This window comes from Oreochromis aureus, linkage group 7 (genome assembly GCF_013358895.1).
Source record: "Oreochromis aureus strain Israel breed Guangdong linkage group 7, ZZ_aureus, whole genome shotgun sequence".
NCBI classification, from domain to species: Eukaryota; Metazoa; Chordata; class Actinopteri; order Cichliformes; family Cichlidae; genus Oreochromis; species Oreochromis aureus.
This window is the reverse complement of record NC_052948.1, coordinates 30857272-31000333: the sequence shown is the minus strand read 5'-3', so window position 1 is coordinate 31000333 and position 143062 is coordinate 30857272. Positions and strand designations below refer to the sequence as shown.

The 143062-nt window shown below is 40.2% G+C and overlaps 7 protein-coding genes across 9 annotated transcripts; 1 reads left to right on the top strand and 6 right to left on the bottom strand.

Moving 5' to 3' along the window:
- Positions 1 to 5213: 5213 nt before the first annotated feature.
- LOC116334114 (leukemia inhibitory factor receptor-like) lies at positions 5214 to 18809 on the bottom strand. The gene is made up of 17 exons (XM_039614407.1): positions 18513 to 18809; positions 15082 to 15233; positions 14840 to 14990; positions 14485 to 14748; positions 14245 to 14371; positions 11055 to 11191; positions 10828 to 10973; positions 10575 to 10728; positions 10428 to 10489; positions 9922 to 10144; positions 8698 to 8877; positions 8516 to 8617; positions 8278 to 8436; positions 7183 to 7311; positions 6988 to 7081; positions 6840 to 6897; positions 5214 to 6473 (listed from the first exon to the last, which is right to left on the bottom strand). The coding sequence occupies exons 1-17, from the start codon at positions 18574 to 18576 to the stop codon at positions 6003 to 6005; spliced, it is 2673 nt and encodes an 890-aa protein (XP_039470341.1). The 5' UTR covers positions 18577 to 18809; the 3' UTR covers positions 5214 to 6002.
- A 5592-nt stretch (positions 18810 to 24401) lies between these two features.
- On the bottom strand, positions 24402 to 34244 carry LOC120441236 (leukemia inhibitory factor receptor-like). Its single transcript, XM_039615572.1, has 17 exons — positions 33897 to 34244; positions 32528 to 32673; positions 32286 to 32436; positions 31935 to 32198; positions 31501 to 31627; positions 30629 to 30774; positions 30404 to 30549; positions 30152 to 30305; positions 30007 to 30068; positions 29487 to 29709; positions 28893 to 29072; positions 28711 to 28812; positions 28473 to 28631; positions 27173 to 27301; positions 26978 to 27071; positions 26816 to 26882; positions 24402 to 26485 (listed from the first exon to the last, which is right to left on the bottom strand). Exons 1-17 carry the CDS (start codon positions 33958 to 33960, stop codon positions 26018 to 26020), a joined length of 2682 nt encoding a protein of 893 aa, XP_039471506.1. The 5' UTR covers positions 33961 to 34244; the 3' UTR covers positions 24402 to 26017.
- A 7073-nt stretch (positions 34245 to 41317) lies between these two features.
- LOC116313126 (leukemia inhibitory factor receptor-like) lies at positions 41318 to 51840 on the bottom strand. 2 transcript variants are annotated; one of them, XM_039615449.1, is made up of 17 exons: positions 51190 to 51840; positions 49771 to 49916; positions 49529 to 49679; positions 49177 to 49440; positions 48951 to 49077; positions 47798 to 47934; positions 47571 to 47716; positions 47319 to 47481; positions 47168 to 47229; positions 45678 to 45900; positions 45085 to 45264; positions 44903 to 45004; positions 44665 to 44823; positions 43783 to 43911; positions 43588 to 43681; positions 43427 to 43493; positions 41318 to 43353 (listed from the first exon to the last, which is right to left on the bottom strand). In XM_039615449.1, the coding sequence occupies exons 1-17, from the start codon at positions 51296 to 51298 to the stop codon at positions 42868 to 42870; spliced, it is 2745 nt and encodes a 914-aa protein (XP_039471383.1). In that variant the 5' UTR covers positions 51299 to 51840; the 3' UTR covers positions 41318 to 42867. The 2 variants fall into 2 exon arrangements, with proteins under 2 accessions (XP_039471383.1, XP_039471384.1); XM_039615450.1 differs by lacking the exons at positions 49771 to 49916; positions 51190 to 51840 and having other exon boundaries at positions 49177 to 49317; positions 49397 to 49440; positions 49529 to 49609.
- A 7774-nt stretch (positions 51841 to 59614) lies between these two features.
- LOC116334107 (leukemia inhibitory factor receptor-like) lies at positions 59615 to 67087 on the bottom strand. The gene is made up of 12 exons (XM_039615451.1): positions 66865 to 67087; positions 64307 to 64452; positions 64065 to 64215; positions 63714 to 63977; positions 63488 to 63614; positions 62306 to 62442; positions 62076 to 62221; positions 61824 to 61986; positions 61189 to 61302; positions 60997 to 61087; positions 60852 to 60918; positions 59615 to 60122 (listed from the first exon to the last, which is right to left on the bottom strand). The coding sequence occupies exons 1-12, from the start codon at positions 66986 to 66988 to the stop codon at positions 59913 to 59915; spliced, it is 1740 nt and encodes a 579-aa protein (XP_039471385.1). The 5' UTR covers positions 66989 to 67087; the 3' UTR covers positions 59615 to 59912.
- Positions 67088 to 70021: 2934 nt separating this feature from the next.
- crata (carnitine O-acetyltransferase a) lies at positions 70022 to 80890 on the bottom strand. Of its 2 annotated transcripts, none has more exons than XM_031757452.2 (14): positions 80716 to 80890; positions 79530 to 79820; positions 77836 to 77954; positions 77016 to 77069; positions 76714 to 76879; positions 75339 to 75513; positions 75078 to 75256; positions 74430 to 74530; positions 74086 to 74205; positions 73343 to 73465; positions 71984 to 72119; positions 71762 to 71824; positions 71443 to 71580; positions 70022 to 71289 (listed from the first exon to the last, which is right to left on the bottom strand). In XM_031757452.2, the coding sequence occupies exons 1-14, from the start codon at positions 80740 to 80742 to the stop codon at positions 71074 to 71076; spliced, it is 1908 nt and encodes a 635-aa protein (XP_031613312.1). In that variant the 5' UTR covers positions 80743 to 80890; the 3' UTR covers positions 70022 to 71073. The 2 variants fall into 2 exon arrangements, with proteins under 2 accessions (XP_031613312.1, XP_039470845.1); XM_039614911.1 differs by lacking the exon at positions 80716 to 80890 and adding an exon at positions 80654 to 80696.
- Positions 80891 to 81024: 134 nt separating this feature from the next.
- ptpa (protein phosphatase 2 phosphatase activator) lies at positions 81025 to 113460 on the top strand. The gene is made up of 10 exons (XM_031757469.2): positions 81025 to 81230; positions 84565 to 84674; positions 86141 to 86227; positions 86559 to 86684; positions 86771 to 86888; positions 87210 to 87309; positions 87860 to 87984; positions 99091 to 99191; positions 107400 to 107507; positions 112647 to 113460. Exons 1-10 carry the CDS (start codon positions 81158 to 81160, stop codon positions 112719 to 112721), a joined length of 1023 nt encoding a protein of 340 aa, XP_031613329.2. The 5' UTR covers positions 81025 to 81157; the 3' UTR covers positions 112722 to 113460.
- A 16116-nt stretch (positions 113461 to 129576) lies between these two features.
- Positions 129577 to 132111, bottom strand: ier5l (immediate early response 5-like). Its single transcript, XM_031757476.2, has one exon. The coding sequence runs from the start codon at positions 131948 to 131950 to the stop codon at positions 131069 to 131071; it is 882 nt and encodes a 293-aa protein (XP_031613336.1). The 5' UTR covers positions 131951 to 132111; the 3' UTR covers positions 129577 to 131068.
- Between the last annotated feature and the right edge of the window lie 10951 nt (positions 132112 to 143062).

Here is a 143062-nt window from a genome sequence, read left to right as displayed (position 1 = left end):
TTCTCTTCTGGAGCCAACCTCATGTGGACGTTACAGGAACTGCAGGTGTTTCTCCAGTGTTTCATTTCTCATCTTGGTCAGAAATCGCATGTATTTCCTCGCTGACTTGTTTTTGTTAGGTTTTTTTTCCTGTGTCATTCCAGGAGGGCTGAGGACATGTAGGAGCACAAAAAGAAGGTTAAACTGTTTTTCTCTTTATCCATCAAATCCTTTTGTTATGCACAGTAAGTACAGCCAAGCAATTTGGGATTTCAGTGATTTTTTTTTTCTTTTCAACAAACAAGTCATCTGAAATGTGAAAGAGTGCCTGACTACACCGCTGAAGTTAAGGCGATTCCTGCCTGCGGCAGTTACTGAAGCATGTAGCTCTTTTAAACAAAAGACTCTGTACATGCAGAAAGAGTAGAAGTACGTCAGAAATACAGCTAAGTGCAAAAATGTATGGAAATGTGTAAATGTATACATTGCACTCCTAATGTGCGACAGCTCTGGCTGAAACAAACTAAAATAAAAATAAAATACATTTAGAGTGTATAGGATACATATATTCTGAAATCTCTTGGTAAGCAAAGTACAATACAAAGAAGCTGAAGTTTGTTCTCTTGGTCTCATGTAATAGTCTTTATGTACTTCCACATTGTCTTGTACCCATAGATTGGTATATGCTTTTTTTTCCGTCTGAATGTAATAAAATTCCTTCCCTTCATAAACAGTCAACAGCCAGATGTTAGAAATGTACATGTCCTGCAGAACTAGTCAAAATGTGCAAAAATATCTCAAAATGTGGAACAAGGAATAAAATAGAACAAAAATGTGGAGCTTTCTCACATGAAGAGGGACACTTAGCCCCCCAAGTGACAGCTCACCCTCATCACTAATGCTGCACTGGCTCCCTCTAGTGTTCATTACTCATTATGACAACATCAGTGCAGGTGGTCACATGTTCTTCGTGGTGCTTTACTGTCAGTTGGAGCTGTTTCTTTACAACTTTTCAAGTTTCATTGGTTTACAGCATTGAATCAAAGGTAATTTCAGGGTTTTTATGAAAACAAATCAACAGAAGAGACCTCTCAGCAGCTACATAAAAGAATTCACAAATTTACAAGGTATTTAAATGTGTCTCCACCTTGCTGAGGTCTGGAAGAAGACCCAGATTGTCACCCTTAGATGAGAGGAAGTTGGTTAGGTTTTATCTTTAGGAACAACCCAGGAACTGCCAGCGATCAAGCCTTGCATGAAATGTAAACTCACGAATCACCAGCATCACTGTACACAGAGAAGCCAGTTTTACATCTTCATTGCCTGAGAGGTAGAAAGAAACCTGTGCTTCAAAATCAACATTTTCAAGTTCATCTGAAATTTGCAGCTGCCCACATGGATGAGCCAAATGCCTTCTGGAGAGGTTTTCTCGTCAGACATATTCGAGATTGAGCTATTTGGCCACAATGACAAAAAACATGTTTAGAGAGGTAAAGATGAGGCTTTCAACCCTAAAGGCACATATGTGGTGGTGGTAGCATCATCCAGTGTTTGCTGCCAGTGGTCCTGAACATTGATAAAGTGGATGAAATAACGTATGAGGAGCCTTCACCTCAAAAGTGAAGTTAAAGGTTAGACAGGATTGTATTTTCCAACAGGACAATGACCCTAAACACAATCAAAACTGTTTTTCTAATGGATACGGCAGACTGACATTAAGCTTCTGGAATGGCCTTCCCAGAGCCCGGACTTCAACGCTATTGAAAATTTGTGGACTACTCTAAACAGCTGGGTCCATGCCAATAAACCAATCAGTTTACACCCTCTCTCTCAACTCCTCCAATCCTGCCAAGAACGGTGGTGAAATACCGAGCCAGAATTATGCCAGAAGACTGTTGATGGCTACAAGAAGTGCCTCATTGAGGTCTGAGTTGCTAAGAGACATAAAACCAAATATTAGGGGGGGTAGGCATTTATTTGAGCCTCAACAATGCAGGGATGTTGCTGTGACTTATAAAATTCCTGCTTTTTTCTGCTCTTTTCTTTTTTCCTTTTTTTTGTTCTTTAAGGCAGGTCAAAAACGTTTGCAATTGTAGGCTAGATCACTAGAAATTATTAGCTAATTTTAGCTTTCGGAGTCATTGGTCTGGTGGCATATCTCTAATTGCCCTGCCAAAGAGCAGATGTACATTGTTATTTTTGTTTGTTAGAGATTTCCATTCCTCTGTAGGGTTAAACTGGGCTACAGTGCTTGGCCTGTCACAGCAGAACAAAATCATAGCGGTGATAGGAATTATGGCAGGTCCTTCCAGAATCCAGAGGGTGGTGGTTGGAAGGTAAGATTAAGAATTGGATGGAGCACTGAGCAGCCTGGGTTGCACAAAGGAGTCTGCAAAACGGAGTGAGAGATGAGCAGTGCGATTTAAAGTATGTTGAGTGGAGGCTGATTTGCTTGAAGAAGGCGGGGAGAAAGATGATTAGAGGAGAGCAATGATGTCAGCATGGAGTTTTACAGTGTAGGGAAGTGGAAGTGATGCAAAGAATAGACCAGCAGCCAAACAATATAAAAGCACTTGCATACTTTGCACTCCTGCCATGTAATTTGTGAAAGCTCAGTGTCATCACTAATGAAGTGCTGACTAGTGTTCACTATGCAAACATCTACACAGCAGGTCACCGTCTTCCTTTTGCTTTACTATTTCTCACAACCCAGCACTCTTTGAAGGTAACCAAACACAATCAAAGCATCACATAAAACACTTTTCCTTGTTTTATTGGTTGACAGCATTGAATCAAAGGTAATTTTGTGGTTCTTAAAAACGCAGATCAACAGAAAAGACCTCTTAGCAGCTACATGAAAGTTTCTGTAGTGATGACAGAGTGACTCAGACACACCAGTAATAAAATAAAAGTGCAACCAGCTTGCGTAGACTTTGGAGTTAGCTCTGCAGAGATTTATTTAGATCAATCATAATTGATTTTTTCTCTGCAGAGAGTAAATCGAGCTTTAGAAATACATTTTCTTTATTCACAGTGTTGGCTTTAAACTGTCCAAAACCCCAGAACAGTTAACAGCAAACAAACCTTTAGTGTTCTAGAAATCAGGCATTACCCCCCGAGTGACTGGCGAGAGGTTGCTGGAGGTCACAAATCCAGACTGACGACAGATGTCGCCTGTAGTTTGCATGAAAGACGCAGACATGTCTGATAACTTCAGGCTACGTCCACACTAGCCCCGATAGATTTGAAAACGGCGTTTTCGTCTGAAAACGCTCCGCGTCCACACTATCGTTTTCAGTCGTTTTCACAGAGTTGTGCGTCCACATTGAAGCGGCCGAAAACGCTTACGTTCCAGTACTGCGCATACGTGAAACGCAAGAAGATTCGGCCTGCCTCATCTGTCTGCCGCTTATTTACTTCCCGGCTCTTTGTTGCGGCAAAATGTTGAGGAAAAGCACCGAGTTTTTTTAAATGGACTAACAATGAGGTGGAGTTGTTGCTGGGAGTAACACAAAAGTACAAAGTTGCAAAAGTGAGTGAGAATTAAAGAATTTGAAGAAAAGCTCTCTGGAGCATGTACAGACTGATATTAATCTTTAATAGGGCTGTCAAAATTGAGAGCAAACAAAACATCTGCTGTATAATGCCCTCTGCTATCTTTGTTTAATTGGTCACATGACTGCATCACATGCCTAACATGCGTCATTGTTTTCGCTGTCCACACTGCGACGCGAAAGCACCGTCTTCAAATGTATGTGTTTTTCCTTCGGGGAAAACGCCGTCTCAGTGTGGACGGGAGGCCAAAACGGAGAGAAAACAATTAGTGTGGACATAGCCTCAGTCAGAGATAGAGAAAGATGGTGATGTTCATGGTAAGTGTAAGTGTTAGGTCTGCGCATGCAGGCCCCGCTGGTTCAGAGACTTATCACCCGTGAACAAAGCAAGACAAACAGAGTTCAACTGGTTTTTAACTTGCGCACAAGGGAAGCCTGGTTGGAATCAGGCTCTTGGAGCTGAAAGCTCCTCCACCTGTTCCCAGCCAACTCCAAAGAACCAGTATTCCCTGCAGCCTTTATTCAGTGAACACGCACCACCCATTGTAAAACCCATATGGTCATAAAAGGTTAAAACACTGTGTGCGTGTGCATACATGTGCGAGCACGTGTGTATGTGTGTCTGTGTGTGTGACTTCCTGGTTACAACCGTTTTAACAACATCCCTGGTCATAAAAAGTGTCATCTCCCCCCACCCCTGTATACGGTTTAACCCCTTTAACGGTCCACCATATACAAGCATAGGTGAGCTCTTAAATGGCAGGGAGCAAACATCCTTTACCAGATAAGGAAACCAGAACCTTTAGATGGAATGTGCCTGCAGTTAAACACTATAGCTATAACCTCCCCCACCATCTTACATGGTAAATGGCCTGCATTTGTATAGCACTTTACTCAGTCCCTAAGGACCCCAAAGCGCTTTACACTACATTCAGTCATTCACCCATTGGCAATGGCAAGCTACGTTGTAGCCACAGCCACCCTGGGGCGCACTGACAGAGGCGAGGCTGCCGGACACTGGCGCCACCGGGCCCTCTGACCACCACCAGTAGGCAAACATGGGGCTAGTATCTTGCCCAAGGATATTTGGCATGCAGCCAGGAGGCAGCCTGGGATCGAACCACCGACCTTCTGATTAGTGGCTGACCTGCTCTGCCACCTGAGCTACAGCCACCCCACACCCTACATGTGGGGGAGGAGAACAGAAGAATATCTAAACATGCAGTTTAAGGCAAGGTTTACAAGTTTAAGCACAACAATGACAACTTTGATCAAAATCACCCTAACAGTAAGGTTACATCAAGGGTAGCAGAGAATTAAATTTAAGGCGACAATGCTGATTAGTTTTAACTTTAATAGTATAAAACTGTAAGGAGTGTGAAATCTGTCACAATCAGCTGTTTATGATGAATTCAGTCTGATAGAAACACAACGAGCAGCAGCACAGCTCAGCTAATCCCACTCTGTACATAAAATCTACTGGAGTTTATGATGTAGATTATTTTGGCTCTTTTTTGAGTCTTTGAGTCGATACACCTGCTGAATCTCACGTTACCCCTGAATGTGATCACTTCTCTTTTAGGTGTGAAGGAAAGTTACCATTTAAAAAAAATTCCTTTGCTTGAGTTTACTACATTCATTAGAATAAGTTGAAATAAAGATTGCATTTCCTTGTATGTTTTTATTGTTATACAGTATTAAAATGACACAAGGTTCAGTAAACTTGACGACAACAAAACAAAAAAACAAACAAAACAAAAAAACTCTAACTGGTAGAAATGTTCTCCGAAGCTACGTTTTACTTCTGATTTTGCACCTAAACAAGTTGAAGAATTGTTGTTAATATGGACCTTTTACCGCTTGGCAACATATATGTGCTGCTTTGGCCTTTAAAGAGGTACACATGCTTACCTTGAAGTCCACTAATTAACCCTAGGGAGGACTTTCCTGTAGGAGTTTTACTGTTCTGCTGTTTCTGAGAACATTCGTTTCTTCTGTACTGACAAAGTGGTGACGCATCCACATGTGCCTGGCATGCAGTATCTTTCTATGGATCCCAGAGCTGTGTTAGTTGGAACAGTGTTTCAGCTGTATCTTTTTCATTCTTAAAATATGTGGTAATGGTGGCTCACAATTACCTGAAAGCCTGAAGCCAAACAGATTACTCACTATTAGAAAGCTTGTTTATGACTATAATTATCACTTCTATAGAGATTCATACATGCGTGATATATAGTGATCATACCCAGCATCCACCAGGTTAGAGCTGGGCAGTGAGTCTGAGACTTTATTGAAAGGAAACATCTTTTACATTTAAAATGATGCCTGTTTAGCGTGTGACTAAAGCAAAACCCAACCCTAACCCTGGTTGGCTCAATGATGAACTGGTGGATGATGGATGAACTATACAGCAGTTAGCAATGCCTGAAGTACTCACATAAGTTTTAAATGTGTTCACACATGCAGCAGCTACTTGGACGTCTTCTGTGGCAACAAAATGTAAGTGGACGAATATGAAAGAGGACTGTCTGGCACGTCCTCAGGCTGAGTTGCGGTAAAGGTCTCTTCAGGACTCTGAGGCTGGTATCTGCTATCAATTATAAGCATCCCCTCCTGGATCTCAGGATGTGATTGTGACTGCTGGTCTTCACCCTGCACTATCAGGTTATATGAAGGGTTAGGAAATACATCATTTCCTGGAAAAAATGGAACGCCTGGCCGAAATGTGAGGCCTGTAGTGGGTAAAGTAAGGCATGGCTCGAGTTTTTTCATAGGCTTATTATAGTAACCTTTGGGAGTCTGAGAGAAGGTAAAAGAATGCATGTAGTCCTGGCCAACAACAGGCTGTGGTGCACTAAAATAATCGTGCAGCTCAGGAACATCCAAGACCTCGCTGTAGTGACTCTGATCAAAGTGAAGATGACAAATGGTATGTTCATCCTGAAAAACAGAGTAAATGACCTCACATTCACAAGAAAGACATCGATCCATATCGATTATGATAATGAAACAAATAAATAATTAATTAGTACAATAGAAGGATGTATAGATGTAGTATTAGTCAGCCAAACACTCCTTGAATGGCTCCAGAAGTGAGTCAGTAAAAGAGTTTTAATTTGCTTGTTTATCACAAAAAACTTTAGAAATAAATTTGGTGGTATTAAAAAAAAAAAAAAAAAAAAAAAAAAGAACTTTTACTGATGCAAACATTTTAACTTGAGTTAAAGTCATGTTTGGCACCAGAAACTAATTGGTTAGGTATTGTTAAGTGCCCCATCAAAGTTATCCTTTAATGTGACAACTTACTGTTAGCCACTCAGTCAGCACTGGCTTCGGGATTGGAGGACAGACTTTGTGCTTGATGCTGTTGGGTTAAAAAATGAATATAAATAAATGGGGAAAAAAATGAGAAAAAAGAGAGAGATTACACTGAAAATAAATGTGCATTGCTTACCATGCCCAGTGTCTGTAGCAGATGATTATGCTGACAGACACAATAAGAAAAACTGCTCCCAGGGATATCAAGGTCAGCATTATCAAGTTATAAGCTAGTGAAAACAATGAATCACATCGAGTAAATCAAAGAAAATGACAAATGTTGACAGTCTTACTAAAGAAAATAGTCCATATGGGAAAATAATTAACCTACCCGGGGGATTCAAGATGACAATGATGGATGTATTACCACAAAGTCCAACTGCTGTTGATGCTGTCACTGTCAAGGTGTACGTACTGATGTTCAGGTTCTTTGCAGTGAGGCTGGTGGCTTCAGGATCATCTAAATCAACACAGCGTGACCGCCATTATTACAACATAAATACATGTTTATGATCATTGGGCAACGCTGGAGACTAACTTTATTTATCTCAGTCACAAGCTAATCTTTATGTGTGAAGAAACAAAACTAGGACTTTGATATCAGTAGAGAAAATTAATAGTGTGATTAAGTGTGTCAATCAATTCCAATCAATTTGTAAACGACGCATCGGCAACATGTTCAGGTTACTATAAAGGGTGCAAAAAATGGTGTCTAAGAATTTGGATATTTTGGGGGTGATTTGTGTGAAGAATGTTGTGGTCTGCAATCATTTCAAACATAATTTTTTAGTGAATTTTTGCAATCATGTGTAGCCTAAATCTACAAGCTGAGACCAACAAAAAGGAGGCTTGTTTTGTTTTCTTTTTAGACTACCACAAGGGGGCATTATATCCATTTGTTAATTCTTGTGTTATTAAATGGTAAATGGCCTGTATTTGTATAGCGCTTTACTAGTCCCAAAGGACCCCAAAGCGCTTTACACATCCAGTCATTCACCCATTCACACACACACACATTCACATACTGGTGATGGCAAGCTACATTGTAGCCACAGCTGCCCTGGGGCGCACTGACAGAGGTGAGGCTGCCGGACACTGGCGCCACCGGGCTCTCCGACCATCACCAGTAGGCAACGGGTGAAGTGTCTTGCCCAAGGACACAACGACCGAGACTGTCCAAGCCAGGGCTTGAACCGGCAACCTTCCAATTACAAGGCGAACTCCCAATCTTGAGCCACGATCGCCCCAAATTAGCCATTTCCTGATCCAAATACTGGAAGAGGAAGGTCATCATATGCCAGGAGGTAAACACTAACAATGGATTAAACTTCAGCTAACAGAGCATCTATGAAAAAGTGCTGATCCTATGCTTAATGTCCACACTGAAATCTTAGCCGGCCTGAGTGAGTATGCCTTCATACTGTACCTGTGCTCACGTTAAAAACATCCCCGCTCTTGTCCTGGTAGTAGAGAATATATCCATGGATGGAAGCTGTCTGCTTTTCCAGAGGTATGGGCTCCCAGGATACCTCAACAGCCGAGTCTTCCTGTTTGTTTTTCAGTTTAAACAGCTCGCCTTCTATTTCTGGAAAGATGTGACATGCATAAAATACACTGCTGATTGAACCATCACATTTTGTAAGAAATCACTGAATCAGTCTTACTGGTCTCTCTGACGTAGCCCTCTCTTCTCTGTAGTAGCACCGGAGCTCTCTCTGTGCAGGCGTATATGGACAGCAGGTATCTCCGACCATCCTCAAAGTTCTCTGGAATAACAAAAGGAGCTGTGCTGAAACAGATGCAAATATGATCTGCAACAGTTTTGTAGGCAAAGATGAGGACGTACTTGAAAAAACTGTGGTAAGAGTTCTGTTGGGAGGCACTTTCATCCACTCAAAGGTGCAATTACCGAAGACTGGACACCAGTCCACTATGTAGCCACAGCTGGCGTTAGGACTAACAGGCCAGGACAGGAAGAAGCTACCATTGCTGCCACTGATCCAGGAGGTCTTCACCTCGGATTTATCTGAAAAATGAGACTCGTTAAAAAACAGTTTTACCCATGACTCTACATGAAAAATGAGCATAGCAACTTTGAGATCATCCATTGTTTTTATGACCTGACTGAAGCAGAGTGTCGCACTCTAAGGACTCTTAGACTCTCAAACAAGGAGAAGCCCCCTTATGGGCATTAGAAAGAATGAAGTGCAGGTTTAGGGCATTTGGCTTCCCTTTTAAGATGAGGCCACAATTTCTATACTCTTCATGAATCACTATTTGTATACTTATAATATATCACATCATTTGAGCAGGAAAATTAATTTTTAAAATTCTGCATTTGTAAGTAAGTAAGTAAGTAAAATTTTATTTATATAGCACATTTCTAGATAAAAGATCACAAAGTGCTTCACAAGGTATAAAACAGAAGCAGTCCAAAGTTAACAAAATGCAATTCTAAAAAGATGTGTTTTTAGCTGTTTTTTTTAAAAGTAATCAATGAGTCTGCAGATCTTAAGTTCTGAGGAAGAGAGTTCCACAGTCTGGCGGCCATAGTGGCAAAAGCTCTATCACCCTTGGTTTTCAGCCTAGTATGCTGAATAACAAGTAGGCCCTGATCACAAGACCTCAGGGACCTACTAGGGACATAGGGCTGTAACAGTTCAATGATATATGCTGGTGCTTGTCCTTGAAGAGCTTTAAATGTCAGAACCAGTATCTTAAAATGGACTCTGAATTCAATGGGGAGCCAGTGCAGCTGTATAAGCAACGGTGTCACATGAGAGTACTTAGATGTTCTTGTCAGAAGCCTTGCTGCAGCATTTTGGACAATCTGCAGACGCTCCAGGGAGTTTTTGTTTAGACATGTAAACAGTGAATTACAGTAGTCCAATCGTGATGAAATGAATGCATGAATAACAATCTCCAGTTCAGTATGAGATACTATGGGGCTCAGTTTAGAAAACCCTTTGCTTACAGGCATCTGCACAGATTAGATAAAATCAAACCTCTTCCCCAAATGGAAATCAAAATGAGCTTATCTGTAATGTGTGGTGCTCTGTTAGCTTCATACCTAGATTGAGGCGGGGGATGATGATGGTCGATGGGGATGAGCTGCCGTTTATGTTTCTAGCCGTGATGGTGACCATGTACTCCTCACTGGGGTCCAGCGTGAGTGTAAGCCTGTGATTGCTTCTGGACACGTTGGTTTGGTTTGGTTGATTTTTCTCTTTGGTCTTTGCCCAGGACACTTTGTAGTCAAAGATTTCTCCATGGCTCTGATTGGTCAGTGGCACCTGTGGAGAAGTAACATCAAGACCTGAAATGGTAACAGTGTCCTCTGAAACATCACTTTCTAACTGTATAAGTTGTTGCACTGATATTTTTTCAAATAGATTTATTAAAAGATATTTTTTCCACATAAGTTTATTAATATTTAGTATTGCTTTTCAGACTAGCTGTAAGTAAAAGTGTATTTGTAATTCCACTGGTGACCACTTGAGACTGGCTACCAAAGTGAGTCAGTTTCCAGACTTAGTGACTTAAAAAAACACTTTGTAAAAGGCAACTTGGACTCACCTTCCAGGAGATTACAGTCTGGTCTTCCTTCACCTTCATCCACACGTCAAGAGCATCTGGAACTGTGGTGCAACCAGACAAACAACATCTGTTATATTCTCGAATTTTTTAAGTCTTTTCTCCTAAAAAAACCCCCCAAATACTTACCATCACCCTTTGTGCGGATTTTGACACTTTTGCTCCAGTCACCCCATTTCCAGAAATGCTGTGCTGTTCCACATCGAACCCTCACGTCATAGTCCCAGTGTGGTATCAGGTCCTTGATAACTGCAGCTGTTAGGCCAACTCCAAAGTTTTTAGTCTGGAAAACCCGCAAGGATAAGAATTATGTTAGCTGACTTCAGTGAAGACTTTTACTTTGAAAAGCCAATATGTAAACTTTCTTTTTTAAACTACTCACTTTGGTATTAGAGTCTCCATCGCTGACATCTACTTGGCATGTGAGGTTGAGATTACTGTACTTCTGCACAGTCCAGCTCCATTTCAGACTGATGTTTCTGGGGTTCACAGTTGAAGCTGCCACTTTTTCTGGAGCAACCATGTGCACTAAAACAAAAGATCACAACAATCAGCTGATCTTAAGGATTAAAAATAGTCATTTTTCCCTCATTTTTTCCAAACCTTTACCTCTTTTGGTCAGGTCCGCCTTGTCATGGAGCTCAAGCTTTCCCAGAGGATTAGTAACTGTTAAGGTCCAGTTCCTCTCAGCAGCATCCACCTCCACTTTTTGGAAGCATTTGCCCAAATGTCCACTGATGCATGGGCTAAAATGTAAAAATATACATTGCTTAAATATTAACAATAACACAGAAGCACAAACATACAAAACAATATAAAATCAGGAATGGGGGAAAACAGTTTTTCACAAGTCTACTTAGCTGAAAGCAGTGCTGTTGTAGACCATTCCTATCAAGGTTAGCCGAAGTGCCAAAAATTGCATTTTTGGTCCTAGAAGTAATTCAGGCCCCAAAAAAGTGCAAGTTAACACATCAAGTTAAAGCTACTGTCAGCTATTCCCTTTTCACAAGGGGTTACCAGAGCATGTACCCCTGTGTTTTGATTTGGAAGGCTTTTATACTGGATGCCTTTCAAACTGCATCTGAAAAGGTACTGCACTGCAGTGGTTTGTATCATATCTATCTAATAGACTCCAATTTGTACATGTAAATGGAGAGTCCTCTTCACCCACTAAGGTCAATTACGGTGTTCCACAGGGTTCAGTGCTAGGACCAGTTCTATTTACATTATACATGCTTCCCCTAGGCAGCATCATTAGAAGACATAGCATAAATTTTCACTGCTATGCAGATGACACGCAGCTCTATCTATCCATGAAGCCAGGTAACACACACCAATTAGTTAAACTGCAGCAATGCCTTAAAGACATAAAGACCTGGATGGCCGCTAACTTTCTGCTTCTTAATTCAGATAAAACTGAGGTTATTGTACTCGGCCCTGAAAATCTTAGAAATATGGTATCTAACCAGATTCTTACTCTGGATGGCATTACCTTGGCCTCCAGTAATGCTGTGAGGAACCTTGGAGTCATTTTTGACCAGGATATATCCTTCAACGCACATATTAAACAAATATGTAAGACTGCTTTCTTCCATTTGCGCAACATCTCTAAAATTAGAAATATCCTGTCTCAGAGTGATGCTGAAAAACTAGTTCATGCATTTATTACTTCCAGGTTGGACTACTGTAATTCTTTATTATCAGGATGTCCTAAAAACTCGCTGAAAAGTCTTCAGCTAATCCAAAATGCTGCAGCAAGAGTGCTGACAGGGACTAGAAAGAGAGAGCATATTTCTCCTGTTTTGGCTTCCCTCATTGGCTTCCTGTTAAATCCAGAATTGAATTCAAAATCCTGCTCCTCACATACAAGGTCTTAAATAATCAGGCCCCATCTTATCTTAATGACCTTGTAGTACCATATCACCCTATTAGAGCACTTCGCTCTTGCACTGCAGGCCTACTTGTTGTTCCTAGAGTATTTAAAAGTAGAATGGGAGGCAGAGCCTTCAGTTTTCAGGCCCCTCTTCTGTGGAACCAGCTTCCAGTTTGGATTCGGGAGACAGACACTATCTCTACTTTCAAGATTAGGCTTAAAACTTTCCTTTTGCTAAAGCATATAGTTAGGGCTGGACCAGGTGACCCTGAATCCTCCCTTAGTTATGCTGCAATAGGCGTGAGGCTGCCGGGGATTCCCATGATGCATTGAGTTTTTCCTTTCCAGTCACCTTTCTCACTCACTATGTGTTAATAGACCTCTCTGCATCGAATCATATCTGTTATTAATCTCTGTCTCTCTTCCACAGCATGTCTTTCATCCTGTTTTCCTTCTTTCGCTCCAACCGGTCGCAGCAGATGGCCCCGCCCCTCGCTGAGCCTGGTTCTGCCGGAGGTTTCTTCCTGTTAAAAGGGAGTTTTTCCTTCCCACTGTCGCCAAAGTGCTTGCTCATAGGGGGTCATATGATTGTTGGGTTTTTCTCTGTATTTATTATTGTGCTATCTACTGTACAATATAAAGCGCCTTGAGGCGACTTCTGTTGTGATTTGGCGCTATATAAATAAAATTGAATTGAATTGAATTGAAAAAAGGGAATTTGTATCTCTTGCTGAAATCAAACCAGTGGCCTTTACACTATTTTAAAAACCTGGCCTAAAGTTTTCAGAAATGACCTGTGGAACTGAATCTTTGGCTCATCTTCATTTGTTGATGTATAAATGCATTATTGCTGTTTCAATTTATTATTATTTTTTAAATTACAACTCACATTAAAAATGATTTTATCCAGAGAAGAAAATAAAAGCCTTTTGGGTGCATTTGACCATCATGTTGACAAAGGCTTATGTCAAACCATCTCCAAAATACGTCAAATTATCTGTTTTATTATTGATTCACCTTTAATCTAAACACCAACTGCATACTGTAAGTTTGGGGACTCTGATACAACAACATAAAACATTTTAATAGATGAAGTGTGTATTACAGTCATGTAATGACCTTTGTTGCTTAACTGCGTAACAGGCTTGTTAGATAATTTGAAACAAATTATAGAAATTAAACAAAGTCAAAAATGAAAAATGAAAAACCACTAAAGGCAGGTAGGTATCATTCAGATCTACAGATGAGATTAACACAAAAGAGGCTGGCACCTCGAGATTTATAATTTTTACAGTTTCTACTCTTCTGTATGTATGTTACTAACAAGCTTCAAAAAATGTTTCAGGATCAAGATTATAACAGTGTGCAGTTCTTAAATTATTAATTTTTATTTTAAAGAATCCTGATAGGTGTCTGATTTTCTTTGTGAATATTAATCACAGTGAGAATAAGGAAGAAATGCTTTAAAACACACACACACACACACACACACACACACACACACACACACACACACACACACACACACACACACACACACACACACACACACACACACACACACACACACACACACACACTGTGAAGTCATCAACTATGCTGCCATTCCAGTTTTAGAAAGACCATCCTCCCACACTCAGACGTCTGGACTCTGTAGTGAACTTTCCAAGTATGAACTATGGGTACTTGATGTCAAGGAATGCCAGGGATGTGCCCCCCCGCCCCGTTTATATTTCAGTGCTTTCAAGGTTTAAATTTAGCAGTGAGCCATGATCTTCCGACCTCTGCTACAATTGAACAGGGGTTCCTAATAAAGTGCCGAGTGAATCAGTGAATCCTTTGAAGTTGTCAGATTACGTTTTATTTACTTGTTTATAAGTAAACAAGTAAATTGCTTCCATAGTGAACCCTGTGGTTGTATTATACCTTCCATGAAGCTGGTATTTTCTTCTCACTATGTCAAGTTCCTCCATTTTCCTTCCTACATTCCAAAAACAATCGACAGATTCCAGATCCCGGGTTTCACACTGAAGATCACTGTCGCCAGGGGGGTCTAAATTTATTTCAAATACCAAGAAAAAACCATAAGAACCAGCAATCTGTATTTAGAAGATAAATTTGAAAGAAAAAAAAAAACATCGTCTCAACCTGCTGCTTCATACTTACAGCCAGCGTGAAAACTGGCTCCACTGTTCTCTCCTTTGGTTGTTTCACATATTACATCACTCCAGTTTTCTGATTGTTTTTCCAGGTGAACAGTCAGGGCATGCACATGTTCACTGATCTTTTTTTCGATGCCTTTATACCCATTTACATACATTCTCCTGAAACTTTTTCCTTCTGGCACAATGCAGCAGAATGTGGCTCTGCTGCCTACTTCAAGTATTTTGTCCTTTGGGAAAACTGATATTTCTGCTGGGCTTTGCATCCCTGCCAAACAACAACAATGAAGCATAATAAGCAAGACTGTAAAATGTGTAAGAATTATGAAAATATAAAATGATTTGAATTCAATATTAACCAGGTAGTGTCTTCTGCAACCATGGGCTTGATTGGTTGTTGTATTGGGACCTGAGCCGGACTGAATGGCGAGCACACTGCGATGGTAAATGGGAAGTCCATTTCCAGGAATGAGTAGATCCTATCTGTGCAGGTGTCACAACAACTTCACCCTACAACATTATCATAAACAAATTAGAGCAACAGTTCTTTGTTTGGAGGCTACAGAAGTGAAGATTATAGTTACCCATAATAATCTCTTACACTGTGTACAGGTTTGTCTGCAGTGAGAACCTGCAGCTCGTACACGAGCCCACCTCGTATCACAGAGCAAGAAGGGTCATCTTCCCACTTTAACAGGAGTGTCTGATCGTTGTGGGCAAGAGTTACATTCTGAGGTCCACAACGCAACACACCTAAAGGAGAAATTCCATGGTTAAAGTGGAACACTGAACAATTTTTGAGCTTAAAAATGTAATTGTTGGGCTATTTGAACAGCAGTCAGTGAGGACACAGGATAGTGGTGCCAATAGCGTTACACTATTCTCAGTACTGATGTTTTGTTAAAGCCTCTGGTTTCTAGTGATGTCACCTTTAGTGCTGTTGCCTTTATCAGTGGCAATCCACTTCTTCGATCTGATACTATTAGTCATTTCCAGATCAAAACACTCCTTAAACTCATAAAATAAAACAAACACTGAGCCACCACTGAGAGTTAAAAACCATTGTGGCTTTTCTCCTGGGTGCTACAATAAAGTTTAACACCCTTAAAAAATTACTGTACTGTATACAGTCCTTGTATTCCCTGAAACAATATTTGCTCTTCTGTGAACCTGTATAGAACTGGATCTAGTATTTGAATCTGCAGCTACTTTTTTTTTTTTTTTTACACTTTTTCTCTCAGATCAATCTTCTGATTTAACTTGACAAGACTGCTCAAAGACATTTTATATCTATTAAAGGACTGTACCACAGATCTTTATGGCAGGGTAATTAAACTACTACTTAAAAAGCAGTCACTTGACCCAGCTAATTATTATAGGCCATTTTCTTCTACAGAAATTCTTGAAAAAGGTTGTTAAACAGCTAATAGTTTATCTGCAAAGGAATGGTTCATATGAAGAGTTTCAGGCAGGATTTAGAATTCATCACAGTGCAGAAGCTGCTAGGCTACTGCTGACTGTAACATTTTATTACAGGGATTAGAACATGCTGTAGGTATTACAGGTACTGCACTGCAGTGGTTTGAATCTTATCTATTTAACAGACTCCAGTTTGTTCACGTAAATGGAGAGTCCTCTTTACACACTAAGGTTAATTATGGAGTTCCACAGGGTTCAGTGCTAGGACAAATTCTGTTTACATTATACATGCTTCCCTTAGGCAATATCATCAGAAGGCATAGCATACATTTTCACTGCAACTCTATCTATCCATGAAGCCAGATAACACACATCAATTAGTTAAACTGCATGAATGTCTTAAATACATAAAGACCTGGAAGGCCGCTAACTTTCTGCTTCTAAATTCAGATAAAGCTGAGGTTATTGTTCTCAGCCCTAAAAATCTTAGAAATATGGGATCTAACCAGATGCTTGATCTGGATGGCATTACTTTGGCCTCCAGTAACATTGTGAGGAACGTTGGAGTTGTTTTTAACCAGGATATGTTTTGCAATGTGCATAATATAACACAAATATAACTAATATGTGGGACTGCTTTATTCAATTAAGGTGATATCCCTAAAAATAGAAATATCCTGTCTCAGAGTGACGCTGAAAAGCTAGTTCATGCATTAATTACTTCCAGGCTGGACTACTGTAATTCATTATTATCAGGATGTCCTAAAACTCCCTGAAAAGCCTTCAATTAATCCAAAATGCTGCAGCAAGAGTGCTGACAGGGACTAGAAAGAGAGAGCAGATTTCTCCTGTTTTGGCTTCCCTTCATTGGCTTCCTGTTAAATCCAGAAGTGAATTCAAAATCCTGCTCCTCACATAAAAGGTCTTAAATAATCAGGCCCCATCTTATCTTAATGAGCTTATAGTACCATATCACCCCATTAAAGCACTTCAGGCTTACTTGTGGTTTCTAGAGTATGGGATGGGAGGGAGAGCCTTCAGTTTTCAGGACCCTCTTCTGTGGAACCAGCTTCCAATTTGGATTCAGGAGGAAAACACGATCTCTACTTTTAAGATTAGGCTTAAAACTTTCTTTTTTGCTAAAGCATATATTTATGGCTGGATCAAGTGACCCTGAATCCTCCCTTAGTTATGCTGCAATAGACGTAGGCTGCTGGGGATTCCCATGATGCATTGAGTGTTTCATCTATAGTCACTATGTGTTTATACACCACTGTGCATTAAATGCAGTACTTATTAATCTGTAGCTCTCTTCCATAGAATATGTTTGTCCTGTCTTTCTGCCCTAACCTCCAAAGGTTCGGGTCATTTGCCTTGTTCTGTCAGAGGTTTCATCCTGTTAAAAGGGAGTTTTTTCTTTCCAGCGTCACCAAGTGCTTGTTCATGGGGGAATTGGATTGGATTGGACTGAACTGAATTGAACTGAATATGTGTCTTTGTGGATTATCAATACACACTGATAACCTTCTTGTCCAAATGTGATCACGTCTGGTTTCAGCATGAACATGGTGATGGCCAAAATGCCAGAGTACAAAACTTGCTCTTATAGATTACATGGTGGCTCCATCAAACTTGTATCTGTGTCAGCTTGTTATGTGCTCAATGAAGTAGATTGACCTTAAGTAAATATAAACATCTCTTAACTCTTAATAGGCGAAGCAATCTGACATAGCAATGTAGAGTTTAAGTTTTCTGGTTCTGTGTCAAACATCCATTCCTGTGCATCTTTTTGTTTTTGTTTTTAAATTCTTTGTGGGAGGAACTCAGAGGGCACAGGAAGTGTAAAAGTGGGCAATGACAGCTCTGCCCTATTACTGCACTTAAGACGTTATGCAAGAGAAGATGGGGAATTAGCATCTGATTGCCTGCATTAAGTGTGAGGATAAAAAGCAAGATAAAAAGAAAAGCCACAATGCAATTATGTGATGTTGTATAATCAATACAGCTAACTGATTCTCATGATAGCAGCACAGTGTTAAGATGATGTGTAACTGGACACAGAGCAAGTCATATTATTTCTAAAACATTTTCATTAATAATTCTCCAAAATCCAGCTACAGCACAAACAAGGTCAAGAAGTTCACACAAACTAGTGAAAGTAATGCCTAAAAGACACCTCGGCTTTGTTCTTCAGCGCAGTGATGCTTGTTTAGTGCAAACTGTGCATGATATCGATAACACTATTACTCAAAGCCAACCAATTTTCTTTGGCATTCCTGTGACCAGTGATGAGGAAAATAATATAATTTACACACACCTACAAAAATAGTTAAAGACAACACTTATAACACCTGCTTATAATCAAATAATCTCAAATCACTCAATGAACGAGATGATGTAGACAGACTTCAAAGTCCCTGAAAATGAGTTGCACCTCCACTGTTGCATGCTGATGTAAATTAAGCTTGCTGATGTGACCAGTAAAAAAAGACTCCACATAAAAATGATCTTGTATGCACAGGCAGCTGAAATCAATATTTCTTGACTTTATTAAACATATCAGATACCTTTCATACCTGTAGATTATCACAGGTCAGATGACGACATACTCACCGTTTTCTTGTCCATCTTGTGTACTTTTTCCGAAGAGTGACAGCAGCAACAACCATGCAATCATTATCGTAATAATCCTGATAATCCTCTTGTGTAGAACTGTTTATTTCTTGACAGAAAAAACTGTCATGAATCAAGCTGAATTGTTGTGATAGCTGTGGCAATAAACATCAGCTCGCAGGTGGTATAAAAACAGATTTCTGAGGCTTCTTTTATAGAAGCAAAAGCATTTACACAAGGAAGTTCGGGTTCTGTTTGAAGACTCCAAGGGCAAATCAAACAGCAGACAAATGTCACTGTCTGTGTCAGGTTACTTCCTGTAGCCTGCCTTCCTTCATAAACACAGTTTGGAAGTGCATTTGATTTCATAATGATTGTGAAATCCATGCGGACTCCACCACAGGAAATGGAGCAGTTATGTTCTCGTAACTGTGACTCACAGCAGCAAGATCAGACATGCTCTGAGGCTGTTTACATACCTGGAAGTCAATTACTATAAAAACATCAGCCAGAGAGAGAATCAACCAACAGATCAAACAAACAAACAAACAAATAAACAAATCTATCTATCTATCTATCTATCTATCTATCTATCTATCTATCTATCTATCTATCTATCTATCTATCTATCTATCTATCTATCTATCTATCTATCTATCTATCTATCTATCTATCTATCTATCTATACAGCCATACATCCATATACACCATATTCAATTCTTTATTATTAACTTTGTATTTAATGTAGAAAGTCCACTTCTAGTTCACTTCAAAGTCACTGACAACTAAAAATAAATCAAAAATACAGAAACAAAAGATGCTGTTTTAAAGCATTTATTCTAACACTTGTTTATGCCCTGTACTGCTCACAGTGCATAAACACTCACTCAGTTTCATTTTTTATAGTGCCAAATCACAACAACAGCTGCCTCAGCCTCAACTATCATATGACCCCCTTTGAGCAAGCACTTTGGTGACAGCGGGAAAGAAAAACTATCTTTTAACAGAAAAACCTCCAGCAGAACAAAGCTCAGTGAGGGGCAGGACAGGAAAAAGACGTGCTGTGGAAGAGAGCCAGAGATTAATAATAACTAATGATTAAATACAGAGAGGTGTACAAACACAGTGAGTAATAAAGGTGACTGAAGAGGAAACACTCAGTGCATCATGGGAATCCCACAGCAGCATAGATCTATTGCAGCGTAATTACAGTTTTTCTCAGTCGCTTTGGTGCATTTCTCAGAACACCATCAACATTTGCACAGCAGTTAGTGCATTTCCCAAAACAATTAGTGCAAACTGCAAAACCTAGTGGATAGCCTGCAAAAGCACGTCACATGCACAGAATTGATTATCCATACCGCAAAAGCAAGTATCCATGTCAATGAAACTGCCAGTGCCATCAAAATGAAAAGTCTTGACACCATCTGTATGAACAAGATAGTCAAATGGCATTGTCATGTTTCCACTATGACAGTTTATAATTTCAGTGTTTCCCATTGCAAAAACAATTGGTGACACCTGAAAATGCTGACGACAGCACTATGGCCTACCTGTACAGCCATCTGAAATGTGCAGTGAAGTCACTGTAGATGTTATGGGAGTCTTGGGAGTAACTGAGACACTGAATACGTACGTTTCACATTTCCATTGTGTAGAAGTGTTTGTAATCCTACAGAATTGTGCAAAAGAAAAATATGCTACAGTCACTTGTTCACTGTAGAATACATGTAAACATAAAATCACCCATTTGGTAGAGCTGTGCACTAATGTGAACAATAAACAGCACATGTAACAGTACAGTAAATCATTCTGGCACATCCAGACGTTCCTGTCTGTCTGGCCACATATTTGCATCAACATCACAACAGATGTTATCCCTCGCAATGCAGCGAGGAAAGTATCTCCTGGAGTGGCGAATCCATCCTCTGCAGGACCCTGCTGTGATGTCGTCACATGCTGCATCCATGGCTGCTAGCAGGGCCATTTGCTCATGTGGATGCCGGTCATAAACTTTCCACCTCCAGGCAGAGAAAAACTCCTCTATTGGATTAAGGAATGGGGGAATATGGAGGAGATATTCAACCAGAATTCTGTCATGTGCTGCAAACCACTCTCTGACCTGATGGGAGTGGTGAAACGGACATTATCCCAGACAACAACATACTTGCTGAGTTGGCCTCCACCTCTCTCATTCTCAGGGACTAGGTCCCTGTAAAGAGTGTCTAAAAATGTCAGGAGATGTTGGGTATTGTATGGACCAAGAAGGGGGATATGGGTGAGGACGCCGTTGTCTGAGATGGCTGCACACATGGTAATATTCCCTCCGCGCTGACCAGGGACATCAGTGGTTGCCCTCTGTCCAATGCGATTCCTTCCACGCCTTCTGCCTTTGGCCAGATTGAAACCTGCCTCATCAACATATATGAATGTGTGCAGTGTTTCCCTGGCTTCCAGCTCCAGTACACGCTTTAGAGAGAGACAGAAATGCAATGTCACAATATGCCTGTGTACAGTAATAAACAGTAATGCATGCATTTGGTAAAACACATTGTAGAGTATGTGCTGTGGAATTGCAAGTGTACTGCATGAAACTACGAGTACTGTAAAACAGTTTGCAGTGCAGAACATAGAAGACCAGCTTTACCTGCACATACTGGTGACGGATCTCCTTCACCCTGTCACTGTTTCGTTCAAATGGCACTTTATACAATTGCTTCATGTGGATTTCATTCTTCTTGAGTACTCTGTCAATTGTTGAAATTGAAACAGATTCAATATTGCCAAATACCGTGTAGTTCTCTATGACAGCGCTTTGTATTTCTCTCAGCTTTATTGCATTGTTCGCAATGACCATTGCACAAATGGCTTCTTCTTGCTGTGGGGTAAAGGGGCCCTCTTCGCCTCCGCGAGGTTGTCTGACAATCCTATGTGGTGCAGAGTGGACTTTTGTGAATTTGCAAATACAGTACAGTAACATGTGATGTGTCTGAGATGGCACAGTACAGTACAGTGAATTACTGTTTGCATACCTGTTTTCCCCTACGGAATGTTTGAATGATTGAACTGACAGTAGTTCTTCCAATATTGGGTTGCACCCTTCGACCAGCCTCCTCCATGGTGAGGCCGTGATTGACAACATGGTCCACAATTGTAGCCCTTATTTCATTAGGAATCCGCCTATATCTGCCTCTTCTCCTCTTCCCTTCCCCTTCCTCCCTGCATCCTCACCCCTCTTCCACGGTGCTGACCTTCCATTTTGTGTCACAGAAGTGTAGAAATGGTACACACTAGCTCCTGCGCAGTTTATATATGCTTGCCAATTGGGGATTCACAGGATTCATCCATAATTGACAGTGAACAAGTTGTTTGTCATTGGTTACAACTGAACTTTCACACGCCTCCTCATGAGTGACAGCTGTAATTCACCTGAGATCAATTGTTCAATTTCGGAGCCATTTCCAGGAAACATGATACAGAAAGGTATAGGATTTGCTTGACAGATGGCCAATATTTGGCATGTGATAACTAGTTCAACAATTTTTTGTGTGATGACTCAAGCAATGGATGTATGACTATTAGTTTTATTGGGAACGACTATTCAGCATCCATAGGTATGATTACTTTTGACTGACATGACATAAGCAAATGGAAATGTCAGGAAGCAGCAGGGAAATGTATGGAAGCAACTGATTCATGTCCAAGATCATTTGCAGTTTGTTCAGAGAGGGGAGAAATTGCTACTATGATGTGCACAAATGACTGAGTGTTGTGGAGGTTGAACTAATAGTTATGAGAATTTCAATTCTGATCTGAGAAACGCACCAAAGCGACTGAGAAAAACTGTAATGGAGGGTTCAGGGTCACCTGATCCAGCCCTAAGCCATGTAAGCTTTATAAAAAAAGGGAAGTGTCAAGCCTAATCTTTAAAGTAGAGACGGTCTCTGTTTTCCGTCTCTATCCAGTTCAGGGAATTCAGGTGTTCCAATCACCTCCATAGGTACAGGTGTATGAAATCAAGAATGTAGACTGCTTCTACAAACATTTGTCAAAGAATGGGTCGCTCTCAAGAGTTCAGTGAATTCCAGGGTGATACCATGATCGGATGCCACCTGTGCAACAAGTTCCGTTGTTAAAATTTCCTCACTGCTAAATTTTCCACTGTCTGCTCTTCGTGGGATTATAACAAAGTGGAAGCGATTGGGAACGACACAGACACAAACGATCCTTGCAAATGATATTTTTAGCTTGGCATGACTTGCAATGATGGAATTCTGTGGAAAATCACCCAAGTCATGTGATTTATTTCACATTATCTCAATAAATTTTTCCTTTGTCAGTCATTTAAACCAGCGCATGGTTGAGGACTTTGTTGCTTACACAGACCACAAAGAGAAAGTTCAGCCTTTCCTGTTCACGCTCACACACGCTTTCTAGAAATTCCCAATCAGAGAAAAATGCTGTTGGTCAGGATGTGAGATTACAGTTATGGTTGTGGTGGTGAACCACACACTTTGAAGATATGTCAGCTGTTGGGAAATGTTTTGCTTTTCTTATTTCCTGACAAATATCCTGTAGAGTTCTCACTGATCACAAGAACCTTCTCAGATTTTAGCATTTAAGACCCTTTAAGTTGGTTTTTGGAGTTACTCTTCTGTAGGATTTAGCTGAAATTGTTTTTTTAACTTTATGAAAACTCAAGTCTCAGGTTGACTTCAGTTGATATGCAGATTGTGGTCATTTCTTTACATTCTGATCACTTCAGTTACACTGGGGAGGTTTTAAACCTTTTAAAAAAGATTATTTACCTAAAGTGCCCATAAAGGGGTCATTAGCTGCTCATTCATAACCCAAGATTATCTAAATGTTGTTACGCAAAAAAAAATTACAGTTGACCAGAGTTCAAAACCAATGTGACAGACTTTCATGTTATTGAGGTATACTAGGGGCATAAACAGTGAATACTCAACAAAAAGGTTTTAAGGAAAAAGAACAAAAAGTCTGTGGGCTTAAAATCACCAAAATTCCAGTCAGAAACTGCACATTCACTGACGTGAGTAGAAAATTTGTACCAACAGACAAATTATATTATATTTACTTTGAATGGTCATGTATCCCACTTGTGGTACTGAAGGTTATACAATATCTTTTTACATGACAAGACCAAGGTCTATTAAGTTCTCATTAGTGATCATGATAGACTACAGCTAGTAGTTTTGAAAGGGATTTGTTTAAAATTGTGAAGATCTCTTAAAGTCCAGACTCATTTTTGGAGCCAGCCTCGAGTGAGCACTGTATTAGCTCTTGGCACTTCAGTGGTGGTTTTCTGCTTGTTTAGGTTGTACATCTTTTACCACCCCTGTGGGCTCCATGGAGACACTAATATGTGTAATATAAGGCGACCGTGGCTCCGGGGATTGGGAAGCTCATCTGTAACCAGAAGGTTGCCGGTTCGATCCCCCTGCTCTCTCTGTCTGGTTGTTTTGTCCTTGGGCAAGACACTTTATCTTACCGCCTACTGGTGTTGGCCAGAGGGGCCGATGGTGCGATATGGCAGCCTCGCTTCTGTCAGTCTGCCCCAGGGCAGCTGTGGCTACAACTGTAGCTTGCCTCCACCAGTGTGTGAATGTGAGAGTGAATGAATAGTGGAATTGTAAAGCACTTTGGGTGCCTAGAAAAGCGCTATATAAATGCAATCCATTATTATTATTAATTTCAGGAAGAAATAAAGTTTTTCTTTTTATGATGCACATCAAGTATAGCCAATCAACTTTCGACTTTATGTTGTTTTTCTTTTTTAGCCTTCTTATTTAAAATTTGCCCTCTGAGATCAGCTAACGAGTCATCGAAATGTGAAAGGGTGCCTCGACTACTCAGTTCTCGACTCACTCTTGAAGCTTCTTGTTTTATTGGTTTACAGCATTGAATCAATCGTAATTTCTTGGTTCTTATAAACGCAGATCAACAGCAAAGACCTCTCAAAAGCTACATGGAACTATTCACATTTTTCAATAAGGTAGGGCACTCATAAATACATAAAATACACATAAATCAGTCTGTCAGTTCTGAGCTCCTCTATTGTTCATTTTCTCTTCGCTCCAACATGATGAGCTCAGTTTCTGTGGTGATGGCAGTCTGATTCACACAACAGCACTAAACTGAAAATGCAAACAGCTGACATTTGTACAGACTTCACAGGATTCACAGGAAAACAAATCAGACTTTAGAAAGGCTTTTCTCAAATGTCTGAGTGGAATTTCTACATACATTTTCTTTATTTACACGGTTGGCTTTTAATTGTCCAACAAACAAACAAAATGAACAAAAAGCAAACTTTAGACTGTTCTAGAGGCCAAGTGGGGACCTCATGGAAACCTCTGGATGACAGGGAGAAATGTGTATTCACTGACAGGTTTCTGTAAACCCAGATAGACAGCAGAGTGCTGCAGTCACCTGCGGTTGCATGGAAGATATTGACTTGTCTAAAAACACATTTGTTCTACTCTTCAAAGTAAAATTTACACAGTTGGAAATGTGTTGTTTGCAATGTAAGGCACAACTTTTACTTTGAAGGCAAAGAGTCAGTTTTTAGCATCATACTTTTCACAGTTTCTCTTGAGCTCAGAGGGTAGTTATTGAGTGTTTGCAGGCAAGGCAGTATCTTCCATTCAAACTACTGGCAACCTGCAATTGCAAGATTTTCGATGCAGCACTGTATAGCTTGTTGTGACCAATTTCATCCTGTAATGCAGACCAGGGGTGCAGTCCTCAACTTTTCCTAGTTGTTTCTTCAGCATGATGTGCAGCAAATTAGTAAAAGCAACAATCACCTGCTTATAAGCTTCTGGAGTAAACCAATGTGCCACAATAGGGGAGTTTAGGTTTGAGTGTTTCCATTATCCATCACTGAATAAAGCACAAATGTTGTTGAAGTATTTATAGGAGTTTGTATATGTGTAAATATGTCTTCTTTGTATTATATTTTGGTTCAGTTTTTGTTTATGTGGATGTTTATTTTTTTCATTTCTTTGTTACCCCCAGATTTAGGTTATTCCAGAGTCTCACCTGAAGCGAGTAGAGTATAAAAGGAAGCCAGCTGCAGTTATAGGGGTTGGTTAGTGTGTTGGTGTTACTTTTTATTCTAGCTTGCTGTTGTCTGTTTGAATCCACAACTGACCGCTGGCTAAAGTGACACAGCTGTAACCAGTAAGGAATCACACATTTTACTTTCGTGAGAAATGGTTGACAGATGATTTGAACGCACAACTTTCCTGCAACAAGGTGACAGTGCTAACGAGCACCACTGCACCACAACACCACCAATGTACAAAACTGAACTAAAATGTATTGCATGCTTTGATTGAAGCTAAACATGAAAACAGTAGAGCTCCTTTGAACATCTACCAGGTCACTGTGTGGATGAGGACAGCTTGTGTTTTCTATGCAGTAGTTAAGGTCGCTTCAAGTACGTGTGCAAGGCTTAAATGTGTCCACACATGCAGCCGCTATTTGGAAGTTTTCTGTGGTAACAAAATGTATGTGGACACACAGGAAATGGGACTGTCTGGTTCCTCCTCTAACTCAGCTGTGCTAAAGCTCTCTTCAGGACTCTGAGCCTGATATCCACTATCAATTATAGGCATCCCCTCCTGGATCTCAGGATGTGATTGTGACTGCTGGTCTTCACCCTGCACTATCAGGTTATATGAAGGGTTAGGAAATACATCATTAATTGGAAAACATGGCAAGCCTGGCCGAGATGTGAGGCCTGTAGTGGGCAAAGTGAGACATGGCTGGAGTTTCTTCAGAGGCTTATTGTAGTAACCTTTGGGAGTCTGAGAGAAGGTAAAAGGCATGTAGTCCTGGCCAACAACAGGCTGTGGTGGTCTGAATTTATCATGCAGCTCAGGAACATCCAAGACCTCACTGTAGTGACTCTGATCAAATGGAAGAGGACGAACGGTATGTTCATCCTGAAAAACAGAGAAAATGACCTCACATTCACAGGAAAGACTGGATCCATGTTATATTATGATGATGCACTATACAAGGAAACCAATAAATAACTGAATAATACAAATGTGTAGTGGACAGATTTAGCATTAGCTAGCTAATCCTATAATGGCCAAAACACTTCAAATGGCTCTAAAAGTAAATCAGCAAAAAGTGAGTCAGTGTGCAAACATTTGAATATCCTGTTAATGCGCCCAACTCTACATCTGAAATACATCTGAGAGTTAAGTTGAACTTAAGTTTGGCACCAGAAACTAATTGCTTAGATTTAGGAACCAAAAAAAACTTACTGGTGATGCCAGCCAATTTTCAGTCAGCACCGGCTTTGGGATTGGAGGATACACTTTGTCCTTGATGCTGTTGGGAGAAAGAATGCATTAAAATAAATGCCAGACAATGATTGGAAGCAAAAGTGGACAATATTTCACAGAAAATTAAAATGTATTGCTTACCATGCCCAGTGTCTGTAGCAGATGATTATGTTGACAGACAGAATAAGAAAAACTGCTCCCAGGGATATCAAGGTCAGCATTATCAGTTGATCAGCTGGTGAAAACAATGAACCGCATCGATTAAATCAAAGAAAGTGACAAATGTTGACAGTCTTACTAAAGAAAATAGTCCATATGGGAAAATAATTAACCTACCCGGGGGATTCAAGATGACATTGATGGATGTATTACCACAAAGTCCAACTGCTGTTAATGCTGTCACTGTGAAGTTGTACGTACTGATGTTCAGGTTCTTTGCAGTGAGGCTGGTGGCTTCAGGATCATCTAAATCAACACAGCGTGACCGCCATTATTACAACATAAATACATGTTTGCGATCATCGGGCAACGCTGGAGACTAACTTTATTTATCTCAGTCACAAGCTAATCTTTATGTGTGAAGAAACAAAACCAGGACTTTGTTATCAGTAGAGAAAATTAATAGTGTGATTAAAGGCCATTACACAACAAGTGCTTTGCAAGAAAATGGCCCAAAATTCTAAATATTTCAGATGCGAACTCATGTTGTGTATATACACACAGAAAGCTTTGTGTTTTTCTGAAAAACATGTCCTTAAAAAAATCACAATGTGAAAGCAATGAAAACATGAAGTGATGATAGCTGGTCCTGAAGTTTTGAACAAGAAAAAGAAGAAAAGATTCTGGTTTAAACCAAAAGGTTGTATCACAGCCACATTTGAACACACTTAAGGATCACAGTGTGATATTTGTGTTGAGCTACAGCGCACTAAATGCAGTGGTCTAATTGGTCTAATCTGTGTCTTTGCATCCATAGAAAAATGTTTCATGGTTCAAAAAAAGAAAGGCCATAAATTAATCAAACGAAATTACGTCGTTGGTGTGAACGACTGGATTAAGAATGGGTAAATCTGAAAAATATTTGCACAACATTTGTGCATCCAGTGTGTAAAGGCTTTAAGTGTGCCATCCTACTAGTGCCAGCGATACATTTATAAACAAACTCAGCAAAATATTGCAGTTAAGTGTGCAAAAAAGAAAAAAAGGATTTGGCTAAGAACATAATTATTAAAACTTTTTTGTGTCAGAGACTTCCCCCCCAATCTGATCTTTTCGGCAACCAACTTAAACCGTTATAATTCTTAGTTAACTTATCTGATTGCAATCATACTTTGCTTAAATCTACAGACTGACACCACAAAAAAGGGGGGCATGGTTTCTTTTAAACTTGCACCACAAGGGGGCATTATATCCATTTGTTAAGTCTATGTTCCATCCAAATACTCTCTTATTTCCCAAACTCAAACACATTTGAGGCACCACTGACAGTTAAACAGATGCTGGGAAGAATAACAGTTCATGCTGAGGATCCTCGTAGGTGGAGAGAAAGCTCATCATATGGCAGGAAGTAAACATGAAGCTGATCCTATGCTTAATGTTCACACTGAGCCTGAGTGAGTATGCCTTCATACTGTACCTGTGCTCACGTTAAAAATGTTCCCGCTCTTGTCCTGGTTGTAGAGACTATATCCATGGATGGAAGCTGTCTGCTTTTCCAGAGGTATGGGCTCCCAGGATACCTCAACAGCCGAGTCTTTCTGTTTGTATTTGAGTTTAAACAGCTTGGCTTCTATTTCTGGAAAGATGTGACATGCATAAAATGAACTGCTGATTGAACCATCACATTTTGTAAGAAATCACTGAATCAGTCTTACTGGTCTCTCTGACGTAGCCCTCTCTTCTCTGTAGTAGCACCGGAGCTCTCTCTGTGCAGGCATATATGGACAGCAGGTATCTCCGACCATCCTCAAAGTTCTCTGGAATAACAAAAGGAGCTGTGCTGAAACAGATGCAAATATGATCTGCAACAGTTTTGTAGGCAAAGATGAGGACGTACTTGAAAAAATTGCGGTATGAGTTCTGTTGGGAGGCACTTTCATCCACTCGAAGGTGCAATTACCGAAGACTGGACACCAGTCCACTATGTAGCCACAGCTGGCGTTAGGACTAACAGGCCAGGACAGGAAGAAGCTACCATTGCTGCCACTGATCCAGGAGGTCTTCACCTCGGATTTATCTGAAAAATACTCTTTAAAATTAGATTTTACAACATACTTCATGTAAAAAAAGGAAGGGGTTAAATCAGTAGATATAGTTAAACCTTGAGAATTTTTCATGGGTTTTGAAAGCAGTTTAATGCACTTTTAAGGCATTTGGCTTCCCTTTGCAGACCAATAAAATGTGCAAAAATGTATATACCCATCATGACTTGGATATATAGAATATAAACACAACAATTACAAATTTGTATACTTATAATAGCTATAATCTCAGTCATGTGATCATGAAAACTGCTATTTCATTTCTGCATTTGTTTGGAAAACCCTTTGCTTACAGGCATCTGCACAGATTAGATAAAATCAAACCTCTTCCCCAAATGGAAATCAAAGTGAGCTTATCTGTAATGTGTGGTGCTCTGTTAGCTTCATACCTAGATTGAGGCGGGGGATGATGATGGTCGATGGGGATGAGCTGCCGTTTATGTTTCTAGCCGTGACGGTGACCATGTACTCCTCACTGGGGTCCAGCGTGAGTGTAAGCCTGTGATTGCTTCTGGACACGTTGGTTTGGTTTGACTGATTTTTCTCTTTGGTCTTTGCCCAGGACACTTTGTAGTCAAAGATTTCTCCATGGCTCTGATTGGTCAGTGGCACCTGTGGAAAAGTAACATCAAGACTTTAAGTTTACCTGAAATGGTAACAGTGTCATCTGAAACATCACTTTCTAACTGTATAAGATGTTGCACTGATATTTTTTCAAACAGGTTTATTAAAGATATTTTTTTATTGCATCAAGTTGTGAGGCAAAAAAATGAATCCAACATGCGAGTACCAAAACCTCTAGTTTCTCTAATGACCACTTGAGGCTGGCTCCAAAAGTAAGTCAGTTTCCAGATTTAGACCTTACCAAGAGGCCTCATAAAAGCCTTGTAAAAGGCAACTTGGACTCACCTTCCAGGAGATTACAGTCTGGTCTTCCTTCACCTTCATCCACACGTCAAGAGCATCTGGAACTGTGGTGCAACCAGACAAACAACATCTGTTACATTCTTGAATTTTTAAAGTCTTTTCTCCTAAAAAACAAACAAATACTTACCATCACCCTTTGTGCGGATTTTGACACTTTTGCTCCAGTCACCCCATTTCCAGAAATGCTGTGCTGTTCCACATCGGACCCTCACGTCATAGTCCCAGTGTGGTATCAAGTCCTTGATAACTGCAGCTGTGAGGCCAACTCCAAAGTTTTCAATCTAGAAACATTGCAAAGATAAAAATTATGTTAGCTGACTTCAGTGAAAACTTTTACTTTGAAAAGCCAATACCTTAGCTTCCTTTTTAATCTACTCACTTTGGTATTAGAGTCTCCATCGCTGACATCTACTTGGCATGTGAGGTTGAGATTACTGTACTTCTGCACAGTCCAGCTCCATTTCAGACTGATGTTTCTGGGGTTCACAGTTGAAGCTGCCACTTTTTCTGGTGCAACCATGTGCACTAAAACAAGAGATCACAACAATCAGCTGATCTCTGATTAAAAATAATCATTTTACCCTCATTTTTTCCAAAGTTTTACCTCTTTTGGTCAGGTCCGCCCTGTCATGGAGCTCGAGCTTTCCCAGAGGATTAGTAACTGTTAAGGTCCAGTTCCTCTCAGCAGCATCCACCTCCACTTTTTGCGAGCATTTACCCAATTGATGCATTGCTCCAATTTTGCATGGGCTAAAATGTAAAAATGTAAGCTGCTTTAATCTTAACAACAAAAAAATCGAAGAACCCAGCAGGACTGCACATTTTTTATGGAAGCAAATAAAGGCCCTTTCCTCTCACCAGCCTCCACCGGCAGGTTTTATGAGCATTTTCTCAATGCTATAATGCAAAAGCATAAGTAGCTTAAATCTTTACCACAAAGGCTTCTGTTGGCTTCTCTGTTTACCACAAAGTAAACACAAAGTATGACGCAGTACTCGATACTACTGTGCCTGAGCATAGTATCCATTTAGCCCATTAGCTTTCATAGTGAGAGAAAAAGAAAAAGACAAACTAACCAATGTTTGTGCATTTTGGACTGTATATAACATATACACTATAAACATAAGGGATTTTCAGTGGTCCCAACTGCGGCCATTCTGATATTCCCCTCTACCTCACTACTCCAACAGAGGTTGCTTCATCAATTATTCAGAAAGAGAAAATGAAATGAAATCTAGTGCAACAAAGACATTTACATCTAAAGCAGGGAGTGAGTGTATAATAGCGCTGATTGATACTGCGCATTGTTAAAGAAGAGTGAACCAACTGGAAGTTTATGGGAAAGACTATTTTTCTGAAATCAGTAGTCAGATTACATTTTATTTACTTATTTCGACACTCAGATCCTTAGAGCCTTTCTTTAGTCCCATACTGGAGCTCATTGTTACATCAGAGGTGTTGTGTATTTCATATCACCTTCCCTGGAGCAGGTATTTTCTTCTCAGTTTTTCAACATCCTCTGTTTTCCTTGTTATATTCCAAAAACAATCGATGGATTCCAGATCCTGGGTTTCACACTGAAGACTACTGTCACTAGGGGGGTCTAAATTTATGGCAAATTTCAAGAAAACAAAAAAGAAGAACCAGCATTTAATTATAAGGTACATTTGACAAAACCACAAACCACCCTCAAATGCTACAGTGCAGTGAAAAAGTATTTGGCCTCATTTATTGCCACATTTAAATGTTTCAAATCATCAAAAAAAATGTTTACAATAGACAAAGACAAAAAAGAGTAAATACAAAATACAGTTTTTAAATGATGGTTTTGTTTATAAAGACAAAAAGGCTATCAAAAGCTTCCTGGCCTTTAGTAATTCCTTTTTCTCAGTACTTTGTGTCATACTTACATCCAGCATGAAAACTGGCTCCACTGATCTCTCCTTTGGTTGTTTCACATATTACATCACTCCAGTTTTCTGATTGTTGGTCCAAGTGAACAGTCAGGGAATGCACATGTTCACTGATCTTTGTAGCATTTACATTAGCGCCTTTATAGTTGGGTAGAAACATTGTTTTAATACTTTCCCCATCTGGCACCGTACAGCAGAATGTGGCTGTGCTGCCCACCTCGAACATTTGGTTTCTTGGGAGAACCAGTATTTTACCCTGGTCTGAAAAACCACAATGATAAGAATAAACAAGACTGTGAAATGTTTAAGAATGATGAAAAGATCAAATGATTTGAATTCAATATTAACCAGGTAGCGTCTTCTGCAACCATGGGCTTGATTGGTTGTTGTATTGGGACCTGAGCCGGACGGAATGGCGAGCACACTGCGATGGTAAATGGGAAGTCCCTTTCCAGGAATGAGTAGATCCTATCTGTGCAGGTGTCACAACAACTTCACCCTACAACATTATCATAAACAAATTAGAGCAACAGCTTTTTGTTTGGAGGCTACAGAAGTGAAGTTTATAGTTACCCATAATAATCTCTTACATTGTGTACAGGTTTGTCTGCAGTGAGAAGCTGCAGCTCGTACACGAGCCCATCTCGTATCACAGAGCAAGAAGGGTCATCTTCCCACTTTAACAGGAAACTGTCGTAGTCAAGAGTCACATTCTGAGGTCCACAACGCAAAACACCTAAAGGAAGTGACCACATGACATTTTATGGTTAAAGTGGAACACTGAACAATTCGTGACTCAGGACACAGACTCATACTGATATTTTGTTAAGGCCTCTGGTATCTAGCAGACACAAACAGTGTCATGAGCAAGCATTATTATAGGCACATCCATTATGGCTGCCAGATGGGGGCGACTAGGACACTAAAACAATGAGGCTTAAAAATCCAAGTCCAAAATCAGCGGGTAAATCATGGTGCCTGTATCATTTTTGGGAGGAGGACCTAAAAGTAAATATAAAAACAACTTACTAACTAGACATTTGAAAGCTCTGCTCTACTTTTAGACTTGACTGATGAGGAATAGCGAGGAAACACTTGAGTTATGGGGAATGGAGTTGGTGATTTTCTTTACTGATTATGTTTATAAGAAGCAAGATAAAAAAGAAAAGCCCCTGTGCAGTCGTGATGTTGTGCAGCTAACTGATGTGTGATTTAAGGGGAAAGATGATGTGCTGCTGGTTTGTAAAGTCTTTTTTCAAAGCCACTTCATCAAGTCATTGACATCTTGTTTTTGTTTTTTTAGAGCCCCATTGAACATATGTGTCCACACATGGATGTCTGCTATATATGTCTGAATAATAAACTAACATTTTGCTCTACAAAGCTGAAACAGACTTTTTGGATTCTGTCAATAGAATTAACCACACAGCAAGCGATATTATTTGTCAGATATTTGCATTAAAAATGCTCAAAAACTGATAGACAGGAACAAGAAGTCCACACAAATTAGTTGAGGTAAAGAAGATAGCTTGCAGACTTGTCTGCACCAGCCTGCCAGTCACAATGGCCTTGCTTCTGAAAAATTGCAAACTTTGAACATTTATGTGAAACAAACTTGAATTTTCCCTTTGATTCAAAACAGGAATTAAGAAAAAAATATCATTTATACACAGACAAAATGTTTAAAAAGAAATGATGCACACGTCCATCCACGAAAATGAGTTTTTGGGCCACCTATGACCACACCTCCACCCTCGCAGGCTGTAACTTAATCTTGCTGACACACACTGTGTTTGTTTGTTTTATGACCAGTAAAAATCTGCACATAAACAATATCCTGTATGCACAACTACAGCCTTTACTCACTGAGGCAGCTGAAACAGAGACTTCTTTACTAAAAATATCAGAATCTTTTTGTACCTACAGATTGTCACAGAGGTTAGAGGATGACATACTCACCGTCTTCTTGTCCATCTTGTGTGCTTTCTCTGAAGAGTGAGAGCAATAACAACCATGTGATCATGATAATAATAATCCTGATAATCCCCTTGTTTAGAGCTGTTTGTTTATTTAGATAGGAAAAACCTTCACGAATTCAGCCGAGTAGTTGTGGCGATAAACATCATCTCGTCAGAGTGGTTGAAAAGCAGATTCCTGAGGCTTCTTTCATAGAAACAAAAGCATTTTCATGAGGAAGTTCGGGTTTTATCTGAAGAATCCAAAAACAAAGACTCAAACAGAGAAGAGTCACAGTGTTGGTGTCGGGTTACTCCCTGTAGCCTCCCTCCCTTCCCATATACACCATGGAAATCCATTTGATTGTGAAATCCATGTGGACCCCACCACAGGAAATGGAGCAGTTGTGTTCTCATAACTGTGACTCACAGCAGCGAGCTCAGACATGCTCTGATGCTCCAGAAAAACATGGGTTAGGGAGAATCGGGCATCCGATTCTGAAAAACATGATCATTATAAACTTGGCATAATGACAGGATCTGCTGGCTCTGATTTTCAGACCAGTTATTGTAAAGATATAATTTAAAATTGATTCTTTGCTAAGTTCTCTGTGTAGACACAACACTGGTTCATCCTTCTAGTTAAGTGTTTTTTTTTTCTGCATGAATGATTCATAGGCCGCTGTTAAGTGGTAAAACATTTCTCTGAAAACAGCCAGGTACGATGTCTGGACTGAAAGTGAGTGCAAAAGCAGACAATGTCCAAAGGAAAATGCTAGAAGACCATCAAAAAGCCTGAAGAACTAATGGTTAAGCTCACTTGACCATTTATACTGGTGCTGCAGTTGTGACATCACTTTTAGGGCACACTGCTTTTTATGAAGTTAATAACTCGGCACGCCAGCATCAAATCCAAATACTTCTGTGAGTTCTTGCACAAAGTAAATAAACACCAAAAACCACATACTAATAATAATAATAATAATAATAATAATAATAAAAATAATAATGATGATGATGATGATGATGATGATGATAATAATAATAATAATGATAATGATAATAATAATAATAACATGCCAGACAAAAAGGCTACTGCTGATGCTTCAAAATGTGGAGTCCAAAATGGTAGCACTATTGTTTACATACAGTCTATAGCCAAAATTATGTATGCACATTTTTGTGATTAGATAATTAAATGTTTGCACCCTTGCTAACCCTGCAGCCAAAACATTTCATGTATCCATAAATAAGTAGGCGCCTATCAAAGAAAATTCCTGTTATCAGTCTCTCCTGAACAATAGAGTGTAAACCACAGAGGGTTTTGCATGAATCAAACTCTCTGCAAAGAAAGCTCTTACTGCCTCACGCACAAGTATGAGATTTCCATTAGTTTACTCCAATAACTGAATCAAAGAATTATTTCTCTGCATAAAAACGGAAGACCATCAGCAAAGGAAGCGGAGGCCAGTTGCACAAGACCAATATTAACACTACAGTTCTAGGGAAAAATAAATCTCATTAACATGTATGTACATGCACTTTGTCTCTTTTACATTAAATTGCACCGAAATTAGCGAAACTAAATCCCTGACCTCCAAACTCATATTAAAAACAATTTTAATCCCATTTGTCAAAATTTTATGGTAGGTAATATGCAGAGGTGGCAAAAGTACAGACTTTCTTTACTTAAGTAGAAATAAACTGTGTTAAAAAATACTCCAGTAAAAACTGAAGTATTGAAGAAACTTCTTTACTTAAGTAAAAGTGAAAAAGTGCCTACTCTGAAATGTACTCAAAGAAAGAAAGTAAAAAGTAGCTCCTTAAAGGACAATTCTACTAACCATTTGTGTACAACTGAACCTTGTATAGTAATGTAACAGTAAAATGATATTTTAACATATCTAGAATAAAAAATTCTTCTAATCTAAATTCTAATTCAAATCTGGTATGTAGGACACAAGGAAAAAAATAATTTAAAAAAATACCTACTTTCTGCTGCCTACATGGTAGAGGGTGACTTTGCCTCCGTACCAAAACAGTAAAATGAGAACAGTCAGTGTTTACAATAGGATTCAGCAGGTGGGGAACACTATGATCTCTGTAGTGGCTCAGCAAAAGGAGCATATTGTGAAGTTAATAACTAAGTTAGAATTCAGCGAATTAAGCAAATTCTCTTCTACACTTGATGTAACCTAAATCTGACCATGAGTACCAAAGCCATTGTGCACCAGTCCAACACAGAGCTTACCACATTAATGCAAGCTAACCTGTTTATCTTTAACAAAACTGCACAGAATTTTCATGCTACATTTGAATAAAACTGAGCAGAAACTTCACGGTGTGGGTTTCTATGCCTGAGCAGCTCTTGTAGGCCATCCAGCACCTTTGTCCTTCAAAATCACTGCCTTAACAGTGAATTATTATTGATTCAGTTTGATTACATTCTTACATTGCATGAGAGTTTATTCACAAGACTATAACAAAGATCCATAGATTCTTTCTCTGCTGTTGGCTAACAGCAGCTAACAGATAAAAACAGCAGTTCTTTCTGACAGAAAAGTTCAGGATATTCTCAACAACTAACCCTTAGTATTAATATCATCAGCCAGAAGCGAGTCTCACTGACTCATCATCAGCCCATCCAGTAAACAGTGGAATGACAGCCTACCCGGTCCAACAAAGAGCTTCAGGGTGGATCAGGTCGGGAGCAATTTTGCTGTCTGAATACACTAACTACAGATGAACACTGGCCAGTTTTTGAGGTAACTCTGGGACAAACGTGTATAATACTGACAAATATTAATTGACAAAGATCCAGTTTATTATTTAGTGCTGATATTATTCAGATATGATAAAATATTGTGCATATACAAACAGTACTGGAAACACACCACAGAAACACACACAGTACGAGCCTCCTCAGATTTCAGCATTTAAGACCATTAAAGTTGCTTTTTTTTTCTGTCAGTTTTAGCTGAAGTTTCATGGCCAGGGAGCAGCTGTTTACCTGTAATTGCACAGACATGGGGGCATAGTGGCATGGAGGTTAGCACTGATGGATCACAGTGGGTACTCTCGGGTACGCCAGCTTCCTTCTACAGTTCAAAGACATCCAGTTAGTGGGATTAGGTTAAGTGGTTATTCTAAATGGCCCGCAGGTGTGAATGTGAGTGTTTATGGTTGTCTCTCTTTCTGTCTTAGCCCTTTGACAGACTGGCAACCTGTCCAGTGTGTGCGACGCCTCCCGCCCTATCGCAACTATGATAGGCTCAAGCCCCCCTATGACTTCGATAAGCAGAATAGGATGTATGGCTGTACACAGATGTTTCCAGAGATGTGCTGCTGATCTTTAACTTTAAACATTTATTTTTAGCCGACATTTAGTTGCGCACCATCAAAGTGGTGTGACAGCTTGACTTAGCTGTAGCCTTGAGTTATTTTGGGATGGTTTTAAACTGTTTTCTTTTAACACTAAAGTTGCCTTTAAAGGGGTATTTTGCTTACAACTTTTTTTTTTTATTGGTGTATTTCCAGGATTTTCTAAAAGTTGTTGCACAACAACAATGAAGTGTGGCCAGAGGAATGAATACACACTCAATGGGCATGCCAGCCTTTTATGATCTTGAGGGATAGTAGGGGCTCAAAAAAATGAATATTTAGTCTGTTCATTAACAATATATCTGGCTCAGTTGTAAGAATGATTCATCAAAAGTTTGTGGGCTGAAAATCATTTAATGATATTTATCTTTAATGGTCATGAATAGAAACCCCAAAACAATTTAAATTTCAGATGACAGTTTCCCTTTAGTGGCCTCAACTAACTGGGCTAAAATATACATACATTCAATTAAAGAAATTTAAGAAGTGGTTTTGAAGGTTCTATAATGTCTTAACTTGACAAGGCCAATGGCGGTTAAGTAACTAATGACCATGGTTGACAACAACTGCTGTTTCTCTTTTCCAGTATAAAAGTGATTTGTTTGACACCACTCATTGGATTTACTCAGAATCAGAACACTTTATTAATCCCAGAGGAAATCACGTAATAACTGGAGAATAATGATAGAATAATAGATAATAATAAATAATTGGAAAGCCCAAGGAACTGAGTCAAGATCTAAGAAGGAAAATGTAGATTTAGGTCTCTTGCAGCCATTTATAAACAACGGGCAATTCCAAGATTATGACTTCAAACAATTATACATAATTACATGTACATAATAAGCTACAATATTCAGCACATAAAAGGTAACTAATGACACAGTCAAGTTTCCCACTTGGAAAAGGGATAAAAAACACAGTCCAAAGCCGGATCCACCTGTGCCACAATTCCACATCACTGCACTGACAATTTCAACAGGCAACAGCTGTTGTCCTCTGAGACCATGAACCCTGTAGGTAGTAAGCCAGCAATCACCTTCAGCAAGTTTGTAGACCACACCATATGGTAAGCCCGGCCTGCACAGAGAGATAGAAAAAATAACAGCAGTGTTATATACCAGTCTGCCATGTTACATAGATGGCTAAAACTTGGATAAGTCTGGATATTAAAACATGATAATGAAACCAAAGACAAATTAAAACTGCTTTTGGAATTAATAAAGCAGACTAACTTCTGAATTTACTTTCCCAAAGCACATCAACCCTACTTAGAATTTATAAGGTTAGAAGCCAAGAAACAAACCAATTGTCATGAAACGCTATGTGGCAGGCAGGAATTGGACCCAAAATGCAGGCTCGTAGACACAAGGGATGAACTCAAAACCACAGCTTTATTCACAGGCCGGGAAAGCATACAAAGTAAACTAAACTGGGGAATAACACACTAAACTTACAGGGAGACACCAGGAGATCCACACAGCATGAGGGTACGACGCGACACTGGGTTGAGGAAAACACAGGGCTTAAATACACAGGGTAGTAATGAGGGAACGGGCAACAGAAGGGAGACACAGCTGGAAGAGATCAGGGCTGACGAGACAGGGGAACCAAGCTTCACACACCAACATAAGACAAAGACTTTCACAATAAAACAGGAAACATGAACCCAACACAAAGACGCAGACTTGACACTGAGAGACAGACAGAAAATGACACCTAGCACTAAACCCACACAAAACATGAGAACACAAATCCTAATCACAAATAAACAGAAACATGAACCAAATAATCATCATGACCACCACCACAATCAGCAATACAAGAGAATGAGAAAAACAATCCAAAACACCAAGATAACTGAAACACAAAGTACCAGAGAAACAAAGAATAATCCATCATTCAAAATATAAACCAAAGCATAATAAACTCAAAATACTGGGTCCAACAGACCCAGAACCGTGACACCAATTTAAATGAGCAATTCTGCCAAGAATGGTCAAATATTCAGTCAAAATTATGTCATGAATTTGTTATGGCTAACAAAAACATCTGGTCAAGGTGTAACTTTCCAAATGGACATTTAACAAAATATTAGCTGGGGGGGCTACATCAAGATACCATCCCAACTTGTTTAAATCTGCAATTCAACTTCTAAGGGCTTCACTGAGTTCATTAGTCAATCCATTAAGTGCTGTCAACCTTTCCTTATTCCCAGAGAGTCAAATCTGTGATTGTTACACAGTGGAAATTTGTGTTTTTATGATTTATGTTGTTTTGGTCGTACTGTGAATTGGTGTATAGAGTATTGATTTTATTTTCATGGTTTTATTCTGATATTTATATTGCATGTTTTAGTATTGTTGTACTATATTCTTTTAATCCACTTGGATTAGGCGAACAATAGTAGGCGCCTACTGAGGTGTGGGCGTTCCCAAGTGCAGAGCATGGCTGGACTGCGGCCATCAAGGGTGGAAGGGGTCACAGTCCAGCCATGCTCTTGGCTTCCTGCTGAGCGTGGCCTCTATTGTGGAAAAGGACTTTCTCTCCTGGTTTGTTTTTATATAAGGCACATTTGCCTGAGCGTGGCCGGATAACGGTACCACAGGACCCTGTACACAGGGTTGTGGTATATTGAGAACGTTCTTTTTATTGTATCAATATCTTTTGAAACTGTGTTTGTAAAGCTGGGGGTTTTTTTTCTTCTTCACTGGAATAAATGATGTGTTAAAGGCCTACTTAGTCTCTGTGCCCTGAATGCTGACCCACTTGCTCCCCTTCTTCTTGTACGTGAACAGACTCCAGTTTTAGCAGTTACATGATGTTTAAACGCAACATATTTACTACTGTGATTGGCCAGCCGAGGTCACCCGGGCCATTATGCTTTCGAGACGTTCTAACAGTTTGGTGTGTATCATCTGTCTTCATGAATTGATAAAGCAGGATCTGCATAACAGATGAAAACATATGCTATGACTTCTAATAATACTGCCTAAGGGAAGCATGTATAAGCTCTATAATTTACTTTACAGTGTAAAGAACACTTCCCATTTACATGAATAAATTTGAATCTATTAGATATATGTAATTCAAACTACTGCAGCGCAGTACCTTTAATATCTGTGGTATAGTCTAATCTCTGTAATAACATTTTGTGGTCAGTGGCATAAATGGTGTACTGAGGTCTAGTGGAATAGAGATTAATCCACTCTCTGGTCATTTGAAACCATCATTAGTGCTGTACTGGAATGAATTTTGAGTCCTGACTGAAACTCTTCAAATAAACTATTCCTCTGCAAATGATCAGTTACCTGTTTTACAACTAACGTTTCAAGAATTTTTGAAATGGAAGAAAGGTTGAATATTGGCCTAAAACTAACAATGATTGCTTGGTTAAGTGATGGGTTTGGAACTAGTGGTTTAATTATCACCACCTAGTAAGCATGTGGTGTCACGGGTAGGGAGAGGACTCAGGCGCAGACTGGAATTCAAAGTTCAATACGACAGTTTATTTACACAACATCAAGTGCACGATATATACATGTGGGGGAAGGGGGGTCCAGGGGTGATTTGGGAAAGGAAAGGTCCTCTCACACACTTGCATTTCACCACATGAATCCACACACCAACACGCTCGTAATCCAAAGCAGGAAAGTGGGCAGCAGGTCCGGGGAGACCATTCACAAAGAAAGACAAATCTCAAAAGGCAAACTCCCTCAAGAAATATCACGAAAGCTAGAAACTAACACTAACGTGTCTCAAGCAATCATCCAGCGATGACAGGATCCAAGCCCCAGCCTTAAATAGCCATGGAGTAATCAGCTGAGCAATTAGAGCCAGGTCCATGGGCCAAAGGCAGGAGCTCCGCCCAGGCAGAGTGACAAGGGGGAGAGAAAACAACCATAACAAATGTAGCCTCGCGGGACCGGCCGGGCAGACACAGGGACCATGACATCGCCCAATAAGTGGCTGTACTGTTTCTCTCCAAATGAACAGACTTTGAAGGTAACCAGACACAATCAAGGCATTAAAAAAACACACTTCTTGTTTGAAGCTTCTTGTTTTATTGGTTTACAGCATTGATTCAAAGGTGATTTCTTGGTTCTTACAGACAGAGATCAACAGCAAAGACCTCTCAGTAGCTGCATGAAATATTCACATTTTTTAATAAGGTAGGACACACATAATGAATCGGTCGGTACTGAAGTCCTCTCTTCATTGTTCATTATTTATTTGCTTCAATATGATGAGTTGAGTTTCCGTGGTGATGGCACAGAGATTCAGACACATCATTAAAGTAAAAATGCAAACAGCTGTAACTTGGAAAGACTTTGCAGTCAGGTTTGCGGAGATTCAACACAGAAAAATAATTCAAGCTTTAGAGGGGCTTCTCTCAAATGTCTCACTCAGTGGAATGTCTAGATAAATTTAAAGAAATTTTTAGAATTTCTTAGAGATCGGTTTGAAATGCTCTGGGAACCTCTAGGAAAAACTATGTATTCACTGACAAAGGTTACTAAAGGTCACAAACCTAAATCAATTGCAGGTTTTTGCAGTCTCTCATAATTTGCATGGAAGATGCTGAGCTGTCTGCAAACACTCACCATTTGCTCTCTGAGTAAGTGCAACAGAAACAGAAAATGTTCCCTTATAAAGTAAAATGTTAAATGTGATGATCCCATTAGTAAGACAAAACCTTTATTTAGAAGGTGAAGAATCTCCATTTCCAGTTTGCGGCACACTTTTCACGGTTTCATTACACTCCAGAGAGCAAGATAATGAGTTATTTCTAGACAAGTTCCATGCAAACTTCTGGCAACCTGCTAGTAACCAAAGCAGTTATCAGTGCAGCACTGTATAACCCTTTGTGACCAATTTCTTGTCAGCTGACAGTCAGGGAGCATAGCGACCAGTGGTTGCCAGGTACTCTCCGATGTGTCCCTAGTATTGTGGGACAGAGCCCTTAAAAATTAAGTACCTTGAGGGATACAGTGTCCCATCATGAGAGCAGTGTTTCCAGCTCAGTGATAAAGTGAATTCAAGTAATGCCCATATGGTGCCACTTGGACACCAACAAGAGAAACCTGTCCTTTTCATGTCTTAATGAGAGCTTGATGTGAACCAGCCACAGCAATGACTGTACAGTAGTCTCCGAAAAGAACAGACCATAAGGGTTCAACAGCAGCATCTTAGAGCAGTGGTTTTCAAACTCACCATTCATACTGTATGTGCCACTGATGTGGTGACAAACAAAATAAATTTGCAGGGCACAAAATCTTTGAAAACCACTAATGCTCTGGTCCACTAACAGAATTGGCTAACAACAAACAACTAAGATTATAATTCAGGTGTGAGTGTATGAGCATCTAAACAGAAAAGCTTTAATGCCAAAATGTACTCCTAGGATCTCATTTGAAAGGAAACATCTTCTCTTTTCTGAAAGTGTGCCTGTTTAATGTGTGAATGAAACTAAACTCACACCTAACCTTGGCTGAGTTGCTGTTAACCTGGTGGATGAAGCTAACCAACTATGCAGTAGTTAATGATGCATAAAGTGCCTGAATTAGGCTTAAATGTGTTCACATATGCAGCAGCTAGTTGGATGTCTTCTGTGGTAGCAAAATATACGTGGACACACAGGAAATGGGACTTTCTGGGTTCTCCTCCAACTCAGCTGTGGTAAAGGTCTTGTCAGGACTCTGAGGCTGGTATCCACTAAAGCTTCTGATGAAAGGTATTCTCTCATGGACCTCAGGCCCTGATTTGAATTCCCGGTCCTCACCATGCATTACCAGGCTGTATGATGGGTTGTACGATGGATTAGGAAATACGCCATTGATTGGAGAAGTTGGCAAGCCTGGCTGAGATGTGAGGCCTGTAGTGGGCAAAGTGAGACATGGCTGGAGTTTCTTCAGAGGCTTATTGTAGTAACCTTTTCGAGTCTGAGAGAAGGTAAAAGTCTTGTAGTCCTGGCTAACAACAGGCTGTGGTGGTCTGAATTTATCATACAGCTTAGGAACATCCAAGACCTCACTGTAGTGACTCTGATCAAAGTGAAGACGATGACTTGTATGTTCATCCTGAAAAACAATGTATAGATGCATCATTAGCTGGCCAATGCTACATGATATACTACTGGCCATCTCAACTTACTGGTGATGTCAGCCACTGGTCAGTCAGCACTGGCTTTGGGATTGGAGGATAGACTTTGTGCTTGATGCTGTTGGGTCAAAGAATGCATCAAAATATAAACAAAAACAATGATTGGAAGCAAAAGTGGCAAATTTCACAGAAAATAAATGTGCATTGCTTACCATGCCCAGTGTCTGTAGCAGATGATTATGCTGACAGACAGAATAAGAAAAACTGCTCCCAGGGATATCAAGGTCAGCATTATCAGTTGATCAGCTGGTGAAAACAATGAAACGCATTGAGTAAATCAAAGAAAATGACAAATGTTGACAGTCTTACTAAAAAAAATAGTCCATATGGGGTAATAATTAACCTACCCAGGGGATTCAAGGTGACAATGATGGATGTATTACCACAAAGTCCAACTGCTGTTAATGCTGTCACTGTGAAGTTGTACGTACTGATGTTCAGGTTCTTTGCAGTGAGGCTGGTGGCTTCAGGATCATCTAAATCAACACAGCGTGACCGCCATTATTACAACATAAATACATGTTTACGATCATCGGGCAACGCTGGAGACTAACTTTATTTATCTCAGTCACAAGCTAATCTTTATGTGTGAAGAAACAAAACCAGGACTTTGTTATCAGTAGAGAAAATTAATAGTGTGATTAAGTGTGTCCTTGTCCGAGTGCCAATCAATTTGTAAACGACATGTCAGCAACATGTTTCAGTTAACACCTCAATACTATAAAAGAAAAAAAAATTGATGTCAACGAAATCAGTTGAAGACATAATTTTTGAATTTTTTTTAGTATTAAAGACTTTCCCATGAATCTGATATTTTCTACCACCAATTTGAAGAGTTATAGCTATATATATTTCATCAAATTACAACCATAAAACAGGCATGGTTTCTTTTACATTTGTGCCACAATGGGTCATTATTTCCATTTGTTAAATCTGGCATTATTATCAGTTTCTAAGTTTCTAAGATAATGGAAAAGTGTGGGATCATGGTCAAATTAACCCAATAAAACTTCAAGTTGAGGATCCTCAATGGACAGAGAGGAAGAAGGAATAAGATACTAAAAGTGTCAGCTAACAGGGAAGAGGAAGCTCATCATATGCCAGGAGGTAAACACTAACAATGGATTATAATCAGCTAACAGAACACCTATTAAAAATGTGCTGATCCTATGCTTAATGTCCACACTGAAATCTTAGCCGGCCTGAGTGAGTATGCCTTCATACTGTACCTGTGCTCACGTTAAAAACATCCCCGCTCTTGTCCTGGTAGTAGAGAATATATCCATGGATGGAAGCTGTCTGCTTTTCCAGAGGTATGGGCTCCCAGGATACCTCAACAGCCGAGTCTTCCTGTTTGTTTTTCAGTTTAAACAGCTCGCCTTCTATTTCTGGAAAGATGTGACATGCATAAAATACACTGCTGATTGAACCATCACATTTTGTGAGAAATCACTGAATCAGTCTTACTGGTCTCTCTGACGTAGCCCTCTCTTCTCTGTAGTAGCACCGGAGCTCTCTCTGTGCAGGCGTATATGGACAGCAGGTATCTCCGACCATCCTCAAAGTTCTCTGGAATAACAAAAGGAGCTGTGCTGAAACAGATGCAAATATGATCTGCAACAGTTTTGTAGGCAAAGATGAGGACGTACTTGAAAAAATTGTGGTATGAGTTCTGTTGGGAGGCACTTTCATCCACTCGAAGGTGCAATTACCGAAGACTGGACACCAGTCCACTATGTAGCCACAGCTGGCGTTAGGACTAACAGGCCAGGACAGGAAGAAGCTACCATTGCTGCCACTGATCCAGGAGGTCTTCACCTCGGATTTATCTGAAACATACTCTTTAAAATTAGATTTTACAACATACTCCATGTAAAAAAGGAAGGGGTTAAATCAGTAGATATAGTTAAACCTTGAGAATTTTCCATGGGTTTAGAAAGCAGTTTAATGCATTTTTAAGGCATTTGGCTTCCCTTTGCAGACCAATAAAATGTGCAAAAATGTATATACCCATCATGACTTGGATATATAGAGTATAAACACAACAATTACAAATTTGTATACTTATAATAGCTATAATCTCAATCATGTGATCATGAAAACTGCTATTCCATTTCTGCATTTGTTTGGAAAACCCTTTGCTTACAGGCATCTGCACAGATTAGATAAAATCAAACCTCTTCCCCAAATGGAAATCAAAGTGAGCTTATCTGTAATGTGTGGTGCTCTGTTAGCTTCATACCTAGATTGAGGCGGGGGATGATGATGGTCGATGGGGATGAGCTGCCGTTTATGTTTCTAGCCGTGACGGTGACCATGTACTCCTCACTGGGGTCCAGCGTGAGTGTAAGACTGTGATTGCTTCTGGACACGTTGGTTTGGTTTGACTGATTTTTCTCTTTGGTCTTTGCCCAGGACACTTTGTAGTCAAAGATTTCTCCATGGCTCTGATTGGCCAGTGGCACCTGTGGAAAAGTAACGTCAAGACTTTAAGTTTACCTGAAATGGTAACAGTGTCCTCTGTAACATCATTTTCTAACTGTATAAGATGTTGCACTGATATTTTCTCAAATACGTTTATTAAAGATATGTTTTTGTTAGTGCTGTCAAAATTAACGTGTTAATGCAGATTAAGCCGTCATCACAATTAACGCGATACAAAAAATTTAACACTACTAACGCATTTGGAGTGCAGAATGACTCAAAATCCCAAAATCCTTGTTTCTGTCAAAGCATTTCGGGCAGTTTGTCCAAGTAGAGTTACCTTCACACATGCACAAATGGGCAGTTGATCTGGTAGTGACGGGTAGCTGAACCAATCAACTCAATTTGGAAGACGATAAACGCACATTGGCCCTCTCGATGGGAAATTTGAGTATTAAAAAAATAATAAGACGGAACAGTCGACCGACATAAAGTATTATGCACATTGTGGAAGAAGGAATTTTATTTTCACCGAAGCAGTTAAAATATCACGCGAAGCATACGTTAGTCGGGGATGCTGCTAGCACTTTGGCTAACGCGTCACCCAGCTTGCGACAAACCACTCACGGAGGATCGGGGACCCATTAAGTCTACCTCGGACATATTGACTGACACAATTGCCAAGTGGATTGCAACAAACTGCAGACCTATTAATATCGTTGAAAACACGTGCTTTACATAGCTTTGGTTCCTCGTCTCAAGGACTTGAAGTGCCTCCCCAAGAGTGACAGAGAGAGAGTGGATAAATATTTACAGAGTTTTTTGTTAACATAATGTTCAAAATGTTCAATAAACATGGTAAGTGTGTATATTTTCCCTTTGTTTCAGAATCTGTTTCTTCATGCAAAATGAAATGCGACTAATATAGATTAAAAAAGAATGATGTATGCTGCATGCTGAATGTATGCTTAAATTCTCTTTGAATTTAAGCATACATTCTTTGTTTATTCTCCATTTATTTCATTATATTGCATAAATGTTTGTTACAAGCTTAAATATGAAGTTGCAAAAAGTGTCATTGCAGCCAGGCTATTGATCAAGTAATCGCGATTAATTACAGAAAATTGTGAGATTAATTAGTTAATTTTTTTTAATCTATTGACAGCACTAGAAGTTGTGAGGCAAGTACCAAAAGCTCTAAATTTTCTAATGACCACTTGAGGCTGACTCCAAAAGTAAGTCAGTTTCCAGATTTAGACCTTACCAAGAGGCCTCATAAAAGCCTTGTAAAAGGCAACTTGGACTCACCTTCCAGGAGATTACAGTCTGGTCTTCCTTCACCTTCATCCACACGTCAAGAGCATCTGGAACTGTGGTGCAACCAGACAAACAACATCTGTTATATTCTCGAATTTTTAAAGTCTTTTCTCCTAAAAAAAAAAAAACCCCAAATACTTACCATCACCCTTTGTGCGGATTTTGACACTTTTGCTCCAGTCACCCCATTTCCAGAAATGCTGTGCTGTTCCACATCGGACCCTCACGTCATAGTCCCAGTGTGGTATCAAGTCCTTGATAACTGCAGCTGTGAGGCCAACTCCAAAGTTTTCAGTCTGGAAAACCTGCAAGGACAAGAATTATGTTAGCTGACTTCAGTGAAAACTTTTACTTTGAAAAGCCAATACTTTAGTTTTCCTTTCAATCTACTCACTTTGGTATTAGAGTCTCCATCGCTGACATCTACTTGGCATGTGAGGTTGAAATTACTGTACTTCTGCACAGTCCAGCTCCATTTCAGACTGATGTTTCTGGGGTTCACAGTTGAAGCTGCCACTTTTTCTGGCGCGACCATGTGCACTAAAACAAAAGATCACAACAATCAGCTGATCTTAAGCATTAAAAATAGTCATTTTAACCTCTTTTTTTTAAAAGCTTTACCTCTTTTGGTCAGGTTTGCCCTGTCACAGAGCTCGAGCTTTCCCAGCCGATTAGTTGCTGTTAAGGTCCAGTTCCTCTCAACTGTATCCACCTCTACTTTTTGTGAGCATTTTCCCGAATGTCCATTGATGCATGGGCTAAAATGTAAAAAAATATACACTGCTTAAATATTTACAAGTAAATAAATACAGAGACTAGCAGGACTACAAATTCACTAGGAAGCAAAGTAAGAGTACATTTTAAATTTGTCAATGACTGACCTCCGTATTGCTTAATCAATACTGTTTTATGCTTTAAAGTTTAGTTTATAAATCCCAAAATGTTTTCGTTTTGATGGTCTTTTTATAGCGGAGCCTTTCTCTGAAGTGCTTGAAACTACTTTAAAAAATAAACTGGGTTTTTTTTTTTGTTTGTTTGTTTTTTGTTTTTTTTAAGGACTCTGGTGACGAGGTGTATCATGCACAGTTTTCACTGATAATAATATAAAGTGAAATTAAAGAAGAATAGCCCTGAAAAACCCCCCCCACTGTGATTTCATCAAGTACGTTTTCTTTGTAAACTCACTTTGACTTTTGACCTACATGGCATTACATACTGTGAGAAGCTTAACTACTGTTTATTCCATAATTAATCAATTTGTTTATTGGATCATATTCATGCTGGGCACTTTATTTTAGTTTTCAAATAATGTGTTAATCATCTCTGCATGTGTGTGTGTGGCTTATGCTTGGACATGCATGGATTTTACAGAGGGGAGTGGGGCACTTTAAAGGGGAATGTTTTGACAAGGTGTGATATGTGGTAGATTTTCAGGTCAGAGTAAGCTAACGCTAACTGAAAGTAGTAAACAGGGCAGCCTGTCTGTCTGTGATTGCATTGGAGTCTGCATGCTCTCGCAGCAGAGCACTTTACTTCCTGACTATTAGCATAGCAAGTGTTGATTTTTGTAACTTCTGACTACAGATCAACGAGATCATCGAGATCATCTATGGTTCACCAACTTTTTGTTCTTCTGAATTTGAAATGGTCTGCAGCTTTTAACAAGGTGCCCAGTGAGTGGACACTTTATTTATTCATTTATAAGATTCACACCCTCAGATGCTTCCATACAGGAGACTGTAGTTATATTAGGGGTGGTTGGGTCTTATTATACCTTCCTTGGAGCTGATATATTCTTTCCATTGCAGGATGTTCATTTGCTGCCCTTCCTACATTCCAAAAACAATCGATTGATTCCAGATCCCGGGTTTCACACTGAAGATCACTGTCATCAGGAGGGTCTAAGTGTGTGGCAAATACCAGGAAAAACAGAAAAACCAGCATTTATTTACAAGATCAATTTGAGAAAACCACAATCTCAAATGCTACATCATACTTACAGCTGGCATGAAAACTGGCTCCACTGATGTTTCCTTTGGATATTTCACATATTACATCACTCCAGTTTTCTGATTCTTGGTCCAGGTGAACAGTCAGGGAATGCACATGTTCACTGATCTTTGTAGCATTTACATTAGCGCCTTTATAGTTGAGTAGAAACATTGTTTTAATACTTTCCCCATCTGGCACCGTACAGCAGAATGTGGCTGTGCTGCCCACCTTGAATATTTGGTTTCTTGGAAGAACCAGTATTTCACCCTGGTCTGAAGAAGCACAGTGACAAGAAATAAACAAGACTGTAAAGTGTTTAAGAACGATAAAAACATCAAATGATCTGAATTCAATATTAACCAGGTAGCATCTTCTGCATCCATGGGCTTGATTGGTTGTTGTATTGGGACCTAAGCCGGACTGAATGGCGAGCACACTGCGATGGTAAATGGGAAGTCCATTTCCAGGAATGAGTAGATCCTATCTGTGCAGGTGTCACAACAACTTCACCCTACAACATTATCATAAACAAATTAGAGCAACAGCTTTTTGTTTGGAGGCTACAGAAGTGAAGATTATAGTTACCCATAATAATCTCTTACATTGTGTACAGGTTTGTCTGCAGTGAGAAGCTGCAGCTCGTACACGAGCCCATCTCGTATCACAGAGCAAGACGGGTCATCTTCCCACTTTAACAGGAAACTGTCGTAGTCAAGAGTCACATTCTGAGGTCCACAACGCAAAACACCTAAAGGAAGTGACCACATGACATTTTATGATTCCAAGATATTTCTTTTTTTTGGCCACCATCGGTCCAGCAGTTACAAAGAAATTATTCTAAAAGCCAGAAACTACATGTTTCATTTCCTTTATGCTCCCTTCATAAATTCTTAGATCAAATAATGCAGCTTACCATATGTCTAATAATACTGTTTAATACATTCCACATACCCTTAATGTGTTTCTGTTATTCTCTAATATTTTATTATAAATCTTTGTAATATTTTTTTATATATATTTTCTGTTTCCTCTCTTCTGTATTGTTCTATCTATTATAATTCACCTGTAAACAACATTTACATTTCATCTGTAAAAGCCACTCTTCTCTCAGTGATCAATTTTATGTCCCATCGCTCTTTTAAAAAAAAAAAAAAAAAAAAAAAAAAAAAAAAAATCGCAATTTTTTTGGGAACCTCAGAGGGCACAAATAGTTTAAAAGCCAGTTCACTAACTGGCCACTTAAAGCTCTTCTCTATTTTTACACAATGCCTGTTGAGAAACTTGGAAGGAAGCATTTAAGAAGTTTTGCAAGAGAAGATGGGAAGTTAGAAGCTGACTGTCTGCATAAAGTATGTGGACATGAAGCAAGATAAAAAGGAAATCAGTCATGTAATATTGTAGATGCTGAAGACATACAGCTAACTGTTGGGCTGCTATGATGGTTTTTCAGCCATCATAGCAGCAGAGCTTCAGGGGCAAACATCATAACCACTGTCATGATGCTGGTTTGTGAATTCTTGCTCTAAAGACAGTTCATCTAGTCATCAACCTCTTGGTTTTTCAAAGTGACCATATTTGGGCACACATCTAGAGTTTAGGTTCTGTTCAATTACACCCACAGAAAACCGTATCATTTGTCAGATATTTGCATTAAAAACAAACTGGGTCAAGAAATCCACACAAATTAGCGGCGGTAAAGCCTAACAGGTAGCTCACAGTCCTGCACCAATTTGCAAGTCAAAATAGCCATACTTCTGATAAGGCAAAGTTTAAACAGGTGGGTAGCAATTAGCAGCGAATGCTCACTGAAATCTGTAGTGTGTGGAAAGCATGACCCCCTGACACGCATTGTGTTTGTTATATGAACGGGAAAAACTGCACATAAAAATATCCTGCATGCACACCTGAGAGCATTTACTCATTGGAGCAGCTGAAACACGACATCTTCAATCAAGATTACTTTACATTCAGATACTTTTCATACCTGCAGACTATCATGGGTTAGACGATGAAATACTTACTGTTTTCTTGTCCATCTTGTGTGCTCGTTGTGGAGAGTGACAGCAGTAACAACCATGTGATCATGATAATCCTCCCGTGTTTATTTCTTTGTAGAAAAAAAAACTTCATGGATTGAGTCAAATGGTTGCCATAGCTGTGATGATAAAAATTTACAAATGGTTGAAAAGCAGATTCCTGAGGCTTCCTTTATAGAAACAAAAAACTTTCACACATAAAACACTTTTGTGAGTTTTATTTGAAAACTCTGAAGAAAAAAGTCACAGTGTCAGTGTCAGATAACTCCCTGAAGTTGCTCTCCCTTCTCATGTAAGCTTTGGAAAATCGTTTGAGTTCATGATTGTGAAATCCATGTGAGCTCCAGTACAGGAAACAGAGCAGTCGCGTTCTCGTAACTGTGACTCACAGCAGCGAGATCAGACATTCCTCACTTGCTCTAAGACTGTTTTCAAACTTGAAACTGACTTTTTAGAAAAACATTTGTCACAGAGAGAGAATCGGCCATCAGACTAAGGAAAACACTTGTTATCAGTTGTTCAGAACAAAAGCAGGGAGTTTTTTTAGGTAAACAAAAACAACACGCTCCAGATTAAATCTCTTAAACAGAGGCTTCTCAGATCTTGGCTAAGGATGAGATTTCTGTCAGTTCACCTATCAGTCAGTATGCTGCAGTTTTTCCAGTAATGAAAGGGAGGAACAGGAAGACTGGAATTCAAGGAAAATTGAAGATAAGGAAACTCAATAAGTGCTACATTAAACAATACTTCTTATTGAGTGAGAACCTTCACAGACAAAATACTTCTTATTAAGAGGCTGTTACAAGCTGTACTCCTTTTGTCTGGCTTTCCTCCAACTCACCCCCTAACAGCAGTAAAACTGACTCCCTTCCTCAATTCTGAGTAAAATCCTTTCTGCCTCACCCTGCCCTCTGCTTCCTGGAGTGTGGACATTGGTTGAACATGTCATTTGGATCCAGTAAATATGGACAGTAAATAAAAGTGTTGTTTTGGAAGGGGTAAAGTGAAATCTATTCAATCAAAGTTAAGACTTTCAAATATATTGATTGATTGATTGATTGATTGATTGATTGATTGATTGATTGGTAATTTATTTCAAACATGTAAACAATATACAGGTACATTTAGAAAAGAAAATAAGAGAGAGAGAAAAAATACTATACAAAAAAATCAATACATTTCAATATAGCTGCCGTTCTGATTAATTTACATGTTGAAAGTGAGTGGGAAGAAGTAAACACTTCCGTATTTAATCCCACCCCTTTGCCATAAATTATCAGTTAATATTTAGTCAGCTTCCTTACTGATATAATTTGTAATAAAATATAGTGAACAGATTTCTGATATACTATATACTATAATATATAAATAAACAATAAATAAACAACTTGATTTTTAACAACAGAATTGTATTTGGAAAAATATTATCACTTAACTTCGTTTTTTGGGACATAAAACGTGGGAACTGCAATTGCTTTCTTTAAAAGAAAGTCCATGTGCTCTGTTAGCCCAACTGATCAGCCTGGGATGAGCTCTTAACAGTACAGTAGGACTCACATAGATTGCATAAATGGTGTTTTTTCAGTCTTATTGCCACATGTGTCACCTAGCCATGTAGTTTGCCTTCACAGACATTGTGAAAGAGCTCACTGAACTGGTCTAATATAGGATGCTACTGTTGCAACATGTCAGTTTACTCCCTGTTGAATACTGAGGAGTAGTGTTACTGCAAAGCAGAAGCATTTATGAACCACAGGAAGTTGCTGAGGTGCCTAAAAATCGCCAATGCTCTGCTTACTCAGTGACTGCAGAGCTGCAAAATCTGCTGACATTAACATCAGCACAGAAACCCAGAGCCAGGGCCTTCATGGCATGAGTTTCCACGGTCAAGCAACTGCTTTAGGTGGTCAGGCACTTAATTTCTTCCCTTCATCCATCCTTTCCTGCATATCCAATTCAGGGTCGTGGCTTTAATGTTCCTTATACAGAAAATGACTGGAAGAAGACACTATGAATACATAAAACATTTAATTAAATAAGGGGAGATTTTTAAACAGGAAAATAAAACCATAAATCATTAAATAAAATTTAATTTTGTGATTTTTTTGTCTCTAATATGGTAATAATAAGATAATAACACAACAAAAACCGCTGTTTACACACACACACACACACACACACACTTCTTAGTCCATGCAAAAAGCCACTTTTTACTTGTCATGAGTGACTGTGAGAAGGAAAATTACCCGAGTCAGTTATCTAATGAAATTCCTCCTTTATCAGTCATTTGAACCATATCGTAATGACAGGCTTAGTTTTGTTTTCATACAAAGACAACAAAGAAAAGGTTCAGGCTTTCCTTTTCCACTCAACATCTAAAGAATTCCCTCCACTCCCTCTTTCCACTGAATTTTCATTTTGGAACCACATAGCACTCCAGAAATTCCAGAGAAGACAAGTGAGTATGTGAGTTTATAATTGCAGTGTTGACTTTAAACTGAGCTACGAGCTGATCTGCAGCCGCACTGGGAGCCGCAGTGAGTCATTGGTTTTACTAGACGTGTATTTAGCCACGTCTTCATGTGTCATGTCAGCTGTTGGGAATTTTTTCTTTCTTGTTATCTCCTGTCCACAGAATTATGAAAGCACAACTATCCTATTCTAAGGTGTTCTCACCAATGACACACAGCTTTAAACAGCTTTCTCAGATTTCGGCATATAAGAACATTAAGTTGCTTTTTGTAGTTATCCTTCTGTAAGACTGCGTACACAGATATTGGCAGGCGTGTCCTTTTAAATTATTACATTTATTTTTATCACATATACTTACGCCACCATCTTGTGGTACAAATTAATACAATTCAGTTGATATACAGATGTTTTTAATTTTTTTTTCTTAACAGAATAATTTACCAAAAGTGACTTTAAATGGAGCTTTTGCTGCTCATTTACGGCTCTTTATTTTTTTGCGGGGACGTTTCCAGGATTTGTTACTTGGTGTTTCAGAGAAACAATTAAGTTTGGCCACAGGATTGAGCAGACAACCACTGGGTGTGACAGAGTTTCATAACCTTGAGGCATACTGGGGGCTCAAAATATGAATATTTATTCTGGACAGCACAGTGACGCAGTGGTTAGCACTGTTGACTTACAGCAAGAAGGTCCTGAGTTTGACCCCTCCATCTGGGCAGGGCCTTTCTGTGTGGATTTTGCTGGAGCTTCCTCCCATAGTCCATGCAATTAGTGGGGTTAGACTGCCTTAGATTTATGCAAAAATTAAGGTCTCAAAAGTCTGTTAGACTGGACTTTTTTGAAACACAAGTATTTAGAGGGGGGTGATTGTGGCTCAAGAGTTGGGAGTTCGCCTTGTAATCGGAAGGTTGCCGGTTCGAGCCCCGGCTCCGACAGTCTCAGTCGTTGTGTCCTTGGGCAAGACACTTCACCTGTTGCCTACTGGTGGTGGTCAGAGGGCCCGGTGGCGCCAGTGTTCGGCAGCCTCGCCTCTGTCAGTGCGCCCCAGGGTGGCTGTGGCTGTGGCTACAACGTAGCTTGCCATCACCAGTGTGTGAATGGGTGGATGACTGGATGTGTAAAGCGCTTTGGGGTCCTTAGGGACTAGTAAAGCGTTATATAAATACAGGCCATTTTAGAAAAGCGTTTGATATATGGAGCTAAAAATTTTATAGGAATCATTATATATGTCCAAATTTTGGATCATAAACTCTTTTTGCAAATCAGAGACACATAAGCAGAAAATATTTTGAAAAGCCGTTAATGAGCCCTTAAAAAATTCTCCAACTTTACCTTGAACATCTTTATCTAGAAGTAGTAGATTCAACCATTAAGTTTCACACAGTTGAAACTTGGACAGAGTTGGGTAATCCCAAATATACGTCAGCACTTATTTTGGTATTTTGGAATGAATAAGTCAGGCCAACAATCAGCTTCAGGAATAACTTTCCCAAAGCCCAACCACAACCCTACTGAAGACTATGTGATCCAGTCTTTATCCAGGAAACCAGTCACTTTAAATGAACTTCATCAGTTCTCCCAAGAAGGTCAAATCCAGCCAGAATTTTACCAGAAGCATCCTGATGGCAACTAAAAGCATGCGGTTGAGGAAGGAACTTGCTAATGGACAGTTAAACTGATATTAGTAGGAGGGGCTGAAAGGGTGCCTCAACTACTCTGCTGGAGTCAAAGTAGTCTGTAGCTGTTGCTGATAAATCTAATACAATTAAAAGCACAACGAATCGGGACATGCAGGAGAAGCAGAAACACCTCAAGAAGTACACCTAAGTATAATAGCTGTGTAAATGTACTTTACACTCCTGGCATGCAACGTGTGACAGCTCATCACTAATGCAGTGCTGGCTCCCTCTAGTGTTCACTACTCATGCCAAAATCAACACAGCAGGTCACACAGTCTTCATGGGGCTTTACTGTTTCTCTGGAAACCAACAACCAAGTTTTTGGCAGTAACCAGACACAATCAAAGCATCACATAAAACACTTTGGAAGTTTATTGTTTTATTGGTTTACAGCATTGAATCAAAGGTAAGTTCTTGGTTCTTATAAACACAGATCAAAAGAAAACACCTCTCATCAAAATTTTCACTAACATAGGCTAAACATTAATGATCAGTCAGTCGGTTCTAAGGTCTTTACTCTGTTGTGCAATACCTGTTTAATTCAGTTCAATTCAGTTTTATTTACTCAGCACCAAATCACAACAACAGTCGCCTCAATGTGCTTTATATTGTAAGGCAGACCCTACAATAATACAGAGAAAAACCCAACAATCATATGACCCCCTATGAGCAAGCACTTTGGCGACAGTGGGAAGGAAAAACTCCCTTTAACAGGAAGAGATCTCCGGCTGGGGTTGGGGTGAGAGAAGGAAGACAGGATAAAGACATGCTGTGGAAGCTCCAACATGACCAGTTTAGTTTCTGTAGTGATGGCAGAGCCAGTCTGACACACGAACTGAAATCAGCTGAGCTGATCATATTGAGAGTGCAAGAACCAATAAACAGGATCGACAGGCAGGCAGACTAGTGATTCCAAGGAATCATTAGTACTGGATCCAATTCCCATCACTACGGTTGACTGTAGTTTCCATGGAAAATTTCTCTGTAAACACTTTCCATTTAGTTTCTGCGTAAGGGCAATACAAACCGTAAACACAGAAGATTCCTTTCAGAGTAAAAGCTGCATCGTTTAAATGTGTTGGTTGCAATGGTAAGGCAAAGCTTTTACTTTGAAGGTGAACACTACCAGTTTCTGGTTTCTGTCGCACTCTTCACAATTTCACAACTGCTCCAAGAGAAGTTATCAAGTGTTTTTTAGAGATCTGCAAGTAACCAAAGCACTATATCAGTTTCATACTAGTGAGTTCCGGAGCCCATTTGAAGCTAGTCAGGAAACACACATTTTTACATGGCAACCAGTGGTTGCCAGATGGTCTCTGATGAGTCTCTAGGGTTGGGTGACTGAGATGTTAGAAAACAAGGTAACTTGAGGGATACGTTTTGTTATAGGAGCAGTAACCTGTCCTATTTGTGTCCTAAAGAGAGGCAGGAATGACTGGACAGTAGTCTGTGTAATGAACAGACCACGGAGGTACAACAGTGTCTTAGAGGAGTGGTTTTCAAACATGAAGGGATTCAAATCCATCCATCCATCCATCCATTCGCTTTCGCTTCTCCTTTTCAGGGTCGCGGGGGGCGCTGGAGCCTATCCCAGCTGTCATGGGGCGAGAGGCGGGGTACACCCTGGACAGGTCGCCAGTCTGTCGCAGGGCCAACACACAAGGACAGACAACCATTCACACTCACATTCGCTCGCACATTCACACCTAGTGGCAATTTGGTTTATCCAATTAACCTATCCCCACAAGTCCTTGTGGGGATTCAAATCTCATAGAAAAAATAATATTTTACCAAATTTTTCCTTGTCTGTGTGGATAATACGTAGGGCTTGCATGATAAATAAGAGAGGCCTCTGTCCGCAGAGATGCAGCAGAAGAATAAAGTATGAATAGTTTGAGCAAGGGGGAAAATCATGTGAAACTATGGATCATGTGAAACTGTGGGGATAGACAACATAGGAAGAGAGGCGCCAGAATGTGTCCATATGTATCTGCACTGTGACCGCTCTCTGACCTGGCCTTAAGTAGGAAACAAGGAGGAGGAAATAAACAGGGCAATTTGACATTTTTCATTTCTGAGAATAGCAGGAGGAATGTGGAGCCAGGATATATGTAGGTAAGAGACAAGACAGCTGCACATACCGATGGTCATGGGATAGTGTGTATGGATTCAGTGATTATAGTCACATGTGGGGGTCAGGTCAAGTGTGTTCTAAATGTATTGTGGGCTTAGAGTATAAATGTAACAGACTGAAGGAGCACTGTGCACATCTCCCCATGTGCACGTGTAAATAAAGAGGAACATGGGAAGTGAAGTATTCTGTCTCGAGTCGTGTCTTACCAGGTCAGAATCAAAGGATCGGGAGCGACAGCTGGTCACAACAGTCTGCTTAACCACGTGCAACCTTTTGATTTTGCACCTAAACAAATAAAAGAATGGGTGCTAATGTATACATTTTACAGGTTTTGAAGAAGTATGTGCCTCTTTGGTCCTCAGAAGGTACAAATCAATTCAGTTCAGAATCAGAAACTTTTATTGTCATTAAGCATCAGCTGTTAGAAGCAGCTCTCGGTAGCAGCATTTATAATAAATAACAATAAAACCAATAAATAGGTAACAGTAAATACACATTTAAAAAGTACAAACTATCTAATCAATAAATTCAATTTTATTTATATGGAGCCAAATAAGAAGAGCTGCCTCAAGGCCCAGCACATTGTAAGGTAAAGACCCTACAGTAATAAGAGAAACCCAACAATCAGACAACCCCCTTCGAGCAAGCACTTTGGCAACAATGGAAATAAAACACTTCCTTTAACAGGAAGAAACTTCCAGCAGAACCAGGACGGGGCAGTGGCCCCCCACACCCTCTAGCAGATCATTACATGAAGGAACCTTTTTAAAAAAAACAAAAAAAAAACAAGCGCATCCATGCTCACAGGTGTACACACAGGTGATCACACACAAACTACACCCTTTTTGGCTCTTACCTCAAAGCACACTGTGCGCTGTCGATCTCACGTGCTGCACAATAATGTTTAATATTTAGTATTTACTGTCATATTCCCATAGATCATTGTGATGAAGTTTATTACTCTCGTTTTCTTCTGCTTGCTTTCTTCTTTCTTTCTCAAAAGGTGATCCAGGTAATCTATATATGTATTTTTTGTCTGCTTATTCTGTTGGTTTTGGTTTTTGCCCTTTTTCCCGTCCCTCTTCCCCCGCTGTTTTCTTTTCCTCTTTCTTTCTCCCTTTCCTTCCCCAGTCAAGTCTGTCCCATATTCAGCAAGTGAAAATAAAATAAACAATAAAAGGTGAATCAAATGGACCATTACGGCAAGGCTGGGATGGTCCATTTGGTAAAGTAAATCCGTTGGGCATCTTTCTTCGCCTTTAGACAATAATTCTGATGGCAAAAGAACCAAACGGGACAGGTTAAAAAAAAAAGAAAAAAAGAACCAGGCTCAAGGAGGGGCAATCATCTGTCACAATCTGTTGGGGTGAGGATACAGCTCAAAGACATGCTGTGAAAGAGAGCCAGAGATTCACAATAACTAATGATTAAATGCAGAGAGGTGTATAAACATGTAATGAGTGGAAAAGTGACTGAAAAAAGAAACACGATGCATCATGGGAATCCCCAGCAGCCTACACCTATTGCAGCATAACTAAGAGAGGATTCAGGGTCATCTGGTCCAGCCCTAACTATATGCTTTAAAAAAAAAGGAAAGTTTGAAGCCTAATCTTAAAAGTAGAGATAGTGTCTGTCTTCCAAATCTGGAAGCTGGTTCCACAGAAGAGGGGCCTGTAAAACTGAAGGCTCTGCCTCCCATTCTACTTTTAAATACTCTAGGAACAACAAGTAAGCCTGCAGAGCGAGAGCGAAGTGCTCTAATAGGGTGATATGGTACTACAAGGTCATTAAGATAAGATGGGGCCTGATTATTTAAGACCTTGTATGTGAGGAGCAGGATTTTAAATTAAATTCTGGATTTAACAGGAAGCCAATGAGGTGAAGCTAATATAGAAGAGTTTCTAGGACATCCTGATAATAATGAATTACAGTTGTCCAACCTAGAAGTAATAAATAAAATGAATTAGCTTCTCAGTTCAAATCTTGTAAATAACTCTACGGGGTACATTCATGTAGGATTTTCACTGTTCTACTATTTCTGAGAACGTAGCTTTTTTCTGTCTCAGCAAAGTGGAGCCAAAACTGAATTTAAGCTCTTTAGAAAAATTCTGCAAGTCATGTAAAGTAAAACAGTGTTTTAGCTTGTATCTGTTTAATTAAAGCTTTGATTTCAAAACATACATCTTAGACTTCATTTGAAAGGAAACATCTTTTTTTTCCTCTTTTCAGTTTAGCATGTGACTAAAGCAAAACCCAGCCCTAACCCTAGCTGAAGACGATAATGAAGTTGATTAATTATGTTGTAGTTAATGATGTCTAAAGTTCCCCTGTAAGGTTTAAATGTGTTCACACATCCAGCAGCTATGCAGATGTCTTGGTGTTAATAAAATGTATGTGGACACACAGGAAATGGGACTGTGTGGTTACTCCTCGGTGGGTAAAGTGGGGCATGGCAGGGGTTTCTGCAGAAGCCTATTGTAGTCATCTTTGGAAGATGGAGAGAAGGTACAATACATCAAGTCCTGGCTACCAACAGGCTCTAGTGGTCTGACATTATCATGCAGTTCAGGAACATCCATGACCTCGCTGTAGTGACTCTGACCGAAGTGATGATGATGAATGGCATGTTCATTCTGAAAAACAGAGAAAATGACCTCATGATAATGCAATATACAAGGAAACTAATAAAGAACTGACTAGTACAGTTGCGTGGAGTATAGAGGTAGCCAGACAGAAAGTAATTTATTGCACTCCTCATTGCATTGTTCCATAAACTCACCTGAAGCACACAAGAAATATCAGCTAACAATAGAAACGACAGTTCCCTGAAAGATATCCCGATTCTCTTACGGGTATGTCAGTATGGGGTCACTAAAATGAATACTGAATCGGTGTGTGGCGTTGCCTAAACCATGTTGGATTCTGTAGTTTGTGGTTCCCTCCCAAATCGGACCACAAGTGACATGTTTAGCCGAATGCTCTCCTTAAATTGCTGGCCGTCTGAGCGATCCGAGACAGCAACAAATTCACAAAAAAAGAACAAGACAGCATCATCAACTGCACCAAAGTCGATTTACCATTGAACATTACTGCATTACTGAGAAATGTATTGGGATTACAGTTACACATTACATTAGAAATCATGGCATGTGACACTGCTTCCTGTACATAATCGGCCCATGCTTATATCCCCAAGTTTATAGAAATCATATTATAACAGAAGTCAATGTGTTGCTAAAAAAAAACAATAACTTTTTACGGTTTGGTGCAAATGAGAGATGCTAAGTTTGGCACCAGATGTTTGAGGCTCCTAAAAATGACAGAGAGGCCTGATAAATGTATCCACATTTGTGACAACTTACTGGTGATGTCAGCCACTTGTCTGTCAGCACCGGCTTTGGGATTGGTGAATGAACTTTGTGCTTGATGCTGTTGGGTGATAGAATGCATGAAAATAAATGCCAAACAAAGATTTAGAGACAAAAGAGGCAAATGTGCACTGCTTACCACACCCGGTGTCTGTAGCAGAGGATTGTGCAGATGGACAGAATAATAAAAACTGCTCCCAGGGCTATCATGGTCAGCACTGTCAAGTAAGCTGGTGAAAACAATGAAACGCAATAAGTAAATCAAAGAAAATGACAAGTGTTGACAGTCTAATTAAAGAAAATAGTCTTTAAGAGGAAAAAAGTAACCTACTCGGTGGATTCAAGGTAACGCTGTTGGATAAAACTGCTGTTTGTGCGTTTACCATGAAGGTGTACGAACTGATGTTCAGGTTCTTTTCAATCAGGTTGGTGGCTTTGCGAGCGACTATATGAAGACAGAGTGACCACCAATATTACAACATAAACACATCTTTATGATCTTCAGGCAACCAGCTAATCTTTCTGTGTAGAGAAACAAACTCAGGACTCAAATCTTGTGGATTAAATGTTTTTCTTCTGGAAATTTTCATAATCAATCAATAGATACACTTAAACCTTTCAGGGTTTTTTTACAGATTTGACTGTAGTTAAATAACTTCCTGTGAGTACTGGAACTTCTCAATCTGCTCTAAATCATATACTGATTTGCTGTGTTTTTTGACTCCAGTGGTACCATGAATTACAAAATGAGCACCATATTTAATTCAGTAAAGCTTGAATCAATCAATTGAGACCAAAAGCTCATTAGGTAAATGTTTACTGACGTCAGACCAGTTGAAAAGCAGGGACTTTTTCTTACTTTTATATGACCTGACTTTACTCACACTGTATAAAAGATTGGACTCATTTGTATCTCATCATGTCCAGTTTTATTTAAAACTCTGTGATTTTTAAAGAAATACTTACCATCACCCTTTGTGCGGATTTTGACACTTTTGCTCCAGTCACCCCATTTCCAGAAATGCTGTGCTGTTCCACATCGAACCCTCACGTCATAGTCCCAGTGTGGTATCAAGTCCTTGATAACTGCAGCTGTGAGGCCAACTCCAAAGTTTTCAGTCTGGAAAACCTGCAAGGACAAGAATTATGTTAGCTGACTTCAGTGATGACTTTTACTTTGAAAAGCTAATACCTAAGTTTTCCTTTTAATCTACTCACTTTGGTATTAGAGTCTCCATTGCTGACATCTACTTGGCATGTGAGGTTGAGATTACTGTACTTCTGCACAGTCCAGCTCCATTTCAGACTGATGTTTCTGGGGTTCACAGTTGAAGCTGCCACTTTTTCTGGCGCGACCATGTGCACTAAAACAAAAGATCACAACAATCAGCTGATCTTAAGCATTAAAAATAATCATTTTAACCTCTTTTTTTTTTTTAAAGCTTTACCTCTTTTGGTCAGGTTTGCCCTGTCACAGAGCTCGAGCTTTCCCAGCCGATTAGTTGCTGTTAAGGTCCAGTTCCTCTCAACTGTATCCACCTCTACTTTTTGTGAGCATTTTCCCGAATGTCCATTGATGCATGGGCTAAAATGTAAAAAAATATACACTGCTTAAATATTTACAAGTAAATAAATACAGAGACTAGCAGGACTACAAATTCACTAGGAAGCAAAGTAAGAGTACATTTTAAATTTCTCATTGACTGAACTCCGTATTGCTTAATCAATACTGTTTTATGCTTTAAAGTTTAGTCTATAAATCCCAAAATGTTTTCGTTTTGATGGTCTTTTTAAAGGGGAGCCTTTCTCTGAAGTGCTTGAAACTACTTTAAAAAATATTCTTTTTGGTTTTTTTTTGGGGGGGGGGGGGTTTAAGGACTCTGGTGACGAGGTGTATCATGCACAGTTTTCACTGATAATAATATAAAGTGAAATTAAAGAAGAATAGCCCTGAAAACCCCCCCACTGTGATTTCATCAAGTACGTTTTCTTTGTACACTCACTTTGACTTTTGACCTACATGGCATTACATACTGTGAGAAGCTTAACTACTGTTTATTCCATAATTAATCAATTTGTTTATTGGATCATATTCATGCTGGGCACTTTATTTTAGTTTTCAAATAATGTGTTAATCATCTCTGCATGTGTGTGTGTGGCTTATGCTTGGACATGCATGGATTTTACAGAGGGGAGTGGGGCACTTTAAAGGGGAATGTTTTGACAGGGTGTGATATGTGGTAGATTTTCAGGTCAGAGTAAGCTAACGCTAACTAAAAGTAGTAAACAGGGCAGCCTGTCTGTCTGTGATTGCATTGGAGTCTACATGCTCTTGCAGCAGAGCACTTTACTTCCTGACTATTATTTTTTGAGCTTGTTTTTTCTCCATAAACCATCCTGCAATTGAAGTTGCATAGCAAGTGTTGATTTTTGTAACTTCTGACTACAGATCATCGAGATCATCTATGGTTCACCAACTTTTTGTTCTTCTGAATTTGAAATGGTCTGCAGCTTTTAACAAGGTGCCCAGTGAGTGGACACTTTATTTATTCATTTATAAGATTCACACCCTCAGATGCTTCCATACAGGAGACTGTAGTTATATTAAGGGTGGTTGGGTCTTATTATACCTTCCTTGGAGCTGATATATTCTTTCCATTGCAGGATGTTCATTTGCTGCCCTTCCTACATTCCAAAAACAATCGATTGATTCCAGATCCCGGGTTTCACACTGAAGATCACTGTCATCAGGAGGGTCTAAGTGTGTGGCAAATACCAGGAAAAACAGAAAAACCAGCATTTATTTACAAGATCAATTTGAGAAAACCACAATCTCAAATGCTACATCATACTTACAGCTGGCATGAAAACTGGCTCCACTGATGTTTCCTTTGGTTGTTTCACATATTACATCACTCCAGTTTTCTGATTCTTGGTCCAAGTGAACAGTCAGGGAATGCACATGTTCACTGATCTTTGTAGCATTTAAATTAGCGCCTTTATAGTTGGGTAGAAACATTGTTTTAATACTTTCCCCATCTGGCACCGTACAGCAGAATGTGGCTGTGCTGCCCACCTTGAATATTTGGTCTCTTGGGAGAACCAGTATTTCACCCTGGTCTGAAGAAGCACAATGATAAGAATAAACAAGACTGTGAAATGTTTAAGAATGATGAAAAGATCAAATGATCTGAATTCAATATTAACCAGGTAGCGTCTTCTGCATCCATGGGCTTGATTGGTTGTTGTATTGGGACCTAAGCCGGACTGAATGGCGAGCACACTGCGATGGTAAATGGGAAGTCCATTTCCAGGAATGAGTAGATCCTATCTGTGCAGGTGTCACAACAACTTCACCCTACAACATTATCATAAACAAATTAGAGCAACAGCTTTTTGTTTGGAGGCTACAGAAGTGAAGTTTATAGTTACCCATAATAATCTCTTACATTGTGTACAGGTTTGTCTGCAGTGAGAAGCTGCAGCTCGTACACGAGCCCATCTCGTATCACAGAGCAAGACGGGTCATCTTCCCACTTTAACAGGAAACTGTCGTAGTCAAGAGTCACATTCTGAGGTCCACAACGCAAAACACCTAAAGGAAGTGACCACATGACATTTTATGGTTAAAGTGGAACACTGAACAATTCTTCATAGTCATTGTTGGGCTATTTGAGCAGCAGTCAGTGAGGACACAGCCAGTGGTGCCAATAGTGTTGTCACTGCCCGGGCATCAAATACTGATGTTTTATTAAAGACTGTCGTATCTATCTGTGCTGGTGCATGAATGAACCTATCATAGCAATCCACTTCTTAGAGCTGATGTCCAAACACTACTTCAGTTCTTAAAATCAAACACTGAGCCACCAAAAAAAAGTTGGATATAGTTTTTGAAGTGCATGTTGTGTTAGCCTGTGTTGAGCATCAAGCTATTAGGTGAAAATTGTGCTGATCCTGATGTGTGCAGTGTCCTGTAATGTAGTTATACCCATCAACTCCCATGGTAAAATATCCAACTTTACAGCAGAAATAAACATGTTTACACCCTGATACAATAGGGCCATCTGCTGCGACCGGTTGGGGTGAGAGAAAGAAGACAGGATAAAGACATGCTGTGAAAGAGAGACAGAGATTAACAAGTCATGGATGTAATGCACAGTGGTGTATAAACACACAGTGAGTAAAGAAGAAGCACTCAGTGTATCATGGGAATCCCCAGCAGTCTACAACTATTGCAGCATAACTAAGGGAGGATTCAGGGTCACCTGGTCCAGCCCTAACTATATGATTTAGCAAAAAGGAAAGTTTTAAGCCTAATCTTAAAAGTAGAGATAGTGTCTGTCTCCCGAATCCAAACTGGAAGCTGGTTCCACAGAAGAGGGGCCTGAAAACTGAAGGCTCTGCCTCCCATTCTACTTTTAAATACTGTAGGGACAGCAAGTAAGCCTGCAGTGTGAGAGCGAAGTGCTCTAATAGGGTGATATGGTACTACAAGGTCATTAAGATAAGATGGGGCCTGATTATTTAAGACCTTGTATGTGAGGAGCAGGATTTTGAATTCAATTCTGGATTTGACAGGGAGCCAATAAGGGGAAGCTAATATAGGAGAGTTTCTAGGACATCCTGATAATAATGAATTACAGTTGTCCAACCTAGAAGTAATAAATAAAAATAGTAATAAGTGTGCCCCTTGGCATAGGCACACTTAATGAACTAGCTTCTCAGTTCAAATCTTGTAATTAACCCTAAGGGGTACATTCATGTAGGATTTTCACTGTTCTACTGTGTTTATGTTTGGAGAAAGAAGAAGGAGGTTACAGCTCAAGAACACTGTCCTTCTAAAAAAAAAAGACTCCCATGAAGATATCTAAAGATTAAAAACAAGCAAACAAACAAAACAAAAAACCTGCGAGCAAGTCTTGATGCAAGCTCAATCTTCAAGGTAAGGAAATCCCAAACAGCTGATATTGTTTATCTGGATTGAAGACTAAAAAGTCACTTGGATGAGTGATGAAACGTTTCTCTCACTGAAAACACTACGTCCAGATGAACAGAATCAACTTATTGAGAATCCCACTGTATATGTATTTTTTGTCTGCTCATTTTGTTGTTTTTTGTTTTTTGCCCTTTATCCCCGTCCCTCTTCCCCGCTGTTTTTCTTTCCCTTTCTTTTCCCCAGTCAAGTCTGTCCCGTATTTAACAGGTGAAAATAAAATAAAATAAGCAATATAAGGTGAATCAAATAGACCATTACGGCAAGGCTGGGATGGTCCATTTGGTAAAGTAAATCCGCTGGGCATCTTTCTTCGCCTTTAGACAATAATTCTGATGGCAAAAGAGCCAAACGGGACAGGCAAAAAAAAAAAAAAAGAGAATCCCACTGTAAAGCTGTGAGGTGAACTGAAGATGTGACCATCTGTGTCCATAATAGTAATAATAAGACATAATAATAAAATCCTAGAATTTTGCTCACCAAAGCTGAAGCACTTCATGGAGCCTGTCAGTAAAATTAACCACACAGCATTTCATATTTTTTGTCAGATATTTCAGTTAAAAATACTCCAAAACCCACAAACAAGGTCAAGAGGTCCACAAAATTATTAGAGCAAAAGACTAACAGATAGATAGCTCGCAGTGAGGTCTGTGCCCATCTGCCAGTTGAAACGACGTTGCAAATACAAACTTTAAACCTTTAAAAAATATTTAAACGGGTGGGTTATAAAAAATTAATTATCATTTAAAAAATCACCCTATGTACAGTTGTTACAAAGGGGAAATTACAGACACTACTTATGCCTTGCTTCAGCAGCTCAGTGGCTGATGCTCCCTGAAGACTGTGGTGAGTGCAAAGTCAAGATAACCTGTAGCTCCACTGCATGTCTTTTAGCATACAGAGTAAAGATTATTTGTGCAAACTCAGGTGTATACACAACTAAGAGCTGAAATCAAGTCTTCTCTAGTAAAAATATCAGATCCTTTTAATACCTGAAGACTGTCACATACTCACCATCTCCTTGTCCATCTTGCATGCTTTGTCTGAAGAGTGAGAGCAGTAGCAACCATGAGATCATGATCATCCTCATTTGTAGACTGAGGCAATGAGCATTAGCTAACAGGTGGCTGAAAAGCATATTTCTGAGGCTTTTTAAATAGAAGCAAGGTTCAGATTTTCTTTGAAGAATCAGTGGGCAAAAAATCAGAGAGAAGAAGAAAGTCAGTGTCAGGTTACTCTGTGGAGCTGTGCTCCATTCACACACTCACTCTGCAAATCCATTTATATAGTAATGACTGTGAGATCCAGGTGGACCCCAAACAGGAAGTGGAGCAGCTGTGTGTTCTCGTAACTAGGACTCGGCAGTCAGTTGGGACACGCCTCACACGCTCTGCAGCTTTTACTGGGAACTGATGTGTTAGAAAAACATCAGTCAGAGAGTGAATCAGAGCCAACAAACAGAATGAATCCAAACTTCCTCATCCAGATTCATCCCTCCATTACACCTGCTGGAATTAGTTTTCGCTACAGTTCTTGTGCAATGCGGCATAGCTCATCCTTTTCTCCCCATTTCCTTCATAAAGAATGGCTTCTTGACAGCCACCCTTGCACTGAAACCATTTCTGATGAGTCTTCAGTGAACACCAGATGAATCAGCTGAAGGGGCAGGTGCACCTCTCAGGTGTTTGCTGGATTTTTTTCCCCTAGTTCTCAAGGACATGACTTTCAGATCCTGTTCACCTGCTGTAGATAGCTTTGAGGTCTGTCACTTCTTCTTTTGTCCTCCACTCGCACAGTTTCTGCTGTTTTTTAAGGAGACACTGCACAGCATGCTGAGAAATGCCAACCTTTTGGTTAATATCTGTTTTTTGTCACAGAAATACTATTTTATGTCTGTCTAACTGGGTTTGGTATTTTTAATAGATTCATCTAACAAACCGTGTATTTTGTAACAGACTGCTAGTAACAAAGTGCCTAAAGATACAATTTAAATTGAGTCCTCTGCTAATCTGTCTGTTGTGTGTAGATACAACACGAGCTCATCCCTTAAGTTTAGTCCTTTTTTTTTTTTTTATCTCTGAATGATTCATAGGTCACTATCAAATAGCTTAATAAATAAAACATTCCTCTAAAAATGATCAGATACAAACACTGAACTGAAAATGAAAAAGGGTTCACTCTATTAAAAGATTCAAAGAATAATTTCTCTGTATAGAAAGGGAAGACAAGCGACAAGACAAGAAGCTGAGGCCACAGAGTTATACAAGGCCAACACGGGGACTAATAAAACTATAATAACAGTAGAGGTTTTTCTAACATACTTTGCTAATACAAAAAACGATTGGAAAAAGCTAATGAACGAATAAATGAATGAAGAACTGAATCCTTAAATGAAAAAAGTCGATTAAATAAGAGGTCATTTCCGTGCATCAACATTTCATAAAAGTTAACTGACTTCTTGAGCAGGACCTTGCGGGCACTAGATTTCAGTTTATTTTGGCATAATAATGTTCTCTGATCCATCACCTTTCTGATGATCGTCCTTAAACCGTGAGACAAGATTTTGCTTGGAGTCCCAGACTGAGTGTGATTGATGGCCATTTGTAGGTGATGAAATACTTTTTTCACTCAATGGCATGCAAACCAATTTAAAACTTTTATGTTATGCATGTTTTTCTGGATTTTTGTTGATATTTTGTCTCCCCCCATTAAAATTGGAGACGGTTCATTTGTTTGTGTGTGAACAATCTTACAAATTAAGCAGAGGATCTAGTAATTATTTCACCCAGTGTACACATACACAAGCACACTTCTCAGTCCATACAAAGAGCCCTTTTCAGGTCTGAGTAACTGCAATTGGGAAAGCTCTGGAAAATGATCTGTTGTATGTTTTCTTTCTCATTATCTCATCTCTACTTTTCCAGTCATTTAAACTGATTCATTTTCTTTATACAGAGTACACAGAGCCGGTTCAGTCATAACTAAACAGAAGAATTCCTTCAACTTACTGCTTTCCGCTGTGTTTTGGCAGCACGTGAAGGTTTAGAAATTTCTGAGAAATTCAAGTATGACGGTCAGAATGTGGGTTGGTAGTTTCCCTGTGAGTGTTTGGTTTTAGGGATGGGGGCAGGGTAAACAATCCAGGAACAGGGTCTGAATGAACCGGAGCTGATCTTCAGCTCCAGCGTGAGCCGCTCTGAGTCATTGGTTTATTCAAAGTCTTTTCATGTTTAATCCACTGTAGTGTTTCGTCTGCTGGGAAATGTCATCTTCTGACTACAGAAATATAAAAACACAAGTGCCCTGCACAGTTCCCACAGGAGGCAAGAGCCTCCTCTGATTTCTGCATTTAAAAACCTTAAAGGTACTTTTGTAGTTGTGGTTGAGTTAAACTGAGTTTATTGACTCTAGTGGAGCAGCTGTTTGATGCCGTTCATGGGTGGATGGTGGTTTTTGGTCAGCATGACTTGAAAGAATAATCACAGGTCATACTAAATGTCCATTAGGAATAACGTTGGACACTTTCTCATCCCATTTGTTGTTAGTGACAAATATTTGGGGCTTTCCAGTGTGACTGTATTCACATGGGCAACACAAGGCTGAGCTTTGCTTCACATTTGGTGTAACACATCAGACTGTTCATGCTTTCATGCTTATGTAGCCTTGCTTAAAGTGTTTTTTCCCCCTAGTGCTAACCAAATTATTCACCATCACATCATAAAAAGGGCTTGTTATATATTTTCCAACAGTGTTTTTAGCACAGGGGTAGGATTTTAGATGGCCTTAATCCAACACAGCTTATTTAAATGGCTAAATTATATCCTCAACATGTTTTGAAGTTCTCCAGAGGCCTGGTAATGAAAACCTGCAGGACACTGGCCCTTGAGGCCTGGAGTTCCCCCACCCCTGTTTTGGCAGATTATGAGCCTACCTTCTGACTGTGGAGGCCATTTGAATTCAGAAAATATTAAAGCAAGAGCCTGTCACCAACATCATCGCACCATCAGAGGACGGAGTTGTTGCCATGTGATTGGCCGATTTGTGTTAAACAACTTAACTGGTATACCTAATGAAGTGGCTGTGAGTGCCCATGAACCATGGTGCTAAGACAAAAAAAAAAAAAATGTTACTACTAAAAATAACATTTTTAGAAAAATATACAAGAAACAAGTGCTTTGAACAATATTCATTTAATCATTCATTTAACTTTGTATTTTTTACATTCACAATAATTACATGAACTCACAACCTCATTTAGACTTCAGTAAACATGTTCTACTGTGATCTTAAACCCAAATCTTGAAGTGTTGCAGAACAAAGTAGCATTATGTTAACATATGGCCTTAAACCCAGATAAAGGCCATTCGTGAGCTATGATTTGGGTTAACTTTGACTCGAGTTGAAAGACAAGTTCACACAGTGCGGGTAAAGTCATCGACCAATCTCTGATTCTAGAAACTCGAGTTAAGAAAACTTTAAGCGCCACACAAGAAACACTCACAGGACTCCAAATTTTAACCTGATATTTGCCAGTAAATCAGATTCAGCTTGAAGAGGAGAAGGCAGGGCCGAGCAGAGTTGCAAAGTGGGTTGCAGCTGTTACGGATTTCCAACAATGTGGGCTCAGTCTAAACCTCTCTGGTTATGTTTTAAACTATGACATAGTCCAAGTATGTCATTTTCTAAAACTTTCTCCTATTTTTATAAGTTCAAAACTAAAAAAAGTAATAAAAACATTTTCACCCTGTGCAGCTTTGTGCTTTACACAATAATGGAGGTCTAAGGCACACAAGTAAAAACCAGACTGCTAAGCTACAGATAAATATTCTTATCAGACAACGAGCAGCAGACAACGAGCAGTCTTCATTAATGATTGTATCAAAAAGTTCAGAAAATAATCTGAAAAAAAAAAAAAAAAAAAAAAAAAAAGATTCAAAGAGTTCTAATTTTCTGATTAAACCAATCACACCTTGTTGGTTTTCGGTCTGATCGGGTGATCATGTGATAGTGAAATATCCAGTCAGAACCATCAAAAAGTTCAATTTTCCCCACTGTAAACAGGTGCTTCATTCATTCTGTGATTTTTTTTATCATTTATCATTTGAAATGTGGAGGACAGCAGCTCTCACTGATTCAGTTTCATTTAAAGTGCACGATAAATCAAACAAATCGGCGGTCTCACTGCAGCAAATGTTTCATCTCTGGAAACGTTCTGTTGGAGCCTCACAGTTTGGCTCTCGGCGTTTGCTCCAGCAGTGTCCTCATGTCCAGCAACGCATCCACCACAGCCTGAGCCAGCTGTGCCGCGGATGTTTCTTTGCAGCTATTGAAAGCCGACACGGCAAAGTTGATGTGGTCGTTCATGGGGTTGTAGCACACACCGTACCCGTTGGGCACAACCGGGCCAAAGCACATGACGCAGTCGGTCTGGGATGGGACCTTTTTGAAGATATGAGACATTTAGATGTTTCAACTCATCTGGAGTTTGTTGTTCAAATTACATAAAAAGATTTACACATACATGAAAAACGCCAAAGGTCACAGGGTCATATTTTTTACTTGCATGTGTTGCTTCAGAATACTGTTGTATACCTGACTGGTAGACAGTCGGTAGTGTAAGGCTTTAGTGTAGGCGGCGTCTTTCAAGACGTCGGGGACGGAGAGGTTCTCTTCGACGGCCTGCATCTTCAGACCCAGCAGGTGTCGGTCAATGGCCTGACCACTGATTGCCTGTGAAGGATAGACGGAGCAAAAACAATTATTTTTTTCCCAGTGGATTCATTAAATATTCAGGTCCCTTCACTTTCTGCACCCACGTGCTGTAGATGTGAGGCTAGAGTCATCTCTACTGTCACTGCAGAGATGCGCTCATTGCTGGACCTCTGACAGTCCCAGTGCTGTGAGCACTCACCATGTTAGTGTACGACCTGTGAGCCTTTACAGCTTTCTCCATTAGATCCACTTTCTCAGAGTTCTGTGTAAACAGGAAGTAGATGGGAAAATTACTTTACTTGATTACTTGACTCATATTCAATTAACCAGTCTAGTTTCATAAAACCTGAATTTAAAAGAGCCATCAAATCAAATAAAAACATCCATTCCTGGCTGCTGTATGATCAGTTTGGTGGCCGACCTGTTTGCTGGCATCGTCAAAGGCTCTGACGAAGGCGGCTGAGGCACGTGAAGCAGATCGTATCGTATCTGTACGACCGAGTCTGAACATCCGCAGGGAGGCGCTTTCATATGTGGCACAGCAGTGCTGGTACATCCTGCAAGGAGAGAGGAGAGGATATTTTACCTCTAGGAATAAAAATGAGGAATTAAACCGCCCCGATGTTCAGTCACAGCTCCCAGATTTAAAAAAGAAAAAAAAAACAAAAAAACAACATCTTTGAAGGTTCCAGTCTTAGCAGCGGATGGCACCATTTCAGTACTTCAGAAGACGTCATAGTTAAATTAATACCAATCCATCCTGAATTCAACTTAAAACTTACAATTACTCTACACCTACCCATGCATTATTGGCACCTCTACATTGTCCCTAAAAGGACGTTTATGCCCCGCAATGTGCCTTGTCCTCTACATTTATTTTAAATTAACCAGAAAATAAAAAATACATTAAAAAATTACACAAAATCAGTTAATAAACAGAATTATAGACATAAAATCACAATAAGCCAGGGTCTCAGGTTAACCTCCTAGGACCTGGCGTCCACATATGTGGACATCACATTTTGGGTTGTCTAGACCAAAATACTCAATTTTGCTCTACAAGGGCCTGATATCCACATAAGACGACATTATACTCCCACTGTTCTATTGGAAAAAACAATAAATAAATAAATAAATAACTAAAAAATCATCATCATAATAATAATAATAATAATAATAATAATAATAATAATAATAATAATATCACATAATTCTTTGTTTTTACATTCATCAGGTCCCAATCAGTCCAAGTAGCAAAGACAAATTAAAAATGCATGCCATGAAAGAGTTTGGGTCTTAGGAGGTTAAAGACAGCAGTAAGCTTAAGGTATAAACCTTGTTGTGTGAATGTGCTTATTCCTACAGTATAAAAACTAAACTAAATAAAGATGACATTTGCAATCTAACCGATTACAGCAGTTTACAGAAGCATCCCACAATCATCTCTCTGTTGAGAAATGCTTAAAACAGGATCTTTTTTAACAAAAATATTTTTACATAAGCTGCGTTAAGCTGCACTGAGCTGATAAAGAGGGCAGGAAGTCACACACAGGAATAGCAGGGAAAATCTTGTAAATTTTTAAATTAAAAGCCCCTGCACAGACAGAGCAACAGCTCATGTGATGTCCAACTGATGAGGTGAGAACAAAACATCTAATTGTGAGTGAGTGAGCAGTTCTTCAACCAGTTCTCTCACATACACTCCAGAGTATTTACAGCAACACAAAGACCTCTATGCTACAGTTAGAAAGCCAGACACTGACACCAACCAGCGCCTCACCTGTAGTAGGCCAGCTGCAGCGCCATCTGGATGAAGGCATCAGGACTCATCTTGTGGGCTTTTGGGAAGTTTTTTCCAAAGTGTCCAAAAACCATCACCCTCATGTCCAGTTCATGGGCCAGTCTGTAAGGCAAAGATGTCACATTTACACTGACTGTTAACACGTATGTACTCAGTAAGTTTGGACAGCATTATTGTACCAGAATATTTAGACTATGATTTTCAATATCATCACATTAAGATGTTCTTCTATCCTTTACATAATAAGATGATATATTTCCATCTTGCATTGTTGAGTGCTGCACAAAAACACCACCAGCGGGCAGTATGTACTGGTAAACAATCTGCTGAGCTCAGCGAGCTGTGAAACACGGCCACAAAGCGTAGTAAAGGGGGAATATGTTTAGCTTTGTCCTACCGATACAGATAAGCTAGGTCACAAGGATGAAGCTTGGAGAAAACTGTGGATAAAGAGGGTAAGGCTTCTAACTGGATTCATTTTTAGTCCTTCAGAAAAACACCAAGTTAAGAATATCAAGAAAAGAAACAACAACCCATATGTTAGCTTTTTCATAGGTTACCATTCACATGTCAGTACTGAACAAGGCTATCTCTTTATGCCAGTTTGTTTTACACACAACTGCTCAAATCTATATCAAATTATACCTGGGTTAACACAAATACTGTCCTGAAAAAATAAAATATTGCTCAAACATGATACTCATTCCAAAAGCTGCCCTCACGTGTTCATGTTGTTCTTGGCCTCCTCAATGTCTTTCTTGATATCCGGAGTGATGTGGAAGTCTAATTTCCGCGGCATGGGTAAAGGCACCATGGGAGAGCGCACCATCTCAGGCTTCCTCCTGTTAACACAAAGAGAAAACAAAACATAGACAGAATCGGTGTTTACACCAGAAAAAGAAATCTGAATGAGTGGATGAGATGGAAATTGAGCTGCAGAGAGCAACTTAAACAAATGTAGTGCTTTCAAACATGTCCAATCAAGCTGTGGGGAACATGCCCATGCCAGAGGCTCTAAAGGGTTCCTTTATGAAAATAAACTGAAGATAATCTGTGACCTACTTACGTGTACTCTACAACGTGGTCGATCAGGGCTACGATGGGGGGACCTTCAGCCGGAGCATGCTCATAGTTTGCTCCACACGCCCCATCCTCTCCAACAATGAACTGGAAAAGAGAGGAAAAAAAAACATTTAGGGAAAACACTGCACACTTTCTCTAATTCTAAAGGATTTTAGGGCCTTATTATTATTATTATTATGGAATACAGTAACTACAGTTCCAGTTTATCAAACATCAAAGCCCACTGAAGAGAGACCAAACCACCGGGGTGAGAAAACCAGGCCTTGCTGCAGGAGACAGGTTCAGAAACATCAAATGTCTTGATGCATGAAAACATGCATCCACTCATCATGTTTTTCAGCTAAAACTGTCCTGCAGTCTGAGATATAGCCACCTTTCTTCAGTTAAACTTGTTGTTTATTGGTTTCAGTGAGGGAAATTTCACAAGTCTCTCCACAAAACACTGATTTTTAAGAGTTTGAGGGATTTTAAGGCTCTTCTGTAACACTGATGTTTCTCTTATAACACTTCAAGCTGAATTTAGGCTGAGTGAGAGAGAAACATCTGCATGTACAGACACCATGGCGTGCAGGCTGTCTAATGAGGTTGTTGGCATCTTTTGTGATCACTGTTGTATGCACGTGCGGGTCACCTGCAACGTCTTGTCAAACCAGCGGTTGCCACTGTTCCACTGGCTGCCTCCTCCGTGCAGCATCTGGATGGCGGCACAGCTGCGGTAAAGCTCATTAGACACCCGAGGCATCGCTCCATCCAGACACAGCGTGAAGATGCTCCTCTGGATTGCCAGCACTGACTCTTTGTTGGTTTTATCTGCACACACAAATCAAAAAGTGATTAAACTGCTCCACAGACTCACAGCTCTCATAACACAGTCAGCATCCTGTTGGCTCACCTTTGATGAGGTTGAGGTAGGCTTTGCCCCACGAGTCTCTGTGCTGCGTGGTGAGGATGCCGACAGGCTCCGAGTTGGAGTTTGTTGAGGCATTGCAGATCCTCTCCAGCTGGATGCAGAGCTGATCGGCAGTCAGTGGAGTTCCGTCGCTGTTGTACACATCCAGCACGAAGAACTGGATCCAAGTGGGGGAAAGAGGTCGGGTCAGAAATCAGTCTCCCAGATGCAGTTGCAACAACAGCTGGTGTCCAGACCTGTGTCTAACACATTCTTTGAATAGTTCCTGATTTAAATTAGAAGAAAAAGTGCTAGAGTGGTAACTTGGGGGGGATTTGTTCATCTTTCTACTAGGGTGAAATTCAAACATTCATCCATCACAAGTGATTAATATAGTGATTTGTTTCTTAAAAACAAGCCCACTAAAAGTTTCTTTTTAATGAATCAAATATACAAAGGACGAAGAAAATGATCCTGAAACTAGAAGAGCGCTCAGTTCCTCCTTTTATATCAATCACAAAAGGACTTTTTTCAAAACAAAAGTTTTTCTGAGGTTTATGTCTGTGGGTATAGATCTGTAAACTTATATGTATCTTACTGCTTTGGAAGAATGTATTAGGAGGTAATGTTAACTGCAGGCTACTAGCCTGGAACAAACCCTGGAATATTGTATGGCATTAGCTGAATATCGTCCCCTAATGGTGGATGCAGTGAAAAAAAAAAAAAAAAGGTCCCAGTGTTTAAAACTCTTAGTCTTAAAAAATTAATTACTAACAAAAGCAAGCAGCTAAACTCTGTTAATGAGTAGGATGGCTGAATGTTTATGATTTGTGCTTTTCTATTGTTTTTAAAATGTGTACAGCAGTCCCAGGACTGCCAAAGGCCACGCTCACTCAAATATGCTAACTACAAAGTATGTTTAACATATCCAGGATCTCTTTCCTCATCTAGTTTCATTTATTATCGCCAATCAGGTCCTTTGCTATAATGCCATTCACCTTTCGCGGCCTTGCTGTTTCGCTGATTTTTTTGTTTGCAATTTTGATTCTGAAGTGCTGTACTGTATGTTTGTAATTTTTTCCCCAACAATGTCGACGAAACGTTTTGCACTGTCAAAGGCACCTGTGGTAGCACACAAAAGGCAGAGGAAGATGCTAACCATCGCACAAAAAGTTGGACTTCTGAACATGTGTTATTATATGTTACATCTGTTATTTCAAACATAGTCTGCCGGCCTGTTTCCTTGTCCAAAACACCACGCAGGTTTCACACGGCTGCTCCGTTCAGACCCATGAAAGTGCCGAGTGTACTCTCGAAAACTCGATTTCACCGTGTTTGCTAATCTCTAACGTCAGGCTGCAGAAGGCGAGCTGCTTACCTGGAAGTTGTGCACTACGGTGATGTGTTTGGGGGGTCGTGAGCTCTTGGCGTGGTTCACCACCGAGTCCCTCTTCAGACCGGGGATCCGGCAGGACGACAGCACCTCGTAGTACTGATTCATGCAGAGAGGCTTTCCTCCCAGGTACTCGACCGGAAGAGTTTCACTGAAAGAAAAATATTCTATCATTTACAGCATGCTTCGGTTTGACTGATTAAAACTTACTCAGGATCATGTGATCTCATTAAAATGTATATTTCATCCCTGCTGAATAAAAACCACATTTTAAAATAAGTACTCACTTATCGATCATTGTCTTAAAATCCAAAACGCCTGCTATCAGTTTAGCTGCAAACCTGAAGACAGATAGACAAAGATCAATATAATCTATCGAGTTTTAGTGACAGGAGCCCAGAGATTCAGCAAGTATGCCAAAGAAAATGCTGGAAAAACATGAAACTTTGGCAAGGGAAAAAAAGGAAAGGAAAGATGAAATAAAAAGAAGGAAAAAATAGGGGAAAGGGAGGGAGAGGAAATGAGGAAGTGAGAGTTAGAAAGAAAAGGAAATGAAGGAGAAAAAAGTAGACAAAATAGTAGAAGAAGAAGAGGAAGATGATGCAAGCTTATGAGTGGAAGGGGAAGGAAGCAAGGAAGCAAGGAAGGAAGGAAGCAAGCAAGCAAGGAAGATCCAAAGCACCTCAAATACACATCAAACCTCTGAACACCAAAACTGCCAAGCTGGAGTGGAAGGTCTAATCTTTTATTTACTTCAATGACTGAACTGAATGTGTTTATGATGGACACATGGATTCAGACCTTCACCTTTCTTACAGTCCTTGAAATCACCACGTGTTCAGTGGTGTTTACATTTTAGCCTATAAATGTGACATTTAGTCAAAATCAATTAATTCATTGTGTCTTTTTTTTTTTCAAAAAGCCAAAAAAATTAATGGACAAAATTAATTTGGTCCAGCCAGATCCTGTAAAAACAAACAATTCAGTCATCATCGGGGTAATCGAGGTACACGACTTTATACTGCAGGGAAAGAGACACAGAGAACCTGTTTGGGATTCAGAGCATTAAAGAGACTCTGACATTTGGAAGAAGCTGCATGTGATCACCTTATTTGTCCTTTCTTATCACTGAAGTTCATGCGAGGCAAAACCAACCCAGGACTCGAATGGACGACCACAGGCAAACGATAGTCGAGGTAAGCGACCTGAACCCACCACTGGGACAGCTACAGAGAGACAAACACACAGAGAGGCACACTGTGGATCACACATCAAGAAGAGGGCCACAAAATAACTTTGTTATCAGATTTTCCTTTAAAGAAGAAATATTAGGATCAGTTTACAGAAACACCTCTTAGCCTCTCCCTCACCAACAGCAAAAACTAAGATGAGGCAGGACTTCTGACATCAACACTGCATAAAAAAGGTTGAGAACAATATGCTCTAGACCAGAGGTTCCCAAAGTGTGGGGCCCGCCCCCTAGGGGGGGCGCAGAGCGATTGCAGGGGGGGCGCGGTATGAAAAGGAAAACAAAAAACAAAGAATGCTTGGACACTACTAGCATAATGGACAGGTTTTTGACGGGGCTCCCACACAAACGCAAAGCAGGAGATGAAGCATCGCCAAATATGTTTCCAAACCAACTTCCTTCCAAGCCAAAGACTAGAAAATATGGTGAAGCATATCTTCCCTTTGGCTTCACCTGCACAAGTGCCAAGGTAGGTCTCCCCTGCAAAATTAGTTTCCCTGCGTCGGGAGCACGCGCTGGGCTCTCCAAATCACGGACAAACAGGATCCCACAGCTGTTTTTGTTTTTGAACCCATTTTGCAACCACACGTAAAATAATTACACCGTGACGCCTCTGCCTTTCTAAATGGAGGGACAGTAACTGCGTGTGTATATGTAAGCGTTTAAAAACTGAAGATAGTCAGATTAACAGTATTTTGTCTCTACCTGCCATTCTGCAATTCATCTCCTGTAAACAATAACGTGGCGCACAGCGTGACGTGAAAAGAGGCACATACCTTTGACGTTGCGTGACGAACTCTGTAATCCTCGTCCACACATAAACGCAAAAAAGGAGTTTTAAATAATCTCCGTTTTCAGTGAATCGCAACGCCGTTTACGTGTTGACGAAAAGCCCAAACGCATAAAAACAGCTGCGTTTTCAAAATACCCGTGTAGGTGTGGACGAAGCGAAAAAAGAGTTAGTAGTATATTTTATTACTACCTGTAATTTATTGCCGTTTACTTGTATTTGCTTAATTGTTTACTAAATGTTTGAGGTGTGAAATAAACCGCAATGGAGTTTGAAAACAAAATATGGGTGTGTGTGTTTGGAGGATGTGTTTGTGCGGGGAGGGGGGGAGGGGTTTAGGTGGTGGGGGGGCGCGAACATTTTTCTTGTAAAACAAAGGGGGGCCTGGCAAAAAAAGGTTTGGGAACCACTGCTCTAGACAGTCGGTTTTTTTCTACTCTTAGGTCTGTGTGATGTCATACAGGCATGTCATTAATATGGTCAACTCAGGCAAAGAAGTCCCACCCTCCTGTTGTTTAAGAGAGGTCAGCCAATCAGAAGAAAGTTGGCTTAAAGTGTGAGGAAGTAAAACTGCTCACACAGAGGATGAATTAAAAGCCCAAAGTACGAAAAAGGGGGATTATTTTGAACTGAAAGTCCAACAAAGCTACTCTAGCAGAGTCCAAGAATGAGAGTATGGAGGTGGAAATAAGCATCATAAGTCTAGGTTAATATATTTAAAGGACCAGAGTGCCAAAAACAAGGTCCCCTTTTTAAGCTCACCCAGTTCTCAGTTTTGGATGCCCTCTTCTCCAGACCCCTCTGCAGCCTCTCTCCAAGCCCTCCAGCTCGCTGAAACTCCTCCAGCAGCCCTTTGGTGCGCTTCAGCTCATCTGCCTCCACAATGGGCTCTAGGGCGGCAAGGTATCGCTCACAGGTCTGCTGCAGAGGGGGGACAGGCAGGCATGGCAGCCCCTTCTGGTGGGTGAGGTATCGGCCAGCGACTCGAGTGGCTGATACCGGTTTGACCAAGAAACTGGTCTTCACAAAACCGCAGGGCTTCGCCATCCCCACCTTTAACAGAGAAATAAGAGAAAAGACATTAAGACAAAAGGTCACAGCGGATCATCAGCCACTCCCACAGCACATCTCACCACCTTTCGCTGTCCTCATTCATGTCCCGCACCACCCTCCCATACTTCCCTGCCACTCCTGACTTCCTCATGCACTACAACATTTCCTCTCTTGGCACCCTATCATATGCTTTCTCTAGATCCACTTCTCCATAAACACTGTCAAAGCAAATCTCATATCTACAGTGTTCTTTTCTCAGCATGAAGTCACTCTCCTGCTCGCTGATCCTCACCTCTCTCCTTAACCCAGCTTCAACAAGCTTTTCCCATAACTTCATGGTATGGCTCACCAGCTTTATCCCTCTGTAGTTACTACAGCTTTGCATATTAGTGTCATGGGGAAAACTAGCATCACAGGATAATGAGCAGAGGATCAACAACAAACCCATAAAACCAGATTATGATTCAAACAAAGAGTATTTAATGTGTTTAAAAGGTGTGCACACATGCTAATCTCATCGGTTTATTGCATTTATGTTGTAGCATCTGCTTTTAATCCACCTTACACAGGCTTGGACTACATTAAAGTTATCTTTAAAGCTGCAGTCACGCTGGTGTTCCACGGTCTTTGAGCTAAATTCACCTTTCACCCACTTCTGTAATTGCCGGTGCGTTAAATATTAGCTACAGCTAACAGCTAGCAGCTAACAAACGCAATTTTCCGCCTAGTAGCAGCAGCGAGCTAATTAACTTACTATAGCTCAGAAAAAAACGAGTCTCAGGTGAATTAATTAACGTGGCTGTCATTAATTCTGTCAGAGTGTGAAAGCTGACCTCGGGGATGGGGGGGACACAAACAAACCAACAGTCAGTCCGCTAAAGCTGCCGTTACTCACCAAAGATCTGCTGCAAATGCCCCACATTCTGCCGTCGGAGGTAGAAACGCCCACAAAAACACAGAGAGCAGTCCAATGAAGCACAGAGTCCAGCCAGCACGATCTCACTCAGCTTTATTTTTTTTATCCGGCAGGCGGGCGGTGCTGTAGCCTGACTGCACAGCCTCTCTGCAGCTGCTCAACGTTTGATCTGCTAAAGTTACTCAGCTGGAACAGAGCCGGGGTGACCGGCTGCCCCAGATGCCATAAATAAGTGGCGTAGTGGCAGTTATGCGCACTTAGAAGTACAAATTCGATGTAAAATCTTAGTTTCTCGTTTTACTCCACTATACGAATTCATTAAATGTACTTTAAGATAAAAGTTTGATTTTCAGCACTTTGAGAAAACTTTGGGGTGTCACTCAGTATGCGAACATGTGGGGGCAGTACTGAGCCATGAGTAATGAGTCTGCCGGGAAAACACACCACGAAGAAGACTGTCAGGCTCGCCATGGCGGAAACAGAGCAGCAGTCAGGTAAAGCTCAGCTGAATGCTCGTGCTCGGCGTCAGCAGTGTGTCGTGTGTTGTTTATTTGACGCTTTCAAGGCAGTGACCTTTAGAAACGAGGCTTTAAGGTTTGATTTAAGGGCTGTTAGATGAACCTGGAAGCTTAGAGCTGTCCACACTCACTGACTGCAGGTTCTCCACCTGGACTGGTTGTGTTTGAACTCTGTGGTGCAAATATGGTGATGTTAGCAGACTTTAGCACACTCTGACAGAGACACAGTCTCCTTACCCGGCTGTCTGTGAGGTGTTAGCTTGCTCACGGTGAGTAAAAAGTACTCAGTACTTTCTGGCTGCTGACCGGAGTCACCACATTGATTAGTGTCGTCTTTAAAGGGGACCTCGATTCTTATGCTTGAATAAAGTTGTTGAAAACACACCGGAAAGATTATTAAAATTACTTTACTAATACTAGTTATTGGATGTCGGTGAACAGGCATATCCTTTCAAGCAGAGAAAAGGCTCTGCAGATGCTGTGTTTGCTTTCAGAGTATTGATGGAGAAGGTCAGGAGCTTCACTGTGTCTTTGGATTTAGAGAAAGCTTATGATCATAGGGTGCTAAGAGAGGAACTGTGGTACTGCTGGGTTGAAGGTGGGTTTACATCAGCGGTCGTCTTTGAGCTTATTTGCAATGTTGATGCACAGGTCTCTGTGGACTATAATGTTTGCAGGTGCAGGAGGGTCTGGAGAGAAGAGGAAGAATACATGTGTGTGAATAGGAGGGGCAGGTGTAACGGTGATGCTGCAAGGAATAGAAGTAGTGAAGATGGATGAGTTTAAATACCTGGGGTCAACCATATAAAGCACCAGACAGCGCTGAAGAGAGGTTGGAGACTTGTGTCAGAGATTTCTGATAGAAGGGGAGCAGAAAGAGTGAAAGTAAACATTTACAAGATAGTAGTAAGACCTGCTGTGATGTATGGTTAGGAGATGGTGACGATAACAAAGGTGGCAGAGATGACAGAGGTGACAGAGGTGACTAGAGATGGCACGATACCACTTTTTTATGTCCGATACCGATACCGATATCATAAATTTGGATATCTGCCGATACCGATATTAATCCGATATAGTGTTTTTTTAATCAATAAAACTGTTTTTTTTAATATCTTGCTGCATTTTGTATAAGTTCATACTCAAGTTTAAATAAACAACAACACTAAAGCTATTCTGTTATACCTGTATGTAAAAAATACACTGCACCCAAAATATTTCATAGTTCAGCAACACTGATCAATCTAATAAACTTAAACCTACTCCATCCTCCCTATTCTGGTATTTTAAAGAGTACTTAGCAGAAATATTAAGCAACCTAACTAATAGGGTTGCAAACTCCCAGCAAAAAAAAAAGGAACCACCCCACCCTCCACCTCATGATGCTTAATCAACGTAATCAACTTTAATTTGATGCAGTGTGAAAAAAAATGCACAGAATTAAATTATTTTTCAAGAATAATTAAATAGATTCAACATCTTTCTTCAACAGAATTGCAGACTGCACAGACGGTATCTTCCCAAAGGAAAAAGTACTATAGCTTACTAGGGTATATTAGACTTAACAGTTACTATATACAGTAATGGACTTCTATACATTTTACATCAGATTAAAACTTTGGGTATAAGATTCAGATAATTATTTATTAAAAGCTAGACATTTTAAATGAGAATAAGAAAGAAAAGTATGTCTTTGTGCCCCCTTTTCCCTGTTCATGCCCTATCGGCCCCCCTGGCTACACTTTGCTAGATCCGCCCCTGCACAGTTACCAGCCGTCAGCTACGTAGAAAAGGATCCTGGTGTAGAAAGTAATATTAAATAAATTCTAACAACAGCTTGTGAAGCTTAAACGTGCTGCTGTTGTTCAGCCGCTGGTTTCCTCTTTCTGGTGCAAAGTGGGCCAAAAACAAACAAGAGAGACGGACTCGCGACAGAAAAGCCGATCAGCTGATCATTAAGCAGTTTCATGATTGAAGTAGCGGCAGGAGAGAGAGAGAGAGAGAGAGAGAGGCAGTCGCTCCATATATCGGTTGTTAAGCTTAACGTGGGAACGCTTTACAAACATTCAGAGATGAACTTACACACTTGCTTTACCTCTCTCTGGGATAACTTCCTCGGAGATGAAATGCTGGATTGCTAGGGAGGCTACAAATACACACAGCAGCTCTGTGACGTGAGCGCACTGCTCCAACGTGCTACGGTTATGAGCCGAGTTACGCCGTGTCGCAAGTTTTGTGAGGTGCTTTTTTGATATTTAATGGATCGGATTACATTTTTTATTTCTCACCGATATCCGATCCAGCAATTTACGTCAGTATCGGACCGATACCTAATATCGGATCGGTCCATCTCTAGAGGTGACAGAGATGAAGATGTTCAGATTTTGATTGGGGTTGACCAGAATGAACAGGTTTAGAAAGGAGAACATCAGAGGGACCAATCGGGTTTAACGTGTGGAAGACAAAGGATGTTGAACATGGAAGGAAAAGAAGCAGACCACAGCGAAGATTCGTGGATCTAACGAAGGAGGACGTGCAGAGGGTTGGTGTGACAGATGAGGATTCGATGGAGGCAGATGATCAGCTGTGGCAACCCCTTAAAGGGAGCAGCTGAAAGAGCATTAACCATAGACTGTATATAAAAGATTAATGTAGCAACTGTGATGTCACCCACTAGTTTAAAAATCTGTTTTTGATGCTTTCAGTTTAACTTTTTGGCTGTCACCAAACATGAGTGAGAAAGCGATTGACATGCTCAGACAGTAGTGATTTTTTTCCGTAATTTTTGACTCTAAATGGTGACATCATTTACTAAATAAACTTCATGTTTGTTTTGGTGACTGAGTTCATAACATCATCAGGAAAGTGTTTACTGAGATCATAAATCAAGACTGAAGTAGGCTTATTTTCTCATAAACAGCTATACAGTCTAATCTTTGCAACCTGGAGCTGCCCTCAGCTGGACATTAGAGGGAATGCAGGTTCACATCTCAGACTGTATAGAAAAGATGGAAACACCCACTGGTTTTTGACTCAGCCTCATTGTTATTCGCTCTTATTTTAGGTTTTTGAGGCCAAAGTGACCATATTAGGACAAGAGGGTGAAATTAGATGTTGACTCTAGGGGACTGGCTTGCTTATGGAGCCTCTAGTGGACATTAGAGGAACTGCAGCTTTTGGTGCATCACTTATCAGCTCGAGTGGTTGAAGTGTGGCTCAGAGCAGTGTGCAGCCGAAGCTTTTGGCTCATGGAGATTACTTATTCATGCACTGATGTGATGACAATTCTCTGTACTGAATTATTTTTTAGGATCCACTCCTGAAGATGAAGCCCCTGAGGAGGGGGCCAGCTTCACCTTTATGGTGCCCAAGAAAGAAATCAGCATGGTGCCTGACATGGGAAAATGGAAGCGCTCTCAGGTTGGTTTCTCCCTGTGGGCGTGTGCACGCGTCTTCCTCGAGAGTTGTCTGTCGTATTGAATGTGATATAACCATCGACTATGAAGGAAAAGTGTGGCTGTGAGTCGTTTCTGGAGGCTGTCGGCTGTCACATGGTGAAATCGGTGACAAAGATGGTGCTGTAGAGGGTGCTCCACCAGAAACCGCCTTCTGATTGTTTTGGTTGCTACCAGGTTGCCTCTGTTGCCTGTAATTTGTGAGGAAGATGTCATCTGCAACAAACTTGTTAGAAAATATTCAGTGATTTTCCAGTTTTGGTCGTCTCCTTGGTCACTTTGCCAGCACTGAGGGTGCAAGCACTCGCCACTCAGACAAAACCTTCACATGAGCCCTGATATAGGAGGAGAAGATCTCCAAATTGGAAGCAAAGAAATTGTACATTGTAACTGAGTTTTCCCAGAAATTGTCATATTTTCAGACTGTTGTAACATCTCCAGTTTTCTCCAAAAGTTGAATCTGTTCATCTGGACGTAGCGTTTGGTGGGAGAAACGTTTCGTCACTCATCCAAGTGACTTCTTCAGTCTCAGCTGACTGCAGGTTTCCCCAAATCTTATAAACAGTATATTTGCATAATGACTGAAACCAGCCCACTGAAGAAACAATGGGCTGTGAGGTCAGTTCCTTAATCATAATTATGCACCTGCAGTCAGCTGAGACTGAAGAAGTCACTTGGATGAGTGACGAAACGTTTCTCCCACCAAACGCTACGTCCAGATGAACAGATTCAACTTTTGGAGATTTACTTTCCTGGATGATTGAGAATGCATCAAGACATCTCCAGTTTTATAATTTGTGAATCTCTGAGCTTCTATGCTGCTATCTCATGAAAATGGAGGTAAGAAATCGTAAACTTGGCTTTAACCTTGTGGCAGTGGCACCTGCTCGGAGTTGCAAACATTGAGAGGTGCACGAGCGGCTGAAATGACTCCATCGGATGAGTCTTCCACATTTCAACAGGTACAAGTTTTACTTTGAAAGGAACAGTCTCCATTTCCAGTTTGTGTTGAAAAGTAGCGAGCGAGTGTTTGAAGAGAAGTTCTCCTCATGCAAAATATGGGCAGCTGTGGCAATCTGCTAGCAACCAGATCCATCACAAGGTGGTTTCCCCAATTGGTCAAGGAACAGATGTTTTTTCCCCAATGACTCGTGGTCGCTGGTGGGGGGCCTAGGGACTGACTTTAGTAATCACTTCCCCAACCTTCAGCAAACACTCAATAAACCTGTTAGAGGATACTAATTTTTCCTTTTCCAGACGGTTGCAGACTGTTCTCTAGGCTTGTGTGACTGACCTTACTTTGTCACCATCTTTGTCGCATTGCCAAAATGGAGGACAAGTTAACATTACATGTTTAGCAGTCACATGTATGCCATACTGCTGGAACACTGGTCTGATGTGTGTGTTCTTAACATGCCTCTCTGCTTTCAGGCCTACGCTGACTACATAGGCTTTATTCTGACGCTGAACGAAGGTGTGAAGGGAAAGAAGCTCACGTGCGAATATAAAGTGTCTGAGGTACGTGATCTGCTGCTTTTACCGTAGCAAGAGAAACGCAGCAGAGCAGAGCATCAGCTGTCATTTAACGCCTGTCAGGTTAAACCTTGTCTGTAGAGAATCTTTGGTGCTCTTTAAAGTGCCAAGCTGATAGTTTGGTGATGTTAACCGGAAAATGTGGCCTCGTGTATGTGTCAAATATAAGCACACTACAAGTAAGAGCAACAATAATGAAGAAAGCATTAAAATAAAGAATTTCGATTTTAGAGAAACCAAAAAGCTTGAGCTGGTTTTTAATCTGCCCTGACTCACAATGGTCCTGCTGCAGTCACTGCCATGTTACTTTTCCCAGACGGTGGAGAAGCTCGTGGATCTTCTGGGGACTCTGGACCGATGGATAAATGAGACGCCTCCTGTCGACCAGCCGTCACGCTTTGGAAATAAAGCGTACAGAACCTGGTTTGCCAAACTAGATCAGGTCAGTACGCGCACACATGTTCTAACACACATCCGTGCACATGGGCTGTGGCTAGCAGTTAATTTATTTGTATGTTTTGTTTGTAGGAAGCAGAGGCGCTGGTGTCGGTGGTCCTCCCTGCTGATAAACGTGCAGCAGCTCCAGAGATTGCCGTCTATCTGAAAGAGTCTGTGGGAAACTCCACCAGGATAGACTACGGCACAGGTAACGGCGCTCTGTGTCACTTGAGTTATCAGTTAGCTTTGATTGGTTATGTTGCTACCGGATCTTTCTTTCCTCCACAAATCAAAGTTGGAGTTGTTGCTCCACCTGAATGTGTTGCAGCTGTTGTTGTTGTTCTTCAGTAGTTTTGCATTGTCTCATCAGTGCTGCCCCAAACCATTGCTCTGGTCTATAGCAGCAGTAAAAATCAGACTTGGTGCTGTAGTCAGATGCCGAAAAGTGATCTCAGCGGTGCGTTCAAGTGCAGCTCAGACACTTTGCAGACTAATCCTAGAGCTGTTTAATGTTCATTTGTCTCTTCAGGTCATGAAGCAGCTTTCGCAGCGTTCCTCTGCTGTCTCTGTAAGGTCGGAGCACTCAGGGTGGACGATCAGCTCGCTATCGTCTTTAAGGTGTTCAACAGGTGAGCTGTCACACTAAACTGCAGTATACTGTTAATGCAATGGTAAATGTTCAGGTTTAAAAATCTGTGTTTGTTCTGATTTTGTTACAAATGAACTGAACTGCTCTCCAAACAAACTTCATTTCAGTTTCACATTTAAAAGAACTTGTTTCCAGTTTTGACGATCTTGCACTTTTGCTGTTTTCTTTGCCAGGCCTCCCTTAAGAAACAGATTTAAAGCTCAGGGAACTTCTTGGTTGAAAAAACCAAAAGTGTGACAGCCTGATGATTATGACTTGTTTGATAGGCTCGTGATGTTGCTGTTAGTGCTGGCTCATTGCAGACAGTGTTGCCAAAAAGCACTGCTCCCTGTTTATTATACTCCCTACGCACTTCTCTTTTTTTTAACTCTCCTTGCTTTTATTACACTCTCCATAGTTTTTGCACTCCCCATCTCTTTCTAATAACATTATTTCTGACGTTATTACAGACCTGTGCCAGAATGAAACAGTCGCTGCTGAGACCGATCCCTCCTACATGCACGTGAACATTGTCCTGATTGTGTTTTCAGGTATCTCGAAGTTATGCGGAAACTGCAAAAGACCTACAGAATGGAGCCGGCTGGGAGTCAGGGTGTCTGGGGGCTGGATGACTTCCAGTTTCTTCCCTTCATCTGGGGCAGCTCCCAGTTTATAGGTAAGAGCCATCAGGTGTGTTTTTGGAGGGAAGCACATGAGATTTCCCTCTACATCTTTAGAGCAGTCTGCTTGTTAAGTCTGAGGTTTTTAGCCTGAACTGAGCACTCCTTCATTTCCTCCATTTCAAAAAAAAAAAAAATCTTTTAAAGTAATCAATTCGTTCAGCTCATTCATGATTATTTACAAGCCGAGATAGAAGTGAGAAGAAATTTTTCATCTAAAGATGACATAACTGATGGCTTTGGGGGGAAGAAGCTACCTGATTCATGTGCCTTATTCCAGGAAAGGTGTCTTTTCTCCTGTGGAACTGACACATATGATGCAAACCTCAAACATTATAACTTATTGTCACCACTAGAGGGAACTATGAGGTGCCTCATAGATGCTCTACATTAGGACAAACTGTGGTGTCAGTAAAAGAAAGCTTTCCAGTGGCAATAACGGAACAGTCTACTCTTCCCACATTTAAGGCTCAGCTGAAACCTTGTACCTTTGACCATCTGATGTCTTATTTAATTGGTGTAATGTTTTTATGTGAGATGACAGATGTAAATGAGCAGTTTTAGTTTATTTGTGTGGATGCCCTCAAGGGCTTCCACACTATTGAGTTCCTGTTTCTCTTTATTCTTTATCTTTATTATTCTTCATCTGCAAGTTGCTTCCGTACGTTTTTCGGCGCTTAACTACTGCCTCAGTTTTCAGCCGATTTTCACCGTTCAAATCTTAAAAAATTCTGCTCTTTCTGCTCTTTCCAGCTATGACTTTTGGTGCTCATAACTGCTATACTTTTTGAGATATTGAATTTTTTTTGCAATATTTTTTGCCCATTTCTGCCATATCATCAGTGGCCTCACTGATTTTCCTTGCCGGGTTGACCTGTGTTTTAGCTCAGTGAGATGAGCATCCGTTCTCAGACTGGGAGGCCCGGGTTCAAATCCCGCTTATGGCAACATTTCTTTCAGTTAACAGTTAAACTTTTTTAACTCAATTTCAGCTTTTTCACCCCTTTTCAGCAAAATTTTCAGTTTTTTCACCACTTTTCAGCACAAATCCCAGCTTTTTCAGCTATTTTCAGCAAAAACATCTTTTCAGCAGAATTCTGAAAAGAGTTCTGCAGAACTCTTTTCAACAGAAATTCTGCTGATTGAACTCTTTTCAGCAGAATTTTCACCTCTTTTCAGCCCAAATTTCATGTATTCACTTCTTCTGCAAAATTTTCAGCTTTTTCACCTCTCATTAGCACAAATCTCAGCAGTTTTCAGGAAAAACTCTTTTCAGCAGAAATTCTGCTGATTCACCTCTTTTCTGCAAAATTTTCAGCCTTTTCACCTCTTATCAGCACAATTCTCAGCAGCTTCTGCTAATTTCAGCAGAATGGTCAGTCTGTCCACCTCTTCTTTGTGAGAATGAGTTTGGCTCAGTGAGAAGAGTTTCCGCCTTGAGACCCGGAGGGCCAGGTTCGAATCCTGCTCAGGACGACTTTTTTTTTTTCACCACCATACAACTTTTTGCAACTTTTCATCTTTTTCAGCTTTTCAGCAGACAGCTTCAGCGTTAAGGCATCCACACAGCATTTTCGCAGGAAATGCAAATTTTTCTAGTTACTTATATTTTTGCTTTTTTGATGTCCATTAGAAAAAGAGAAAAGAAAATAATCCTCTATTTTGGTGTCAGTGTCTCATTGAGGTTGGCTGAGTGGGCAGCTGTTGTCAGAAGGTCTTTGTATTTTCATTAGTTGTGTGGACACCTCAAGGCATCCACACTATTGTGTTCCTGTTTCTCTTTATTATGTGTGCCTATGACAAGAGGCACACATATTACTATTCGTCGGATTTATTATTATTATTATTATTATGTGTGCCTATGACAAGAGGCACACATATTACTATTCGTCGGATTTATTATTATTATTATTATTCTTCAGTTTCCGCCTGAAATTTTGCAGCTTAAACTCGCCCGCAGTTTTGAGACAAGCTTCATATATGTTACCTCATTTTGTGCGGCTGGATCAGGAATGGTGTGCTATGACTTTTGGTGTTTATAACTATTATAGTTTTTAAATATTAATATTTTAGTGAAAATTTTCCGCCGCTTCTCTCATGAAACAGTTTTGAAAATAGGGTTACATATGTTACATCATTTTGTGCGGCTGGAGCTGGACCAGTATGGTATACACTTTTGGTGTTTATGACTTTTATAGTTTTTGAAATATTTAGATTTTAGTGCAAATTTAGGCCAATTTCCATAGAAACAGACTTTATTTGTGGTGGGTTGGCTCTCTCTAGTGGTATACCGGGAGTAGTACGGCTGAAAATCTGTATGCTTGTTACAAAACTCCATATCCCATAATTCATAGCACCCTCTGCCGAGTTAAACAATGGCGGACACCACTTCGCTTTTATATGTCTTTTATTCGTGTTTCTAGGTCACAAAATACACTTTTAAGATATTTTCAGGCGAGAATGTAGGTGTGTAAACTTCAAATATCTGCTCGTTTTATCAAGACATCCCATATTAGCGACAATTCTCTTAAGTGTTGCTGATAGCCGGTTAGTTAGCTAAGCCGCTAGCTTAGCTAGCTAGCGCCTTCGTGAAAAACCACCCAGGCTTGGCTGATAGTGAGGTGGCTAAAATTTGTTTAATCGCCTGATCGCCGGCAAGGGTCTGTGTCTTAGCTGGACTTATTTTTCGCTTATATGGGCCGATGATGCTGGTCGATGTGGAAAAAATAACTGAGTTGTTTGGTGGTGGAGCTACAACAGAGGGCAGCTATCCACCGTGTGTGACAGAAAGGACATGCCGCGAACGAGACATACAAGGCGGTGAGGCTACCGCCGATCGTCCGTGTTTGCTAACGCGGAGGTCAATCGTGGATCAGGGAAAGCGAAGGCAGGAGCGTGAGGTGAACTGAATTTCAGGTAAGAAGTTATGACCTGCACTCTATTTGGGTCAGATATAAACCGAGTTTAGGTGTAGTTTATTTAGCAACAGTTCTCTTACGTGTTGCTGATAGCCGGTTGGTTAGCTAGCTAGCGCCGCTAGCTTAGCTAGCTAGCGCGGCTAGCGACCTTCGTGAAAAACCACCCAGGCTTGGCTGATAGTGAGGTGGCTAAAATTTGTTTAATCGCCCGATCGCTCGGCAAGGGTCTGTGTCTTAGCTGGACTTATTTTTCGTTTATATGGGCCGATGATGCTGGTCGATGTGGAAAAAATAACTGAGTTGTTTGGTGGTGGAGCTACAACAGAGGGCAGCTATCCACCGTGTGTGACAGAAAGGACATGCCGCGAACGAGACATACAAGGCGGTGAGGCTACCGCCGATCGTCCGTGTTTGCTAACGCGGAGGTCAATCGTGGATCAGGGAAAGCGAGGCAGGAGCGTGAGGTGAACTGAAGTTCACCTCATCGCGATGGATGAAGTTTCATCCATCGCCTGTTGAAACTTCAGTCATGAAACTGATCAATGATCGGCGTTTTCTCTTGTTTGTTTATCGCGCAAAACAACAGCAGCACGTATAAGCTTGATCAGCTGTTGTTAGAATTCATTTGCTTTTAATTTCTGGTATCAGCTGATGTTTGCTGGAGCCACAGCTGTAAAAACGGCAGATGTCCTTACTGAATCATCAGAGCTGAACTGGTGATGGAGAAACAGGTTTACTCTTTAGGTGACATGAATAAGTTGAAGGAAGTTATGAACTATTTTTGAGAGACAAATACAGGTGTAGAGTGCAGAATTATTAGGCAAGTTGTATTTTTGAGGAATAATTTTATTATTGAACAACAACCATGTTCTCAATGAACCCAAAAACTCATTAATATCAAAGCTGAAAGTTTTTGGAAGTAGTTTTTTTAGTTTTAGCTATTTTAGGGGATATCTGTGTGTGCAGGTGACTATTACTGTGCATAATTATTAGGCAACTTAACAAAAACAAATATATACCCATTTCAATTATTTATTTTACCAGTGAAACCAATATAACATCTCCACATTCACAAATATACATTTCTGACATTCAAAACAAAAACAAAACAAATCAGCGACCAATATAGCCACCTTTCTTTGCAAGGACACTCAAAAGCCTGCCATCCATGGATCCTGTCAGTGTTTTGATCTGTTCACCATCAACATTGCATGCAGCAGCAACCACAGCCTCCCAGACACTGTTCAGAGAGGTGTACTGTTTTCCCTCCTTGTAAATCTCACATTTGATGATGGACCACAGGTTCTCAATGGGGTTCAGATCAGGTGAACAAGGAGGCCATGTCATTAGTTTTTCTTCTTTTATACCCTTTCTTGCCAGCCACGCTGTGGAGTACTTGGACGTGTGTGATGGAGCATTGTCCTCCATGAAAATCATGTTTTTCTTGAAGGATGCAGACTTCTTCCTGTACCACTGCTTGAAGAAGGTGTCTTCCAGAAACTGGCAGTAGGACTGGGAGTTGAGCTTGACTCCATCCTCAACCCGAAAAAGGCCCCACAAGCTCATCTTTGATGATACCAGCCCAAACCAGTACTCCACCTCCAACTTGCTGGCGCCTGAGTCGGACTGGAGCTCTCTGCCCTTTACCAATCCAGCCACGGGCCCATCCATCTGGCCCATCAAGACTCACTCTCATTTCATCAGTCCATAAAACCTTAGAAAATCAGTCTTGAGATATTTCTTGGCCCAGTCTTGACGTTTCAGCTTGTGTGTCTTGTTCAGTGGTGGTGGTCTTTCAGCCTTTCTTACCTTGGCCATGTCTCTGAGTATTGCACACCTTGTGCTTTTGGGCACTCCAGTGATGTTGCAGCTCTGAAATATGGCCAAACTGGTGGCAAGTGGCATCTTGGCAGCTGCACGCTTGACTTTTCTCAGTTCATGGGCAGTTATTTTGCGCCTTGGTTTTCCACATGCTTCTTGCGACCCTGTTGACTATTTTGAATGAACGCTTGATTGTTCGATGATCACGCTTCAGAAGCTTTGCAATTTTAAGACTGCTGCATCCCTCTGCAAGATATCTCACTATTTTTGACTTTTCTGAGCCTGTCAAGTCCTTCTTTTGACCCATTTTGCCAAAGGAAAGGAAGTTGCCTAATAATTATGCACACCTGATATAGGGTGTTGATGTCATTAGACCACACCCCTTCTCATTACAGAGATGCACATCACCTAATATGCTTAATTGGTAGTAGGCTTTCGAGCCTATACAGCTTGGAGTAAGACAACATGCATGAAGAGGATGATGTGGACAAAATACTCATTTGCCTAATAATTCTGCACTCCCTGTAAACACCAAGCTCCTTTTTGTGTAGCTGACAGCTGGTAACTGTGCAGGGGCGGATCTAGCAAAGCTTTTGCCAGGGGCCAGGTAGGGCATTAACAGAGAAAGGTGGACATAAAGATATACTTTTCTTTCTTACTCTCATATAAAATATTTAGCTTTTATTAAACACTTATCTGAATCTTACAACCAAAGTTTGTATAATAATACACAAGATTGGCTGTAGACCATTGTTCATCATTTAGAACATTGTGTAAAAATAACAAAAACAAAAAGTGAATGCGAAAGTGCATAAATATTTATTTTATGTGTTTGATGTGTGTGTCGGGCGTGGTCTGCAGTGCCGCTGCAGGGGAGGTGGACCCACGGGTGTAAAGTCTGTGCTCTCTTGGCTGTTTTTTGGGTGTGTGTGGGGCTATGAGTTGAAAAGCTACAGCTGCCTGTGTGGGGTACACCAACCATGTGTGAAAAGTGGTCCATAACGTAATGCTTCAAAGCATGTTCATGCAAACATTGTCGGGTCTGCCGTGATACAATGGGACTTCTGCTCATGAACCTGTGTGCACAGCGCCTGCAAATCGGCGCTGTACAAAGTAACTTCATCTTTACACAAAACTGTAAGCTGTCATCTGTGAAGCGTGAGCGGTGTTTGTTTTACCATAGTTCATGGTGGAGAATGGCTGCCCTTCTGAGTTTTGCTCTCTGTAGCCGTATGAATGGCAAACTACAGTGATTAGCAGCGGCATAGGCACACATAAAATTTCTTCTGAAATTTTCGCGTTCTAGTTATTATTATTATTATTCTCCAGTTTCCGCCTGAAATTTTGCATTAATCTCGCCCGCAGTTTTGAGACAAGCTTCATATATGTTACCTCATTTTGTGCGGCCGGATCTGGAATGGTGTGCAATGACTTTTGGTGTTTATGAATTTTATAGTTTTTAAATATTAATATTTTAGTGAAAATTTTCCGCTCCTCTGCCAAACAGTTTTGACATTAGGGTTACATATGTTAGATCATTTTGTGCGGCTGGAGCTGGACTATTATGTTATGACTTTTGGTGTTTATAACTTTTATAGTTTTTAAATATTAATATTTTAGTGCAAATTTAGGCCAATTCATCTTTTGGCGCCAAATAAACAGACTTCATTTGTGGTGTGTTGGCTCTCTCTAGTGGTATGCCGGGAGTGGTACAGCCTGTGTACCCTTATTTGGATTACCGTAATGATGACAATTTCAACGGTGCGCACAGCGTCGCTGCTTTCAGGAGCCCTTGGAATTTTTAAGGTTGCGCAAATCATTCAAAAGTTACGGTAATGCTTGGTGGAAAACTCAATATCCCACAATTCATAGCACGCCCTCTACAGAGTGAACAATGGCGGCCACCACTTCGTTTTATATGTCTTTTATTCGTGTTTCTAGGTCACAAAATAAGCTTTTAAGATATTTTCAGGCGAGAATGTAGGTGTGTAAACTTCAAATATCTGCTTGTTTTATCAAGACATCCCATATTTAGCGACAGTGCTCTGACCACGCCGGTCCTGCCTGACAGCTAGCCGGCTACCTAGCTGGCTACCTAGCTAGCTGCCGCACTTGGCTGCAAATGGATAGCGAGGGGACTCTCTCTGTCGTTTCACCTCCCTGGTCTCTCGCAAATGCTCGCATAGAATCGGAGTTACAGCTGGATGTGGAAAAAATAACTGAGTTGTTTGGTGGTGGAGCTACAACAGAGGGCAGCTACCCACCGGTGTGTGACAGAAAGGACATGCCGCCAACGAGACATATGAGGCCGGGCAGGCGATTGCTAACGCGGTGGTCAATCATGGATCAGGGAAAGCGAAGGCAGGAGCGTGAGGTGAACTGAATTTCAGGTAAGAAGTTATGAACTGCACTCTATTTGGGTCAGATATAAACCGAGTTTAGGTGTAGTTTATTTAGCAGCAGTTCTCTTATGTGTTGCTGATAGCCGGCTAGCTAGCTAGCGCCGCTAGCATAGTTAGCTCGCGCCGCTAGCAACCCTTCGTGAAAAAGCACCCAGGCTTGGCTTATATTGAGGCGGGTGAAACTCGTGTCAGCACCCGGTCGCTCTCTATTTGGGTCAGATATAAACCGAGTTTAGGTGTAATTTATTTTCGTTGACCTTTTACAATCGTACTGCCACGGGAGTTTATATACAGCTGTGTGCGTACTAAGTTACTGACGTTGGACTTTATTTTATTCATTAGGGTTAGTTCATAGAGTTGCCGTGCCGTACAAACGGAATCGTCCCACATTCAGAGAAAACATTATGATTTATTCTGTCGTTACGAAGCCTCCCCTGTCATTCTCTCGCGTGTTGAAACGTCAATCATGAAACTGATCAATGATCGGCTGTTCGCTCTTATTTATCGCGCTAAACAACAGCAGCACGTTTAAGCTTGATCAGCTGTTGTTAGAATTCTTTTGATTTTAATTTCTAGTATCAGCTGATGTTTGCTGGAGCATGAAGATGAAATCAGGAGATGTCCTTACTGAATCATCAGAGCTGAACTGGTGATGGAGAAACAGGTTTACACTTTAGGTGACATGAATGAGTTGAAGGGAAGTTATGAGTTGTTTCTGAGAGACAAAGACCAAGCTCCTTTTTTTGTGTAGCTGACAGCTGGTAACTGTGCAGGGGCGGATCTAGCAAAGCTTTTAGGGGGAAGCTAGGGCATTAACAGAGAAAGGTGGACACAAAGATATACTTTTCTTTCTTACTCTCATATAAAATATTTAGCTTTTATTAAATAGTTATCTGAATCTCACAACCAAAGTTTGTATAATAATACACAGGATTGGCTGTAGACCATTGTTCATAATTCAGAACACTGTGTAAAAATAACAAAAACAAAAAGTGAATGCATGTGTGAAAAGTGGTCTATAATGTAATGCTTCAAAGTGTGTTCATGCAAACATTGTCGGGTCTGCCGTGGTACAATGGGACTTCTGCTCATGAACCTGTGTGCACAGCGTCTGCAAATCGGCGCTGTACAAAGTAACTTCATCTTTACACAAAACTGTAAGCTGTCATCTGTGAAGCGTGAGCGGTGTTTGTTTTTACCATAGTTCATGGTGGAGAATGGCTGCTCTTCTGAGTTTTGCTCTCTGTAGCCGTATGAATGGCAAACTACAGTGATTAGCAGCGGCATAGGCACACATAAAATTTCTTCTGAAATTTTCGCTTTCTAGTTCTTTATCTTTATTCTTCTAGTTGCTCCGTTTTTTGGCACTTAACTACTCCCTCAGTTTTCAGCCGATTTTCTCCGTTCAAACTCTAAAAAATTCTGCTCTTTCTGCTAACGACTGCTATGACTTTTGGTGCTCATAACTTCTATACTTTTTGAGATATTGAATTTTTTTTGCAATATTTTTGCCCATTGAAATGAATGGAACACATTATCAATGTGGTCACTTATTTCTGATCGCCAGGCTGAGCTGTGTTTTAGCTCAGTGAGATGAGCAGCCGTTCTAAGACTGGGAGGCCCGGGTTCAAATCCCACTTATGGCAACAATTTTTTCAGTTCACAGTTAAACTTTTTTTAACTGTTTTCAACGCAAATTTGAGCATCTTCAGCCCCTTTCAGCAAAATTTTCAGTTTTTTCTGCTGTTTTCAGAAAAAAAAACCCTCTTTTCAGCAGAAATTCTGCTCATTCACCTCTTTTCAGCACAATGTTCTGCTTGTTTCCATCTTTTCTGCAGAAATACTGCTCATTCTTCACCCCTTTTCAGCACAAATCCCATCTTTTTCAGGTGTTTTTAGCAGAAACCTCTTTTCAGCAGAAATTCTGGTGATTCACCTCTTTTAAGCAGAATTTCAGCCTTTTCACCTCTCATCAGCACAATTCTCAGCAGCTTCTGCTCATTTCAGCAGAATTGTCAGTCTCTCCACCTCTTTTTTGTAAGAATGAGTTTGGGTCAGTGAGATGAGTAGCTGCCTTGAGCCCAGGAGGACCAGGTTCGAATCCTGCTCAGGGCAACGTTTGTTTTTCACCACCATACAACTTTTTGCAACTTTTCATCTTTTTCAGCTTTTCAGGAGACAGCTTCAGCGTTAAGGCATCCACACAGCATTTTCGCAGGAAATGCAAATTTTCTAGTTTTTATTTTTATTTGCTTTAACTGGGTTTGCTCATTTCTGTTCACCTTTAGCATAAAAGTATTATGTTTTAGTGTAATTTTTAAGTTTCATTGATAGTTTTGCTTGTTATGGTGATGGTGTCAGTATTTGTCAGATTGTAAGATTTAAGAAGTTCAGAACAACACAGTATGAGTAAATTTCTCAAAGCTAAGCTGAAATAAATAAATATAAATATCTATCTATCTATAGATATAGATATAGATATAAATAGTGATTTAAAAAAGAATATATATATATATACCTACTTATAGTTTTAGCTTAGTGGAAAGGACCGCTGTCCTCCTGATAACTGTATGAATCTGACAGTACAGATGTTTATTAAAATGGAAATTCATGGCATTATTGTTATTATTTTTTATTTTATTTTATTTTTTTATTTTCTACGTTTTGAAAATGTGAAGGCTTTTTAAGTTTGCATACATGTGGTGTAGTGACTGTTTCTGTACACTAGGGGTCCTCAGTCCATTATCGATCAGAGGCAGGCATACCTGCCTAACTGCAGCTGCTAACAGTAAACATGTTATATCTGGGTCAGTGCATGAAAAATCAGTGACTCCCACATGACCCCCTCTGAATCAGCTGATTTTTTTCATGTACAGTAACTTTATTTAATGAAACTGTTTTACCTTCATACTTTAAATATTCTCACAGTTACATGCCTTCAAAGTGTACATATGCAAGTTGAAATCTGGTACTTTTTAATTATTTTACCATGACTGTGCTCTCATAACTTAACTTTTAACCGCCAACTACATTAAACTTTCAAAAAAAACAAAAAAAAAAACAAACACCACACATGACCCGGTTTAAAAATAATGCAAACACATGCAAGACTTGCATTATTTACTTCAACGTGTGAAGGTTGAAGCTCACTTTAATATCAAAGCCTGATTCTATAAACGCAGGCAACAATTTTAAGTGTAAATAAAAATCTTATAAACCCGTATTTTATTCACATTAGAACACAGAAAACACATCAGGTGTTTAAATTGAGAAAACTGACATTTTTAAGAAAAATAGGAGCTTATTTGGAATTTGATGGCAGCAACATCTCAGCAACATCTCAGCAACATGTTTATCAGAAGCAAAGGTGGACAGAAGATGATGCAAAACACTGCATCTACTAACTGAAACAGATTCAAAAAATGTTCCTCTCGCTCTGTTCAAAAGCCTGCATCTCTGATGGTATGGGGGTTCATCATCAGTGGAAAGGCACCATCAATGCTGAAAGGTATACACAAGCTTTAGACCATCATATGCACCATCCAGACGTCTTTTTCAGGGAGGGCCTTTCATATTTCAGCAGGACGCTGCTAAACATTTACAGTTCCATATTTTTGTACTTTGACTCTTTTATAGTAGCTTTGCATGGTCATCAGTTTAAAGTAATCCTCCTTTATCTTATCCTGGACCTTGAAGCAGCCCTTCAAGTCACCCTTTGTCTGTATAACAAGTTGGTACCGCCTCCTACTTTAAGCCCAGCTTTATTTTGATTGGCTGTCCCTCGTAAACAAAAGTGGGTGGGCCTTCTGTGCCTGAAATGAATATGAAATTAAGAAGGGAAGTATCCCCCCCCCCCTTTTTCTTTAAAAACACTTAAAATGAACTAAAACTGCTGTACTTCAGGTGCATAGTGACATCTGTTGTTGAGCATGTGCACTTACAGCCCAAATCTCCTCCTCAGATCACCCAACCCTGGAGCCTCGGCACTTTGTCGACGAGCGGGTGGTGAACGAGCACCATCAGGACTACATGTTTCTAGACTGCATCAAGTTCATCAATGAGGTGGGGAAATCAAACACACCTCACACTTCTTAATCTTGAAGTCAGGTTTGCTCCATCAAACTTCCACCTGTGTCATTTTACTCACCTGGGTGAAACACTGGTTAGAGGAAATATTAACAGCCTGAGGTCCTCTAGGTTGTGGCCCACAAAATTTAATTTTAGGTTATTTTACTTCAGTTTGTTTTGGCCTCATTTGGTACAAACCTTGTTTTGTTAACCTGCTTCAGTTCAATGTTTTTTGGGTTGTGTCAGATGTGTTTATTTATGAGGACATATTTTTATGACCCATCCTACACCCCTGTTAAAACTAACTTTTAAACAGGGTTATATGACAGATCATATTTTTCTTTTCTGGCTGCCTGACTATATTTAGAGGTACTGCACAGGAATTTCTACTCCTCTCTTGTAATAGAAATAAAGCAAAGATTAAATATTTGCCTCCCACAGGCAATAGGGCAAAGACTCCAACCAACAGCTGGTATCAAATTACAGAAACATGGGGCGATCGTGGCTCAAGAGTTGGCAGTTCGTCTTGTAATCGGAAGGTTGCCAGTTGGAGCCCCGGCTCCGACAGTCTCGGCCATTGTGTCCTTGGGCAAGACACTTCACCCGTTGCCTACTGGTGGTGGTCAGAGGGCCCGGTGGCGCCAGTGTCCGGCAGCCTCGCCTCTGTCAGTGCGCCCCAGGGCAGCTGTGGCTACAATGTAGCTTGCCATCACCAGTGTGTGAATGTGTGTGTGAATGGGTGGATGACCGAATGTAGTGTAAAGCGCTTTGGGGTCCTTAGGGACTGAGTAAAGCGCTGTACAAATACAGGCCATTTACCATGTTGAACTTACCATTGCAAACAGTTTAGTTCGCTTTTCTCCTTTTTTCTCTCGATCTAAAAGCCTCGACTCTGAGCTCCAGCTCCTCTATTTCTGATTGTTGCCTGATTGGAAATATTTTAACTTGCAAGAATGTTTGAGTTGAGGTCAGTTAATTTCATAGCATCAACTTTGTGTATAATCTTGCCATGCAAGATAGAAATTGTGGTCAATGTGATAGCTGCATGATGTGAATCTCCTGATCCACCAAATCCTAACGGTGCTCCATTGGATTGAGGTGATTCTGGAGGCTGTTTGAGAAAACAGAATTTAATGTCACTTTCAAGAAACCAGTTTGAGATCATTTAAAATTTGTTTCATGGTGTGTTATGCTTGTGGTAGCGGGTTATCTTAGGATGGCTACACGATGGTCATAATTTCCAATTTCGTGTTGACCAGGCAGTATTTTTCATTTTCTGTTGTCCAGTTTTGGTGAGCCTGTGCAGGTCTTACCTGCCATGAGTGGTGTAGGAGTGGTGTGGCCTTCTGCTGCTTTAGCCCATCTGCTTCATGTTATGCGTTCAGAGATGATTTCTGCACACCTTGGTTGTAATGAGTGGTTATTTCAGTTAGCTGCCTTCCAATCACTTTTCCTGCTCATTCTGATGCTCGGTTTGAACTTCAGCAGGTCGTCTTCAGCATGTCTGCCTGCTTAAATGCACACACTTGGTGCAATGTGATTGGCTGATTGGGTTAACGACCGTCTGAGCAGGTGTGCCTAATAAATTGACCAGTGTATTTATTTTCTATACTGTTAGCAGTGTACAACTAAGCATTTTAGATGTAACATATGTTTGTAGATTTATTGTCTTCATAAAGCTTTGACATGAACAGTTGACTACACCCTCCTGTAGATACACGCCTGTGTTTTGAAGCAGTTTGTCTGCTTTAAACAGATTTTATTTTCATGAATAGGAACAGCTGAAAAAACCCTTTAATCACATTTAAGCTGGTTTAACAGAAGAGTCGTATTGTTTATTTTGTTTTTTTAATTGTGATTTATTTTAGATCAAAAGCAATAAAAAGCTAAAAAATAAGTAAATCCCTTTTAAGATAAGAGGGAAAGAAACATTGGAAAACTAGTGTTTCAAGAATTGGCCTTTTTGTAGATGTAGAGGTTAAGCGAACCTGTAAATGACCTTTGTTAGCAGGACGTCAGCTCCCAGCTTTTATTTGTTTCTTCACCATCTCTGTTTGGCTCAACAGTCTCCTCGCTCTGCATCACAATAGTACGTGGGTTTGTCCATGTGTGCAATGCTGCCATCTAATGGACAACACAACCACTGTAAATGCATTTAAAATTTTTATAAACCACTTCATCAGAGGAGGTTTAATCTCATTTCTGATTGGTATACAATCTGTGTGTGTCGTGAGACATTGCATGTACATTTAGCTGTTAGAAATAAATAGTTGGACCACAGCTGAATGTGGTTTTGTCCAGGAAAAGGAAGATGAAGAGGGAGGAGGAGGAGGCGAAAGGAGGCAGATGGATTTTGTTGGGAACGTGCCAGAGCAGGAACCGTTTGCTTTGTTTGGGGTTTTTGGAGGAAAAGGAGGGGAGGGAAGTAGAGGAGGGCGTCGGTGGAGCGACTACATCCTTTTCCTCCTTCCCCTCCTCTTCTCCTTCCTCCTCCTCCCTGACCTCTCCCTCCTCCTCTTCCTCCTCCTCTTCCTCATGGTCACGAAAGGATGCTGCCGCTGTGTCCGCAGAGCTCGTCAGCTGGCTCACAGCTTGTTTTTTCAAGCTTTTGTTTTCTTCTTTCTCACTTTTCTTCAACTTTGGTTAGTTTTTTTGTGAAACTTAAAGCAGGTAGTGTGTTGATTAGATACTAGCCCACACAACAAGCACGAGGTTGATTCTGTATGTTTGCAGCTGTCTTTCATACGGTTGTTTGTCAAAGTTGTATTAAAGCAACAGATCTTCCTCTGTGGAAACTACAAGAATATTCCCATTAAAATGTATTGTGTCTCAGTGTTGAAAAGGTTTTGAGATTGAGAAAAAAAGCAAGTCTTTCCAGCAGCACCACACTTACTTCAGTAACGTGACTTACCATAGCATGTCATGGCAAAGGAAGAATAAATGTTTTCTTCTGTATAACGGCATCACACAGGCACAGATAAAAAAATCAAAGAATTTCACCCACCAAAACTGGAACTCAGACTTCTCTGTTAGTGCGAATCCCCAAAGATGCTAACAGCACAAACACAAATTGATCAAGAGATTCAACTCAGGGGCTCCAGTTAGCTGAGGTGAAAAAGACTAAGAGACAATCCATAAGTTTTTAGACAGTGGCACAGTTTTTGTAGTTTTGCCCGTGTACACCACCACAGTGGTTTTTAAACCAAGCAGTCCAAATATGATTGAAGTGTAGACTTTAACTGAGGAGCTCTAACACAAGTATTACATCCTTATTACATCCATATTACACTATATTACATCCATCTTTAGGTTATTTACCTTACAATATAAAGCCGCTTTAGGCGACTGTTGTTAAATAAAATAAAATTGAATTGAATCAACAGCACATGGACTAAAAAAATGAAGTCCCTGCCGAAATACTTAAAACCACATTCAGTCTGAAGGCCACCAGATGGTAGTTCATACAGATACTCTTCCTTTTGAAAATTAATTAGACAGTTCACCAGGAAATAGTGTCATGATTGAATTAAGTAGATTAAAGATCTGAAGCTGATTTCAACTGAACTGGTAGCTTTTCATATGAACTCTCAATATGTTGATGGGAGGGAGGCCATCATTGGGCTGTGAAAGCAAAACAAACCTGTCAGAGAGGAAGAAGAAACTCTAGCTGTGGCCATATCAACAGTCTGGTACACTTAAAAATAAGGGAAGCACCAACCAGCTCAGCAACACAAAAAACTCTGAAAGATCACAGAAGATGATTTAAAGCAGATGATCACAGAATCGTTTTCATTGTTAGTAAAAACAACTTTACATCATCTAGCAAGTCAAGATTGGTATCGAGGAGGTCGGCGTCTACACTCGAGAGACACCCTAATAATGAGTGTAAACCCAAGGTTTGCAACAAAGAGCAAACCACCGGTTACACTCAAGAACAGGAACTTCATGTTGAAGCTTCAAAATACGCCCAGACACCAATGAGACAAGTCACGGTGGCTTTATCCACCTTTGTTTTGAAGTTGCACCATTATGGGGGTCAAAAACTTTTATTTTGAAAGGAAAAATCTGGCATTTCTGCCTGATATATTCAGTAAAACTCTTTCCCTTAGATTTAAAATGGGATTAGCTTGTGATTGCCTGTGTGTCCATAAAATAATGCAAGGTTTCTTTTCAGCTTACTCTTTGTGTCTATAAATACACTTTAAACACATTTTTTTTTTCTTTGTAAACAGTGTCAGATACACACGATAACACACATCTTCAGCGCCCTTTCCTTTCTTGGATGTGTTACTGGCCTAATTCAGTCTCGACTGCCGGCGTGTTTGTCCTCATTTGTTTACTGTTGCCTGTAAGCATACACTCCACTCCATACCCGAGGATTTTCCTCCCATTCACACACATGTGGATACTTCAGACTCTCTTTTTTTTCATTTAGACACAAGGCTCTAGTGTGTGTGAGAGTGTGTGTGTGTGTGTGTGTGTGTGTGTGTGTGTGTGTGTGTGTGTGTGTGTGTGCATCCTAAACATGAGTCACTTCCTTCCCCACATGCTCTTGTGAATCACTCCTTCCTCCAGGGAATACGGGCTGTCTCCACCCCCTCCTCCATGCCCTTCCCCCCCATGTGTTCTCATGCGAGGCCCTGGAAAGTGTCTGGAGCTGTGTGAGGAGCCGGGGGTTGGATGAGGGGGATGGAAAGAAGGGAAAAAAAAGAAAAAAAGGAGGGGGTTGTTAGATTGATTCCCCTCAGGGTCTGGGTTTGGGTTCCTCGGCCCTCCTGGGAGAAAATGGTGGGAAAGCCTCACTTTTAATTTATGCATTTAGAAATTCATACATTTGTTTTTGTTTGTGTGTTTCTGAGCTTATGCAGAATTTATTAATTTTAAGGTGATTGCTGGATGAACAATCAGCCTTTTGTTCTTTTTAACATTCATCAAATCACTGAAAGCCCCATAATCAATGTAATAATAATAATAATTATTAAAAAAAGCTTGTAATCAGAAGCTTTCTGCATGTCTTTATTGTTAGAAGTGTGACTGAAAGCTCATTATTCAGTCATTCGTTTAACAGAGAGGCATAAAAGTTAACTGTGAAATGAAAACTAATTATATTATGAATTATATATCATGTAATGTTTGGTATCATAGCTGACAAGGAACAATCCACCTATTAAGTGATGACATATCAGCCCTGTTTCCGGCTCATTCGCAGCCTCTTTGGCTTCTTTTTAGCACTGTGCATGTGCAGCACATCTTTAAGCTCAGTTTTTAATAATTCACAGTGTAGTTACAAATCATGGGCTTGCAGTGTTTTGGTCAACAAAATGTGAATGCGTCTGCAAAGAATCCCTCTCAGGTCGACTAACATTTCATTGTATACATTAAGCTCAGGATTGGGACTCTTTTCGTAGAGTAATCCGTACCACGCAGCAGCCAATCTCATGGATCATCTCAGATGGTCTCCTGGCTGAAGCTTGGTCCATGTTCTTCCTGCCGCATGATGGCGTTTGCGTCTGCCCATTGGAGGCCTAACCATAGTTCTGTAGCAAGTCGTATCATTAGAATTTTATATGTCACTGCAGATTAGTGTTCTTCACACATCCTCATTTTCATTACTGTGTGGCCATTTAGTTTAACTTTATTCTGAGAAAGGCCTCACTGATCACTTTATTGGAGCTGCTAGAATGTGGATCATTTTTTGACTCTCACTGGTGCCTCAGATAACAACAGTTAGTAATTATATTCTTCTTCATAATATCCCCGTTTCCTACAATTGGATAGGTAGTTAATGAATAGATATAGTAATTTTTCGTCACATACTCATTTGAGAAGCAGCCCACATTTCCAAAGGTTCGAGAACTGAATGTTTGACACTGTTACCAATAGACATTGGGAGGAAATCATGGCACATAGAAACTAGGGCCTCTCAGCCTGCCAGCCATTGGTCAGTTTCTTTTTGTAGCCCCCTCTCGTTTGGAGTTTTTTGGAGTCTTTTTCTAAGGCCTGAAATCTAAGACTTGGTTCTAGATTAGGCTTTGGCACAGAGTTGGTGGAAAATGAGTATTAAACGCTTTTTGTAAATTGGATCTGGCAGAAAACCTACCAAATGGTATCACTCCATTCCTCAGATGCCTGCTCTGGTTTGCATCTCTGTGTAGAATGATTCATCATGCAGCAAGATAACATGCTCAACCACACCTCTCAGCTTGACTCAAAAATGACTCAAAGACCAAAGAAGACCAAGAGGTTGTTATGCTTCCTCTCAAGTTCCATGACCTTGACCCTACTGGACCCTAATCGAGGCTGATATCACAGGAGCTTTGGGATCTTCCGTGGAGTCCAAACAACTCGAGTGGTGCTGCCATTGAAGCTAAAGCGAGGGAAACAAAAACTCACAGATTCAACCTTTGACTGTTGATATTTGTTAAGATGATGCCATTTATGATGAAACAGTTAGTTGTCATGTCTTGGACTCTACAGTTTATGTCCTAAACCAGCATTTTATGAATTCAGACATTATCTTCATGTTTCTCTGCATGGAATTAAAAAAAGGAGGGTGACAGTTTAAAAAAAGTCTCATGAAACCCTGATTAGAGGTTAATCAGTTATTTATAATTGCAAAACAGTTTCTCTTCAAACTCTGAAATGTCACATTTGAAACTCTAATTACTAACCTTTTGGTGTTAGCAGTGGGTCAGATGACTGTGTGTTGTGGAAGAAGCAGAGCATTGGCACCTGACCCTGCAGTTGTTTGTGTCTTTCAGCTCATTGTTTTGGTTGTAAGGTTTGCAGCGTGGTCTTTACAGCTTTATCAGCTGCTGATTTTCAGCCAATAAACATTTGTTAACTGATGTCTTATCACCTGTTGAAGTTGTGTGCACTTTTACTCATCTGATCTGAGTCTTTCGTACCTTAAACAGCCAGTCACATGTCGTTGGTTCTATACATCCAATCAGAACAGTTCTTCCTTAGAAATGGAAAGTGGAATTTTCTATTTGGCGTCAAGAGATTGCACCAGTTTCTTTAAGGTGGAAGTTCAGCTAATTTGAGCTTTTTCTTCTTTTTTTTTTTTTTCTCCAAAACTCCTCACTAACTTGATCTTTTGTTCATAGCTCGCCACTCTTTGGAATGCTGTCAGTAGCTTCACGTGACTGCCAACCATAGACTGCCTGCAAAAGGTGGACATGACCCTTTGGTTTCTGGAATCCACATTTTGGAGCTTCGGTGTTAGCATTTTGGCAACCTTGTTGTTTGTGTCTTGGTGTTTAGAGCCAAAACTGACTGTAGTTAGATGAGATGGTGACGTGCTAAGATATTAGCTAGCTTAAGACTTTTAAACTTTAATTATTTGATCTTTTTCACCTCATTGTTTACATATTTATTGACAGTAAAGGACTGTAGGTCCAGTTTAGTGACTCCCAGCACATGATATGATATCATCATCAAGCACTTAATAAAGCACTACACCTTAATACTTTCTGTCTAACATTCACACTCTGAAAAACTTAAGTATTTTGCCCAAGGATACTTTGGTACGCAAGGGATCGAACCACAAACAGTCTGATGAATAGATGACCTGCTCTACCTCCTTAGCTACAGCCATACAAAGTGTTCCTCCAACTTCATAATGAGTGTTGTTCCTAGATCGTTAATGGAACTGACCAATCACCTTTCTTTTGACATTGCTTCAAAATGGCCACACCCCCAACAACCCTTGTGGTTTCAAAGATGTGCCATCATCTGGTCAAAGTGATTGAACACTCATCAAAGCCTCTTACGCCGCTCTGTTTGTACCATATCCAGCACATCATCTTTTGTCCCTATCTCGCCTTTACAGGTCTATAAATAATTTTGGGCAAATGTTGACTTTTTAGTCTTTTAAGGTCTGCAGGAGTTTACACATTTGGTTTTCACTGTGTAAAAGAAAAGAAGTAATGGCCATAGAAACCTTTCCTACCAAGTAAATGGGTTATATTTGGAATCCTCTGCATCTGATTCAGTTTAAAATGGCCAAAGCTCCATCAGTGGAGAAACTCTAGCCTTATAAAAGCCACCTTTACCACCCACAGGGGGGCTGTTTGAAGCTCTAAGACAGATTTTGGAGTAAAAAGGTTGAAATACTACCCTTTAAAAAAGTATTTCAGCATTGTGATGAAATGGATTAAGGAGATGTGGAACTTAAACTGTCTCTCTCTTTGTGTGCAGATGAAGACGGGTCCGTTTGCTGAACACTCCAACCAGCTGTGGAACATCAGTGCCGTTCCCTCCTGGTCCAAAGTCAACCAAGGCCTGATCAGAATGTACAAAGCCGAGGTACGCCTGCCCCCCACCCCACCCCCACCCCCACCCACTCTCACTGACGATTCATCAGTCTGACAAACGGCTTGCTGTTGAATCCAAATCCAAAACACAGAGAGAACAATTCAAATCAGAATTTTCCAAGCTTACAGATCAGATAAACAGGGGCAATCCAATTCTAGGATCAAACCTCATATTTTCATGCACATGGTGCCTTGCAATTAATATTAATGTAATATGCTTCTTGCAAACACATTCAATCCTTTTCACCTTTGCAAACCTAAATTGAACTAGATAAACATTAAAATGTTTGTCTTAAAATGTAGTGTCTAAGAATGACTGAGAATAAATAATCACAGTTATTAATATAATTTACTGGTTTTAGGGTGAGAGTTTTAGTTGTGAACCTGAAGCAAAAGCTCAATAACGTTGACCATAATTTTCCAAACTAAGGAAAAGAACAATTTGTAGGAAAGCAAATAATAGCTTTTTTTTTTAGTCCCTTGTCCTTCAAGCAATTAAAAAAGCTCATACTGCCACGTCAAACATCTGGACAAAATACAAACTAGTACTGTAACCTGTACTGTCTCCAATAGAGACGTTGGGCAATGTTTTGTCTTTTTGTTTTTTTTAGGGGTGATGTTATCAAAGTTAGGGGTGCTCGAGCCCCGCCAAAAGGGTCTAAACTCGTCAATCCATGTAAAACACTTTACTTCATTTATTCTAGTGTGTTTGTACCACTCATACCTGTCTTTGTATACTGCAAAGGGAGCTGTATCTCTCAGGTGGCCCAGTTTATGTGAAATAAATGGTGTGACAGGTATACTGCAGGGTATATTCCTCCAGTTTAAAGTCTTCACTGTGGAAGCAGAAGTAACTGCTGTTTGGTGTTGAACTGAAAATCTGCAGCCATGCTAACGGATCACGTCTGCTGTTTCAAATTTTTCCACATTTTAAATCCTAATTGTAACACATTCATACACGCAGTCGCAGTAATTTTTGTTTTAATAAAGCAATAATACACAAAAACTAGCACTCAAACATCTTAGGTCGTCTGTCAATACATTTAACCCCTCAGCAGCCATATTATTGGTCAAATAAGTGGGCACACCCCTTATAATGCTTTTTAAATAAGTGAGTTATAAAGAAACAGCTGTATAGTTATTAGGAAAGATGGGAATAAGCTATAAAGATCTAAAGTGTTTTTTGCAGCAGACTGTAAAAATGTTTATTTTTGGTGTGCAGTCGGACATTTTAAAATGGGAGTCTATGGGGACGGACTCGCTGCGGGAGCCTCAAGTGGATTTTAGAGGAACTGCAGCCGCCACGTTTGTTTCTTCCCAAGTGGGATCTTTTTGAATGTGTGGTCTTCCAAACTAAAAATCACGGCTGATTTCTTGAAAGATTTAAGTGATGTCTGAAGCTCTTTTCTTTTCTCCTGCTGCACTGCTGTAGCTTTTGTGGTTTCGTGAACCCAGTTAGGCAACACGCAGTCAAAAAACTGAAATGCACACACAAAAAAACATTCTTGTATAAACTGGATTTCTCGTAATTCTTCACCCGGACTCAGGAAACTGCGTTTTCTTGTTTACGTGACATTTAAAAAGTCAGGTTAACACCGACTGAGACCAGAAAATGCCCAGACTGGCTGTGCTTTTAGGGAGCAGAGAAGCGAGGCAGGAAAGGGTTAAGAGAGAATGGAATTACGTGTGTGTGTGTGTGTGTGTGTGTGTGTGTGTGTGTGTGTGTGTGTGTGTGTGTGTGTGTGTGTGTGTGTGTGTGTGTGTGTGTGTGTGTGGGCGGTTGGGGGGGTTGTCTAAGCCCGTTCTCCCCGCCTGCATGCCCACATCCTGTGTTTTCCAGAGCAGCCTGTGAGTCTTCCCAAAGAGCTGAGGGGCCAAGCTGTCTGCCTTCCCCTCCTCCTCCTCCTCCTCCTCTGCCGTTCCCTTCATTAAATCCTCCCCTCCCTCTGTCCCGACCTTCCTCCGAGCCTGGAGCAACCATCAGCAGACTTGCATTCCTCTCTCCCTTTTCCTGGCCCCACACAGGGTTTCGAGCAGAGAGCTGGAGTAGACCTAGAAAGAGTCGAATTCACCATTTTCTGTCTGAGAGGAGTTCATTCTGGGGCCTCGCTGGCTGTTTTAAACCATCTGAATTCGTGAAATAAAATACAAACACAGGGTAAAACAATGCTAGAGGGACTTCAGAGGAGTGTGTATTGTAATAGTTTAAATTAAAAAAAACTGCCAGGATCTCAGTTGCCAGTGATTTTTAGCCCTTTTACAAGTGACATATTTATTTTTCCCCATAATCTTCTGAAATCAGTCAAAAAATTTAGTCTGGAAGGTAGAAAACACTTTAAAAAAACACAGGCTATAGTTTTTGTTAGATCACAGTGAGTGTGTAATTTGCTAAAAGAGGTACTTTCAAGTCAAACTGAAGGAAAGTCATGCATTTGCTGAGGACTGTTTCCTGAAGGTGATTAATAAACATGTTAAAGAGCAACTATTCTGCCTTTGCTGTAACATTGATATTAAAATAGGCCACTCAGACACTCGTTTTCACTCAGTGGACCTCTATGCTGTCACAGAGAGAGGAAGTTGCCCATATACCCTTATATGAGCAACTTGGGCACAAAAGACCCAGTGCCCTTCTGATTACTAGGACCAGCCAATAAGAAACTAAAATGGCTAAATGCTACCACTCACTGTTCAAAAATGAGTCCACAACAAAAAGATGGCTGTATTGGTGTGTGTGATGCTAAAAATTGAAATTCCAGCAATGCTCACACGGCATCCACATGCTAGTCAAAGCCACTGTGCCCTGAAACATATGTAACTTTAAGCCTTAATGAAATTTAAACAGGTAAGTTATTTTAAAAAATCCACCCCCTGAACATTTATGGCGGGTTAAACTATCCATAGAGGCCCAAACTCTTTTGTTTCTGCTGTAAAGTTGTCCCTTTTAACATGGGAGTCTATGGGGACTGAGTCACCACTAAAGCCAGCCTCTGGTGGATGTTAGAGGAACTGCAGTCTTTGGCACTTGATGTTTCAGGTCTGGAGTTTACTGCCTGGGTTATTATAAAGCGATCAGGGTGCTGTTAAATTGCTCTCTGATTAAATTAGACGGTGGGTGGGTGAGTAAGCGGCTCTGGCGAGAGTTCTTGAGCAGCAGTGCGGCTCGCTGATGTGTTTTTAATCGTTTCTGGACGACAGCGGCGCTCTGTGAAGATTGGGAAAAGAAACGTAAACAGCCCTTGATAGCAGGAAAAATAGAGATTATCACCACATAAAATGGTCAGCAGTTAATTAGAGAACAAAATGAACCACGTAGGTTAACTGCTGTGATAGTTTGTCAGAGTAACTTCTCAGTAGTGTTAATTGCATGTGTGTTATTGTCCTCCTAACGGTCTGTGACAGATAACCTACACAGGCTTTTAATGCTGTGTGTGAAGAGTTGGGCTCTGATCAGTGACCCTTTGATGCTTTTACAAGTTAAACATTGATTGAATATCTGTTTAGACAAAAGGTCTGTGAGGCGTGTTTTTCCACCCCAGTTCTACCCACATGATCGTGACCGATAGTGTCACGCCACAGACAGCCCGAGTGCTCCTCCCATCCCCCCACCGTGGCTCCCCCCCAAAAAACAGGTCCGTGTGCGCACACAAAGAGCCTCCGCTGGGCTCGTCCGCAACTGTTCTGAACAGAGTCGGCGTGAAAGGCCGGTGGAAAGAGTTCAGGTTCAGGTCGGGGCGAGTAACTTGCTGTGGCTGCTTCAAACACAGGGACGTGCTGAAACTCCAGCAGTGGAAAGTCCGTGTACGTGATCGTGTGTCTGCATGGCTTCCAAACATCTCCTCAGTATAAGGCTTTTTATTTGTGATTACATGTAAGTCCCTGAAACAGACGACTGTCTGTGTATAAAACATATATATATGTATATATGTGTATATGTGTATATATATGTATATATGTGTATATATATGTATATATGTGTATATATATTAATTAACATTAATTAATTCAGTATTTTTGCTCAGACTGTTGAATTAAAGCTGAAACTCTGCACTTTAGTTTCCTCCTGTGTGTTTTCATTTCACGTCTATTTTGGTGTAATACAGAGGAAAAAGTGCTCTGTCACAGTCTGTTATGATCTCTCATTTCCTGAGTATCTTCCCTTTCCCCGTGCCTCCTTTGTTTCCCTCTGTGATCCCTCCTTGTTTACTTCCTGTTTTATTTTGAAGGTTAGTTTCAAATGTCGGTGGTTTTCTTTACTTTTGCTTCTGTTTTACTTTTTCCTCTTTTACTTCTGTTTTTGTTCCTACTTTTTCCTTTTGAGTTTACCTGTGCCTTATTATCTCTTTTTATATTAATTTTTTTTTGCCCCCTTTTTATTTATATCTATGTCTGCTACTTCTTGCGTTGTTGTAAATCTAAACACCTTTTCAGATTAGCTAAAAAATGGCAGTCAGCCACTTTATTACATAGTTCTCTATTTCTTATATCTACTGACATTAATTTTACAAGTTTTTGGTCCTCACGTGGTTCATATTTCCTTTACATTTCTTCTTCTGTTCTTTTTCCTCACTTTCTCATCGTCTTGAGTTCACCTGTACTTTATTATCCCCTTTAAATCACGTTATTTAATTTTTCACTCACACTTGTTCTCCAGTTTCTCTGCACTTATTGTGTATTAGTTTCAAAGGTGTGCTCGCTGTCACACAGAGAGTACACATTCTGACAGTATTTCAGAGTAACCCTGAGATCACAGTTAGCCATTTCACTGTTTTATTTTATTACATCTGTTTGCTGACTCTTGTTTCTCTTCCCCTTAACCTGTCATATACATCTTTGTCTTAGTTTCTCAAATATATTTTGTATATTTTTTTCCCACAGTACTTCCACTTATATTATCTTGAGTTCACCTGGACCTTATTATCCCCTTTTAGATTATTTGTTTTCATTTACGTCTGCCCTACGATTCATCTGCAGTTTTGTTCTTTTGTTGTTTCAGCTGTCACAAAAATTGTTCAAATGGACAAATTTAGATACTTTTGATATTATATTTCAGATCACAGTTAGCTTGCTACTTCTCTGAAGCAAACTGAGATATAATGTCTTTTTTCCTTCCTGTTTTCTCCTTTGTTTTCAGTGTTTGGAAAAGTTCCCCGTGATCCAGCACTTCAAGTTCGGTAGCCTGCTGTCCATCCAGCCGGCAAAGCCTTGACTCTCATGTGAGGAAACGCGATGGAAAAGACCAAAATCCCAACTTGGAACCTGCAGTTTCCCTTCCTCTGGCGTCCTCACGTGCAAATTCGACAGTAGCAAAAGACAACCACATGTAGTGTGACACCTCATCCCCTCATGGGCACGCATGTGGTCATGAAAGCTTGCAGATATCCATAACTGTAATGCAAAGGTGGAAGAAGAGCTTTGTGAATCTGAAGCATCGCATTTTTATCATGTTATTTAAGTGATGGATAGAGTTTGAGGGACTTTTGTTTTGTTATCAGGTTTGCTCATTGGTGCTTTATATTTAAATTTGACACTGGAGTGGATAAAAATATGACTTCTTCATAATCTTCTGCCATAGTTCCATCTTCGGTTTTGCTGCTTTTTCAACCAAATGTTTTGCATTTGTTTTCTGTTTTGCAGATGTACCAATAATTAAATTTCCCATTTTGTCCAAACATCTCATTCATAATTTGACATGAAAAATGTACTCTATATTTTATACTTTAAGAAATGTATGGAGGGAAAAGTAATGGATTAGATTTGACTGTCTTTGCATGAAAGCTTTCTTTTTCATTAGTTTTCTGTCCCTCGCAGTCACCGTCAGTAGTGTAAACCGGTGTCTTCTTCAAAGCCCGGCACAGTCTGAATCCATTTATTTCATCTGACATCAGCTCCAATAGTAAATACTGTAAATTGACAAACCATGAATAAATTCCTGTGGTTGTTCTGTGCAGCTTTTTCCTGAAAATGCTCACCACAAACAAAAGATTTATGATTTCTCTCTCCTGCTTTACATTTTATGTGTTCTAAAGCCGTTTTAATTTAATAAAAGAGAAGCTATTTTTGTGACCCCCAAAACCTGATTTCATACATTTCACCTCTCCATGCACTTGAATTGTCTTCATATTTTCAGTGTAACATTAAAGCCACTATATAAAGTCCTGTGCACAAGTCTTGAGCCACCCTTCATTTTTTAATTTTTTGGGGGGAAAGTATGAAATAGATTTATTGAAACATGCAAACACCCTAAACTCTCTTAATCAAGCTGCCCATAATTGCGTTCAGTAGTCTTCAGAAATAGTTCTGACTTTTTCAGGGACATTCCAAGGTCTTCGTTGGATGCTGGCTGACACTCTGTGAAGGTGATCCCACGCTGCCCCTGCTGAGGTCTGTGCTCTGAGGAGATCAGTCCATGACTGATCATTTCCCACTGTGTTTTTCTGTCCACATATGCTTTTGCTGCATTGGCAGTGTGTTTGGAATCATTTTCATGCTGACAAACGAAGGTGCTGCCAATCAGTTGCTTTCCAGGTGTTACTACATTGTGGATCAAAATCTGACTTGTCTGCCATCAATTTTGACAAGATCAACAACATTGGCTGAAATGCAGTCCAAACCATGACAGAGCCTCCACTGTGTTTTACAGATGGGTGTAGTTACTCTCTGTTGTACTTCAATGCATACTGATGGTGATTTGAACCAAAAATGGGAAATTTGGATTCATCACTCCATCAGACCGGTTTTCACTGATTTTCAGTCCAGTTATTGTGTAATGTGGCATATCTCAGGCCGGTCTCCCTGTTTCCCTTTCTCGGTAATGGCTTGTTGATGGCCACTGGGACCATTTCTGATGAGGATTCAGTGAATGGTAGATGGATCAACTGAAGCTCCGGAATGCGTTCCATGTCAAAATAGACCAAGTTTTCTACTACTAGCTCTTTGGGAATCACCTTGTTGGTAAAAAAAAAAAAAAAAATGCTATCCTATACTGCCAGAACTGGAAGTTACGCCCATCTTTTATAGAGTACGGTGAGTTCAGTAGACGTGTTATTAGACGATGAGGTCGACAGACACAGGTGTGTAGAAAGCAGACCTATCCCACATATATGCAGGTGTTTTTGAAACTTAAATGTTGAGAGGTACGTCTCAGGAGCAAGAAATGTTTTTCATTACTAATTACTACATTTTTTTTTTTTTTTAGTTTTATGTCTGCTTTCAATCGTTTTAATCTCTTTTCTTTCCCCTCATTTAGTTGTTGAAGTTGAAGTTTTCAATAATACATTTTACTTAAAAGTGGCTTTCAAAACACCCAAGGACACTGTACAGAGCAAATAAGCCAGGCATAAAAACAGGAAATAAACACAATAATAAAAGAAAGTTTAAGAGCATGGAGAAGTTATATAGAGTAGGTTATGTTGAGCAGGTGGGTTTTGAGGGTGGACTTATAAAAAAAAAAAACTTTTTCCAGCTAGTTTTATAACTTCTTGTTTCAGGTCTTCTTTCAGTTGCTTCTCTGTGGTCACTTTGCATCTTTTTGTCATTTATTACTTCTTTTTTTTTTTTAGACTTTGTTTCCTGGCTTTTTGCTGTTGTTTTTATAGTTGTAATCATTTTATGTGTGTTTGGAATTATTTTACCCTTCATCTCAGTAATCTTAAATGTTTTTGTGATCATTTTATGTTAATTTTTTATTGTTTTGTGTCTCCCTTCATTAGTTTATGTCAGCTTGCTATCATTTGCTCATTATACAGCTTTGTGGATCTTTTTGTGGATCTCTTTTTAGTCATTTCTGCATCTGTTCGGGTCTTTTTTGTCCTCTTTGCAGTTGGTTTGGTCCATTTGATGTGTCTACAATTGTTTCAGATTGGGATGTCTTCATTAGAATCTCTGTTCATGTTTGTCTTGGTAGTTTTATATCTGTTTGTGATTCTTTTATCCAAGTCGCATCTTTTTGTATCTCCTTGTAGTCATTTTACTTCTCTTAAAACATCTCGTCATTTCTTGCTCCACTTCACTCCTTTCTTTGCCTGTTTTTATTTGTGTCTCTTCAGGAGAGTGCACATCTTCACAGACATCTCATTATGACCGTCTTATGTCCATTTTGGGGTGTTTTTACATCTTTTTTGTCATCATTTTACATCTAAATTGTTTATCTTACATTTTTGTGGTGATTTCAGCATCTTCAGTGTCATTTAATATCTCTTTAGAGTCATTTTCTCTGTGCAGTGATTTATTATTGTCTCTTTCCTTTCCAGCTATTTTATGTTTCTGAGATTCTTCTTAAACCTCATCTCAGTGATTTGATATCTCTCTGTGGATACTTTATGTCTGCTTCTGGTTCATTTACGTTTTTTTCCAGCTGTTTGTCATCTGTGTTTTTGTGGTTCAATGTCTTTTTTTGTCATTTTAAATCTCACTGAGATCATTTTTTTCTCTTATATCATTTCATATCTTATTTTAGTTGTTTTATGCCTGTGCTTGTTTTCCTTCCCAGTGGTTTTTATGTGTCTTTGCAGTATTTTTAGCTTTATGTCATGTCAGTCGCATCTCTGTGTTTGTCATTTTGTAGTTTTGCTTTGTAGTTTTCTGTTTCTTTCTGGTTGTTTTATGCTTCTCACTTCAATTTATTTAAAAAAAACTGTAGTTAATTTCTGATAATTGTTTTTTGTTTATTGTCTCTTTTCAGACTTTCTTTGCCTCTTTGTAGTTGTTTTCCCTCGTTTTGCAGCTGTCTCTGGGGATTTTTTCGCACCACTTCTCAGTCTCCCGACAGCTCTGTGAGGTTATATTTCATATTTTTTGGCCATTTTCTTTTTCTTTGTGAACGTTTTCTGTCTCTTTTTATTTTGTATCTTTTTATATCTCTGAATTGTTTTACACCTCATCTACGTCATCGTTTAACATCTCTCTGTAGTCATTTTTGTGAATTTTTGTCTTGGTTTAGTTTTTTTACATGTCTCTTCACTTCTTTGACATCTCTGCTTTTGAACATTTGACATCTTTGTGGATTTTTTTGTTTTATTTTAACCCTTTTTTCTGTCCATTTACATTTCCTTGCACTCATTTTGAGTTCCTCTGTGGTTATTTTACACCTCTTTTTTCTGTTTTGGCTGTTATCAGTGACTGTGGTACTTTTACATATGGTTATTTTCTGTTCCTGCATTACAGTGGAGTTGTTCTGAGTTTCTTTGTGGATAAATTTGGTCTGTTTCTATGGGGGTCTGCAGTTTTTCCAAGAAAGGCTGTAGCTGTTGCTCTACTGAAACATGCCAGTATAATATATATTTTCTGCATAAGATGTAAACCTCGAGACATTTGAATCAAACGAGTGTTTCTCCCCTCTGCGGAGAGAGGCCGAGTCTCGCTGACTCAGGTATTGACTTCTCGTACAGTGCGAGGCAGGAGGAGTGAGAGGTCACAAATTCTCTTAAATCGCTCGTTCACGCGACCGAATGTGCGGTCTGCTGGTGCGAGCGGTTCCTGTGTGAGTTTTACGCGTCCTGCTCGTGACCCAGAGATGAACTGAGCAGTGAGGCAGATGGATTCTGAAACGAGGGGGAAAAGTGTTGAATATTGCATGAGTCGGTCTACTTTACACTGCTCCCTCATGCAGGGGAAGATTTTTAGTTTTCAGATGTGGCTATAAGGAGTAAAAGAGAGCTCTGACAACTGTGAAAGTCCTTTATTTTAGACAAGTGGGGGAAAAAAGCAAAGCTGGTCCTGTGAGGACCGTGGTGGAAATCCCCTGACTTCCAGGACTGCAGAGCTGAGAGTAAAACACGACAAGTCTAAAGGCGAAGCAGCGGCTTCAGACTAAATGCTGCTCAACCAGAAAAGCAGCTCTCCTTTCACATGTTGTTCAACTGCCGTAAGCTAAAAGCTCCACACATGAGTCAGTGTAGTATGACGAGCCCTGCTCCCTGACTCACAGTCATAAAACTCCCTCTAACGCACGAGTCCCAGGTCTTTGTGTTGACTTAGTCTGAGAACTTTAGGTGCTTGAGAAAGGTTCAGGACTTTTTGAGATTATAGTTCTGAACATTTCTCAGATTTCTCCCCAGCGTTACGACCTCTGCATACAGCAGGGGTATATTTCCAATTGGAGTAAGACTTTTGGCATTCCTCTGTCTTTAGGCTCTCAAGTATCTGCAGTCTGAGGTGTGAGGGTTATTTTTATATGTGTTGATCACTACATAGAAGTATCTTGCTACATAGTACAGGCCTCTGATCAGAGTGTAAACACAGTCAACAAAGGGGCTGAATGTTCCCGGAACTTTTGGTGAACATCTGTAACTGATGCAACATTGTGGAGCTGGTCTGGGATGACGTGAAGAGGCGAAAGAAATGTGCCAAGTTTTCCTACATTCTCAGAAAAAAGCAGTCCGCCGTACAACAACAACCACAAAAAGTCTTTTGGTTTTTATGTGTTCTTCTTTATTAGACTCGTATTTGAAAATCTGCCCTTTCACCTGTCTCTTCAGGTTCTCAGTAAATTTTGTCCCTCCCTGGTGGGGCTAGGAACTAAAGCCCCAAAAATAAATGTGTGGTAAAGAGTGATGTTTGTGAGGGACACTGAGGATTTGAGAAGAAATCAGTCTTCATTTGACACTTTATTAGGTTCATCAGCCTTCAGAAGATGGTACACTGTGGTCATGGACATGGTCAGCAACAATACTCAGGCAGGCTGTGGGGTTTCAGTGATGCTCAGTCGGTATTGAGGAGTCCAAAGTATGCCACACCATTACTCATCAGACCAGGTAACATGTTTTCAGTCTTTTGTTGTCCAGTTTTGGTGAGCCTCTGTGAATCATAGACTCAGTTTCCTGTTTTTAAATGACAGGAGTAGGACTCAGTGTGGTCCTCTGCTGCCAGAACAAGGTTTGACATATTGCACTTTGAGAGATGGTCTTCTGCATACCTTGGTTGTCATGACTGGTTATCTAAGTTATTGCTGCCTTCTTATCAACTTAAAGCAGTCTAGCCTTTCTCCTCTGACCTCACACACCAGCAAGGCATTTTCACTCAGATCTGCTGCTAAATGGATATTTTCTCCTTTTCCAAGTGTTCTCTATAAACCCGAGAGATGTTTATGTGGGAAAATCTCAGCAGGCCAGCAGTTTGTGAAATACTCAGACAGCCTGTCTGGCACCAACAACCATGCCATGTTCACATCAATCACCTTTCGGATGCTCAGTTTGAACTTCCACAGGTCATCTTCACCATGTCTACAAACCTAAGTTACTGTCATGTGATTGGATGATTAGATATTTGCACTAACAATCTGTCGAATAGGTGTGCCTAACAAAGTGGCAATTGATCAAACTATGAAAACTAAATGACGATAAAAACTGTGAAAATGCGCCGCAGTCTCTATAAAGCTGGTAACGTGACCTGAAAGTTAATTTGTGATTTGTAGGATTTTATGCATTACATCCTAATCTGTACTTTACAGTAAAACTACATGATCCAACATGATGGTTCCTACATTATATCAAATTAAACTTCTCAAATAGCTTTTGAGTTGTAACTTCAAGACTTTAGAAATATGTGCAAGCAGAAAATTAAAAAGGTATTAGATTGCATTCATACATCGTCTTCCACTTATCCGAAGTTGAGTTGTGGTGGCAGCCCGCTATGCAAGGTGTTCCAGATGTCCTTCTCCCCAGCCACACTTTCCAGTTTCTGCTGGAGGATCCCAACGTATTTCCAGACAGAGATGAGATATATAATCTCTCCACTGGGTTCAGGGTCTATCCCAGTTAGGTGTGCCCAGAAAACCTCTAGAGGGAGGCATCCAGGAGGCATCCGAACCACCTCAACTGGCTCCTTTCGACATGTAAAGTCGACAGATAAAGAGGGATTCAGGAAATCTCAGTGAAGATTCAGAGCTCAAGAATCTCACCCACAAGTGACAAACTGGGGCCCTCTCCTGACTGAGGCCTGGGACATTTTATTAAAAAGTCCAACTTTACAGGAGAAATAACCATTTTTACAGCCTGCTACAGAAACAGCTTTGGACTCTGCAGATGATGCAGTGGCTTTGTTCATCCTTTATATACAGTCTATGTGAAAAAGGGTCATACATGCCAGTATAACCCAGAATTTAAAGCATGTTAATAAACTCTATACCTGGCCCTCTCCCAGTGGGGCAGACATAGAAAGTATGGCCCTTAGTGAAACTGATTTATAGCAATAATACTGAGCTGCCTGACTTTTGTACTGAAACATGAACTGCTCCACAGAAAAAGCCACCATTAAAAAAAAAAAAAGAAAGAAAGAAAAGAAAAGCCAGGCATACACTCCCCTGTTTGTTCCTGTTAGCAGCCTGAACACGTTGCTCAACACTGCATGTGGTCTGTTAAACCAACCTTCTGTTCTCTGCTCGTGGGTTTGTGAACAAACTGATACTCGTACTGTTGTTTTACACTCACACATGTAGAGACAGAGAAATTTCATGCATCCAGAGATGTTTCCCTATTTTCTGTCGTCTTTAGGTGAAGCATCAGAATTTCTTTACCTGGAAACACGGAGAGCTTTATGAACCAGTGCCTCAATCGATCGTTCAGAAGTTTAAGTGCAGCTTGGTAAATTCTTTTGGAGCAGAAATGTGAAGCAAAGAAAGGCTGGATTTCATGGCCTCATTAGGAGGAATGTTTGGAATGGGACAGCTGCATCGACCCGTTCTGACATGTTTGGGCTTGAAATGTGGTCGAGCATGGAGGCAGTTTCTGAAATGGGATGCAGCTGCAGACTTAAGGTGGGGTAGAGTGGTGGTGGAAAGAAACCAAATATTCAAGTAGCCTATTGTTCTTAATTTTAAAGCCTTTGTCTTCCAGTTTGAATCGTCTCTCTAATTCCACTGCATTACAAAGTGAAATATTTCACTTTTATTCAGCTTTCTAGTTTGCAATAATTTAGAAAAAAATCAGAATTTTAGTGGACAGTAACTTTATTCTTCCACTTGTGGACATAATTTAATTAATTCTAAGTCAGGGGCAGCTATGTGTCAGAAATGTGTCGATGAGCTAATATTGTTGGTGTGATTACATTTTAATAAGATGCATTTATCTAATAACATTTGTGGGTTATACTCATTTCTAGTATGTATGTCATATTTAATTTTTTGTTAAGTCCTTTTTTTATCCATATAATACAAACCAAAACAATACAATACAATACAGTTTTATTTATATAGCACATTTAAAAACCCAAAGGCACACCAAAGTGCTTCGCAATAATACAGAGAATCAGAACAACAAAATAAAGTGCAAGATGTGCATATTTCTTTACATAAATGCATTAATAAATCAACCGTTAATTCCACTTCTGAGATTTCTCTCTTGCAAACAGGAAATAAACCTTAATTTTTTTTAGTTTAAATTATTTTGTCATTTATACCAGCAATTTCTGTAATTTCTAGTACATGTATGCATTTTTGTGTCATTTTTTAATGTATTTTGCTTATTTACATGTAATAATATGTACATGTCCTTTAATTTTATAGATACTTTATTTATTTTTTTCTTATTTCTGTTATGGGTACTTTATGTAACATCAAGTAGCTTTTAAACCACTTTACCATAACTGGGTCTTTATAAAGTTTTGATTGGATAAAACTGTCATTTTTAAATGAAGTCACAGCCTGGTTTTTAGTGTAGGATAACGTCCAGCAGACTATCTGACACTGAAACGAGAACGTGACCTGTTTGTTTTAATGTCAAAATGTGACTCTCTCATCAATATGCATTATTAAGTATGCACAGGAGGTGTGGCCTGCTTTTTCATTCTAATTTATGATAATGAGGGTGGGGTCCAGTTGTCTTACAGTGAATGCAAAACAAAGTGGTCCACCCACGTATGTAAATACAGGGGTGGTCTGTATGTAAATGCTGGCATGGTTGATTTATTTATTTTTAATTTCTCAATATGTAGGTAAGAGGGTATTGCTCTGTTTACTTTTTTAATATAAATATTTAACTGGCCATCGATTATTTTGATGACAGAAGAGTTATTCTATTTACTTCTTTTTTTTAAAGTCCCCTGAAAAACCACTGTGATGACACCTCCTATATTTGAGTGGAGACAAAAGTCTCAGAAAAGATCCCCAAACCTTAAAAACCTTAACAAGTAAATCACAATGCTTTATTAAACACATTAGGCTGGTTTAAGCCATCATTATCTGATATATTCCAGTTGGTTCATGTAAACAAGTAAATATCCTCAAACATAAAAGTTAGTGATGGAGTTCCACAGGGTTTTGTACCGGGACCTATAATTTTTAGGTTAGGTATGGTTCCCTTTGGCAATATTATTAGAAAACATAGATTTTCATTGCTTTTCAGATGATACCCAGACACAAAATAATTTAGTTAACTGCAGATGTTATATGAGACACAAAGGCCAATGACATTAAGTTTTCTACTTCTAAATTTAGACAAAATTGAGGTTACTGTATTTAGAAACATGGTGCCTAAACACATACTTTAGATGCTACTACTGTGAAATCAAAATGAAAGCGTGCATTCAAAAGTTTTTATAGGTGCATAAATCCTATAACATGCTACAGTAGCAATGCTACTGTACCAAGGCAGATTGCTCAATTCCTGATGGTGTAGGAGGAGTTTGCTGACAAACAAATGAACAGGTTTCACATGTTATAGTAAAATGGTAAATGGCCTGTATTTGTATAGCGCTTTACTTAGTCCCTAAGGACCCCAAAGTGCTTTACACTACATTCAGTCATCCACACACAGTGAGCTACATTGTAGCCACTGCTGTCCTGGGGCGCACTGACAGAGGTCAGGCTGCCGAACACTGGCGCCACCGGGCCCTCTGACCACCACCAGTAGGCAACAGGTGAAGTGTCTTGCCCAAGGACACAACGACCGAGACTGTCCGAGCCGGGGCTCGAACAGGCAACCTTCCGATTAGAAGACGAACTGCCAACTCTTGAGCCACGATCGCCCCAGTAAGCCAGCTTTCATTTATCTGCACAATATCAATAAAATGCCTAACATCAGCAACAAGACGTCTCCGAGTGGTGCTGAAAACCTAATTCATGTATTTGTTAGTTCTTGGCTGGACTCCTTTAATCCTTTATTATCAGGTCGTTCTAATAACTCATTGAAAAAGCCTTCAGTTGATTCAGAATGCTGCATTGTGAGCACTAACAGGGACAAGAATGAAAGCTCCTTCATTCACTCCCCGTTAAATCCAGAATTGAATTTAGAATCCTTCTGGTTGGATTCAAAGTCAAGCCTCGTGTCCAAAACATTTTATCCCCATGCTCTTAGACTGCAGGTTTACTTGTGCTTCATAGAGCTTCTAAAAGCAGAATGGGAGGCATAGCCTTTAGTTGTCAGACTCCTCTTCTGTGAAACCAGCTTGGAAGTGTTTTTTGGATAAATTTTATAGTTAGTGTGTTATGCTTCGTCTATAAAGTGCTTATGAAATAGGACTGCTACATCATACTGGTCCAGCCTTTTACCTTTTATGCTGCTACAAACCCAAGGTGATGATTATCTATGATCCTTCACTCTCTGTGCATTTATACCTTTTTAAGTGTGCATCTTTTTCCCCCCTCTTACCTTTCTTTTCTGCATGTGTCTCCAGCTGGTTCCTGATCTGTTGTTACTGGTCCTCCACCAGTTTACCCAGTGTTTTATTGTCTGTTGTGTGTCTGTTCTCTTCTTTTCTCTCTTTGCTGTCCCCTCACCACCCCCAACCAGTGGCGGCAGATGGCCGACCTCCCTGAGCCTGGACCTGCTGGAGGTTCCTTCCTTTTAAAAGGGTCTTTTTCCTCCTTCCCCCCTCCCTCCTCGTTGTAATCAGGTTTTCTTCTAACCCAGGTGTAGGAACTATGAAAGGCACAACTTTCTACAAAAATATCTGATTTGTATAATGAAGGTGACAATTATTAAGATTGCTAACGTATGTAAAAACTTAAAATAATAATGGTGACTACTCTGGACCATTTTTTGTTGCATTTATATACATGCATAAACCAACAACGCAAATGCAAGATTGGCATTTAGATGCTTCTGGGACTGGCTACTTATGCAGAAAGGCAAATCTGGGGTCGACTGGACAACGTATAATTGAGGTATAAGAAATAAAATTCAAAAATGCTGTTGGTGAAACTTTAAATGTTGCCATGGCACCAGGTCCATACCCTTGAACAAAAGTTTCACAATTTAGAATCGCCAAGGTCTAGATAAAAATGACTGAACACTGTAGTTGATCCTGTTAAATCTGAAGGGAGAGTTTTTATAAGACTTGAAAGTGGCAGACTTCTTGTTAGGTTTGTAGCTTCAAGAGGTCTACGCGGTCAATCTGGCAGTCATCAAGAAAAACTCACCTCCAGGCGAAGACCAACACACTCTCCTGCCAGACTGGTCTATATATCAGCCAAAAGATGGCCAAAATGTTCATCTACATGCCAACCCACTCAGTGATTCAGAGGAATGCTGAAGAACTCAGTGCCTGACTAGAAGTGACACCAGAGGCCAGAAAAATATCAAGCCAAGACTTAACAAAGCCAGAGGTGTGGTTCTATAACATCTGGAAGTCAAAACAATATGATCAAGCTCTGAAACGGCACCATTAAGCCAAGACTACCATACAAGTCAAACTGTTTGATCAAAACCACCTTCTACAGCTGTCTTAGAAGGGTCTTCAAGCTAAAAAAGAGATCTCTAGCAACAACCTTTGGAAGATGAAAAGCTGCAACTTGAAATTAAGATAACAAGGCTAAGGTTGCTCAGACTCATGTTGAGAATTCCCAGTGAAAGAGTTCCAAAAGCTGCCTTTAGATGGACTGCTGTTGGAAAGCGAAAGAAGAGGTTTAAGATCACCTGACAGAGGACAATGATGTCAGAGTAAAATGAGATGGTGCTTTCATGGGGTGAAGCAAGTGCCAAACCCCAAGAACACATCCAGTGGAGTAAACTTAAATGTTTGCACCAATCTTTTTACATAGAAATGGTGCTTCACAGGGTTATCAAAGTTAACTAAAATAAAACTAGTTGCAAAAAATATTTTATATTCAGTTAAAATAAAAATTAAAACTGACAAAAAATTTTTTCGTGAACTTTGGAAAACTAAAATAAAATAAAATATAAAGGAAAAACTTCTTGGTTTTAGCATTTGTCAGTTCAGTGAAATCTCTCATCACAGCTTGCCTGATGTGGCTTTAACAGATGCGTTTAGTTAGACTTCGATGTCTACGAGACCTCGAGTGAACTGATTTTGAAAAGTTAGTTTTACTTACCGTCACTTATTTCTCCAAAATATTGCATCAAACATGTGTTATTAATAATTAAAAAAAGACTAAAACCAAACATCAAACAACAAAAAATAAACTGAAATGAGCAAATAAAAATAAAAACTAGTCAGAAAGTAGAGACGGAGTAGATACTATAATTAATAAACTGCAAAAAGGTTCGTAATGGTCTGTTGTCTAATTTACTAAATATCAACATTAAATGTTTACATTAAAAAACTGGATTGGTAATAATGAGACAAAACCACCTGTGTGTTTAAAATCTCTATGTTATTCTTCATTTTTGGACTTATTTCTGATCCCAGACTCATTAGCAGAGTGTTACAGACAAAAGTGGAGCAGCTGCTCATCTTAAGTTTGTGAAAAACTGCTGTAAAAGTGCTCCATGATGGCTGCTGTTGTGAATCAATGCTATAAAATGGGAATAAATCCTAAATTTACCAAAGCCATAATAGTCAGAGCAGAAACTGATTAGAGTTCAGCTCACTTTGTCTGATCCTGATCCAGATCCTGGTCTGCATCAGATCCTGGTGACAAAAACCCTCCCTGACCTCCCTTCCCCCTCCCATCACAAAACCTGTCTGACCTGTGTGGTCACTGCTGCCCCCTCCTCCCAGCACACCTATTCCCTACAGTCCACCTCCTCCCCCCTCTTTCACCCCTTCTGCTGTCACATGTGGCCTCCTCCCCCCTCTGGAAACCCCCCAACGCATCAAACCCCTTCTCCTGACAAAGCCTCCCTCCCCCCTCAGTGCTGCCTCTGTTATCTTCCCCCTCCTCCTCCTTCTCATCCCCCTCCTTCTTCTTCTTCTTCTTCTTCTTTCTCCAGCACCCCCACACAACAACAACAACAACAACCCCACATCACCCCCTGACACCTGGTATTGTCCTTTCCGGAGAACCAGGTGACCAGAAAAATTGTGAGATTAGTGAAATATTTGCTATTTTTTTATTGTGCATATGCCCTGATTTGATCTGGATAGCTGTTTAAATTTGCTTCATAATCAGATTCTTTAAGAGTGCTAAATGTCTTACTGCTGAATCATATTAGCAGATAAAAACCAAAATGCATGAAATAACTTTATTCACTTGACTTTGCTTGTGTGTATGTGTGTGCATTAGTGTGTGTGTGCATGGGTGTCAGTCTTTCCCACTCCAGATGGAGGAGCTGTGCATACACCAGAAAACAAAAGCACCGTCTACACAGCAGTGAGAGGTCTGAGCCGTGAGACGTTTCTGGTATCGCTTCATGTTTTTTATTGTGTTTTGAATCGTGGATCAGAGCAGTAGGCAGACATTTTCTGTAAATAAATCCCCCTGCTTCCAATTTCCGCATAATTACACAATGCATTATCCACATTGCCTCATCACTTCCATTACAGCCTACCTACTGCAAGTTATTATGGGTAGCGGCGGCTGGAAAAAGCCTGCAGAGCTGGAGGAGCAGCAGCAGTAAGCGATGGATGTGATGTGCTGGGGAAGAGCGATGCCTCACTCTGATGTGAGGGAGAAAAAAAACCAAAAAAACGAGCCAGCCGGGAAGAGGAGGAGGTGGAAAAAGAGGAGGAGGAGGAGGAGGGTGTTGAGGTCTGAGTGATGGAGGGAGGGTCAGCCCGAGGTGGCTCTGCTCTGCATGCACAGCCCCGCTGATATCTTCATTCATTGATTTTAAAGAACACCACCAAGTGGCACAGAGCAGAGATAACAGGGCTCAAAGTTGTTTTTTTTTCTGAAGGAGGAATTTGCAGGCTGAGATGTGAAGTGTGAGCTATGTTGCATATGGTAGAAGCAGTGCATCATGGGAGCAGGAGGCAAAATAGATAGCCATTTAGCTCACAGAGTGTCTGATGATTCATTACTGATGACAAATTGGAAAAAAAAATGAGGAAATGTATTATAATCTAAGAAAACAGTGTTGTGCCTTTGCAATGGCCAATACATACTGTATGTACAACCTCCTCCAAAAGCCTGAATTTTACTGTTCTTAGTTGTTATATTATGTTCAGTGGATTTAATACTATTTAATCTAATGAAAAGAATGCATATAATATATTCGCTTCATCGCTTAAGATTGATGTATGGTCATAAAACCCCAAAAGAACATGTTTGTAATAGAAAAACAGAGTATTGTTATATTGTTAACACTCAGGCTATGAGATGAAATTGACTTAAATTGTGTTAAAAATAATTATAACCTAAATCAGTCATGAATTTTATAAGGAGTTAGGTTACTTTTAGTCTGCCAAAAAGCTCAGTTTACCAGAAACACAGAGTAAAATCTAGCTTAGCTTTTTCTGAAATACATCAAATAACACTTATAGAGTTCAGTAAGTTGTTATATCTAGTTTTCTAATCTCGAATCATTTGTTTAATCCATTTAAAAGCTATATTTTAAATTATTAGCCTGTCATTTTTTGAGAGATAATAAATAAGACTAGATATTTTTTCTGTGATTTATAATCTCTTGATATAACTTATTAGTCTATGTGTAGCCAGCAGGTAGTTAGCTTAGCTTAGCTTATTTTAGCCTAACCTAGCTTAGCTCTGCATAAAGAATCAGTGCAAGACAATGGCCGTGCTTTGTTTAAAGGTACTCACTCATTTGTTTTATTATTATAACTACTATTTTATTTGGATCTTTTTATTTAAAAGCCAGTACCATATATAAAGTGATTAGCTTTCACTGGCCATGTTGTGGTCGTCACGTTTCCTACTTTTTAACGGTTTTCATATTTCACCTCCTATTTGGTAGTTCATGGTCTCTGGTTGCTGTTTTGCCAGACTGCTATTTATGCAGCACTTTTCTATTTGACCACTCGAAGTGATTTCTTACAACCAGATGGATGCGATGGGGGAAACTCGGGGTTCGGTATCTTGACCAACTTGAGGAATTGAGGATCAAACCACTGACTTTCTGACCCACAGCCTCATCCTATGTGTACGCCTCTTTATGGGTCTGTAATGTTTGTTTGTCACATTGGTCGCCATAGCGCTGTTGTACCATTTATTCCAGCGCTGATGTCACAAGTAGTTGTTTCAGCATTCTCCTGAACAATCGGCCTCTACACTCACACAAAACCTCCACATCAGCACTGGTGTAGGAATAGATGAAGTCTTTCTGTATAATCTGTGCATCTCTGACCTTTTGTAGTGCTATATCATTAAAATGGCACTAGAAACCGTCACGATTGTACTCTTGTGTCTTCAACCTAGCTTTGTCGGCAATGGCAACCACACAAGATTAGAAAAATTCAGAGGTGCACCACCAACTGGCCAAAGGGACATCAACGGATGTGACATCACTTCTGTCATACAGGCCAAGAATGAGAATGGTGAGTATAAATGAGCTAATGGGCTACATAGGATATGACTGGAAAATGGTTCTTTATTTACATTTTTTGAAACCTTTTGGAGAAAATATGCAATGCTGTTGACCTGGCTTTAATTTCCGGCCTCTCTGATGTTAAAACCACGATCCAGTTACCCTCATGTTTTTCGCCTAACATCCAAAAGATCCCGGATTTGATGACAATAATAATGATCATCACTTTTATTTCAACTGATGTAAATTATTTCTTGTCTTGTATGTTATCTTATGCCTCTCTGTGAGGGAAACAGCTAACCTGGCTTTATCTAGCCCAGTGGTTGAAGCACGCCCCCAGCCTCATCAGGAGCCAAAGATATGATTGTACTCCCCAACTTCACTAATTCAAACAATTATCAATACTAACAACAACAAAAGGATACTGAGTTGTTAGTGAAATAACAATCATCAGGATTATTTTAACCCTACAGAAGTGATTTTAATTGAACTTAACTTCACTCCGTACTTTTCCACCAGTCATTCACACCCCCGTCCTGCAGTGGTCCTGATAGGTCTCCCCGGGGGGGGGGGCAGTTTGAGAGCCACTGGTCTAATGGTAAACCTACTAAATAACTCGCTATAGTACTGTTTTCATGTTTATGTGAAAGCATGTGCAAAAGTGTGATTAGCTGTGCGTATGTATAAATCCAGATTTGAATAACTGACAGACCTTTGAATGTGACCCAGTAACACACATAACTGTATTAGCCTCAGACTGAGCACCCTGGTATCTGTTGCTGTGTTGTTGTTGTTCCTACAACACTGTAATGTTGCTCCAGGAAGTGTTGTTGCAACTGACCAAACACGCTGCTGTGATGTCATCGGTTTGCAATTCAGGAGGTGGGGGGGAAAACACCGGAAAAGTACTGAAGAGTGGCTCAGGCAGTGGCGAGAGCAGCACAGAGAGCAGCACAGAGAGGAACACAGCGGATAAAATGGGTCAAACCCGGGACTTTTACCCGGGAAAACCGGGCTCAGTGTCCCCCATGTGAAACCAAAATCAATCCTCAGCCGTTGTGTTTTTCGACACACTGTTTTCCTCTTGTGCTCAGCGGCAGTTTGGTTGAGTGTCGATGACTAAACCTGTTGGTTAGGTCTGAGAACAGATCATGGCTTGATGTTAAAATTTACCCTTTCAGTGCTGGAAAGCCCCTCTGATGGCAAACGGCGGCTTTCAGCGCAGCACAACTTTAACGCCTGTGCATCAAAGTGTGTTATTAATAATGTAGTGAGTCTGTGTGGTGTGCATGATTATCAGGCTGCATCCCAGCACCTCACATGGCAGTCAAACACAAGCTTTAAGATTTTCATTTTTTATTAAGATTATAAATTTTAACAAATATTTTCTTGAACAGTTTTACCCGGTGATATACAATTTATTAAGCACAAAAATACAAGAATAACAACAAAATATGTAGAGAATGGCTGAATACTCTCTTTATTTTGGTACACATAGTGCTCATAAAGCTAACGCATGGATTCTCAGGTTATGGCTAAAAACATGAGCTTGCCTTTTTAAAACAAAAGGACTAAAAATCAATCATTCTCTTTTATTTATGTACGTTTTGTGTATTTTTGTACAAAGTGAAACTCACAAAACCAAAGCTGGAATCATGAATTGCTGTGAAAGGCTTTGAGCAACAACCATGATTAAGAAAACAATGTCAGACTGTCAGAAATGAGCCGGACTGTTTACTATCACACGCTGGAAGGGAGGTGGGAGCGGAGGTGCAGAGACGACCACGTGGAATAAAGTGTTGGCACTCCATCAAGCGATATGAGCTGCTTCAGAGTCCGTGTACCTTCAAGAGTGTTTTCTGGGGAGTGAGTTCTCGAACGTGGTGCTTCACAGGACGACAAAGCTGTTGGGAGTGTGCAAGATCAGTTTGAGAGTTTCAGGACGGGAGAGGACGGCAGACACATTCAGTCACTTCCAATAATGGACTTTCTGTTTATGACAATAGCTAGCAGTAGTGTGCATTGGATTTAAGGCAACGGATCCATTTCTGTCAGATTTTATGAAAAGCCTGCACATGACACCAACAACTCTCCCGCCTCTCCCTGTCAAAAAACTATTATCATTAAATTTCTCATTTAATAAATAGCTTTTCTTCTTTTTCTTTTTTTCCTTGCAAAAATAAAGTCGATTTAGACACTGTAGGGGGAGAGCGGGCTCAGCTGGAACGCCTCCATTTCCTCCAATTAGAAGCATTGTTATTGATTTGTAAGACACAAGTGTGCTTTGAGGTACAATTCAGTTGGAGTTGTTGGTTTATTTAGCACATGGGATTTTATTATGGCTGACACTGGAAAAGGTGGGCAGGAAGGGGCAGCTGGAACACACTGACTTAAAACTGGAAACTTTCTTTGCCCAATTGTGAAGAAAAGGGAGTACAAGCTGACCCCTAAATGTCCCCATAAGGGCCCAAATTTCTGTAACCTAGTCTCCACAAAATAAGAGGCTAAATTTGCTAAACTGTTAGGGAAAAAGTGACAGCTGTAGTTACGAAACTTGCTTTTAGCAGCATCGCTGTGAATACAAGAGCTAAAACTGACCCCCTGTTTACCACTATATTTACCAGGTCCCCATAAACTCCCTGTTCTCTGCAACCCTGCAAAGACCTTTGTGATGTTCTGAGAACACTTGTGTGTCATGATAAGTTTCCCCGCTCCTGTGACCATGCCATGTTACTGAAGGTGCAAAAACGTCCACATTTCTGCACCGTTTCTCTCGCTTTCTGCTAGAATGTTGCGATTCTGTAAACTTTCTGGGACCTCAGAACGTTTAAAGTTTGAAGCAAAGTGATCCCCCCACCACCTCCACCCCCTCATCACCACACAGGAGCTGGACGCATCACACAGTCCCGCTCCAGCTGAACCCGCTCTCCCCTCCCCAAAACAAAAAGTGTTCCATTCAAAACGCGACGATGGCTCGGGTCCACGCTCCGAGGCTGGCTAGGGCTTGTTTGCTACAGATCTGCTCCAAGTCCGCCTGCCTGCTCAGCAGCCCCGAAAACCCCGAGCCGAAGATGGAGATCAGGTTGGAGATGTTGGAAGTGTCCGTATAGTCCGGGGCGGAGTAGGAGCAGTCCTCGCGTTTGGCCCGTTTGCGAGCCGCCGTGAAGTCATGCGCTTCCTCCGCGTCCGACGCGCAGCAGCCGAACTCCACCTTTCGCTTCTTGGCCGGGGACTGCGCGCTCTGGCCGCACTGGAGCGCGTCGCAGCAGCAGTCCTGGTGGAGGTAGCCGTTCTCCACCGTGGTCACCACATGCGTGTCCAGGTCCAGCACCGTGGTCTTGTTGCAGTGCGCGCTGCTATTTGCGGGACACTGCTCGCAGAGCGGAGCGGGGGGCGCTTCCATACAGCAGCTGCGGTAATAGGAGGGCTCCGGCTCTTTGCAGCCGTCCTCCAGAAGGGAGCAGCCGGCCACAGTGCCCGCCGCCCGGCAATGCGCCGCGCCTCTGTGGCACGGAGAGCCGCACGCGCTCGCCTCCTCTGCGCAGCAAGCAGCCCGCGCCTGCTCCTCGTCCTCCGCGTCCTCCGCCTCCAGATCCAGCGGGTTGAGTTCCTGGATCTCGTTGCAGACAGTCATCACCTCCTCGTACTGCTGCATCCTGTAGATCTCCGCGTACTTCTCCTTGATGTAGACCTGCCTGGCGTTCCTCAGCACGTAGGAGACCAGCAGGTTTTTGTGCAGCTTGATTCCTCCTCTCTGCGTCCTGGAGTTGTGGATCTTCATTAAGGAAATGGAGATCAGGCTCTGCGCGTCCACGGCGCACTCCATGGTGCTGATCATTGCTCCGTTCCCCCGGTCCGCCTCCAGCTCCTCTCCGGGAGAGAGAAAGCGGCTCTCAGCTATCTCAGCGGGGCTCGTTTGGTTCGAGGAGAAAGGTTCAAGTGAGCTCTGTGGAGACACATTGGACACAAAGATCCGCCTCCCTCTGAAAGCCAGCAATCATTTGCAGATGCCCTGAAACCAGAATGTATATATAGCCTAGAAACAGCGCCCGCCCACTTCTGGGGGAGCCAATCAGCCGCCTGGGTTCTGGTGAGTGACAAGCAGGAGCTCTGGAAATATGTCGCCCTCGACCAATCAGCTTCAGGCGGTTCCTCTGTACTATTCAAATTCCACCCAGGCTGTCTAACAGGAATGTCCTCATTTCGGCTGCCTGTAGCTGCAACTCCGAAAACCAGCCAGTCTCTGAGTGAAAGACTTCCACACAGGTTTAAAAGTAAAGAAACTTTTTTATTTTGACGTCTCGATCAAGTAGCTGAAGAAATAAATATAAAGTATGTTAACTGCATTATAATGGAAAATGGGGGGGGGGGGAAGAAAAAGGGTACAATTATAAAAGCAAAAATACGGGTAGGTCAAATCTGTCACAGAAAAATGACAACAAAATTGTGCTTTCATACATATTTATACATATGAAATATATATAAATATATATAAAATTCTGCATATTCAGAAAAAATGAAGCAGGAAAGCCTGCTTCATTCAGTTGATTCACAAACATCCATCCCCGATGAATAATGACAAGTAATTATAGTCTTCATAAAACCATAAAACACCATGCTTTCATTACTTTCTTTTAAATCAAAGAAATATTCCCACAGACTGAACATAAAAGATGGACATATGCACTGTGACATCATCCGCTTTGTTTTCTGGAGCCAGAAGTGACCATATTTGGATGGAGGTCTAAGTTACCAGCTAATGCTAGACAGCTTATTGTAAATGTGAAATTTACAAAAACAGATACCTGCTAATTAGTGGATGAACTGATAGCAAAATTAACCATGGTTAATTTTGCTATCAGTTCATCCATGCAATTAACCGCATTAATTCCATAAAAAATCTCTAAAAGCACAAACATGGTCCAGCTCAGGCACTCCAACTGGCTGGGATGAATCCAAGCAGACAGCTAGCATCCAAATGAGTAAATTATTAAGTCAACCCTGTTCAAACTATTCATAGAGACCAAAACCTTTTCTTCTGCTGTAAAATTAGACTTTTTAACTTGGTAGTGTGGACAGCAGAGGAACTGCAGCTTTTTCTGCTTCATTTTTCAGCTTGAAGACTGTTGAGTTGTTTAGATTATCCAGGTAGGGATGCTGTTCTCTCTAGACTGTTGGGTGGAGGCAGAAATTAGTGATGAACCTTTTTTTATTGTTATATAAGTCTCCACTTGTTCCACAAAAATGTGGAAATTTGCATTTTGAGTCTTTGTCAGTCTCCTGTTACGATATCAGTCAGAATATACAGATATCTGACTGATATCAGTATAGCCTGGTTTCTCTGACTCGTTGGGCAGAAATCAAGCTGTGGTCAACTGCAGGAATATTTCGTTTTGCACACAGTTAAATGAAGGCAGGAGTTTTCACAGGCAATAATAATAAGACTGTTAGATATTTGTGGCCCGCAGGGACTGGAAGAAGATCTGCAGTGCGTTTGTGTTGCAAACTGAAAGCGCACAGTTGGGTTTAGTCATTATGAGTAGGCAGACAAAAGAGCACAACACAGGCTTCTGCAGTAATCACGCACTATTTCATGTCTGACTCAAGCTTGTCCTGCACAAGAATTTCCATTTTATGGATGCAGTAAAAGCATATAAGCAGAAAGCAGTGCAGCTGAAAACTGGCGCAGAAATACTTGATGGCCACTAGATGGTGGCTCCACAAACTCTCCCAGCTGCACAGGAGTCCTGTCAAAAAACACCAGCATCTTTCTGTAATTAGACAGCCAGCGCTTCGTCGTGTCTGCTGCTCTTTCTAGTGGAAATTTGAGACTGATTGTGCACTGAGGCTTAAAGAGAAGTATGCTTTGGTACTGGTTGGTGGATTGATCGCTTGCTGAACCTATCACAGTAAACAGGGGTGGATTAAATTTAGCTTTTGAAAAACCCTTGACGCTCTTGGACAAAATCAGAACATAACAAAAATCGGCCTCCCTGATTGTTTGGACCTCTAGAATCTGCTCAAACATGGCCCAATTCAAAAGGCAGTGAAAAGAGAGAAAACCCACACTGCTCACGTATGAGCGCGCGCTGAGCACATTGTGCAGGAAACCAGCCTCGCAGGGGCCCCTACAGATTAATTATAGGTTCAAAAGCTTGCCATGTGAGTGCAATAACCTGTGTTGAACCTGTAGAGGCCAGTGCAGCACTAGTTTTCTGCCCTGTGTGATTAGTGTTTTGTTACTCTTTCCAAATTCCCCCTCTGAGGTGGGACGACGCTTCCACACAGCCCGCCGAGTGCAACCAGATATTTATTCTCACGGCAGAAGGCTCAGAAAGCTCCTCCTGGATGAGCCCAGGACCATGCTGAGGGACGGCTGCTTGTAATGTTCTCTGTGAATGATGAATGCAGAGTGTGACACACACACACGCACACACACATACACACACACACACACACACACACACACACACACACACACACACACGTAGACTCTCATCTTTTCTTCCAGAGGAGGTAGCTGTTTGCAAAGAGGAGCGCGCCCCAGAGGGTCTGCAGCCCTGACACAGAAAAGGTTTCCTTTAGTATAAAAACATGAATATCTGCAAAAATAAAGGCTTGATGGAGGAGCTACAGATTCAACATAAGAAGCATGCGAGGCATATTTGTCTAACGAGGACAGCTCAGGCATGTTTTTTCTTTTTTGTTTTTTTGTAAAATCTGCGAACGATGACCCTGAATACAAATTTTATGACAGATAAAGAAAAGGACTGAATATGAAATAACATGTTATCACAAGGGCTTCAGTGTGAGAGTCCTGAGTTACGAGTCTGCCATCGGACCAAGCGAGGACATCTGGACCACCAGGGAACTCCATACTCACTTTATCCAAGTGGAAGCTCTCTGAAATACTAAGCTGTAATATAATTCAAACCATAAAGACCATTCTGCTCATTTCAACCGCAGTTTGCCTCATGTAGGGCCCAGAAATCCATTCCCTCACTATTTAAGCCAACTTTCTTCTGATTGGTTGCCCTTCTTAATCACAAAATTTGAGGTAGGTGGGGCTTCTGTTCTGTGCTTACTGTTGCTGCCTGATCTGTACAAAGAAAAATGAACTCAGTGCACTGTCTTATCCCAACTCTTTGTTTTAGTGGCCAGCACAGGGCAATTCCTTTGGCCGAAGAAGTGTAATGGAGAAACAGGCTTCAGCTCATTTGCTATAAACTCAATAAGCCTTCCTGATGAATGTATCCAATTTAATCTCAATTCTCATTGGCTAATGTCTTGTCAATCCTCGGTTTCTCAGTCAGATCAAGCTTTTGCTTGTTTTTTCACCTGTGTGAAACAAAGTTTCTAAGATTTCCAAATTAGGGTTATCCTCATTATAGGGCTGAGTTTTAATAGCAGTCTAGACATGGCCAAGCTTTTGTCTCAGAGGGATTACCTGTACAAACACTGACCTCATTATCTGAAACATTGGTTATATTTAATATGAACAGTCACCACTGGAACAGGAGATATAGTACAAGAATTAAGCGAATGCAGAATAGCTCCATTTTAAATGGAACAAAAAAGTCCCACCCTGTTCTCACTCTCATGAAGTCTAATCAAAGCTACCGACAATCTGCTGGTGTCTCGCAAACATACATGGTTACTGATCTGAATGAATGTGTTTTAACCCAAACCAAGCAGAATTTATGTAGCCACACCTTAAAACCATAGGCCGTAAAGGCACGGATGTAGCTTCTGTTCTTTCTAATGGCCAGCAGGGGGCGACTCCTGTGGCTGCAGTAAGAAATTCAAGCTGTTTTTTGAATTTGTTGTTTGAGATTTTGATTTATTGATGGTGATTTCTTTTTTTTTTTTCTGTTGCAGAAACTAGCTTCCATAGTAAACACCTTCCTGTTGAGTTTGTGGTCTCCCGTCGCAAAAATCATCAGAAAAATAAAATGGTTTTGGTCAAATACACAAGAAGGTTACTAGCTGCCTTATGACATTTTTAAAAAGTAACACTGTTTATTAATAAACCTGCTTTTAGCATCTTTCGGGGGACACATGAGGACTACTGCTGCTGCTCGGCAAAGACTTACTGGAATATTTACCACATCCACATAAGGTCTGCATATCCTTTATGTACTCTGACCTCATTATTGGAGAATTTGTTTAAACACTGCCATATACGTGACAGGAAAGAAGGAAAAATAGTAAGGGTGTCCTTTAGCAAAATTTCTACAACATTAGGAAAATAAAGCTAGAATTTGTGCCTGTTTCAATCTTCTTTAGCAGTGACACTTATTACATTAGTATAAGAATTCAAAATGCTGATTATTTCCACATGCTACAGCTACACTACTGAAATACCTCCGAGCTGATTTAAACCAGCCTGATTAGTCATCATATGCTAACAGACCTTCAAACACTTGCTGTTCTTCTTTCACATCAAAAACTCAATCTCTGCTGCTCCGTGCTTCAAATATTCAGTGTTTTATGCACGGAGCATGGGTGGAGGTTTTGTTTGAGGAATCTGTGCCTGTACTTCATCCAATAGTAATGGAAAACCTTTATTTATGCAAAGGTATGTCAAATATCAAGCACCAGGTCACATTTTAATGCTATATCTATATGCTAGGATAGACTACGTTAAGGATTTGGACATTATTAATCACTTTCCATTTATTATTCTAAATTTTTCTTATTAAACATGAAACCTATATACATACCCATGACTCAGTGATTCCAGATGTGAGAGATGTTCTGTACAGATTTGATAGTTAAATCTGAAATCATGTAACTTTTGTGCTTTCTGCTTCTGGGGGAGGTAACCTGTTTAAATACATGTGTCACCTGTTCAGTTTAAGGATATAATTTTCATTACTGGATTTCATTATTGTATGGTCTGTTTCTTAAATCTGTGCATTAAATATACTTTCAGTAACTTTAAGGAATCCTGTTCATCTCAACTCTGTTACTATTCCTGACGGAAAACAAGAAAGACAGGCCACAATATTTTCATTATAAAACCCTACTAAAGACAGGAAAAACGTCCAAATCCTGGAGGAAGCACTCCCGTGTTTCCTTCGTGTGTTTCTTGGGCAAATATGAGAGACCAAGCAGTCAGGTACAATAGTGGAGGTTCAAATAGTACAGTTCAAATTTTAATTAATAAGTAAAATTATACCTAATGTCTAAAATATGATAAAGGAGTCTAGCTACTCAAAACATATATAGATATAAATGATATAAATAAAAGATATAAATGGGGCCAGCAAGTTTCTCTTGTTAATGAGTTGTTGACTCTCAGTTGGATTGACTATATGTATGTTAAATAAAAAATAATAACAAAATAAAACAAAACATTAAGCCAGCTAAAAAATAGCTAACCAAAACAGGGGACATTTCCAAAAATAATAATACTAAATAAAGCTGAAAAAAACAAAATATAGCAAATTTACAACTTTTATTGGTAAAATTTAACCAAAGATTATAAACACACCAAAATGACATAGATATCAAAGTAAGAAATTTTAAGAACTAATAGTCTAAAAAATCCACAAAAATTATCTTAACAAAGTGACATCATCAAATGACCAAAAACTGAAGCTTTTTACTAGCCAAATATTATAAATGCAAAAGGCAAGAAATGCAGATACAATAACTAAAGTTACCTGTCTGCTGCTCTACCTCACTACAAAGAACCTCTATCCCCCCTATGATTTCACAGCAGATGGTTTGCTCCATTTGTTTGCCCTCTGTACCTCTACAACCAGTTCCACCCTCAGCCTCCTCTTTTGTTCAAACAGGAAGAGGTAGAGCAGCAGATCGGTAACTCAAAATTGGTAATCTTATGTCAAACTATGGCAAAAACCTTGTAAAAGAAATATTCATGCCATCATTAAGAGTACAGTGTTTTGTTGTAAAATGTACTGAAGCAAATTAACCAAATTAATTAAACTTAACTGTGTAACTCTGGTCTCTGGTGAATATGGACTTAAAAATCAGAGACTGTGAATCCACAATCATGTATGTTTATGTAAGCAGACCAGTATTTATGTGGCACTTTTCTACTTTTATTTAGCACTTGGGAGTGGAAGTGGTTCATACATGAGTTAATTATAGCACTTGGTTGGTCCAGTTTCCAGACTGAAATGCAGACTGGGGAAGCTGGAAATCGAACCACTAATCTTCAGAATAATTTGCTTAGAAGCATATGAAGTTTAATCACTAAGTGAAATGTCCCACTTTACCACCGTAATGGTGCAAGCAACATTACACTTTGGTGAAAAAGTTTTATTTCAAAAATGTTATCAACCTGTATGCAAGTCTATATGGACCCATTTATAAGAAAAAGAGATGTTAAATCTCAGCTGGCCTTCGTGTGCCGCCATGAGCTGGAGAAGATAATCAAGGACAGAGGGAGGTCTGGGCTTCAATTATTACACTGCTATCCCCACAACCCGAATCCAGATAAGCAACAGACGATGGACGGATGTATGTCCCACCTTACCACAACATTCACATTCACAATCATTTGTAAGAAAAAAGGTAGCAAATGAAATTTAAAATACTCTCCACACTTTTATTTAACTGTTCAAAAGAAAGAAAAAAACATCACACTAGTTTGACTGGACGAACTACCTGAATCTAAAGAGTCCCACATTACCAGCAAAAGTTTCCCACCTAATTACAACGTTAAAAATTGGCAATAAAAATAAATAAGGGGGCCAAATGATGTGTATGTTGATGCTACCTTTTTTTAAAAACTGTTTTTATAACTTGGTTTAATTGTAGACGTGCTCATAATGAAAAATTATTGAACTGAATAATTTTGGTATAATTAGGTTTTAGTGAAAGTGCCTTCACTATGATTTACTTAAGAATAGCAATAAAATAAAACAACTGTCCTACTTTACCAACAAAAGAGTCCTACCCAATCACAACATTCACTTATGAAAGGGGGGCAACAGAATTAATGTCAGTATGATCAAATCAAAATGTTGAAGGTATACTGTTGAAAAAAAAAAAATCCAAAAATGTCCCAGTTAATTTTTTCTATTCAAGTGACACATGCTTAACATGATCGCACTGTTAGAGGGGAAGAAAACAGACATTATTGTAATATTCATCTGTTTCTTTAATGTAAATTTCCACTGTGTGAACCTCTCTCATTATCTAGAGACAATTGTTCTTCAGTTCTCAGTAAGCTAGTGCTGCTTGTGTTCTAATTATGATGCAGCACAACCTCCACATACATACCAGTATATAGAGTTCATACATACAGCTTGTTTTCACAGTACCCTAAAGCACACATGGAAATCATATTAATATGTTCGCACTAGAAGTGCAGCTTTCATTGCACTACCAAGCTGCCTTCTCTCTCCACATTCTTCCATTATAATGCGGTCTCTTTCTATTTTCAGTCTGTCCTCGTTGTATCTGCACTCCCCCTGCTCACAGCCGTCCTCCCGCCCTCACCCATCTCCTCCATTTATGTTCTCCCCTCATCTTTTCAGCCTCGCTGCTCGATACTCTCTGGCTCCTTTTACCACTCCTCTGCGTGCTCTCTTATTTTCTCTCCCCTCTGTTTCTTCCCCAGCATGTTTATTTCTCTCCCGGTGAAGGAGTGCAGCACTGCAGCACAGTTGCAGGTGTCAGCAGAGTGGATGGAGTTTTTTCTCAGCTTCCTTTGCATGCACGGTCAGCACTGGAGATCATCTCACAAATATCCATCTCTGCTGCTCCTGCCACAGTTCTGCATCCATACCCACAGTTATTACTACCATGCCTCTCCTCTCCGCTTCCTCATTTCTGTCTCTTCTACCTTTCACCTAATTACTGCACTTCTACGCAACGCTCAGTCTGGCTTTCTCTGTGTTTGCAGCTGATCTTTGAGAAATTAGATTTCACCAATGTATTCCAAAGGAGAAGGCAATAAACTGTGAAAATGGAGTAGGATGATTTATTGATGAAGACTTGCGTCATTTTTTCCCACAATGAAGTTTGGGAGGGACCCAGTTCTTTACGTCTATCATCACAGAAAACCTATCTGATTGGATTTTAATGAAGCTTTGGAGAGTGATATCTGTCTATGATCAGCCTTGGGCTGCATCACATGCAATATATGGCACGTACAGTTACATACGTACTGTATGGAATATTTTCTACTTTGTCTACCACAATAAGTCAGTGCCACTTAATCATTGATGGCATGTTTATTGTTTCGTTGCCAATTAAAGTAAAATCAATAAAATACTTTAAGGGTTGGACCTCACCTCATACCATGCAGGGCCTTTATAAGTGCATGGAGACAGTTTTTAGATATCATTTAGATTTAAACATCATTAAATGAAAATAAAGTCAACATTTCATTGTACTAAATAATCCATGTTTAATTATATGCTGATCCAATGAACATTATGGTCATAGGCATTACAGCTAAGTCCTTCAAAGTGCAGTTGTCCTTTTGCCTTTAGAACCACTTTAATTCTTCATGACACAGATTCAACACAATGCAGGAAACCTTCCTCCAAGATTTTGGTCTATATTGATATGACAGCATCACACAGTTACAGCAGATTTGTCGGCTGCACATCAATGAGGTGAATCTCCTGTTCCACCACATCCCAAAGGTGCTTTGTTACATTGAGATCTGGAGACTGTGGAGGCCAATTGAGCACAGAAACTAAGATGGCTTGAGTTTTGTGACATGGCGCGTTGTCCTGATGGGAGCAGTCATCAGAACTGTGACGTGGACATGGTCAGCGACAATACTCAGGCAGTCTGCAGCATTTAAACAATGCTCAGTTGGTGATAAGGGGCCCAAAGTGTGCTGAGATAATATCCTCCACACCATTACACATCCATGAACAGCTTGAATTGTGTTATTTTAGGGTCTTTACCTTACAACATGAAGCACATTGAGGCGACTGTTGTTGTGATTTGGTGTTATATAGATAAAATGGAATTGAATTAAATTAGAAGGTAGGATGGATCCATGTTTGGCACCAAATTCTGAACCTACTGTATGAATGTCAGGAAAGTCATGACCACATCATTGAATTTCCACTCTTTTATTTTCCACTTTTGATGAACCCTTTTGAATAGTGTGATAGAAATAATTTAAGTGTTATAACCGTAACAAAAGAAAAACTATCTGATTTTTTTTTTTATTCCTCTTTGTTTGCTTGCTTTATTTGGGAAGGGGTTTTTTTTTTTTCATTATACTGTCACTAATTTTCCAGTTGCCCCACAGTGTTGGTTCATCTTTTTTGAAACTCCTCTGTCTTTGAGCGCTGTGGTTTTGAATGAGCTCCGATAGCAGCTGGATTTGTGGAGACGGATGGGAGAAACTGTGGCAGCTGCATTTTTGCACCAGTTGAAGTCACTTTATTGATTTCTGGGTGAGTCCAGGCGAAAGAGTGTTTCAATAGTCGAACCAAGATGGCGTAAATCAATTTCTTTGCAAGATGCTGTCTGATTTTAGCAATATTCTTAGACGGAACAATGCGGTCTCAGTGACAAAGTCGATGTGTTTTGTAAAAGTTGGGATCCACCGAGACACCCTCTGACCACTTCGAATCAAGTGTGCTTTACTTTCTTTAATTCTGCACCTGTTAGTACGACTTACAGGTGAAACCACTCACACCTGAAAACAGCCAGGTGTGACATTAGGTGAAGTCAAGAGACAACAGATTTGAACATTTTGACCCACGGAAACAAAACTCTTATTACAAATAGTCTTTTAAGATATCTGAGCACAAAGTCAGGCACTTTCACTAGATATGAATTCTGCCTACCCAAGCATAATTTGGAAGAGGTGGACATGGGTCCAGATCAGCGATACTCTGGTGGAGTATTCTTCTGGTGTGAAAACTGGAAGAAGCTCTTAACATTTACGTGTGCTTCCCTGCATAACAAATGCAGTAACAAGAGCGAATACTCCATAGAAGTACTACTACCTGGTCTAGATTTTAGAGTTGATTTGTTCTATAATAGATTTGTTGTATTTGTTGTCATTGTTCTTGTGGGGAGAGCATATCAAATATGGAACCAACCAGAAGGGTCATAATCTTCTTTTCCTGATTTCCTGTCTCATATCTCCTGTTCCAGAGGTAGATGGTCAGGTCATGGTCATGGTCTTCTTATCCTCCTATGTTGACCTACCTTTTTAATCTAATTCACCACCTTATGTTCTCTCTTACTCTTCTTTTAGTGTGTGCATAGGTGTGTTTGTTGTAAATCTGCTCATGTTTTCCAGAGGCAAGGCCGTTTCTATTCAATTCAATTCAATTCAATTTTATTTATATAGCGCCAAATCACAACAAAAGTCGCCTCAAGGCGCTTTATATTGTACAGTAGATAGCACAATAATAAATACAGAGAAAAACCCAACAATCATATGACCCCTATGAGCAAGCACTTTGGCGACAGTGGGAAGGAAAACTCCCTTTAACAGGAAGAAACCTCCGGCAGAACCAGGCTCAGGGAGGCGGCCATCTGCTGCGACCGGTTGGGGTGAAAGAAGGAAAACAGGATGAAAGACATGCTGTGGAAGAGAGACAGAGATTAATAACAGATATGATTCGATGCAGAGAGGTCTATTAGCACATAGTGAGTGAGAAAGGTGACTGGAAGGAAAAACTCAATGCATCATGGGAATCCCGGCAGCCTCACGTCTATTGCAGCATAACTAAGGGAGGATTCAGGGTCACCTGGTCCAGCCCTAACTATATGCTTTAGCAAAAGGAAAGTTTTAAGCCTAATCTTGAAAGTAGAGATAGTGTCTGTCTCCGAATCCAAACTGGAAGTTGGTTCCACAGAAGAGGGGCCTGAAAACTGAAGGCTCTGCCTCCCATTCTACTTTTAAATACTCTAGGAACAACAAGTAGGCCTGCAGTGCAAGAGCGAAGTGCTCTAATAGGGTGATATGGTACTACAAGGTCATTAAGAT

Excerpts from the sequence above, each read along its gene's own strand:
- LOC116334114 (XM_039614407.1), bottom strand. The coding sequence starts at position 18,576 with ATGATTGCATGGTTGTTGCTGCTGTCACTCTTCGGAAAAAGTACACAA. Across the intron at positions 14,749-14,839 it reads GTTGCAGAAGACACTACCTG|GGATGCAAAGCCCAGCAGAA; the intron begins GTTAATATTGAA and ends GTTGTTTGGCAG. Across the intron at positions 11,192-14,244 it reads AAATACCAGCTTCATGGAAG|CCCATGCATCAGTGGACATT; the intron begins GTATAATACAAC and ends TTTACATTTTAG.
- LOC120441236 (XM_039615572.1), bottom strand. The coding sequence starts at position 33,960 with ATGATCACATGGTTGTTATTGCTCTCACTCTTCAGAGAAAGCACACAA. Across the intron at positions 32,674-33,896 it reads ACAAGATGGACAAGAAGACG|GTGTTTTGCGTTGTGGACCT; the intron begins GTGAGTATGTCA and ends CACTTCCTTTAG. Across the intron at positions 32,437-32,527 it reads CAGACAAACCTGTACACAAT|GGTGAAGTTGTTGTGACACC; the intron begins GTAAGAGATTAT and ends ATAATGTTGTAG.
- LOC116313126 (XM_039615449.1), bottom strand. The coding sequence starts at position 51,298 with ATGAAGTTTTTTTTTCTACAAAGAAATAAACACGGGAGGATTATCATG. Across the intron at positions 49,441-49,528 it reads GATGCAGAAGATGCTACCTG|ACCAGGGTGAAATACTGGTT; the intron begins GTTAATATTGAA and ends GTGCTTCTTCAG. Across the intron at positions 45,265-45,677 it reads CATCCCCCGCCTCAATCTAG|ATAAATCCGAGGTGAAGACC; the intron begins GTATGAAGCTAA and ends AGTATGTTTCAG.
- LOC116334107 (XM_039615451.1), bottom strand. The coding sequence starts at position 66,988 with ATGCTTTTCAGCCACCTGTTAGCTAATGCTCATTGCCTCAGTCTACAA. Across the intron at positions 64,216-64,306 it reads CAGACAAACCTGTACACAAT|GGTGAAGTTGTTGTGACACC; the intron begins GTAAGAGATTAT and ends ATAATGTTGTAG. Across the intron at positions 61,303-61,823 it reads AATCCGCACAAAGGGTGATG|TCGCTCGCAAAGCCACCAAC; the intron begins GTAAGTATTTCT and ends GTCTTCATATAG.
- crata (XM_031757452.2), bottom strand. The coding sequence starts at position 80,742 with ATGTGGGGCATTTGCAGCAGATCTTTG. Across the intron at positions 71,825-71,983 it reads TTGACGATGCCAGCAAACAG|AACTCTGAGAAAGTGGATCT; the intron begins GTCGGCCACCAA and ends CTGTTTACACAG. Across the intron at positions 71,581-71,761 it reads ACAGGTCGTACACTAACATG|GCAATCAGTGGTCAGGCCAT; the intron begins GTGAGTGCTCAC and ends TATCCTTCACAG.
- ptpa (XM_031757469.2), top strand. The coding sequence starts at position 81,158 with ATGAGTCTGCCGGGAAAACACACCACGAAGAAGACTGTCAGGCTCGCC. Across the intron at positions 84,675-86,140 it reads GAAAATGGAAGCGCTCTCAG|GCCTACGCTGACTACATAGG; the intron begins GTTGGTTTCTCC and ends CTCTGCTTTCAG. Across the intron at positions 86,228-86,558 it reads GCGAATATAAAGTGTCTGAG|ACGGTGGAGAAGCTCGTGGA; the intron begins GTACGTGATCTG and ends TACTTTTCCCAG.
- ier5l (XM_031757476.2), bottom strand. The coding sequence starts at position 131,950 with ATGATCAGCACCATGGAGTGCGCCGTGGACGCGCAGAGCCTGATCTCC.